Source organism: Triticum urartu, chromosome 3A (assembly GCF_056163025.1).
Source record: "Triticum urartu cultivar PI428250 chromosome 3A, HENAU_Tu73, whole genome shotgun sequence".
In the NCBI taxonomy this organism is placed as follows: domain Eukaryota; kingdom Viridiplantae; phylum Streptophyta; class Magnoliopsida; order Poales; family Poaceae; genus Triticum; species Triticum urartu.
Window position 1 is genome coordinate 35814562 of NC_141875.1, and position 144179 is coordinate 35958740.

At 46.8% G+C, this 144179-nt stretch overlaps 2 protein-coding genes, 2 long non-coding RNA genes and 3 pseudogenes across 8 annotated transcripts; all 7 read left to right on the plus strand.

The window, feature by feature from the left end:
* The first annotated feature begins 12999 nt into the window (after positions 1-12999).
* Positions 13000-64282, plus strand: LOC125542558 (uncharacterized). 5 transcript variants are annotated; one of them, XR_015618036.1, is made up of 7 exons: positions 13007-13426; positions 17627-17855; positions 19477-19621; positions 33391-33471; positions 34759-35054; positions 63479-63560; positions 63762-64256. It is a non-coding gene; the product is annotated as an uncharacterized LOC125542558 (long non-coding RNA). The 5 variants fall into 5 exon arrangements; XR_015618037.1 differs by having other exon boundaries at positions 13000-13426; positions 17627-19219; positions 63479-64282; XR_015618035.1 differs by having other exon boundaries at positions 13008-13426; positions 63479-64267.
* Positions 40708-56287, plus strand: LOC147978242 (uncharacterized; annotated as a pseudogene).
* A 1419-nt stretch (positions 64283-65701) lies between the features above and the next one.
* LOC147978243 (uncharacterized) lies at positions 65702-67431 on the plus strand. The gene is made up of 2 exons (XR_015599561.1): positions 65702-65974; positions 66236-67431. It is a non-coding gene; the product is annotated as an uncharacterized LOC147978243 (long non-coding RNA).
* A 357-nt stretch (positions 67432-67788) lies between these two features.
* LOC147978244 (uncharacterized) lies at positions 67789-73625 on the plus strand (annotated as a pseudogene).
* Positions 73626-77366: 3741 nt separating this feature from the next.
* On the plus strand, positions 77367-77993 carry LOC147978245 (uncharacterized; annotated as a pseudogene).
* Positions 77994-78564: 571 nt separating this feature from the next.
* On the plus strand, positions 78565-79171 carry LOC147978246 (uncharacterized). Its single transcript, XM_087514686.1, has 2 exons — positions 78565-78783; positions 78860-79171. Exons 1-2 carry the CDS (start codon positions 78565-78567, stop codon positions 79169-79171), a joined length of 531 nt encoding a protein of 176 aa, XP_087370812.1.
* Positions 79172-134258: 55087 nt separating this feature from the next.
* On the plus strand, positions 134259-140182 carry LOC147978247 (uncharacterized). The gene is made up of 5 exons (XM_087514687.1): positions 134259-134502; positions 137765-137942; positions 138944-139085; positions 139160-139579; positions 139922-140182. Exons 1-5 carry the CDS (start codon positions 134259-134261, stop codon positions 140180-140182), a joined length of 1245 nt encoding a protein of 414 aa, XP_087370813.1.
* The last annotated feature ends 3997 nt before the right edge of the window (positions 140183-144179 follow it).

The following is a 144179-nucleotide window of genomic DNA, read 5'->3' on the forward strand; positions in this document are numbered from 1 at the left end:
CGCACAAGCAGTGACTGTTGGATGGCCATCCAACGGCCGTCTTGCTTCTTCAATCTCTGCTCTTCCTGCTCCAGCCGCTCAAACAAGCGCCGGCGGGACTGCCTGCTCCCTCCTCCCCGCAGCCGGCTCTGCTACCGCGCAGGCCTCACCGCCCCACCGTACTCCCATCGCTGGCCTAGACATCCCTCTACTCACCCACACCTGCTGTTAGTCTCCGGCGACGACAGACGAACCAGTAAACCCTCGTACAGTCGTACTCCCCTCCGTGTGGGAAATAACTGCCGAGTCTTCCCTATCTCCGTGTCGTTCCCTTCCTAGGCCTCGCCGTCGTCCACCGCCCTGGTGCTCTCGGCGCGGCCTGGTCAACGTGGTCAACGACTGACATGCATCTGAAGTGGACTGTACGTGGAGAGGCCGACAGTTGGGTCCACGACCGCACGCAAGGAAATGCCTCCTTATTACGCGGAAAATAATGATTCCTCCACCTGACATCAGGGACCCACCGAAAGGGTCTCTGTATTTCGCGAAAAAAATGTTACCGCCGCTGACAGCTTGGACCCACCGGCTATATCTTCGCACGCAAGGAAGTGCCTCCTTATTACGCACAAAAAATGAATACTCCCCCTGTTAGCTGGGACCCAGTATAGTGGCAGGCTAACTTGTGGGCCTACTAAGTTGACGGGGACGGAAGGCGTTGTCAACTTAGTCAATATGCACGATGCTAGCTCCAGTGACCGTACGATGTCCATCCAATGGCCGTAGTGCTTCTTCAACCTCTGGTCTTCTTGCTCCAGCCGCCCAAACCACCGCCGGTCGTGCCTCCTGCCCCTGCCTCCCGTGGCCGGCTGCGATGCGGCGGAGGCTTCACCGCCCCCTACTACTCCCACCGCTGGCCAGGCCATCCCTCTACTCACCCACACCCCCTGTTATTCTGCGGCGACAGCAGCCTCACACCGCAGCGAATCAATGAACCCTCGTACTCCTCTACGCGTGGGCATCCACTGTCGCGTCTTCCCCGGCTCCGCGTCGTCCCCTTCCTAGGCCTCGCCGTCATCCACCGCCCTGGTGCTCTCGGCGTGGCGTGGTCAACGTGGTCAAGGAACGGCTTCCGTCGGACGTGGACTGTACGTGGAGAGGCTGACAGCTGGGTCCACGGCCGCAGCAAGGAAGTGCCTCCTTATTACGTGCAAAATAATTATTCCTCCACCTGACAGCGGGGACCTACCGGACAGGCCACCGTATTTCACAAAAAAACGTTTGCCCCTGACTGCGCGAACCCACCAGCTACATCTTCGCACGCAAGGAAGTGCGTCCGGGAAAAACAAAAACGATTTGCCCCCCTGACTGCTGGGACCCACCAGCTACATCTTCGCAGGCAAGGAAGTGCCTGACAGTCGGGACCCACCTGGTCGAAGCGTACGTAGCGTTGGCATTCTAGTCGCGGACGTGTACGTACATATATACTGGTGGATGTAAAGGCACGCACCTGTCGTAGTAGAGGCGTGTACGTGTCGTAGTAGAGGCGTGCACATAGCATGTACACGTACATACAGCGGCCAGGGTGCAAGAAAGAAAATACGGCCACGTATGTGTACATATGGGCGGGGTCTCGAACGCCTAGTCGCGCATACGTACGGCCAGGGCTCGTGTACATGACTGGGTCGGAAAGGAGAAACAGCGTCGTCATCGAGTTCATGGGGAGGCAACGGAATGCATCGTGTTCATGGGGAGGCAACGGAACGCGTCGTGTTCATCGGGAGGGAAGGGAACGCGTTGGAGCCAACCGGCTGGGTCGGAACGGAATGCGTGGTCGTGTTCATCGGGAGGGCTTGGACGGAACAGGCAATGGAAACAAGGCCTGAACGGGGTCCTGTTGATCGGGAGGTGTCTGGCATACCGCAAAACGGAGGAAACGGGCCTCCTACGGTCAAAACGGGGGTCCTGTTGATCGGGAGGGGTGTGACGTACCGCAAAACGGACGAAACGGACCTCCTACGGTCTCAACAGGGGCCCTGTTGATCGGGAGGGGTGTGCCGTACCGCAAAACGGACGAAACGGACCTCCTACGGTCGAAACGTGGGTCCTGTTGATCGGGAGGGGTGTGCCGTACCGCAAAACGGACAAAACGGACCTCCTACGATCGAAACGGGGGTCCTGTTCATCGGGAGGGGTGTGGCGTACCGCAAAACGGGACTCCACGCGACACTGTTCATCTCCACCGTCAACCTCCTCCAGCTTCCACGGGCTACCGTCGACCTCTTCCAGCCTCCACGGGCTCCTGTTCATCCAGCCTCCACCGCGCGCTACTCAACTGGCTACTGTTCAACCACCCCTCCACGGGCACCCCTCCACCGTCTACTGTTCATCCAGCCCTCCACACCACGGGGTCCTGTTCAACCACCCCTCCACGGGCACCCCTCCACCGTCTACTGTTCATCCAGCCCTCCACCACACCACGGGGTCCTGTTCATCTAGAGGCAACGCCACCGCTCACTGTTCATCCAAACCCCCCCGCAATGCTTACTGTTCATCCTAGAGGTAGCATCGATCAGCTTCAGTTAGCAGCAGTAGCGAAGGAATCGCTCGATCGGGTTCAGTTAACAGCCATCGATCGATTGCTCGGGTTCAGCAACGCGTAGCCTGCAGTGCAATCGCTTGGGTTCAGTTAGAACCCAACGCCTCGCTCGGGTTCAGTTAGAGCCAACGCCTCGCACACACGCGCGTACGTGTACGAGAGAAACGCGCATCGCTCGGCCCCCGACCTCCCACCGTAACCGAGAACTCCCCGAAATTTTCCTCGCCCTCGCTTCTACCACGGTTTTTTCCGTCATGGACGGCCCAAAGAATGTCATGCAGCTGCGTCTCCGGCCCGCCCAGGACGAAAAGCCCATTTTCTGTCATGAGTTTTTGTCATAGAAGTAGGAGCCCACCACATCTATGATGATACCGGGTTTTGTCACAATAATTGTGATAGAAGTGTCATATGTATGATAGAAAAAAAAATTCGTTCGGCCCGAAATGTCACGGATGTGTCTTTTTTCGTAGTGAAGAAAGTAGTCCGGACGAGGATGCACGCATCATCCCAGAAACACTCTTGGATCAAGAGAGCCTCCGCAGAAGGCTTATTACCACAGCGAGGAGCCTGAAGAAACAGAAGCAAAGGCTCAAGGTAGCACAAGATACGCTCAACAGCAGGTGGAACAAAGTAATAAAGTATGGTGGAAGCTACCATAAAAATAGCTATCCAAAGCGCAAGCTATTACCGGAATTCGACGATGAGGCCTTAGAGCCCACACAACCAAAGAATGATAGGGCCAACCGGCTGGATCCACCACCTTGTGAGCGTGATAGAGTGGCTAACAAGGTCGCACATAAGTCAATACACGATCTACATGAGAACTTGCGCCAAAAATCCGGCGCGACCAGATCCATCTACGGATCTAGGAAGCGCGCTCCGCTACAAAACCAAAACCGGATACTACAACCTTCCGAACATCATGGCACATCCCAATACAGGGGTGCCGCACACCCCCTATGTTTCACCGATGAAGTGTTGGATCATGAATTCCCAGAGGGATTCAAACCGGTGAACATAGAGGCGTACGACGGGACCACAGACCCTAGAGTCTGGATAGAGGACTTCATCGTCCATATTCATATGGCTCGTGGAGACGATATCCATGCCATTAAATACTTGCCCCTCAAGCTTAAAGCGCCAGCACAGCACTGGCTGAAAAGCCTCCCCGAAAACTCAATTGGAAGTTGGGAGGAGCTCAAGGACGCTTTTCGGGCCAATTTTCAAGGGACTTATGTCCGACCTCCAGATGCAGACGATTTAAGTCATATAGTCCAACAGTCCGGAGAGTCCGCCCGAAAGCTTTGGAACAGGTTCCTCAACAAGAAGAACCAAATCGTCGACTGTCCGGACGCCGAAGCCTTAGCAGCTTTTAAACACAGCGTCCGAGAAGAATGGCTCGCCAGACACCTCGGCCAAGAAAAACCGAGAACGATGGCAGCCCTAACAGGCCTCATGACCCGCTTTTGTGCGGGTGAGGACAGCTGGTTGGCCCGTAGCAGCACCAGCGACCCAAGCACATCCGAAGTTAGGGATGGCAATGGTAAACCATGATGCAACAAAAACAAGCGTCGAAATAAAGAAGGTAGCCCAGATAACACGGCGGTAAACACCGGATTCAGGGGCTCCCAACCAGGTCAGCGGAAAAAGCCTTTCAAAGGCAGCAGAGAAGGACAATCTGGCCTAAACAAAATTCTTGACAAACTCTGTCAGATTCACGGCACCCCAGACAAACCTCCAAATCATACCCACTGGTAAGCTAAACGCCGAACACAAAGGGGAAGAGACACCAAGCGAAGACAAGGATGAACCTCGCTAGCAAAACGCCGGAGGATAGAAAAAGTTCCCACCAGAGGTTAAAACAGTAAACATGACCCATGTGACGAAGAGGAGAAGCAATCATGCACTCCTACGCACACGCGCCATAGAGCCCGTCACCCCTAGGTTCAACCCCTGGTTGGCCTGCCCGATCAATTTTGATCATAGGGATCACGATAGAAATATCCAGCGCGAAGGACTGACGGCTTTGGTGTTAGACCCAATAATAAATGGGTACCATTTCACACGGGTCCTCATGGACGGCGGCAGTGATCTAAATCTAATATATCAGGACACAGTCCGCAAAATGGGGATAGACCCGACACAAATAAGCCACAGTAATACTACCTTCAAGGGAGTAATACCAGGCCAAGAGGCCCGTTGTACGGGCACTCTACTACTAGAGGTAGTATTCAGTTCTCCTGATAACTTCCGAAGCGAAAGGTTAACTTTTCACATTGCCTCATTACGAAGTGTCTATCAAGCACTACTCGGAAGAATGGCTTTCGCTCGTTTTAACGCAATACCGCATTATGCTTTTCTCAAGCTCAAGATGCCCGGTCCACGTGGCATCATCACAGTTAGCGGAAATACCGAACGTTTTTTACGTACGGAAGAGGACGCGGCGGCTCTAACAGCCGCGAACTAGACGGCCTCACCAACCAGAAAAAATGGCAGGTCGTCAAGACCACGGACACGGTTAGACGAATCCGGCATTCCATCATATATACATGAGATTGGTTTTTCAACCCTCATAAAACGATACCAGGGGCTCCCCGCGTGTAATCAGGGCCAGCCCGGCTCAACTTGACTTCTCCTGAATTTTGATAGTTCACTGATAATAACCTATTCTTCCTTTTTTGGCACGGCAACTTTCACCTAAGTTCTTTCCTTTTACAAATTATAATCATGCTACACCCGTGCAGGACACGGCAAAATGGAGACACAGGCGCAGACGTGCAGTAGGGACCCGCCCAAAGGTTTCTTTTTATATTAAGACCCTGCGTAAACCTTTTTTACTGTCTCTTATTGCTCATATCCTTCGGATACTCCGCACAACCGAGAAGGATGCTGGCGTTATTGCCATGTTGCCATGCTAGGATTTTGCACGTACCTGGACACATGGGGTTTCTTATTAAGGGCATTGTTTAGCCCGGTATATGTTATAAAGACCGAACACCTTAGGGAGTGTTCGGCGTCACGAGTTTGGCCCTATATGCATCAGCTCTGAATCATGTCTTTGGTCAAATGTTGGGTTTGCCCGGCTCCCATGTTTTGGTACCTTACGTTCCATTATATCGACTAAGGTAGCACTGGGAGAACTACTGCGATTGTGCCCTGGTTCATCCGGATGAGCACCTCAGTAGAGAAAGCCGAAAACTGACTGTCATGATATAGCGAGAGACTGGTCAACCACTCGATGACTCATCCGAATCTTCGGGATTCCCCCGCATTAACGAAGGGCCGTTTCCCGGTCATGTACATACGCGCCCCGTATTCGGACGAGCGCAGAAGTACCAGGGGCTATATAGTAGCCCCACTGTCAAATTCCTATGGCTAAGTGAAAGTGTTAAAGAAATATAGTCTGATTGCCTCGTTCGCTGCGCTATCACCTCCTTAACGGACCAAGACGTTGGATCAAGTGTGGACATGCATCTTTTGCGAACACCCCCGCATTATATGCGTGGGGGCGGAAGCCGACGACTGCAAACTTTCAGATTATACACATATATACATAAACGGCCGCACAGTAGGCACCTTAGTACTTACGGGCAAAAGTATAAATACAGCCTTGATAATTCAATAAAAACATTGTTTTTACAATGGGAATACATGTCACTTGAACATAACATTCTTCGAGCACTGAGCCTCTATTGAACGAGCGCCTTCAAGAACTTCTTCAAAGTAGTGCTCGGCAGCCACTCGGCCTACGGCCGAATCCTGTGTCGCAATAGTGGTGGCCTCCATCTCCGCCCAGTATGTCTTGACACGGGCAAAGGCCATCCGCGCACCCTCTATGCACGCCGATCTCTTTACAACATCGATGCATGGCACAGCACTAAGTAATTGTTGCACTAAGCTAAAGTAGCTATTCGGCCTTGGCCCTCCCGGCCACAGGTGATCCACAACGGACCTCACGGAAAGTCCGGACAACCTATGGAGCTCGGCCCACTCGGCTAATCGCTCATTCAACAGCAGCGGATGGACTGGAGCGTGAAACTGTGACCAGAACAGCTTCTCCACTTTGGGACCTTTCTGATCCTTGAAGTACTCGGCCGCGTCAGCAGCACTCGCAGCCAAATCCATGTACGCGTCTGCAGAACTCCATAGCCGGTCCAGAGGAGCATACTTCGGATCTCCGAACTTGGTCCGCAACAAGAAGGGCTTCCAGACACGATATCTGCAGCTTGATTCAGCTCCTCCTTCGTCGCTCTAATTTTGGAGCGGGCTTCCTTGGCAGCCACCAGGGCCTTCTCCAGGTCCGTCGCCTTCGCCCAGTTTTTTTCTTCAAGAAGCTGGTAACGGTCAGCGGCATCTTTTAACTCTACAACCATCTTGGCTATTTTTTTCCTGCTATCGCAATGCGCGGCTTGTTCGGTCCTTAACTCTTTGGCCGCCTTTAAAGCGACCGCATTGCTACTCCTTGCTTGCTCCTTGGCTCGGGCAAGCTCCGCCCGAAGGGACTCCACGGTGGCAGCTCCATCTGCAGTCATAACATATTGAAGATACTGGCATCACGCTCCTCTCATTATGTGACGATTACCAGAAAAAATCACTCACCCTGTACCTTGTCAAGCCGCTTGTTGACAAGCATGATGTCGGCATTTGCCGCATCAAGTTGCCGCTTTAGCTCGGCAAACCCGTTAGTCTGGCTAGCCACCGGAGCTTCAGCCACCTGCACATAAAGGCGGTCTGGTTGTTACCTGGGACTATGATCCTCTATTTGCCGCCGTTTTCGACGACAACCAGAGTCTCAGGGGCTACTATCTGCATAGGGCATACCTAACGTATGCAGTACTGTTAAAAACATACATTATTTCACGTACCTCGAAGCCTTTCAGCAGACTCATAAAGGCTTCATGTAAATCGCTTTCAGCGGATCAAATACTTTCAATTAACGTACCCATTAGCGTACGATGCACTTCCGAGACGGCCGCTTGCCCCAGAAGATCCTTCAGTGTGTCCGACCGCACACTATACGGACCCTTGCTGTCGCTCTCTTTAAGAGCTGGATACTGGGAATCCCGGGTAGCCAAAGGGTTATCCTCCGGCCTTAGTGGATTCGGTGATACCCTTCGCGACGACACTTCAAGGTCGCTCGCTTCGTGAGGCGGGGTGTGGGGGGAGGCGTTTCGCTCTCCATCATCTCCGGAAGAAGATCCCCCGAAGACGAACTCTGTCGAGACGGGCTACGATCCGGACTGCAATTTATAAAGCAATGGTTATTGTCTTCGGAAGTAAGGTAGGACATTTCCACTATTAAAGTGCTTTTCGATTACTTACAGCTCGGTAGAGGGCTGATCTCCACGCGGACACTGTGCGGCAAGAATACCCTCCGAGGCAGGACACTCTGATGAAGATTTCTTCTCCTGCTTGGAAACCTTAGTTTCCGGATCTTCAGAGGTAGTCCTCTTCCTTCCCCGGGGAGAGAGAATGTCAGATTCTTCCCTTTGATTGTCCTCCCTCGAGGAGGTGCTTATCCCCCCGGCTGGAATAAGTAGCGAGTGAGGGCCTCTTTCGCCCTGTTTATTCCCCCCATCATCTTCCTTTGAGGACACTGGATAAGGTACCGGCTCGAGCATCTTGTCCAGTACCGGATTGTCAAAGCCCTCAGGAAGGGGGGGCGAACACCTGATCATCATCGCCTTTGTTATCCGGTCCTGGTCAAAAGGCGGCTCTTTAGAATGATGCCATGATAAATAAAAGGACAGCAGGTTCGGCATGGGATTACTTACTTGGGCGGCGGGGCGGTTGCAGCTCAGGCCCACGTCCTCACTGGTGTCCGGACACTCTATTTGGGGTCCGAAGAACGATTTGTACATCTCTTCGTGCGTCATGCCGAGGAAATGCTGAATAGCACTCGGTCCTTCTGGGTTGAACTCCCACATACGGAGGGGCCGGCATTTTCAAGGTTGGACTCGACGAACCAGCATAACTTGCATTACCATAACCAGACTGAAATCTCCCTCTAAAAGATCTCGGATACGGCTCTGCAGTATTGGCACGTCCTTGGCTGGACCCCAGCTCAGCTCCCTGCTGATCCATGACATCAGTTATGGTGGGGGCCCGAGCGAAAGGTAGGGGCGGCTACCCACTTGGCACTTCGGGGAGCTGTGATGTAAAACCACTCCCGCTGCCACAATCCGGACACCTCTGAAAAGGAACCCTCTGGCCATGGAGCGTCAGCAATTTTTCTTATTAAAGCACCTCTGCACGCTGTGTGCTGCCCCTCGACCATCTTCGGCTTCACATCGAAGGTATTGAGCCACAGGCCGAAGTGAGGGATAATGCGGAGGAAGGCCTCACATACGACAATAAATGACGAGATGTGAAGAAGGGAATATGGGGCCAGATCATGAAAATCCAGCCCGTAATAGAACATGAGACCCCTAACAAAGTGATCCAGAGCGAGGCCTAGTCCTCGGAGGAAGTGGGAGATGAACACAACGCTCTCGTTGTGTTCGGGAGTAGGGACGACCTGCCCTCAGCCGGGCAGCCTATGCAAAATTTCGGCGGTCAGATATCTGGCCTCTCTCAACTTCTTGATGTCCTCCTCTGTGACAGAGGAAGGCATCCACCGACCTTGAAGGTTGGATCCGGACATAGTTGAAGGTCCGAAGCACCTGACCTGAGCTTTGGATGTTAGAACTCGAGGCGGGGGAAGGATTCGATTGAGCGCGGGAGGGAAAAAAGAAAAAGCCTTGTCCCCTTTATAAAGAGGGTGAATATCAGGCGTCCTCCTCGTGGCCATTTGAGACTTACCTAAGATCTAGGAGTCATACCAACAGACACGGTTGGGTTACCCACGTTTGTATTGATGAGAATCCCGTGATAAGGGGAACACGGTCTCTTCTTTGACAAGACGTGTCAAGAAAACTGCCTCGCGTTATGTGCGGAGCTGGTTGAGAGAAATGGTTCGAATAATGACCGGGTCATGGCGTGATGTCATGCTGTCAAAAGGTGTCAGCAGATTAGATTTGTGGAAATATTATTCTCTCTACAGTGGTATATGGAACTTATTTTGCAGGGTTGGACACTGTCCTTGTATTCAAACTCTTCCATGGTGTATTCGGAGGAGGAACCCGCCTTGCAATGCCGAAGACAACACTGCGCGCCGGACTCATCGTCATTGAAGCCTGGTTCAGGGGCTACTGAGGGAGTCCTGGATTAGGGGGTCTCCGGACAGCCGGACTATATCCTTTGGCCGGACTGTCGGATTATGAAGATGCAAGATTGAAGACTTCGTCCCGTGTCCGGGTGGGAATCTACTTGGCGTGGAAGGCAAGCTAGGCAATACGGATATGTATATCTCATCCTTTGTAACTGACCCTGTGCAACCCTAGCCTCCTCCGGTGTATATATACACCGGAGGGTTTTTAGTCCGTAGGACAACATACAATCATACCATAGGCTAGCTTCTAGGGTTTAGCCTCTTTGATCTCGTGGTAGATCAACTCTTGTACTACTCATATCATCAAGAACAATCAAGCAGGACATAGGGTATTGCCTCCATCAAGAGGGCCTGAACCTGGGTAAACATCGTGTCCCCTGCCTCCTGTTACCATCCGCCTTAGACGCACAATTCGGAACCCCCTACCCGAGATCCGCCGGTTTTGACACCAACACCCCCCCCCCTTGGCGCGCCCCCTTGGTGGCCGGCCTCCTCCTCCCCTCCTTTATATACGGGGACAGGGGCACCCCAAAGCACAACAGTTATTCTCTTAGCCATGTGCGTTGCCCCCCTCCATAGTTTACTCCTCTGGTCATAGCATAGTAGTGCTTAGGCGAAGCCCTACGCGGATCACATCACCAACACCGTCACCACGCCGTCGTGCTGATGAAACTCTCCCTCGACCCTCTGCAGGATCACGAGTTCGAGAGACGTCATCGAGCTGAACGTGTGCTGAACTCGGAGGTGCCGTACATTCGGTACTAGATCGATTGGATCATGAAGACGTTCGACTACATCAACCGCGTTAACCTAACGCTTCCGCTTTCGGTCTACGATGGTACGTGGACACACTCTCCCCCTCTCGTTGCTATGCATCTCCTAGATAGATCTTGCGTGATCGTAGGAATTTTTTTGAAATTGCATGCTACGTTTCCCAACGAGAAATCATATGTTTGGCCTTTGCCGGGTCTAGCGACGGCGATGCCCGTGGGCGTCGTGCTCTTTCTTGGAAGCGTTGTTGCTGTGTGGTGCTCCTCTCGGCCCGTCCCCGCGGTCTTGTCTCCGGAGGGAAAGCTCAGATCCTCAGGATCGGACGACAAAGGGGCCTTCACGTCTTCTTCCTTCTTTGGGGTATTGTCTCAGAGTCGGCCACTACCCGGAGACTGGTGGATGGCGGCATGTTCACTGCATGCTTTGCAGCATCTCACCGTGTAGTTTGTTGAGGCAGCCATTTCAGGGGGCGATGGTGTCTGTTTGGCAACGATGATGGAGTCAAGAGGAGCTTCGTTCGTGGCTCGGGCTTCGGTAGTCAGATCTTCTCGACATGTCTGAGATGCTCTTTCGCTGGTTGTTTGGTTGCTTTGAAGTCAAAGCTGCAGCGCCGCAAGTCCTTCACATTTCCCTTGTGATGCTCGTCGTCAGAGTCGGAGTTGTCGGTTGTCTGCGCGTGTGGCCTTCTGTTGACATCTGTCGTCATGGTTTTGGTGCAGCTACTTGCGGGGTTGGCTTCAACGAAGGACTATGCTGAAGTCGGAGTTGCTCGTTCGGAGGTAACCGGTGATGACGATGACGCTTGCGACTACTCGCCAGATGTCTTTTCCTCTTTGTAGCTTTATGATCTATGTCGATAGCCAGGTTGGCCGGTGTACCGATGTTACGTGGGTTGGATATGTCGGTTTTAGCCTGGTTTCTCATCAATTAATGGGCAATTCTCACTCTCTAATCAATGAAAATGGCAAGTCTTTTGCCTCATTTCAAAAAAAGAGATAAAGGTGAATGTGGAGGAGGGACGACAAGAGATAGGCTGCTTTGTTTTTCACTGATGGTTAAGAAGATGCTGCCTCCGCGAGAAGAAAGACAAGGATAGAAAGAATTGGGCTGCGTTCGATCTGGAGGTATCCAAAACATAGGATTGGAAGCATGTGTCGGAATAGAAGATGATTGCAGCAATAAAATGGAGGAGCAAGAAACCAAAAAAAAGCTTACAACGAGGCCCGCGGCAACGTTTACAACGGAAGATGATTGTAGCTATAAATTGAGCATTGTTTACATATTCATTTTCGGCCCATGGCAACGCACGGGCAGTCTACTAGTTCATGTAGGTTCAGACGAAGGGCATCTCCAACATGGATCAGCAAACGGACTTCATCAAATGACAACATACACGTCCGGGCGTGTCTGTGAATAGGCCGTCCATCCAACCATGTCTCTCAAATCCAGAACGTGGGCTATGACTTAAAGTGGGCCAGGCGAGCCGATAGGAGAAAGAGATGAGTGGGAGACATGTTGTGGGGTGACGTGATCCAACCGATGTTGGAGCGAAGGGATGTCCGAACTTGTCCATAGCTTCTCCAATTTGAGAACGATTTGTGGGATTTTGGGTGCTCTTTCCAATCCAGACCAAATTTGATGATCCGTGTTGGAGGCCTAATAAGTGTCCAGACCCTTTCGGCCCGACATTTGGGACGTTTTGAAGATTCGCATCCGAGATGCTCTAAAATCTAGAGCCCAGTAGGTGAGCATGTAGAATAATCGATTTTTTGGTGTGTGAAAGGTGTGAGAAAGGAAAAAGTAAAAAGTACGATACTATGCATGTGAAGAAATTAAGAGGTTTTTTTTGTGGCGAAGAAATTAAGAGGTTTCTGAAGTGGTGTCCGCTAGAGTGTAGTCTTTGTTGGCCAGAAAACTTCACAAAGGCTTAGCTCTTTTGGCCGATTCTCCCATAAACTTGAGAATCGATCCTCCACCCAGCTTCTTTCAGAATCTTGTACCCATTTTTTCTTACAATCCTAATTGTTCACATCCTAACTAGTTCGAATTGTAAAAAAAATATTTGGGTTCAAAATTAGGATGGTGCCGATTTGTGATGTCATCCGTGACATCAGCAACTATGTGTTCTCATTGATACAGGCTCTCTTTGCAAGCACAAAACTGTATTCTATCGAGCGAGCGCGTGAAATACCTTTTTCTCGGGGGTGAGCGCGTGAAGCCAACCACAACGTCGAGGTTATAAAAAACTAAAAAGCTGATGGCGCCAATAATAAATTATAAAGCCGACATGCTTTATTTTAAGCTGGCTTTTGGCATGTGGGTTCAACCAATAAAGCTCTAATCGAATATATTCCTAGTACTACTAGTACTACTATAATACCTAAAGTTCATGTAAAGTAGCACTCACATCGAAGCTGCTAGCACTCACATCGAAGCTGCCGAGCTGGTCACAGGCGTGCAGCCATTCGGGACCCAGCCTCTAGCTATAAGAGACAACTAACAGAGTTGGCAAGCCGTTCTTGTACATCAGCAAACCTTATTTTTACCACCATCTCATCCTCCTTAATTAGCAAGCCTTATTTTCCCTACTATCACCAACATCTCATCCTCCGATTGAGATGCAGATCTTGGCCTCTTCACTCATCCATGTGCTTCCTTACTTTAACGTCGACGCCGGCCGTTGCGGGACACGGGGGCTGAAGAGCTAGAGTAGCAAGTCACCGGGGTACGTGCTGTGGCTGGCCGGACGTCCGGCGAGGGAGGCAACCAGAGGGATGCATGTTCTCTCTGCCGGCACGCGCACGAAAGCAGCAACACCTAATTTCGGATTACCATCGAGGGGGGCGACAATCAATTTGTAGCCCATTTATGTGAGTATTTCTTTTCCCTTTCGGTCCACTGGTTATACGATATATATTTTTCTTCTTCATTCTGTTGGGGGATATGAGGCTAGCTGTACGCCGGGTGATGCAAGTTTTTTGAATTAAAATTCTTTTGTGTCTGTATGTGTTCTCTATGCCTGACAAATTTTTTGGTGACGATAGTTTACCATATTAATATTTGGGCCAGCTTAATTAATTTGTCAGATCTATCAAACTATTGAACCAGTAAAACACCTGCACACCATGCATGGTTCTCCGATTTGCTGTTACATCCACAGAATTACCAAAATATATTACTCCCTCAGATCCATATTATTTGTCGCTCAAACAGATGTGTCCAGACGTAGATACATCTGTTTGAGCGGCAAGTGATATGGATCAGAGGGAGTACATCCGTTAGATTTTCATAATATACATATTTAAACAGATCAAATATACTATATTTACGTAAAGTTACTTAAACGGAACACCTCGGTTGGATCTAAATGACCATACCTAAACAGTACTTAACTATATACGATAGACATAATTATACATAAATAGAAGCATCAATCTTCATAAATGTATTTGAAGTTCTGAGAAATTCATAACCAGTTCTTCTTAATTGTTACGAGATAAATCATGACAAATATATCATAAGACTCCTAGTTGCAGTTAGACATATCTTCATACCTGTACTTGGGCACATCATAACCTGTAAATGTCCCTAAATCTTCATTACTGGAGCTAGATAAACCACAACCAAAATATCATTATAGTTGCAGTTAGAGTTATATCATATAACACATGAAAATGTTTGAAGTATACATATCAGCTATTATTATTCTGAATGCAGAAAGTTGATTATTAGTTGAACTATAAATAAAATGTGCTTGTAATTTCATGCCAGATTTAAACATATTATTCCTCAACGCATAGGCAAATGTTAATTATTGTAACGGATACATGCACACAATGGGGGCCGCAATAAAAATATTATAGCCAATGGTATCTTTTGTTATGCCATCTAGTGTTCTACAGATAGTTTCTATATGGGTTATATCCAAATTCCCTACGGGTGATAAGCAAAAACTTATTATTAGGAATAATACGCAAGAAAAAACAAATCAGGAGTGATTAGGAAGTAACATGAGCATCCGGCAGCGGCGCATGTAAATAAGCATTGATTACTAGAACCGGAGTTTATTAAAAAATCACTTAATTTATAAAAGATGCTCCAATTGGATATGCAAACAAGAATTTGAACACAAGCCAGCCATTTTTGAGAGAAGTGACAAGGATACGATACCCCGAGCAAGGTGTCAAGTCATCCACTCTACCCAGAGGAGACAAGGATGCAAGTAGCTATATGCGCATGACATGGTTCGGTTCGACCAAGGGGCGCGAGCCCACCAGTAGTCTGCCCCAAGCCATGTAACTCTAGCCTGGCCAAGTATATAAGCAAACTAGGGGCCCTATCAAGCCGGACAAATCATTCTAGAGACATCTAGCTAGGGTTTCTGTTGCGCAATCTCAGGTCCGCCAACACCAGTATTTCGGACCCACTTGCGTCACCAGGCCCAACCGGAGAATAACACCGACTTATGAGAGGCCTTGGGCCTTCTCGCCCCAAAAGACTAGCCTATTAGGAGGGGACACCCTGGCCCTTATAAGTCGTGTTATGTCTCCTTCACAACCGATGTGGTACTAAACCCAACAGTTTTCACCTACCCTCATCTTCTTCCCCGGTCGCCGCCGTAGCTCTGAGCTTGTAACACAAGAAAGACATCCCTTGGGAAATCTTCCCGATCACCAGTGAGCACTCGAGTAGGGTATTACCTCTCTAGGGGGGGCCTAAACATGGGTAGAACGTGTATCGCGTGCAACCATCTCAATCCGCCGCTCGCATCCCCTCCGAACAAATACAACTTCACTCGACAAACCACAGGTCTGAAGACACCAAGAGTTGATGTGCCAGGAAGTGGTTGTACAGATCCATTTGATCAGATCGAGGTCGCTTCCCCAACTTTGAAGATAGGTGGTGTTGCCTCCTGTTGAGATCTTCTCCTCGGCTACATGCACATGGTCTCCAAGAAGGGGGGAGTCTGATCCACGCCACCTCCTTTAGCCAGGCAAAGGCCTTGCTGCCCGGGCTTCATCTATTACAATCTTGGCATGTCACGCTCAAACAGCCCCGCCACGAGCCGTCTGAGCAAGCCTCTTCATCTTGTTCGTCCATGGATCTGGGTTTTCATCTAGTTGGCAAGATTGACTCATTCTTGCCTATCCTTGTTTCCGGTGCAGACAGAAGTGAAGGACCAACCAGCTATGATGCCTCTCATGAGGTCATCATGACAGGGGTTGTAGCCAGCGCGGCCGCCAACTTCGACACCTTGATGACCCCCATCACCGACTAATATCCTGAAGGGGTGAAACATGAGGCATTGTGCCTTTGACCTCCCTGTCAAGCGGGAAGAGCTCGAGTGCCCAAAGAACAAGCTCGCCACCTAGCGCGGTGGTCGTGTTTAGGAGATGTGCAATCAAGGATGTCAAGTCAACGTCGAGTTTGGCTTGCTGAAGAAGAAGGGTGTCCCCGTCTTCGACTCTCCGGTCAAGAACCTCGTCGCCGCCACGATGGCATCCCACGCGATCGAGATCTCGAAAGGTGCGGAAGGCCATGACAAGATCCACCAAATCCCCTTCCAACTTGAGGAAGCCGTTGTTCAGCACGCGGCCATCTCTGGGGCTCAGGTCATCTCGGTCACAGCAAGCTCCAAGATCAAGCGCACAAAGGGCACGCAAAATTCGGGCTCCTCTCTCATCTCCCGGAGGCTTTAGCCAGTCCAGGATTGGCTAGCCAAGAGATGGGCATGAGCTCGTCATCGCTCAACGGTCTCAAGACCAGGAGGGGGAGGAGAGGCGCCTTGCCACCTCAATCCATTAGCAGCTCAGGCCTTCCCGAGACAATGGGTGTCATGATGGCCATGTTAGTGGCCATCGAGTTGAGGACCCTGACCCTCAAGATCAAGACGATCATCCTCAAGACGATGACATCGCCTACATGGGATCGAGAGCTTATGGCACCTGCATCCGCAATGTCAAGTTCCTGGAACGCTTTCGGCCCTATGGTGTGGACAAGTACACTGACGAGGCCAGACCCAACATCTGGCTCGCGAACTGTACCACACCACATGCGTCATTGTCGGGGGGCAACGATTTGCATGGCTGTGAGATACCTTCCTCTTCATCTGGTCGTGATAAGAACGGCTAGAATAGAAGAAGTCAAACGGTTGCAAACGCAGCCTATGGGTCACATGCAAGCAGGAAAATATCCAAACCTCGGCCGATAGGAGGAGCAAACAGTACGTCGCCAACGACAAACACCACCACCGGCGACAAAGCTGGATGAACCAGAAGCTGCAAAGCGAAGTGAGAGACAGGTGGATGTGCGCGGCATCTGACGTTGCGCCCCACTCGGCACATAAAACAACAAACTTAAAGAAAAACGAAACCAACTTAAGAAAATTCCCAAAAGCCCACGAAGCATCTCAATTCGCACAAAGCCGAGCACCATTCATGCCTTCATGGGACAGCCTTGGCGGTGCGGCCGGTCCGTCGCTCACGCCCTGAGCCGGGTCACCTGAACAAAATAGCCTAGCAGAGAGCGAACGTGTCGCGCCCGCTCGTACCGCGGGTCAGGCGAATGAAACAGCCCAGCTGGTGACGGACGACACTCGGCCCTAGCCGGACACACTTCCGGGCCCGGCTTGCGCGAACGACGCAGCCAGGCCGGTCTTTGCCCGGGCTGATATAATAATGCGTACATATGTATGATGGTCTCCTGTATCAACAACCATCAGTCTTCTATACTTCAAAGTATAATGTGCTCTACTAATTAAATCTTCAAATATAATGACATAGGATGGTAGGAGTATAAGATAGAACTGACCTATCGGTACAAAATGACACATCTGATAATGATATAAGGTTCGTGTATCGAATTTCTGAAACCCATTCTGGATAATTTCAGTCAAATAATTTATCCAGAACATAGAACACTAAGCTACTAGATTTCCTACCTCAGCAATGGTAGTTCAGCAAATATAAACAGTGTCTTTGTGACTTCTATTAGTGTTATTAAGCATGTCTATATTTCTACTGAATTGGAACCTATGTGCAATTTTATAGCTTCATGAAATGATTATGCAGGAGATCAAAGGAGAATTCCCTCAAGAAGACACGCCTAAAACTGAAGATTTCATGCAAAGGACAAAGGATAAAAAGCAGAGAATTAACCAGTTGCAGAATTTACTTGGTCACTGGACAATGATGGCTAATTTTATCAATACTGAAAACAGACAGAAATTTTACTGCCGCGGACAATGATTATGGAGACATACTCAAAGCAAACGAACCTATGCATGAAGAGCTCTTAACGGTATATATGCTTTGCTTGATCCCTCTGCACACGAACGTGAGAAACTGTGCACATGCACGGAGTAACAGATTACACAATATAAACAAGCATTGTAATGAAACACTGATAGTAAAAGACTTGGGCCGGGTCAGGTTAGCACGGCACAGGCCCGTCATGCCTCGGACCGCCTCGTCCTCAGGCCAGTCGGCCCGGCCAGTCCGCACGGCACGCCGGGCTGCCGTTGGGTCCTGCCGTGCTGCGGCCCACCATGGACGACGACGGCGCTGACCTGCGCTGGGAGCTTGCTGTGGGACAAGGATTGACACGACGGATTCCCGCCATGTACCCCGACTCCCCGTTTGGCTACGCACCATTCATTCGGCTCGGCCAGATCGCGGCGAGGAGAGGGGATGCGGGGGACAGAGCTCCGACCACGGGCTGATGAGAGCGGCGAGGTGCGGTGAGCACGGCGTGGACCGCCCGCGAAAGGCGGGGCCGTAAGCGCGGCCCAGAGGAGCGCCGCGGGGCGAGGGGATCCGCAAGACGGAGCTCCAAACGCGGGGGAGGGTGGGCGACGCGGGAGGCCGTGCACGCCTGCGCGGCCATGGGACAAAACTCGGAGCGTCGGAGCGCAGGCGGCTGCTATGGCTGCGGGCTGTTCGTTGACCTCGAGAGGCATACACGGGCTTTTCCCATGCCGTCCTGGCGTCCTGTGTGGGTGCCGGCTCTCATGTCGTGCCCATTTTCTCGGCCCGGCACGGCGTGGCACGCCAGCCACCGGATCAGGCCATCCCGTGAGGTCAGGCCCAAAAAAGCACAGCCCAACACTCCCAGGCTGTCCCAGGCTCCCAGCACAGAACCAGCGTGAAGAAACTCTCGCCGTTTCACCCCCATGCATGTGGTCGCTCCGGCAAATTGGCTTCATTCTCCCCTCTGTGATACCGAGGGGCGAGGGCTCCATATCCACCAGACCTAGCAGATACCAGCAACTCCTCAGCTCCCGTGTTGTTATTGTATGGGCTGCCAATCTAGGTAGGCTTGGTCCAGTTAGTTATAGGAACTTTATGATGCTGGACGATTACATGGCTAATGGCCTAGACCAGTTAGTTAGGCTTGGTCCAGCAGTTAGGATGCCAACCTGCACCCTGGACCTGGAGGCATCCGGCGGCGAGAGTGTGAGGAACGTGCCACCAGGTCGGTGCAAGTAGTTACATGAGAGTAGCTATTGGGGTGCAGCCGTGCAGGTGGAGTAGCGCACGCTCGGGCTCGTCCAGGATTAATGGTAGACCATTGCAGCAGAAAATGCTATGGGCTCTAGCCGAGGAGCAGGAGCTTAGGGCGACATGGCCAGCATGGCGTGTAGCTATCAAAGAGGGAGCTCAGCGGTAAGCATAGAGTTTTTATTTTTGTTTTTTCTTGGCAATGACGGTAAGCATAGAGGTTAACGTGTACGCCGTCAGGTACGAGTGCAAGAGATTAATTTGTTTATATGCTAGTATTAGAGGTTATAATTGCGCAACTAATCTGGAGTTTGCATTGGTCCAAGAAAATATATGGCCCATTAATTCGATTAGAAGTACATAGATGAAAAGGCCGAGATCATTTGCTTTCCAACTCATTTGGATTTTTTATATTGATATAGATATAGGTGTGTTCACGCCCGCGCGATGCATCAAGGATGCGGGCACTGGCTAACTGGCTGGCCGACCGTAGAGAAGAGGTCCATGGTGCATCTGATGGCTGAGGAGGCCGCCCTGCGCTCACATCAGAGGAACTAAAAAAATAAGGTGCTCTTTCTTTATCTAGAAAATATTTTTTCACTCTGAGTATATTATAGTTGCCACGGCGAAATTATCCTGCATTATGTGACGGAGAGTAGGCTCCCAACTGAGGAGATCAAGAGGCCATGCGAGGAGAAAAGAGAATCAAAACTAATTGTGTAAGGTGAACATTGGCCTTCTCGGAATGAATATACTCCTCCCACTCAGTTAAATTAAGTGGTAACAGAAATTCGCTCTTTCGACCGACAACTCACGAACTAGCTCAGGTAAGCGACCCCCCCCCCCCCCCCCCCCAACACACACACACACCACACACACACCCACACACAGAGTAGCAACATGAGACTAAACTCGTTGCCCACCACATGCAAATTGAATGTGACTTTTGAATTATTGAGCTTTTTTAATTACACGGGTTCGTGCCCATAATATCTAGCTCTTTTTATAACTAAATTATTAAAAATATTTTTTCATAAAATCAAACATCTGTTAGCATAAAAAAATGACGAGAGCACTAATTTTTCTTGATTCGGCATCAGCATTCATAAGAAATGGCAAAACAAAGTTATTCAACAACATAACAGAAGCCCAAATATTAAAGTGTCCGCAATAGAACAAGCAAGAAAAGCCGCATATCCAACTCTTATGCCTTGTTTGGACCGGTTGTATGTTCTGTACAGGCTACATCTTGGTTCTTCTGCTTGCTTGATGGAGTGTATAGGAGATTAGAAGATAGATGCAACTCACGATATATTGATCGGGTGCATATGCACGTATATATATAGGTACAAGGGTAGCCACGTCCTCAACTATACAAGGGAGGAGGACGGCTTGTGGTACAAGAAATATACATGCAATATACATATCTCAACACCCCCCGGCAGTCGAAGCATCGGGACGTCCGACGCAGAGACTGGAGCGAAAATCCTCGAAAGACGCCGTAGGCAACCCTTTGGTCATGATGTCCGCAAACTGTTGGGAAGTAGGGACATGGAGAACCCGGATGTGTCCAAGAGCCACCTGTTCCCGAACAAAATGGATATCGAGCTCAATATGTTTGGTGCGGCGGTGATGAACTGGGTTGGCGGAGAGGTACACAGCGGAGACATTGTCGCAGTAGACAATGGTGGCCTTGGCGACAGGACAAGAGAGCTCAAGAAGAAGCTGACGAAGCCAAGAGCACTCTGCAACAACATTAGCCACTGCTCGATACTCGGCTTCAGCACTGGAGCGAGAAACAGTGGGCTGCCGCTTAGACGACCAAGAGATCAATGACGGTCCAAGATAAACACAATAGCCCGAGGTGGAACGTCTCGTGTCAGGGCAGCCAGCCCAGTCAGCATCCGAGTAAGCGGTGATGTCCAGAGCCGGAGAGGCATGAAGAGACAAACCGAAATCCAAGGTGCCGCGGATGTAGTGGAGGATCCGCTTGACCGCAGTCCAATGAGCATCACGAGGAGCATGCATGTGTAAGCAGACCTTCTGAACGGCGTACTGAAGCTCCGGGCGTGTCAGAGTGAGATACTGAAGAGCGCCCACAATAGACCGATAAAACGAAGCATCCGGAGCAGGTGATCCGTCGGTGGCAGAGAGCTTGGCCTTCGTGTCGACAGGAGTAGACGCGTGTTTGCAATTAAGCATCCCAGCGCGATCAAGAAGCTCATGAGCATACTTCCGCTGATGAAGAAAGAAGCCATCCGCACGTCGAACAACCTCGATGCCGAGGAAATAGTGCAGAGGACTCAGGTCCTTAATGGCAAACTCAGCGCGAAGACGATCGGTAAGCTGTCGAAGAAGAGCACTAGAGCAAGCTGTCATGATGATGTCGTCGACATAAAGTAGTAAGTAGGCAGTAGCATCCCCGTGTTGGTAAATGAACAGCGAAGCATCGGAGCAAGCGGAGCGGAAGCCGAGTTGATGAAGAAACGCTGCAATGCGCTGGTACCAAGCGCGGGGAGCCTGCTTGAGCCCGTACAAGGAGCGAGAAAGCAGGCAAACATGCTCCGGACGAGTGTCGTCGACGAACCCCGTAGGCTGCTGGCAATAGACCTGTTCCTCAAGATGGCCATGAAGAAAGGCGTTGGAGACGTCCATCTGGTGCACTGGCCAGGCACGAGATACCGCGAGCTGAAGAACAGTGCGAATCGTTCCGGGCTTGACAACCGGTGCGAATGTATCTGTGAAGTCAACGCCAGCACGCTGTCGAAAACCTCGGACCACCCAACGTGCTTTATAGCGGTCGAGGGTGCCATCGGGATGAAACTTGTGCTTGAACACCCACTTCCCGGTAATGATGTTGGCGTGCCGGGGGTGGGGAACAAGCTGCCAAGTCACATTGCGCTGTAGAGCCTCAAATTCCTCCTTCATCGCTGCATACCAAAGCGGGTCGCGAAGAGCCATACGAGCGGAGGTCGGGAGAGGCGACAGTGGCACCGTAGACGCCGGACAAGCATACTCATCAGCGGAGTAACGGAGACTCGGCCGATGAACGCCCATGCGTGCACGAGTGATAGGACCAGCAGGTGGTGGTGCAGTAGCCGTAGAAGCAGCAGGTGCCGGGGGAGCGCCATGCACGGCCGGGCTGGGCGACTGCCCCGAAGAAGCTGGTGAAGCCGCCAGCGTTGCCAGCGAAGAGGCCGGGGTGGCCGGCGAGCCCGGCGAAGAGGCCGGCGTGGCTGGCGAGGCTGGCGTGGCCGGTGAGGCCGCCGAGACCGGTGAGGCCGCCGAGACCGGCGTGGCCGGCGAGCCAGGCGAGACCGGCAAAGACGCTGACGAAGCCAGCAAAGGGGCTGGCGAGGCCAACGGCGCACGACCCAAAGAAAAAGGTCCCAGTGCAACACGTTGGTGTGTAGAGCCAGCCAAGTGGTGATCATCGCCAGCAGGTGGCACCTCCATTTGTTCCTGTGCAAAAGGAAAAGAGCACTCGTCGAAATAAACATGCCTAGAGGTGATGACACGGTGAGACACCGAATCATAACATCGGTAGCCTTTAGTGTTAGCCGGGTAACCGAGGAAGACACAAGGCAAGGAGCGAGGGGCAAGTTTATGAGGGGCGGTGGCTGCGACACTAGGATAACAGAGGCATCCGAAAATGCGAAGACCGTCGTAGGATGGAGGAGACCCAAATAGAAGATGATGTGGGGTGTAGTGCCAACGGACACGACACGGACGTAGGTTAACGAGGAGGGTGGCGGTGGCAAGGGCATCCGGCCAAAACCGGGGTGGCATGTAGGCGTGAAACAAAAGAGTGCGGACGCAGTCATTAAGGGTGCGAAGAACGCGTTCGGCCCGGCCGTTTTGCTGGGAGGTGTATGGACAGGTTAACCGAAAGATGGTGCCGTGGTTGGAGAGAAGTGTACGGATGGTGAGGTTATCGAATTCCTTCCCGTTGTCAGTTTGTAGAGCATGGATGGGACGACCGAACTGTGTAGACACATAAGAGAAAAAGGCGAGGAGGGTGGCGGGAACGTCAGATTTCCGACGAAGCGGAAAGGTCCACACAAAATGAGAGTAGTCATCGAGAATAACAAGATAGTATAGAAAACCAGAATTACTTGTGATAGGTGACGTCCAGACATCGCTATGAATTAATTCAAAAGGATAATAAGCAACTGTCGAAGAAGAACGAAACGGGAGTCTAACATGTTTGCCCATGCGGCATGCTTGACAAGAATGAGCATCCGCTTTATTACATGAAAAAGAAAAACCCTTGACTATTTGACGAAGTGCGGTGGTGCTAGGATGACCGAGACGGGCGTGCCAAAGATCAATGCCGGCGGAAAGAGCGAGAGGTCGAGTGTGTGATGATGATGAAGGCTGGACGGGGTACATGTCGCCGGGACTGTCACATCGGTGAAGAACCATCCGAGTGCGGGCGTCCTTAACAGAGAAACCAACTTCGTCAAATTCAACAGTTACAAAATTATCACGGGAAAGATTACGAACAGAGACTAAGTTCTGAATAAGTTGAGGAGACACGAGCACATTATTAAGAGACAATGGCCTAGACGTAGATGGAAAAGGAGTAGAACCGACATGAGTAATGGGAAGACCAGCGCCGTTACCGACGATGATACGAGAAGATGTGTGAACAGGAGACGCGGAGGAGAGGTTACCCGGGTAGGCTGCCATATGAGATGATGCACCGGTGTCCATGAACCAGTCGCCACCGCCGGTGTAAGAACCGGGCTGAGGCGTGTATTGCAGCGCCGAGAGCAGAGCCGGGTCGTAGGAGACCGGCGGCGTGGGGTAGCCAGCAAACCCCGTCACCCCCCCACTGGGGTTTGGCGCGCCATAGCCAAACTGTGCAGGGTAGGGGGGAGGCGGTGGTGTCGGAGCGCCGAGCTGGGGGGCCGCGTAGAAGGCCTGGTGTGCCGCTGGTCGAGGCCCGAGAAGTCCTGGAAGTGGAGCGCGGGGAACCGGCATTGTATAAGTGTGTACAACCCCGGTCCGGGGATTGTGGCCAGTGCCCCATGGTGGCGAGGGAAGTTGCTGTTGCTGGCCACCACCACGCTGCTGTCCACCGCCGTTGTTGCTGCGGTTTCCACGGCCACGGCGACCACCACGGCCGCGCCGGTCACCCTGGTTCTGCTGTTGTTGTTGGGGCTGGGGCACCGGCGCCGGAGGCCGAGGCGGAAGGGCGCCGTAGGAGGCGCCGTAGGGTGTTCCATAGCCACCCGCACCAGCGGCTGCTGGAGGCACCGGTGGGCGAGGCTGCGGAGGCAGCGAGGCGCCGTGGCCCCCGGTGGGAGGTGTTGATGTAGACCCGCCGTGGGAGTAGCCGGCGGCGAAGGCGGTATGAACCGCACGAGCCCGCAGGTTCTTCAGGCGACGCTCCTCAAGACGTAGATAGGCCACCACCCGTTCATAAGTAGGGTTAGCCATAAGAGTAAGATTGGACGCGGCATTACCGAGATCTTCGTTGAGGCCGGCGGTGAGGGTGGAGAGGAGGAGCTCGTCCCCAACCTTGAAGCCAACGTCGTTGAGCTCGTCGGAGAGAGTCTTGAGGCGCATGCAGTAGGCGTCGATGGAGGAGTCGTTTTGGTGGCAACCAAAAAACTCTTGCTGCAAGAAGACGATCCGTTGGAGCTTGTTGTCGGTGAAGAGGCCGACGATCTTCGTCCACACCGTGTAGGCATCATCACCGTCGCGAACAACAGTGTGAAAGATGTCCTTGGACACGGTGAGGAAGAGCCACCGGATGATGGTGGCGTCAACCGCCAGCCAATCCTCATCGCGACGCATGGCGAGGAAGTCGGTGGTGCCGTCGATGTGGTCACGGAGGTTGTACTCACGGAAGAGGAGGTTGAAATAGGTTTTCCATGCATAGAAGTTGGCCTCCGTGTGGGATAGCTTGATCGGAACGCGATCGAAGATCGGAACGTCACGGATGTACGCCGGGTTGGGGAGAGAGCCGGCCTCGGAGGAAGAGGCGAACGGGTTGCTGCGGTGGGAGAGGCTCGAGTGAGACATGGCAGCGATGGATGAGCGGCGCGGCTGGGAGGCGAAAGCGGCGCAGCTGGGTGCTAGGGCAGAAGCGACGCACGGCTTGAGGAAAACGGCGACGCGGCTGGAGATGCGAAAGCAGCGCTGGGCGTGGCTGGAGGCAAGGGAGCAGCGCAGCTGATTGGGACGTGAGGTGCAGCGGCGACTAGGGCGCGCTGGGGAGAGGCGCAGCAGCAGCTAGAGCGGCGGCGGAAAGAGGCAAGGCGCGGCGGCAGCTAGGGTTGCAAGGCGCGCGAGGTTAGACCGAGTTAGGCTGATACCATAGAAGAGATTAGAAGATAGATGCAACTCACGATATATTGATCGGGTGCATATGCACGTATATATATAGGTACAAGGGTAGCCACGTCCTCAACTATACAAGGGAGGAGGACGGCTTGTGGTACAAGAAATATACATGCAATATACATATCTCAACAGAGTGCACTGTTTAAAAAAAGATCAAAAAAGCATCGTTAGTCAAACAAAATTAAGACTTCAAAGTGCGACTTCAAATAATTTCATTGCTAACCCCGTATGATTAGTAGCCCATGATGACACGGCAGCCGCCGATGCCAAGTACAAAGATAAGCGACACAACGGAAGCCCACCAAACAGCCTTGCCGACGGCGAAATGGCGCCCATTGGCGTTGCGGGAGCACGACAACCAATATGCAGTAAGAGTTTCTCCGACTCCTGCGACGAAAATAGCAGCGAGAGCACAGTAATATGCGAGCGGGTGGTGACGGAAAAGAACACCGCTCGCCGGCTTGTACAAGGCCGTGATTATTGCAATAACCAGGGTTGAGAGCTGATCCTCCATATGCCCCGGGAGAGCTGTTGCATCGGATGATCCATGCTAACAGACACCTGATCCGGAGGCATCTGAATAATGTGGTCGTCGTTGCTGTCACCCTGTCCAAGTAGATTTGTTTTTAGCTTCGCTTTCTTTTTTAGATTATTTTAATATTTAATTTTTTTTGTGTGTGTTATTTTGGGAGGAAGTTTTTTGTGTGTTTTAAGAAGCTATTTTCCCTAAGTGGCCTTTTTTGATAAAGGGTGGATTTTATTACGCAAAATGAAGTATCAAGAGAATATGACTAGAATGAGCATACACACGGCCTCTGCATAGCTAAGATGTGCACAGCCAAACATCAACACACACATAAAAAATCGCCAGCAAATAACAAAGTCATATAAGACCAAAGCTATGCCTAAGTGAGAAAAAAAAAAGCTCCGAAGTGATCAAATCCACAACCAACAAACTACAACAATGACCATATCCAGACCAGTCAACTCATGACACCACAAGGACCACAAGGTTCTTCAACAGTAACTTCTTCAAGAAGGGAACGACGCTCGAGCGTCACCGTCACCGGATCCAACCACCAAAGGTTAGAGTCTAGGTTTCACCTTAAAGAATCAATCCGAGTATATCCAAGCAATGCCTTCACCACAACATTTTATAGACTGGTCGATTAGCTAGTTTTTTGTCACCTAAAAAAAGGGTAGTTTTTTGTTCCTAAAAGGAAACTAGTTAGGGAAGCCTTCATGATTCACGATGATTTGTATTAGTAATTTGGGCAAAATAGGTATATCATCTGCTATTACCGAAAGAAGACAGTTTATCTCACGTTTCTCCAGGAAAAAGAAATGCTAGCGCTGGGGTAATAGATAATCACATACAAGATTCACCTGCAACTGCAGGACGGAATTGTTGTTGGCGACCTGTAGTTGTAGGCCGCTGGTCAGCTGATTTGCCACCTGTCCAAAAACCTGCAGCATGGAGCGAAACCAAATTCACGAATGTAAGCGAGCTTCATGGCCCGTCCACAACAAAATATATGTCTGATTCAACATACCACAAATTAAGTGGTCCATCAATGAATAACACTCTTTTAATGTATACATGCAGCGGCGCAGGTCAGTGTGTATTATAATCCAACAAAAAAAGCACAAAATCTAAAATGCCCAATCTAATCATCGACTGTTAGATTTTGCTACTCACCTATGCAGTAGCCAGTAAAATTAAGGTACATGCGCCAAGAAAATGTAAAATTAAGGTACCATGAAAAAATCTCCATAATTAGAGCTAATACGGTCCTAAACTAGCAAACTGTAAAATTTAAGAAGTGAAGACTCGCAAGGTGTGTCACCTGCGTGCTCAAGTCGTTGAAGATGTTAGAGAACCCCAACCCCATCCCTGGCCCGGCCGTGAATTGTCCGGCAAAGTGCCGAACAACCTGCAGCAACAAGGAAGTTAAGCAACACCTAACGCAGTCGAGGATATAAGGACCGACTAGTATTCAGTCGCCCGAAATTTAATTTGGGCCAGTCATTTTTTTAGCTGTGTCCAATAAATGGTTTAACCTTTGATCAAAAGAAGTGACTGAAAACAAAAGCCACTTGAGTTGATTTTGAGTTGGAGACCCAAATAAAAGAAGAAACAAGCCCAACTAATTAAGTCGGTGTTGATCTGGTCTAATGCAGCTATATTAACCGTACTGAAGCCCAAGCCCAAAGAATATAGTCCATGTTAGCCAATGACATAAGATGGATACGCGCCACATTGTATGCATAATTATACGAGGTTTTTTAACATGCTCCCTCTTACCTGCCCTTTTCATATGAAGGTAAGAGTACAAAGTAGATCTGAGCCGTTGATTGCAATAAATAGTGGGTCTGATTAACTCTTACCTTCTTATCGTCCATGTGAAAAGAGGGAGTAAGAGGAAGCATGTTAAAATTGCTTAAATCTAATACTTGTGGTGGTATGATCTTAAATAATAAATGAAGGAAAATATAAATAAATAAGAACAAGTTTCCTTAAAAAAAATAAAGAACTCTATGAGTGGTGTTAGCTGACAAAAAAAGAGAACAAAGGAAAACAAGAAAAACAAATTTCTTTAAGAGAAAATGAATCAAGGAAGCAGATTAGCCCTAAATTAAGCAAAGTAAACTTAAAAAATAAAATAATGGGATGAATCTATGTGTAACACAATACATCTTCTAGCCTTCTTATTCCTCCCTTTATTAATATACTCAAACAAAAACTAAAACAATGACAAAAATTAAGTTTTCTAGAAAAGAATAAGTTAGTGGCATTTGTATTACCCTTAAATAAGAAAATAAATAAAACAAATAGTGACAAAATATGCACATAATTTGCCCTTTTATAATATGCAAGAATAAGCCTATATTAGTGGAATTTGCGCAAAAATGAAGTTTTCTAAGAAGCAATGAATTAGTGGCAGTGGCATTACCCTTGAAGAATAAACAAAACGAAATAAAAGCTAAACAAAAAATTCAAGGAAAGAATGAATTACTGACATGGACAGAACATGAAACAAAACTAAACAAACTTGCACTGAAATTGCACTTTTATTAAATGCAAAGAATAAGCATATGCTAGTGCAGTTTTTGCACTTAGTGCAATTTACACACATATTGTATAATACTTGAGTGTTTACTAATAAACATAATAAATAATTAACTATTACCATTAGGATTACCCTTGAAAAAGAAATAAAATGACAAGAAAAATTTTAAACTAAAACTTGCACACAATTTGTAAAAAAATGTAATTTTTATAATATGCAAGAATAAACATATACTCTAATGAATGTTTCACACTCTAGTATAATTTATACACATGTTGTATAGTATTTGTGTGTATACTTGCAAACACACAAAAAAATATTTTTGTAAGAAAAAATGAATTAGTGACATTGATATTACCCGTAAACAAGAAATAAAATAAAATAAAATAAAAAATAAAAAGCTGCACAGAATTATACCTTCTATAATATGGTAGAAAGAATGAACATATAGTAGTAAATCTTCACACTATAGTATACGTAAGACACATGTTGTATAATACTTGTGCATATACTTTTAAACTAAACCAACATCCAAAATAATCATAAAATAAAATGAGACAACACAAATTTTGACAGAAAGAATGGACGAGCAAAGATTCATCTGACTCAAATTTCAGAAAACAGGCAACTTACATATAAAGTGAGGATATTTATATATATAGGTATATGTTTCTTTTGGACTTTGTCTAGCTGATCATGCGAGACTAAGAAAAGAGCACGTACGCTGGTCCACCCATGTTAGTGGTCTCAAGGAAGACCTAAACCATACTTAAATCAAAAAACTAGTCCCTTCATCCCAAACAGTGTAAGAATTCCGTTCATCAAATCCAAGCCAAACGAATCAGTAGAGGGAAAACTGGTGTTGGTGTGCTGTACGGTGTACATAGCGGGTGAGATTTCATGAAAATAACATATACAGTACTGTAATAGGAAAAAAAAACTAGGCCAAGAAGAAAGGAACTGCAAGTGGTCGCCCTCAATTATTGTTGCATGTGCAAGAGGAGCCTGCTTCGGTTAGCAGATGGGCTGGGAAGCTCTGGTTGGAGAAGCTCGACCGGTGCTGTGCACCATGCTCGCCGTACCGTGTCTACCTCCTTGAGCGGCCGCCCAGCTCGCGCTCCAAGCCGGCGAGCTAGACTAGCAGAGGCCGATGATGTTGGAAGAGAAGCAGCTCATCTTCGATCACCTTTGTGTTTGTACTACATGCAATCATGTAGTAGTACATCGCGTGAACGAGCGAGCACGTCAAGCAGTACATGCTGCCCGCCTCCGTTCCGGAGGCAGCTTTGTTTGATGCATGCCCAACGCGACGAGCTTGCATTGGAGGCGCGGTTGTATGAAAAAACCAGGGCAAACACGGACGGCCGAGGAAAGGATCGCAAAACAAGATTCACCTGCATTGGCACGATGGAGATGATGTTGGGGAACTGAGCTAGGCCGCTTGTCAGATGACCTGTGATCCGTAGCACAGTCTGCAACAAACATATTCGAGAAATTAATAACTAATCAAATGGGGAGAATATAGTACGTACTCCCAGCTTAGTGGATCGAATCGAAGATGTATGTACATTTCTTTCGGATAGATTTTAAACCTGTGAGATCGTGTCAACGTAGCCGGCCAAGTACCTAGGCAGGACGACTCCGATGCGATCCTCCTGGTCAAGTAGATAGATTAGTAATAACAAATGGATGGAACGTAAGTCTGCGCAGACACCCTTGATAAGCAAAAGAACCAGTAGCCAGCTCGCGATGGGCCGGTAGCCGGAAGACGAACATATGTAACCTAGCTAGCCACCGCCGGACATGGTTTTTCTCGATCATGCCCTCCTCATCGGCGGCCGGCCGTCATCTCCAAAGGACCTGGCACGTAGGTGTAGTGCTGCTCTAACCCTGGAAGGTTGATGGCGCGGCCAATGCTCCAGTTTCTGCTGCTTGGAATCGAAGAGAAACCCCTAATTCACATCTCAAATATATTCTCTCCTTAACCCCAAACCATGCAGCCTAAAAAATCCCCACCCAACCAAACACAGCCTTGATCTTTGGATGAAACATGCATATGGGGAAAAAAACAGCTAAAATTGACATTCTCCCAGCGCACAGTCATTTCAAATTCAGTTCCATACACCCGGGAGTCCGGGACGGTCTCATCACAGCGGCCAACACAAGCCAGCACCAAAACATCAACATCGGAGAAAAAGCTCAGTCGAAAATATGCAACCATGCATACATAGTTTGAGTTACCTCGGGTATCATGTTATTGTCGTTGTTGTTCTCCGCCATGAAGCTAGCCCGCCGCCTGGAACGGCACGGTACGTACGCGGCTCTCACTCCGGCCCGGCTGCCTCCTGAAGACGCGCTTGGCAGGGGATTTGAGAGGAGGGGGAGGCAGGGAGGAGGGATTTGAGAGCGTAGTTTGTGTGTTTGGTGGACTCAGGAGTGCCGGCTTAAAAGACGAAGGGAATCTGCATGCCACTATGTTTGCTTTGACGCGTCCACCAATCAGCAATTTCGCTGCAATTTGGTGTAATTGCGCTAGGCAGCTGGCTAGTGCCGGGGTACGGCCCTGGTGTCGTACTTTTTCCATTAGATTGATGGCCTTGAGGAGCATGCATGCCATGTCTTTTCTGCACTACTCCAAAAATGGCGCCATACAAATAGGTTGATTTTAGCATCGGACAATTAATAAAATATGGGATCATTGCTTCTTTTCTACGTACATATAAGATTTCGCCGTAAATTTTCGATCAGCTTTCTAGTGGTTCCCCTTGTATTTGTACTTCATGTGCAGAGTGTGATGTGGCAGCTATATATTAATGGACCGGGTGAGAGAGAGGCGGTGGCCGGCCGGGAACACATTGCAAATAATGTAGCAATGCATGTGGTGGACAGGTCACAGGTGCACGTGAAATGTACGTTAAATCTGACAGTTTGGGGCATACTTTTAGATAGAACCATTATACTGGGCCAAAGTAATGATGTACACCACTGTTGGTTTGTAGTACTTACATATTGAGACGAAATAAGGCACAATTAATTAGCTAATAATCCTTTTTTGACGGAGCAGTAATTAGCCAATCTGAAATTTTACCATCATACTACAGTTATAGAGTATGTGCAAATAGCGAGTAATTAAGGTCTCAGGTATTGAATTGTTTGCTACTCGTATGAATAACATGCATTGATCATAAAAGAAAATGATTGCAATCCTTTTTCTTCCCGGAGTCACCCTTGGCATGACGTACCCGGCCCTAGCTTCCAGTACGTCATCTTGTTCCATAATGCCAACCGATCTGTCTTTCTTTCCTTTTACGTGTTCACTGCCAGTGCGCCCGTTTTCCCGAGAGTGTGGTGTGGTAGTGAGTAGTAGCTACTACAAGTACTGGTTTTGATTTGATTGATCGCCGGTGAGGTTTGGAGGTGGGGCCAGCTGGGGCGTGGGTGGTTTGCGCCAATATATTTTTGGGGCCTGTCTGCCGCTGGCTAAACATACATCCTGCCGCTGCATTTTCTATCGATCTATCGCTACCTCGGCCCCACAAACTGTGCTCCCATGCTCACGCGATCCGGCACTACAGTGAACGACTTCTAAGTAGTCCACGTCCCCCCGCCGCGCGCGTCTGGAAAGCAGGTCCCCTGACGAGCGGATCATGCCCTTTTTATTTCTTTATTACCATGCGCGTGTTTGATTAACACTTGCATTGATTTTAACCTCCTTGTATCTCTGTCTCTGGTCTGACAAAACCTGGCCGACTAGATGCATGTTCTGAGTGATGTTTGTGTACTGCGTTTGGTTGTCCGCAAAGTTTCATAATGCATGAGAGCAAAAACACAAAGACGACGCCTGATTGCATGTATGCACTCTCCAGACGCAACGCGCGACTGTTTTGGTTATGTGTGTGTCGATGGTTTAATCTCCTCTTTTGCGCACGTGATGAACTAATCTCACGCCATAACTTTTTTTTTCACGCCACTTACAAGGTCATGTACGCATGCGGCATGAATGAAAGCGTCGGGGCAGAACAGAGAATGGAGTTGCTCAGACCCAAAAATAGTGGGCTAACTAAGCGCCGGGATGATGTTTTGTAGCCAAGCAGCGTCTGCCTTTGCCCACCCAAAGGCATGCCTCGTCTTTGATGTGTCGGAGAGGAGGGATATCTCACACCATAACACTTCAACAATTTTATTTATGAGCGTTGAAATAAAAAACTCACAACATGAGAGTTGTTCAGGACAAAGAGATGACGCTACTGTGTTCAAAGTAAAATTTCAAATGATCAACTAAGTGCGATAAATTTGCCAAAAAAATTCTAAACTAACATGCACACGTGAACAGGTTTAGTACCATAAAAAAGGCCAAAACAACAAACGGTCAACAAGCGTTGAAACAACAAACCGGCAACATGAAAATTGTGTGAAATAACGAGATGAAGCTACTCCTCAAAGAAAAATTTCAAACGGTCAACTGTGAGCGATGAGATTGATAAAATTCAGTACCATCCCTCAAACCAACATAGCCACTCTGCACTGAAAGAATAAGTGATTTACTTTGCAGAGTTTCAAGTTCACTCAAAAGGACCAACTGGCCAATTCATTTTAACCTTGTTACTGGTTATAAGTACAACTTCTTGAGCTAGTAGCTATAAAATAATCTTGATTTTGGCAAGAAGCTTATTAATTGCTTTTTGAAATGAACAACTAGTTAGAACTTACCAAGGAATTGGACAACTGAGTAACCGAAGACCTAATAATTTAAAGGTATACATCTCAGATTGTTTTTTCCAAGCACAGCGAACCTTATAAATATTGGTTAGGGAAGGAACTGGAGCCACATTCGTCAAGATTACCAGGATTGAAAAATCTCATAAACTTAGGATATTAATACCTTATCCTCACTGATATCATACAACCCAGGGTGTACAAAAGCAAGGAAAAGGAAGACTCCCTTTACAATGCCATCGTATGCACTGAGTGGGTTGAGTTGGGTGGGATCAGGTATGTAAAGGAATAGGGAGAACATCCTGATCCAATTCTCTATTTACTTTGCATATTCATGACTACTGGCATTAGCTGCTTGAAATGTTAGTTGAAGTTGTGTGCAAATTTTCATGTCTTATTTGGCCATCTCGCAGCATTTATTTATATTCTTGGACATGTTTTTGATAAATTATTTCTGGACAAGAGGTACGAATTAAGCCGGCTGTGCTGTATACAAAGCATGTTGGCAGTGGTTGGCGGCCATCGGACACCGGCCACTACGTCCTAAACCATGACGCGCGCCATCACCCGAGCGCGTCGCCGCCGTGAAACAAACCTTCTGTTGTAGTACTACGTAATAAAAATTTACCTCATCCCTGCATGCGTGCAGTTAATTAAGCGCTAGGAAATTAGTCGGGCGCAATGATTAGAGAAACAGACCTGGTATTAGAAACTAGCCTTGCGCCCTCTTGTTCGGAATTTTGGCCAAAACAATCTACTGCCACATTCTTTTCGGGAAATGATGGATGGAGTATTTCCTAGCTCATTCCCTGCTCCTTAATTTCAGGGGAAAGGAGTTGTCTTCTTGTTCGTCGTTCTAGCCAGCCATTCCAAAGCTTTATCAGAACGAAGCTTCCATTCCACCGAGTTAAAAGCAGAGCAGATTGTGGCCCACACCCACCATGTATGCTCATTCATTCACGCGCGCGCGCGCACACACACACACAGAGAGAGGTGGGAGTTCGGGTCGATTTGAATTTGGAAGCTATTGAAGAAAATGTAAAATGAGTTCAGCTTTTTGGGAGTAGACGCTATTGCAGGTAATAGACCTCATGCAGTGGTGTATCATAGCAAGTATCATAATATGAAAGTAGGCAATTTTTCTGAGGTGTCATACAATTAAATGAAGAAAGAGACGGTTCAGGATCATATCATGATACTTCCTCCATTCCTTTTTACTTTGAGTATAACATCTGTATCAAGCCAAACTTTGCAAAGTTTGATCATATACCTTAATAAATGATGTGTTACTGTGTGTCATGCATGATAACATATATATGAAGTTATCTATGATACCAACTTATAATATTATACACTATGAAGGTAATATTGTATACTAGTAGCATATGCATTATCCAGTGTATGATACTCCCCACTACAAGTAGCCTGAAACATTTCATATTACGTGATTACAAGATACGAGACTCAATTCACCATGTCAGCATTTAATCATCTTGTTGCTCTACATTTAATAAAGCATTTTTTTAACCGAGATATCCATGTTTCCACTACTTTACATAACAGGAGTATGGGAAGTACAGAACCAGTATTGCGAGTCCAACCTCTACCAAGACATTAGTAGGCCATGAGACGAAAACCTCGCGGAATGATAGCTGGTCATAACAGATTGCTCAAACACGAGAAAAGCAACAACCGGCATCCTAACAAAAAAACAAGTCCAAAAGCACAAAGCAGCTACAACTTAGCAATATCAGGCTCAGCAGAGAGACTGCAAGACGAAGCAGTGGCCTGAGTATCCTTCATCGCGTGACAAATCTTCATGGGGGGTCATACATTAATTTGGGCAATTGGAAATTAAGGTAATCATTTTCTTTCTCCAGAGAACATTATATTTCCCTTTGAATATAGTAAATGGTGCGACACAATGATCTTGCAATGTGCGATGGAGAGTAGCTTACATTTCCCCTTATATAGCCTCCCAGTTGGCAAAACATCAAGAGGTCACGCAAGGACAAAAAGGAATCAAAACTAATGGCAAATGATGAACTGTTGGTTTTCTTGGAATGAATTAAGCTCCCACTCAATTAAATTAAATGGTAACAAAAAATTCAGCATTCCAACGGACAACTCATGCACTAGCTAGGGTTAGCACGATCATGAAATAGGAGGGCGTCAGTGTGGTGGTGTCCCCCCCCCCCCCCCCCCCCTACCCACACCCACCCAACCAGTGGCAATGCGAGACTAAACTCTTTGCACACCCCTTAAGTTTTTTTAATTACATTGGTTGGTGCCCGTAAAATTTAACTCTCTTTAGAACTAAATTATAAGAAGTGTATTGATAGAACACACCATGTCTTGGCATCAAACAAATGGCAAGATTGATTGGGCATCAGTGTTCGTAACAAGCAACAAAAAAATGGTTAATATAAAATTGTTCAATTATTTGCTGGGGCAACAGCATAACAAGAGCGCGAGTATTAAGAAGTCCGCAATGGAACAAGCAGGAAAAGCCGCATATCCAACTCCCATGTCCTGTTTGGACCGGTTGTATGGTCTGTACATGCATCATCTTTGCTCTTCTGCTTGCTCGATCAATGGAGTGCACTGTTTTAGAAAGATGGCAAAAAAGCATCATTAGCCAAACGAGTTTGAGACTTCGAAATGTGGCTTCAAGGAATTTTGGTACTAACCCTGTACGATTAGTAGCCAACGATGACATGGCAGCCTCCTATGCCAAGTACGAAGATCAGCGGCACAATGGAAGCCCACCAAACAGCCTTGCCGATGGTGAAATGGCGCCCATTGGCGTCACGCGAGCACGCCAACCAATAAGCAGCAAGAGTTTCTCCAACTCCTGCGACAAAAATGACGGCGAGGCCACAGTAATATGCGAGCGGGTGGTGGCGGAAAAGAACACCGCTCGCCGACTTGTACAAGGCCGCTCCAATAGCGATGACCAAGGTCGGGACGCTGATCTTCCATATGTCCCGGGCGAGCTGCTGCGTCCGTTGGTCCATGCTAGCAGACTCCTGGTCTGGAGGCATCTGGATGGTGTGGTCGTCGTTGCCGGTGCCCTGTCCAAGTTAAAAAAAAAAGCTTAGTTATATAGAGGAGAAGAAAACAACAATATGGAAGAAGAGGTCTGGCTGGTGAGCGAGTCTTTTTTTTTTTTTGCTCGTGAGCTCCATGTAGCCTATTTTTTTTCATTTTAAAGTTCAAAAAAGTTCTGAAATATACACACCTGCATATAAATGTTTACTACGTTGCTGTAAATTTTCATGTTGAAATATATTTTTATCTGATATGCAGACAAAAAAGTCATTAACTTGTATAGTAAATAGTGTCTGACCTATAAATACATGTTTTTCATTGTGTCCCTCACATAAAAACCTATTTCAACATGAAACTCTGCAGCAATGTAGTATACATCCTTATATATGTGTGTATTTATGTCTGGCGTTTTTTTAAACATAAAAAAAATGAATTTTGAATTGTTCAAAATTCGGGATCCAAGGAGCTGGCTACTTGCCTACGTAGGCTTAAATGGCCGATTTAATAGACCGATCGATTAGCTAGCTTGTTTTTTCCTCAATTTTTTTCTTGCGGGCAATGGTTAGAATTTCAGTAAAACAATGCTAATACTGGACGTAAAAATAGAGAATCGCAAACAAATTTCACCTGCAATTGCAGGACGGAGTTGTTGTTGGCAATCTGTAGTTGTAGGCCGCTCGCCAGCTCATTTGCCACTTGCCCAAAAACCTGCAGCTAGCAGCGAAACCAAAATGATGAATATAGGCGAGTTTCATGACCCGTTTACACCAAAATATATGTCTGATCCTACATATCAACAAACCAAATGGTCCATCACTGTACCCTGCTTCTTGTGAAAAGATAGCGTTGCATTCGATTATTTTTGTCAAAAAAACGGTGCACATTTTTTGCTAATGACGGCACACTTATGATAGTTTTATGCATTTCATCACTCCCTTAAACCTATAGAAAATCGCAAACGAGTGTCACCTGCGCGCCAGAGGTGAAGATGTTGGAGAACCCCACCCCCAATCCCAACCCCGGCCCCGGCGCGGTCGTGAACTGTCCTGCAAATTGCCCAACAACCTGTAGCAACAGAAAGGAAGTTAAGCTACCCCCTACGCAGTGGAGGATATAAAATATATGTTTCTTTTGGACATTGCCTAGCAGATCATTGAAAGAGCACGTACATACATATAAAGCTAGCGTCCGCCACCATGTTATATTACTGGTCTCCGAGCAAACTTAGACCAAAACGTAATGAGTAGCCAGACCAAATCAAGTAAATTGTCCTTTAACCTAAACAGTGTAAGAATTCCGTTCATCCAAATCCAAACCAAACGAATCCGTCGAGGGAGAACTGCTACTTATGAACTTGGTGTACTGTACCATGTACGTAGCGGGTGAGATTTCATGAAGAAAATATACTCCTACTAGAGCAGAGAAGAGGCTAGGCCAAGAAGACAGGAACTGAGTGGTCGCCTTCAAGTAGAGTAAATTGCAAAAAACCACCACAATTATGCAAATGTCATCAAACACCCACCAAAATGCATGTTTTCTGGTGGTTTTTTTCTGAAGCATTGGAAACTTCGCCCCAATTGTGGTGGTTTTTTGCAATTTACTCCTTCAAGTAGCGTTGGCACAAGCGCGAGGAGCCTGCTTCTCCAACCAAAGGGGCCGGCCGAGCAGCTCGATCGGTGCAGCCATGCTCGCCGTACTGAGTCTACTTCCTTGAGCTGCTCCAGCGAATGAAACGTACGTGGAGGCTGCCAGCCTCGCGCTCCAAACCGGCAGGCTCGGCCAGCAATGGCTGAGGACGTTGGAGTAGTCGGAGACATAGCTCATCGTTGGCCAGAGCCGGAGGTCACCACGTAGTTCGCCCACCAGATACACGCATGGAAGGCACGGGAAGGAGGATCCGGTGACGGGTCTGCCGGAGAGACAGCCGCCGGAGGGGCAACCCACCAGCACATACGCACGTTGTTGAAGCCAGCAGCCTTTGTTCTGTGCTACATGACATGCAATCATGTAGTAGACCGCGTGAACGAGAGCGTACCTTATGCCGCGTGCATTCCTGAGGCAGTTTTGATGCGTCCCAACGGGACCCGCTCTATGAAAAGACTAGGGCAAACACGGACCGTGGGGAGGATCGCAAAACAAGATTCACCTGCAGTGGCACAACGGAGATGATGTTGGGGAACTGAGCTAGGCCAATTGTTATGTGACCTGCGATTCGTTGCACAGCCTGCAGCAACATACTAGTATTATTTAAATGAACTAATTAAATGAGAAGAATACTACATATGTGTGCCTCTCTTTGTTGATCGAATCGAGGATGTATGGATATTTCTTTTGGATAGAATTTAGACCTGTGAGATCGTGTCAACGTAGCCGGCCAAGTACCTGGGCAGGACGACTCCGAGGCGATCCTCCTGTTCAAGTAGATAGATTAGTACTCCTGTTCCGCCGTTGTTGCCCTTGACAGACAAAAGAGCAAGAAGCCTGCTCGCGATCGAGTCTCTCCCCCTAATCTCATCAGACCGGGAACCGGGAGACGAACATAGGTCCGCCGTACAAGACTTTCTCGATCGTTTTCTCGTCTAGTCAGGGGCTGCGGCTGCACTCGTCTCCAAAGGAGCTGGCACGTTGGTGAGCTGTTCTAGGACTTGGCCAGTTGGAGGGCGTGGCCAATGCTCGATTTTCGGCTGCTTGGAAGAGCAGCCTGTAATCACAAATCAAATAGTAGAAGATATTGTCTCCTTAACCTCAAAAATCCCAACCCAAACAAAACAGACTGCTAATTGTGTATAATAACCATACCGAGGCACGAGATGATCCTAGCTAGATAGCTCTACGACTAACTCTAAATAAAAGAAAAGAGCTGCAATTGCCATTCTCCCAGGGTCTGATTGTGTAATTGGCTACGATCCATCGATCTCCATCGAAGATATGCAACCATGCATAGATGTTGTGAGTTACCTCGGGTATCATGGTGCTGTTGTTGCCGTTGTTGCCGTTGTTGTCTGCCATCGCCATGAAGCTAGCCCAGTCGCAGTACGCCTCTCGCTCCGGCCGGGCAGCCTTTTGGCAGACGCGCTTACACGGGGATATGAAATGAGGAAGAAGGTAGCTAGCTAGCTAGCTAGCTGGGCAGCAGCAGCGTGTGATTCAATGGCGTACTGTGTGTTTGCTTGGTCGGAGGAGTCGAGCGGGGATGTGTACTTATGATGTGTACATTTTTACAAATGACTCCTCGAGAATTATTCCGCGCCTTTTCCCTCCATACTTTTAGCTTTTCAATTGCGTTTTCCAGGGGCAGTCTGGTCTTTTCCTCCTGGAGGTACTTTTCTATTTCCTGTGGCACCATCAGGCCTGGTATTTGCGCCATTTAATTTCCTCTTCTCCATGTGACCTAGGAGATGACCTGGAGGAGGGGGACAGAAGATGCAATTTTTTTTGTGAACTCTGAGCGCTGCCTTCCGGTCCGCACCCAAAAGTAGAAAAAGTGGCATTCGTTTGCCCCATGATAGAGCTAGTGCATTATTGTTGATGCATGATAGGCAGGCATGCAGCGCAATCATGCGCACCTCCGTCGTCGCGAGTCGACCTGGCCGAGACCTCCTTGTCTTGCGCCATTCCTTAGTTGACGCGTCCATGAATTCGGAACCGGTGGTAGAGGCTAGTAGTAATTCGTCATAGCTCTAGTTGTAGTACATTCTGAAAGAGCGAACCGACGATCGGCGGATGCGACGCGCTAGTACATTAATTCTGAAAGGGCGCAGCTGACGTTTGATGCTGACGCACCATGGCTTACGTCGGAGTCGCGCTAAGCCCCCTGGCGCCACGTACGCGCCGTTATGTTTTGCACTTCAGTTTGACGCTAGTTATGGGATAGACGCGTCGTCGTATCAAAGCTACATATCAAAGCTTAGTTCGTCCCACTGCACTCTTCCATGACGGGTGTGTTTAAGTCTTAATTTTAGAGCAATGCATGCATGCACTTCTGTGAGACTGTGACAGTACGTACGTGTAAGCATTGGGGTAGCTTGCATAGTTCTAACTTGCAACAGCTCATGAACATTTCTCGTTCCATCTTCTTATATCAATGAAAAGATACACAAGGTTTGTGTATTCGTGAAAAAAAGCTCTTGGACATTTTTCATGGAAAAGTGCTATGTTCTGCTCCCTCGAGCATGCCTCGTCTAATCTTAACGGTTCGTGATAAGCTCGATGGCCTTGTGTTCGTTCGGTGCCACTGCCCGGCAAGCTTTGTGGCGAGCTACTAGTAAAGGCATCTCCAACACGTGCCTTCAAACAGTCCGCATACATTTAGACTGTGTGGTCTGGACGTGTTTTACCGTCCAATGCGGTTCTGTATCCGCCCGCTGGCTTGGTCTGGCGTCCTTTTTTTCGCAAATCGAAAAGCAAAATCAGGGGGGGCTTTTCGGGCGTTTGGGCCGCTGCTAGAGGCATCCGACAACCATGGCCCACCCGAAACCATCTCACTCACCCGTGGAGGTGGAGATGGAGGCCAAGCAGGACGCGGTGCCGAAGGAGGAGGACGAAGATGATGCGGGCGAGGCGGATCCAGCCTTCGGCTGCTGGCTTCGCCGTGGCGGAGTGGGAGCTGGTCCAAGTAGAGGAGGCGACAGAGCAATAGGCCATCCTTGAGTGCATCTAGGTGGAGGCCAACAACCGCTTCCTCCACTAGTGGGAGGCGAAGATCGACGAGATGTTCACCGATCTGGAGCAGGAGGAGGAGGAGCCAGAGTTGCGGCAGGCGACCATCTACCTGAAGCCCAGCAGAAGATCGTTGACATCTCCGAGCTTAGGTTATCTACGTAGTACGTAGATTTTATTTTGCATGCTCTGTATGGATTTGAAATTTCTAATTTGAGATAGTTGGATGTGGTGAAGGAAATATGAGGGATGACCCGACACTGCCGGCAGACACACCTGTTACTTCGACGGACGTATAGGATGTCGAATTTGCCAAGTCTAGGCTAGCATCCGGCTTTGCACAACGGTTATGCGTTAGTTTTCGGGGAAAGTACCTAGTACTGTATACAACATGCACTGGTAGAAAAAGGGCCTGTAGTCCCGGTTCGTAAGCGCCTTTAGTCCCGGTTCTGGAACCGGGACTAAAGTGTCGGTACTGATGCCTCTCCCCTTTAGTCCCGGTTCAATCCAAAACCGGGATAGATGGGCCTTCACGTGGCCTGTGCGTGGAGCCCAGGCAGGAGACCCTTTGGTCCCAGTTGGTGGCACCAACCGGGACCAATAGGCATCCACGCGTCAGCATTTCTGTGGCTGGGGTTTTTGTTTTTTTTAAAGGGGGGGGGGGGGGGTTGGGGGTTTTGGGGGGTTAATTTAGGTGTTTCATATATTGTGTTAGGTAGCTATAATTAATAGAGAGAAGTGTCCTCTCTTATGTCCGTGCTTGGTCGACGCTACGTACTATACATACGTATAGAGAGGACTAGACACGCTAGCTAGCTAGTAAGCAAACGAAGGAAACAGAAGATCGTCATGAACATATATGCATACAGAGAGAAGTGATATCGACCACCTCTCCTTCTCCGAGAGATTGGTCGAACAACAAGTTCTCGTATATCTATCCGACACTACCGGCTACATATATACAATAATTATCTCTTAAAAATATAATCATACGGACTCATGGTCCACATAGTATTCTCCGTCTTCAGCGATCACGTGGTCAAGAAAGAATGCCGCCAATTCCTCTTGAATTGCTCGCATGCGAGCTGGTGCTAGGAGTTCATCCCGCTTCCGAAACATCTAATTTGAAGAAGGGGGTCAATACATATATATATATATATATATATATATGAATGAATGAAACTCAACACAGATGATGGTAATAAAATAAAATTATGAATGTTGTTATTTACGTACTTCATATTGTTCGTCAGAGTACCCGCCCCGCTCACAGGTCGTGTGGCGGATGGACTCGCAGACGTAGTATCCACAGAAATCATTCCCTTATTCCTGCCACAACCACTTTACAAGAAATAGAGGTCAATCAAACTGATAAGCAAGAATGCTAAATGGTATTGATGAAACTAGCGCTTGAATCACTAGCTAGGAGATGCGCGGAACATGCTACTATAGTACTTACTTTCGGGTGTCTAAATTCCAGCTCCTTCGGCAGTCCCGGAACTTTTCTGGTGAATTTTCTCCAAACCCTGCCGGACAAAGAAAACAATTACTTGATATCAGGAAATGAACAAAGTTGCTGATATGGTGGATAATGATCGATTTAACTTACTTCTTGAGGATTTCAGTCATGTCCGCATACTCCTGGGGATCTTTTCGTTTAGAGTCCAAGACAGTTACTACTCCCCGCTCAAGCCTAATCTCTAGGAGAATATAGTGGTACCTGCGCACGCATGCATAACTCATCAATTACATTACTATAACCTGGACTAATATATTATGGGAATCGAATATGCACAAGACAGTAACACTCACTTGAAGTTGTAAGGAAAGAGTATTATATCTTTGTTTTCATTTTTTTGAATGATCGTAGCAAGTTGGCCTCGGTATCTTCAGGACGATGTTCAACCTCAGTTGCATCTATGAGATATGTGTTAACGAACCCAATATCACCGATTTATCTTTTCTTCAATTCGGCGATCTTCAATCTGCATAATATAGTGAGAATAATTATAAATACATGCAATGAAAGAGATGAGCTATATAGAGAGACTTAATGACAGAAGTAGTAGTACTTACAGACAATAGCAGGTGACCATTGTTTTATCGAGGGCCAATTGATTGAAAAACTGATAGAACTCCTCAAATGGAATAGACAATAGTTCAATTCCAACGAGGTCATGCTCCGGTTTAACTCTCGCATACAAAGTACTCCTCCCCCCAGACTATCTGCAAATTTTCAAGTACCAATCATGTAATCTTCGCATCATCGTTGTTAAAGATTTTTCATCTTTGACGAGAGGCTTCCCGTACTCGTATTTGTGTATCTGCACCTCCATGGGATCATAATGTACATCGTCGGGCAGGTAATCATCAACATTGCAATAACCGGGCACCATCCTCGGATCGACGATGTCGCTAGGCACCTTGAGCGGGGGGCACGATTGCTTCGCTTGTTCGCCGAGCTGGGCAATTTGTTTCCCAGCTACTCGTCGTTCTTTCAGCCTTTGATCACTGACTATACTTCCCGACCGCTCCGCTTCGGCCCATGTCTTTGCAATAATGCGCTCATAGTTGCCTTTCGGTGGAGACTTGGGTGGTTTTGCCAGGGCAGCCAGAGTGCGCTTCACTTTCACCGGATCTACCTTCTTCTCCGGAGGTGGATGTCTCTTTGCTTTCAACCCTTTAAACCAGTCATCCACTTCGGTTCGCGCGATCTTCGCGTTCTCCTCCGGGGTCCTCTCGTATGGTAACTTCTGTGGACTCTTCAGAGAAGGACCGAATCTGTATGTCCTCCAGCCTCTGGTTGTACTGCTAGACGCCGGCCGAGCAGACGGAGCGGTTGTCTTCTTTACTTGCTTACGAGACGGAGGAGAAGGACTACGACGCGCCGGAGCAGCTGCCGGAGCGGCGGCGGGTCTCTTCCGCCCTTGCTGACGAGGCGAAGAAGGAGGAGGCTGGCTGCTCGGGCGCGCCGACGCAGGCGGAGAAGGAGGCGGAGTGCCGCCACGCGCCGGAGAAGGAGCCGGCCGAGGGCCCTGATCGTCACTCGCCAGAGGATGAGGCGGTGGAGGAGGCGGAGTGCTCTGACTCGCCGGAGGAGGAGGAGGAGGCGGAGGCGTCCAGTTCGGAAGGTTGACGAGCTCCTTCCGCCATAGGCATGGAGTCTTCAGAGCAAACCCCACCCGAGTCTCCCCTTCACCGGTAGGGTGGTCAAGCTGGAGGTCCTCAAATCCCTCCGTTATTTCATCCACCATCACCCTAGCATATCCTTCTGGAATCAGCCGGCATTGAAAAGTTGCGCCGGGTTCAGTAGGATAAACAGAGCCAACAGCAGCCTTGACCTTCAAATTCATCCGTTGCGTCATAAGGTGGCAATTTTGAGACTCCGTGATAGAATCCACGGGATAGCTGGCAGGATCCGTCAAGGCATGCTCCGGCTGAAGCAGCTCGGTGGAAGCCACGCTGCTTCTGCGCTGAGATGGCGGGGTAGCTTCGGGGGAAGCTTCGGCAGTACGTTTGCTGCGATTTGCTTCTCGTTCCTCTATCGCGTCTACCCTTGCTTGCAGCGCCTGCATTTGGGTCTGCTGCACTTTTTTCCTCCTCTCATGGGATTTGTAACCGCCTGCGTCCGGAAACCCAACCTTCCACGGAATGGAGCCTGGCGTGCCTCGTGTCCGTCCAGGGTGCTCAGGATTCCCGAGGGCCATTGTGAGCTCGTCGTTCTCTCTGTTTGAAAAGAACGTCCCTTCCTGCGCTGCTTCGATATACTACTTAAGCTTCCTGACTGGTATGTCCATTTGATCATTCGTCCAAATGCACTTCCCTGTTACAGGGTCCAAGGTTCCGCCAGCCCCGAAGAACCAAGTCCGGCAACGGTCTGGCCAGTTAATTGTCTCTGGTTCGATCCCTTTATCAACCAGATCATTCTCAGTCTTGGCCCACTTAGGCCGGGCTACGAGGTAGCCACCTGACCCCGTGCGATGGTGAAGCTTCTTCTTCGCAACATTTTGCTTGTTTGTCGCTGACATCTTGTTACTCTTTTCCGATGTCTTGTGGGCCACAAATGCGGGCCAGTGATCTCTGATCTTCTCATATCTGCCCTTGAATTCTGGTGTCTCATTATTTTCGACAAACTTATTCAGCTCTTTCTTCCACCTCCTGAATAGTTCTGCCATCCTCTTAAGAGCAAAAGACTTGATTAATTGCTCTTTAACTGGGTTCTGTGGATTATCCTCTGGCGGTAGGGTGAAATTTGACTTCAGCTCAGTCCAAAGATCATTTTTTGCATATCATTGACATAAGACACCTCAGGGTCTTCTGTACCCGGCTTAAACCATTGCTGGATGCTTATCGGGATCTTGTCCCTAACCAGAACCCCGCACTGAGCAACAAATGCGTTCTTTGTTCGGATGGGTTCAATCGGTTGGCCGTCGGGCGCGATTGCTATGATCTCAAACCTTTCATCCGAGCTCAACTTTTTCTTCACGCCTCGTCTCTTTACCGAAGTTGTGCTCGATCCGGAGGGCTAGAAAAAAGAACAAAGACTTAATTAACATGTGTACATACCAAAACAATGAATGCATCAATCAGCTAGTCAGCACAGGCTTAACTAATATATATACCTGGCCGGACTCGGTTCGGTCACCGGAGCCGTCATCACGGTCTCCTTCTTGCACCGGCATTGGGTCACCGGAGCCGTCCTCATGTTCTTCTTCTTGCACCGGCATTAGGTCACCGTAGCCAGCTTCTTCACCCTCTCCTTCCAGACCATCGGTGTCGTTGAGAAACAACGAGACGGCATCACTTCCTTCTGCGATTATGTCCCTCAACAACGCTTCTTTTGCTTCATCTCGGGCGGTGTCCATAGTTTCTACAAATATTTACAACATGGCAATTATTATTCAAACATGACAGATGGATATATTAGTGGCAAACGTAGAACTAGCTACCTAATCATAGTAAGGAATCATATATATTAATTAGTGGCCTCGACGCTGCTTCTCTAGGGTTTGGGGTGGCCTCGACAACGCTTCAAGGGTTTGGGGTGGCCTCGAGAACGCTTCAAGGAGGGGGTAATATCGACCCCCCCCCCCCCCGTGTTGAAGCTATCGGGAGGGGGTATATATCGACAACGACAACACTACATCTATGTCCCTCGACGACCCTCATTCCCGATAAAAAAAAGAGGAAGAAGAAGAAAAAAAAAGAGGAGAAGAAAGAATAAAGGAGAAGATCTCCTCTATTCTTTCTTCTCCTCTTTTTTTTTCTTCTTCCTCTTCTTTTTTTATCCTCTTCTTCCTCTCATGTTCGAGAGGATCGCCGAGGGGTCGGGAGGTTGCCTAGTGTCAAAGGATTCAACAAAACCATGTCTTCATCATTAGGCGAAAGTAACATGTGCATGATGGTACGAAGCTCTCCAAGGTTATTTTGGAACGGAGTCTAAGATAGGATAATTCGCTTTTTGGTACAAAGTTCAGCAAGAACCTTCCAAATATCGTTATTTGGAAGGCCTTTGCTGAAATTCATACAGGAAGGCAAATTATCCTATCCAGGACACCATTCCAAAATAATTTTGGAGGACTTCGTCATGCCCTGGTTACTTCCGGCTAATGATGAAGCCATGGATTTCTTCAATACTTTGACACTAGGAAACCTCTCTCGACCCCTCTGCGATCCTCGACACCTCGAACCCTCGACGACCCTGGAACCCTCGACCCCTAGACGACCCTGAAATAAAAAGAGGAGAAGAAGAAAGGAATATCTAGAGGAGAAGATCGAAGAAAAAAAAGAAGAAAAAAAGAGGAGAAGAAGAAAGGAATACATTCTATTTTCTCTTCTTCTCCTCTATTCCTTTCTTCTTCTCCTCTTCTTTTTTTTCTTTTTCTTATTTATTTTTCCCCTTCTTCCTCTCCTCTTCTTCTCCTTTATTCCTCTTCTTATTTTCCTTTTTCCTCTCCTTCTTTTTCTTCTTTTTCCTTCTTTCTAGCTAGATATATAAAACTTTTCTAAAAATGTAACTTTTGCATATATACATGGAAAAAATTGTTATCGGGGTGGGAGTATATCGACCCCCCCCCCTCGACCCTCTTTTACTTCTTCTTCCTTCTTCCTTCTTCCTCTTTTCTTCTCCAACACAAAACACATCTCATCTCATCTCATTTCATCCAAAAATAATTCTTTGCATATGAACATACATACATTTACTTTTTTTCTTAAATGTTACCTATGAACATTTTCTTAAATGAGCATATGAACATTTTTTGCATATGAACATACATACATTTCTTGGTAACAAAAAAAATGCAAAAACGAGCATTATATATACAGCATATACAGAGCATTATACAGTGAACATACATACATACATACATACAATGAGCATATACATGAGCATTATACGGTGACGGCAACGATGGTTGGCGGTGGCGCGCGCTTACGGATGACGTGCGGGGACGGCAATGAGAAGGAAAAGGGGAGGAGGCAGGGGCTCACAGCGCGGGGAGGGGTCGAGGTCGCCGGCCGGAATCGGTGCGGGCGACGATGACAGCGTCGGTGGGGGCGGCGGGCGGCTTCGGGGCGGCCTGGCGAGCAGGGGAGTTCGAGGCGACGGCGGGGGCGGCGAGGGAGCCGGCGCGCGGGGGCGGGACGGGGCAGGGGCAGGGCGACGGCGACGAGGAGCGGGCGGCGATGGCGAGCACGGGGCAGGGGCGCGGGGCGACGGCGACGGCGAGCATGGGCAGCCTGGCGGCGTCGGGGGCAAATGGTCGATGAGAAACTGAAAATTTCCTAAGTCCTGCTTATATACACAGAGTATTGGTCCCGGTTCGTGGCATCAACCGGGACCAATGCCACCTTTAGTCCCGGTTGGTGCCACCAACCGGGACCATAGGTCTCTTTTCAGCAGCCGAAAGGGCGGGAAGGAGAGGCCTATGGTCCCGGTTGGTGGCACCAACCGGGACTAAAGGGTGGTATTGGTCACGGTTGGCCCTGCTGCCCCGCGCCCAAAAGTTTAGTCCCACCTCGCTAGTTGAGAGGGCTTGGAAGTGGTTTATAAGCGCTGCTGCGCCCACCCTCCCGAGCTCCTCTTAACTGTAGGCTTTCGGGCCTAATCTGTCACTGCAATGCCTGTGGGCCTACTGGGCCTGCTGCGGGCCTGAATCCTGGCCCATGGTAGGGTTTCTAGTCGTATTTAGGCCGTGGTGGCCCAGTAGGTGGCATTTTTTTTGTTTTTTTGTTGCTTTATTTATTTTCTTTTGTTTTTTGCTTTATTTTTTAATCCTTTATGCTTTTAGTTTTAGAAAAATTATAAACTTCTTGTTAATGCCATTAGTTTTCAAATTTGAAAACACTTTTTTAGTTTTTTTGTTTTCTTTGTTGCTTTATTTATTTTATTTTGTGATTAACTTTACTATAAAAATAATTTTTTCCTGTTTTTTTATTTGTTTTTTGCATTATTTTTTTTGTTTTTTGCTTTAATTTTTAATTTTGTTTGCTTTTAGGTTAGCAAAATTATAAACTTTCTGTTAGTGCCATTAGTTTTAGAAAAATTATAAACTTTCTGTTAGTGCCATTAGTTTTCAAATTTGAAAACACTTTTTCAGTTATTTTGTTTTCTTTGTTGCTTTATTTATTTTATTTTCTGATTAACTTTACTATAAAAATAGTTTTTTCTTGTTTTTTTGATTTGTTTTTTGCATTATTTATTTTCTGTTAGTGCCATTAGTTTTAGAAAGTTGAAAGTTGGCATGGGCGAGGGACTAATGGTCATGGTATTACGAGGGCCGAACCATAAGACATGAAAGCATTTCAAATGAACTCTGAAAAAGTTGAAAGTTGGGATGGTATCATAATTTCACCCACATAGCATGTGCATGTACAAAACGGACAATGGTAGCATGTTCATGTATTACAAAGTTGCGGGAGAAAGTCTTCACTTTTTCTTCGCTTGTGTCATTTGCTTATTGCACCGTAACCATGGATAATCTTCATTGTTTATCAGGATGCTTGGGTCAGCCTTGACATTGAAGGGAGGAATTTCATGAAACTTTTCATAATGTTCAGACATGTCTGTCTTGCCGTCCACTCCCAGGATGTCCCTTTTTCCTGAAAGAACTATGTGGCGCTTTGGCTCATCGTATGATGTATTCGCTTCCTTCTCTTTTCTTTTTCTCGGTTTGATAGACATGTCCTTCACATAGATAACCTATGCCACATCATTGGCTAGGACGAATGGTTCGTCAGTGTACCCATGATTTTTCATATCCACTGTTGTCATTCCATACTGTGGGTCTACTTGTACCCCGCCGCCTAACAGATTGACCCATTTGCACTTAAACAAAGGGACCTTAAAATCAGGTTCGTAGTCAAGTTCCCATATGTCCACTATGTAACCATAATATGTGTCCTTTCCGCTCTCGGTTGCTGCATCAAAGCGGACACCGCTGTTTTGGTTGGTGCTCTTTTAATCTTGGGCGATCGTGTAAAATGTATTCCCATTTATCTCGTATCCTTTGTAAGTCAATACAGTCAAAGATGGTCCCCTGGACAACAAGTACAACTCATCACAAACAGTGTTGTCACCTCTGAGACGTGTTTCCAACCAACTGCTGAAAGTCCTGATGTGTTCACATGTAATCCAGTCGTCGCACTGCTCCGGGTGTTTGGAGCGCAGACTACTCTTGTGTTCATTGACATACGGGGTCACCAAGGTAGAGTTCTGTAGAACTGTGTAGTGTGCTTGAGACCAAGAATATCCGTCCCTGCATATTATTGAGTCTCTTCCAAGAGTGCCTTTTCCAGTCAGTCTCCCCTCCTACCGCGATTTAGGGAGACCTATCTTGTTAAGGCCAGGAATGAAGTCAACACAAAACCCGATAACATCCTCAGTTTGATGGCCCATGGTGATGCTTCCTTCTAGCCTAGCGCGGTTACGGACATATTTCTTTAGGACTCCCATGAACCTCTCAAAGGGGAACATATTGTGTAGAAATACGGGCCCCAGGATGACAATCTCGTCGACTAGATGAACTAGGACGTGCGTCATGATATTGAAGAAGGATGGTGGGAACACCAGCTCGAAACTGACAAGACATTGCGCCACATCACTCCTTAGCCTTGGTACGATTTCTGGATCGATCACCTTTTGAGAGATTGCATTGAGGAATGCACATAGCTTCACAATGGCTAATCGGACGTTTTCTGGTAGAAGCCCCCTCAATGCAACCGGAAGCAGTTGCGTCATAATCACGTGGCAGTCATGAGACTTTAGGTTCTGAAACTTTTTCTCTGGCATATTTATTATTCCCTTTATATCCGACGAGAAGCCAGTAGAGACCTTCATACTGAGCAGGCATTCAAAGAAGATTTTTTTCTCTTCTTTCGTAAGAGCGTAGCTGGCAGGACCTTTATACTGCTTCGGAGGCATGCCGTCTTTTTCGTACAAACGTTGCAGGTCCTCCCGTGCCTCAGGTGTATCTTTTGTCTTCCCATACACACCCAAGAAGCCTAGCAGGTTCACGCAAAGGTTCTTCGTCACGTGCATCACGTCGATTGAGGAGCAGGGCCGGTCCATACATATTCGGGGCCCTGGGGCGAGACGACAAAATGGGGCCCTTGTGGACAAATAAAAATTTAGAATATATTGTATTTCGAAAGCAATTTAGTAGATAACATAGATTGATGGTCTTTGAACTAAAAAGCACATGCCACAAATTATTTATTTGTAACGATCCATAGAACTACTATATCATAATAGTATGGAAACAATATAATTCTACAAAAGATTGCTCTTGTAAGCGGCACAAAGAGACCATCATCTTGCTCTTCTAAGTGTGAAAACCTTGTCAAAACTAATAGAAACTTGAAGCGTTTGTGTTATCATGAGATATAATGTTAATGCATGAGAACTTACATCAGTTTCTATTCTCTTCAATCTGTTCGTCAATCGATGTCTTCACCCAAAGAAAATGTCTCCAAAGCTTCCTGAATATGATAATCAGATCTTGTTGTTTCTCCTAACACTTCTGGAAGAAAAGTCATCAATAACCACTTCAATATTTATTTCATCCAACTTTTCTTTCTCAATGCATAATGTAGCAAGACCATTCAACCTTTCCTGTGACATTGATGATTTCAAATAGTTTCCCAATAACTTGAACTTTTGAGAAACTGTGTTAAGCTTATGCTACAATGACTGACCAGTGCAGGAAATAAAATTCGATAAGCTATAAATATATTTGGACAAGAGTCTATGTCTCTAACAAACAAACCACCGTAACACGCAATGGCACAAACGATTCTGGTAGAACTACCTGTTCTAAAAAAATGTCAATCGAACCTTTCTGGGTTCTACCAGTTCATCTCTCTATTTTTTTCACTTCCTTTTGTCACTGATAAACATTTTCGAGAAGATATGTCACCAAAAAATTGGAGAAAAACAGTCAATACATGGAACAAAAGCACCTGAATATCAGCATATGGCTTGATGTCGAATTGTTGATGTAGCATCCCAGATCTACAAGGCTGCAACACTCATTCCCCGCCCCCCCTTCTCATCCCTGGATCCAATGAAGTTTTGAAGAAAAGGCCAACAGAAGAGTGGGAACTAGGAAGAGAAGAATTGGAGATGTCAGATGGAGCAATCAGAGGCGGAGCACCGGGCTATTTAACAGCAAATCAAAAGAATACTTGATTAAGGGAAGGAGGTAGATGTACCATCTCTGATATGATGATCCCTCAAACGTCTACTTGATGGGGAATTGTGAGGATGCAAAGAGAGATGATTGGGAAGGGAATAGCACTGTTGATCTCCACTAATGGATGCAAGGAGCGGCGCCTCGAATTTGGAAGTGCACGGGAGCGGTGGCGCTGTTGTCTAGGGTTTGGAGAAATTTGGGGGAGGAGCCGAGGAGGCGAGGAGACTAGAGCCGAGGAGGTCGATGAATGCTGCAACAGCGTAGCGAACCCATCGATTATTTTGGTCCCTGAGTGCTAGCTACGTGGTGGGCTTGGGCCTTGTTTTTTCCTCTTATTTTTCTAGATCTAAAGAAGAAACATCATAATATGTGTATACTGTACTACTACTTGGGCCGGGGCCCCTACCTCCCAGGGGCCCAGGGCGGTCGCCCCGTTGCCCCGGCCTATGGGCCGGCCTTGTTGAGGAGCGGACCTCTTGGTCTTTCCAGTAGGGTAGGTCCCAAAATATAGATTTCTTCTTCCACATGGGTGCGTGTCCCTCAGCGTCATTCGGAACAGCTAGTCCACCGGGACCCTTTCCAAAGATTACATAGTGTAAATCATTGACCATAGCAAGCGCGTGATCACCGATGCGCATGGCGGGCTTCTTCCGGTGATCTGCCTCGCCTTTGAAATGCTTGCCTTTCTTTCGACATTGATGGTTGGTCGGAAGAAATCGACGATGGCCCAGGTACACATTCTTCCTGCATTTGTCCAGGTATATACTTTCAGTGACATCTAAACAGTGCGTGCATGCGTGGTATCCTTTGTTTGTCTGTCCTGAAAGGTTACTGAGAGCGGGCCAATCGTTAATGGTCACGAATAGCAATGCCTTAAGGTTAAATTCCTCCTGTCTGTGCTCATCCCACGTACGTACACCGTTTTCATTCCACAGTTGTAAAAGTTCTTCAACTAATGGCCTTAGGTACACATCAATTTCGTTGCCGGGTTGCTTAGGGCCTTGGATGAGAACAGGCATCATAATGAACTTCCGCTTCATGCACATCCAAGGAGGAAGATTATACATACATAGAGTCATGGGCCAGGTGCTGTGATTGCTGCTCTGCTCCCCGAAAGGATTAATGTCATCCGCGCTTAAAGCAAATCATATATTCCTTGGGTCCTTTGCAAACTCATCCCAGTACTTTCTCTCGATTTTTCTACACTGCGTCCCGTCAGCGGGTGCTCTCAACTTCCCATCTTTCTTTCGGTTCTCACTGTGCCATCGCATGAACTTGGCATGCTCTTCGTTTCTGAACAGACGTTTCAACCGTGGTATTATAGGAGCATACCACATCACCTTCGCAGGAACCCTCTTCCTGGGGGGCTCGCCGTCAACATCACCAGGGTCATCTCGTCTGATCTTATACCGCAATGCACCGCATACCGGGCATGCGTTCAGATCCTTGTATGCACCGCGGTAGAGGATGCAGTCATTAGGGCATGCATGTATCTTCTCCACCTCCAATCCTAGAGGGCATACGACCTTCTTTGCTGCGTATGTACTGTCGGGCAATTCGTTATCCTTTGGAAGCTTCTTCTTCAATATTTTCAGTAGCTTCTCAAATCCTTTGTCAGCCACAGCATTCTCTGCCTTCCACTGCAGCAATTCCAGTACGGTACCGAGCTTTGTGTTGCCATCTTCGCAATTGGGGTACAACCCTTTTTTGTGATCCTCTAACATGCGATCGAACTTCAGCTTCTTCTTTTCACTTTCGCATTGCGTCCTTGCATCGACAATGACCCGGGGGAGATCACAATCATCAGGCATATCGTCTGGTTCCTTGTGATCTTCAGCAGCTTCACCCGTTGCAGCATCATTGGGCACATCGTCTGGTTCCTCTTGATCTTCACCAGCTCCCCCCGTTGCAGCATCACCGTATTCAGGGGGCACATAGTTGTCATCGTACTCTTCTTCTTCGCCGTCTTCCATCATAACCCCTATTTCTCCGTGCCTCGTCCAAACATTATAGTGTGGCATGAAACCCTTGTAAAGCAGGTGGGAGTGAAGGATTTTCCGGTTAGAATAAGACCTCGTATTCCCACATTCAGTGCATGGACAACACATAAAACCATTCTGCTTGTTTGCCTCAGCCGCTTCGAGAAACTCATGCACGCCATTAATGTACTCGCGGGTGTGTCTGTCACCGTACATCTATTGCCGGTTCATCTGCGTGCATTATATATAATTAAGTGTCCAAATTAATAGAAGTTCATCATCACATTAAAACCAAAGTGTATACATAGTTCTCATCTAACAACATATAGCTCTCCAGAGCATCTAATTAATTAAACCACACATTGAAACTATGTAAAACATTTCAATGCGAAAACAAATGCGATCATAATCGCAACCAAGGTAACAATTGATCCAACGGCATAATGATACCAAGCCTCTGTATCAATGGCATATTTTCTAATCTTTCTAATATTCAAGCGCATTGCATCCATCTTGATCTTGTGATCATCGACGACATCCGCAACATGCAACTCCAATATCATCTTCTCCTCCTCAATTTTTTTTATTTTTTCCTTCAACAAATTGTTTTCTTCTTCAACTAAATTTAACCTCTCGACAATAGGGTCGGTTGGCATTTTCGATTCACATACATCCTACATAAATAATATCTATGTCACGTTGGTCGGCATAATTTTCATAAACAATAAATGAACCAATAGTTATAAAGATAATATATATACCACATCCAAATCATAGACATGACGAGGGCCGACGGGGGGGGGGGGGGGGAAACCAAAACCATCGCACTATATAAGATGCAATAATAAAAGTAAGCAAATAATACAAGTATCTATGTAAACATGCAAGAATATTTTTCCTTTCAGAAAGAAGATAAAACAAGAGGCTCGCCACGGTGGTGCCGGCGATGAGCTCGGCGCGGGTGATCGACGGCGATGAAGATGGGGACGGGGCGTGACGGACCACTAAACCTAGACAAATATTATGGAAAATGGAGTTTGGAGGTCGAGCTTGGAGAGGAGAAAGCTTAAGTAGTGTGGCTCGGGCATTCCATCGAACACCTTGTGTGCATAGGAGGTGAGCTAGAACACCACCAAGCCCTCTCCCCCTCGGCCAGAGAAAAACAGAGCACTGGGGTGCTCTGCTCGCGAGCGAGGGGTATATATAGGCACCTCATTGGTCCCATGAGCCGGGACTAAAGGGGAGTCTTTGGTCCCGGTTCAAGCCACCAACCGGGATCAATGGTGGTGGGCCAGGAGCGAGGCCCATTGGTCCCGGTTCATCCCACCAACCGGGACCAAAAGGTCCAGATGAACCGGGACCAATGGCCCACGTGGCCCGGCCGGCCTCCTGGACTCACGAACCGGGACCAATGCCCACATTGATCCCGGTTCTGGATTGAACCGGGACTAATGGGCTGAGCCGGCCTGGACCAAAGCCCTGTTTTCTACTAGTGATGGAACGTAAACTTGTACTTTTCCATTTATATTGAGATACTAAAATCTGCAAGGTGAAATTAATTAGCTAATCCTAAATAGTATTGCTGCCACTGCTTAGAGAGAGATTAAGGTATCAGGTATGCATCAATAACTGAGAGGCGTTGACAGAGTGAAGTAAACGGAGGACTGTATTCAATTTAATAGTATATTATTACACCGTATAAAAGAGGTATGAGGTAAGGGCATTTCTAACCGATTCCCAATAAATACTGGAGTATCCGGTGGAGTAAACCTTTAATAGAGTAAATTTATTCCGGTAAGTTTTGACCGGACATAGCCGAACTCCTAAATTTAATGGAGTAAACTTACATTTTGGTTTATGCATTACGTCGAACATCTACTATGCATGTCCACGATGATGGTGACCGCACCAGATAAAACCTCAATGCGCAGGCTGCAAAGTTCCTTTATGGAGTGGAGGAGCTGCTCTAGGAGCTCATCGACGCCGCGGAGACCATCTACACAACTTGCTCGAGGCTGTGTCATGTGGCATGGATTTACTCCTCCTTGGCCCCGCCGCCAAGATCGTCAACAGCCTCTTCAACGGCCCTGGGCCGCTCGCGGGCGCCATCGACGTTGCCTTCTACTAGCCAAGGCTAGAGGCGGGCCACTCCAGGGGGGCCATCACGAGCGCGGGTACCTCGTCGATGCCGTCCACACCGACGTCGGGCACCACTTCAACCTCTACGTCACGACTCTCGGTCTCGATGCCCTCCCCGGTGGCCAATGCGCTTTCGAGCTATGGGTCGCCATCCACAACCCAACCGACGTGCAGGCAAGGGTGGTGCTGCAGAGGCTGAACGTCGCCGTCGAGAGGAGCCTTACGGCTGACCTCTCCGTCCGTCTTTGCGGGATCAAGCCCACGTCACGGGTGCGAGCCGGGGCCGTGCCGCTCGTGCCGTTGGTGGGGATGATGCTGCAGTTGACCATCCGCGCAGTCGACGACATGCTGGTGGTGCTGCACAGAGCGCTGGAGCAGGGGAGAGGCGAGCAGGAGCAGCACGGGCTCGTGGGGGCGGCTATGGGGGCACGCGGAAGTATGGTGTGTCGTCGGAGCTCGTCCATGGCAGTTGCTGCACCAGCATGGGTGCGGGGGGAGGGGGGGGGAGGGAGTGAGGATGGGGGTGGCGTGGGAGGGGGCAGGTGGGAAGGAGAGCGGACGGGCAGATAAATTTTACTCCCGACCATTTCGATGGAGTATATTTAGGGAAATGGTTGGGACCGAAGTATACTTTTTACTCCCTTAATTAAGGTGGACTGGGGATCGGTTAGGTGCGTGTTAGAGGAGTAAAATCAAAATTTTATTCCTCTACCGCCGGATAAGGGATCGGTTAGAAATACCTTAAGTGCTCCCTTTGTAAAGAAATATACAACCTTTAAGATCATTAAAAGTGATCTTAAAGGTCTTATGTATTTTTTACAGAGGGAAGTAATAATATAAGCTATAGAAGTTGTGCATACACCTCAGAAGTAGTTCCATCAAAAGAAGCTTAATTAGAACAATTTGTTACCTCTACGGTACTAATGTGCATCACAACACCAAAATGCATTTCAGTTTGTTGTGCTAGCATACAGGTTGCTTAAGAGCCATTTATGCATGTGCAGTGCAACGGTTTAAGCCCCCGAAGTGTAAACATAGGGGGAGGCAAGAGACAATTATAATAAGCTTAAACACTTCGTGCTAGCTACATGGTCAGCTGTCTGTCTTGTGCGTGCAGGGCCGGCCCATAGGCCGGGGCAACGGGGCGACCGCCCTGGGCCCCTGGGAAGTAGGGGCCCGGGCCCAGGTAGTAGTACAGTATACACATATTATGATGTTTCTTCTTTAGATCCAAAAAAATAAGAGGGAAAAACAAGGCCCAAGCCCACCACGTAGCTAGCACTCAGCGACCAAAATAATCGATGGGTTCGCTACGCTGTTGCAGCATTCATCGACCTCCTCGGCTCTAGTCTCCTCGCCTCCTCGGCTTCTCCCCCAAATTTCTCCAAACCCTAGACAACAGCGCCACCGCTCCCGTGCACTTCCAAATTCGAGGCGCTGCTCCTTGCATCCATTAGTGGAGATCAACAGTGCTATTCCCTTCCCAATCATCTCTCTTTGCATCCTCACAATTCCCCATCAAGTAGACGTTTGAGGGATCATCATATCAGAGATGGTACGTCTACCTCCTTCCCTTAATCAAGTATTCTTTTGATTTGCTGTTAAATAGCCCGGTGCTCCGCCTCCGATTGCTCCATCTGACATCTCCAATTCTTCTCTTCCTAGTTCCCACTCTTCTGTTGGCCTTTTCTTCAAAACTTCATTGGATCCAGGGATGAGAAGGGGGGGCAGGGAATGAGTGTTGCAGCCTTGTAGATCTGGGATGCTACATCAACAATTTGACATCAAGCCATATGCTGATATTCAGGTGCTTTTGTTCCATGTATTGACTGTTTTTCTCCAATTTTTTGGTGACATATCTTCTCGAAAATGTTTATCAGTGACAAAAGGAAGTGAAAAAAATAGAGAGATGAACTGGTAGAACCCAGAAAGGTTCGATTGACATTTTTTTAGAACAGGTAGTTCTACCAGAATCGTTTGTGCCATTGCGTGTTACGGTGGTTCGTTTGTTAGAGACATAGACTCTTGTCCAAATATATTTATAGCTTATCGAATTTTATTTCCTGCACTGGTCAGTCATTGTAGCATAAGCTTAACACAGTTTCTCAAAAGTTCAAGTTATTGGGAAACTATTTGAAATCATCAATGTCACAGGAAAGGTTGAATGGTCTTGCTACATTATGCATTGAGAAAGAAAAGTTGGATGAAATAAATATTGAAGTGGTTATTGATGACTTTTCTTCCAGAAGTGTTAGGAGAAACAACAAGATTTGATCATCATATTCAGGAAGCTTTGGAGACATTTTCTTTGGGTGAAGACATCGATTGACGAACAGATTGAAGAGAATAGAAACTGATGTAAGTTCTCATGCATTAACATTATATCTCATGATAACACAAACGCTTCAAGTTTCTATCAGTTTTGACAAGGTTTTCACACTTAGAAGAGCAAGATGATGGTCTCTTTGTGCCACTTACAAGAGCAATCTTTTGTAGAATTATATTGTTTCCATACTATTATGATATAGTAGTTCTATGGACCGTTACAAATAAATAATTTGTGGCATGTGCTTTTTAGTTCAAAGACCATCAATCTATGTTATCTACTAAATTGCTTTCGAAATACAATATATTCTAAATTTTTATTTGTCCACAAGGGCCTCATTTTGTCGTCTGGCCCCAGGCCCCGAATATGTATGGACCGGCCCTGTGTGCGTGACACGGAATAACTAACAACTCCAACTATGAGCAATCTTTTTCTTCCCCCTCGTGGCCCACGCTTCTTGTCCTGTTTCATGCATGATGCCGATCGGCCTGCTTTTCCCTTCCTTATACGCGTTAGAATTACACACTCACTCATATCGCTATCGAACGTCGACTCCATGGGTAGCCAGCCAGTGCATGCGCCCTTTTTCCGTAGATCCCGGCATTCCTCCGCGGACCATGCATGTGATGTGGTCAGGCGCAGACGCGTTGCCATGCTCGAAAAGGGAACAATATGTGGGTAGTAAACTGTGGAACGAAATCACCTGTACGTCGATCGGGTGGAGTTGCCTCTGCATGACTAGGCTGGGGAGGTCACGGTCATCGGTCGTCCTGATGCTGACAGTTGTTTCTTTGAGGGGCCGTGTCGGCGAGCCAGGGAGCCGTCAGGGTCGCGCGCCAATATTCTAGGGCGTATCTGTCGTGCCGGTTAGCCTGGTGGGGTATAATTATTATACTCCTTTTTGCCACTGATTTCTTCCGATAGATCTATGGTGCTCCAGGTCACATGTTAACGCACTCCCAAGTACTGTACTATTTCACTACAGTGCACGGCTCCCAAGTATAGTTCTCCATGGGCCACGGCACGGTTTTACACTTTTAATTAAGCACCAATTTTCCCCGCCGGGGCCGATCGATTATTGGCTTCCTTCTTGTTTTTCCGCTACCAAACACCCCGGCACTATGATATTGTTGTTTTTCCTCATCTACCAAAAGCCCCGGCAGTTGTATATGCTTTTTGCTCCTCTGCCAAACAGCACCGGCACTTGTATATTGGGTACCTCCTCAATCAAACATCCTCATCACTTGTATATTGTTCTTTTCTAAATAAGATCAATCTACCATAATCTAATGCGTACGTATCTAAGGATTGACGTTTCAATAACAACTCAATGGCATGCCATGTGGACGTGATGCTTATAAAAACTTTGCACTTCAGTTGGGATAGACGCATATCAATCTGCCTCGCAAAGCAAAGTGCCGCCAGAATTTGAAGAACTGACACAAAGACCAAGGAATAATAAGATAAGTTCCAAAACATGCCGCTACAATCGACCAAACCACCTTAGCGACAGTGCACTGAAAGAATAAGTTAATTTTTTTTATTGTAGAGGAATAAGTGATTTGTATTTTCATTTCATTGCAGAAGGATCACCCAGCAACTTTCTTTAGTTATGTATAATATTTCGTCTGTACAGCTTCTTGTGCCAATAGTCACAAAAATAATCTTGATTTTGGCACGCAACTTGTGACAAGGTTTTACTTCCCACCAAGTAGGCCATAATGACATAAGAACCAACTAGGCCCAGGCAAACCCAACCCTGTAACCATTATGGCCCGTGGAAACATCAGTAATGAGGGTGGCTTAGCAGTCGGTGTGCACACCAGTCAGGAAAAATTCTTCAGTTGGTTATGAGTGAAGTCTAATTTAAACCCTGAGGTTGTAGAGCTTGTGGAAAACGAACCCTCACCTCTGAATTCCTGAAGTCTGTACCCTGTACTCTCTAATCCCGATCGTTTTTAACCTTGCGGTCACATCCAAACAGGGATTTCATATTTGGCATCGGGAATGGCCGGGATCGGTGGGTTAGGCAGCACACGTGTTGAAGTGCGGAAAATGCGCACCAACCGAGCTAACGAGTTTTCGTCTCAAGTGAACAGAGATAGCTCTTCTATAGGAAACACACACAAGAAAAGGCATCGTCTACGGGTTTGCTTCAGTCTGATCTGCTGCGGCATGAAGGCATCGTAGGAAGAATACACGGCCCCGAGTAGCTGCATCAGGGGTAGCGAGGAAGGAAGAAGGTGCCTAGTGCAGCTTCGATGGCTGCAGCGCTGCGGCCGCCTCGCGCGCTCATAGATGTGCTATGGCGAATGGGTGTGCTGCAGTATGGAGAGTTGGAGACCCACCCAGCGACGTGCGTTGCGTACATGATGCAGTCATGCAGAAGAAGTAGGTGGAGGGCAGCGCGGAAGCCCCGGCGGAGAGGTATGCTCGCTCGCCGGTGGCCAAGCCGACGTTGTACGTGGCTGACCTGACGTCCATGGAGTCCTTCAGGTCCCCAACAACGGTGAGGGACGGCGTGATGTGATGGCCAGTAGGCACGCGACAACCCCGGCGATGCATGAGCATGAGCCGGCGAGACGGCTGTCAGCTCGCCAGTGTATGAAGCCGTGTATAAACAGTCGGAAGTCGGCGAGCAAAACGATGTTGCCAGCAGTGCACATGTAGGTACACAATCCTCGGGTGCGTGTGCGAGTATGCGTACACACGTATTTTATTTTGCGCTGCTCGTACATGCATACCCTTGTGTTCAAGTAGCTAGCGTAGATACGCTGCGTATGATCGACCGGCGCCCCTGTGCCAAAAGAAAAAAAGAAAAAAGAGAGAGAACAGGAAAGAACGACCAACCGACACGGTATGTACTCACGCTGCCACGCACTAAGACATGCATGCATGCACTCGTTTAAACAAACCCACTCTTAAAGAAGCATCATGGTTAAAAATGATCAGGATTAGAGAATACAGGATACAGACTTCAGGGATTCGGAGATGAAGGTTCAAGCTCCACAATCTCAAGGTTTAAATCAGACTTCACTCGCTATCAGTCAGTCAGGTTAATTACCAGTCGGTTTAACTATCGAACGACGCACCGTCAGTCGGTTTATACTCACTCGGTTTAAGTGAAGACCAGCAGCCAGAGGAATCAATGGAAGCGTTACCCGAAGCACTCCAACAAATATTGAAGCCTGGCGTTACCTGACACTACCATTGACGATTATGAGCGTCCGTTACCACTAGTAAGGACACGAATTAATCCATATTATTACACCATGTAACGTAGCTAGCTCAGGGTACGGCACACTCTATATAAGCCTGCCTCTGGAGTCCGGCTACTCTCATGTCATACGCAAGAAAACGGTTACCTCCGCCGCCATGGGGCCCGGACCTGTATATATTTTTGTGTCCCTCATCCCATCTCGATAGATCAAACTTATTTCTTCTATCTCTCGTCAGATTTAGAACCACGATGTTGCGCATCTGTCGATCTACACAAATAGTTCTTCTTTGACTTTCAGCATTGAGCTGATCCCAGGAAGGTCATCTTCTTCAAGAAGATTCCGCTGATGAGTCGGCGTGGGTTCCCTTGGTAGTTATCTCCGCTGATGATCTAGCTCACTCTGCACGCCTTAATTTCCTGGCAAAACTAGTTGTCTCCTTGCCAGTCGTTCCAGCATGCCTTATAGAGCAATTTTAATATGGTCCTTCTTACCTCCCCTTTTCACATGAAAGGTAAGAAGATAAGGGTTACACAGACTGAAAATACATGTGAGCACTCGGGTGCATCACCCTCCGATATTCAAAAATAATTTAGTAATTCAAAAGAAGTCAAAAAATACCAAAACTTTTTATGAAAGAAAACATGACCAAGTATTACACTCTTATAAAAAGATTAAATAGAGAATGACATTCATTTTATCCGGGGTTAAAGATTTGCTGAAAAAAAGGCTAGATAGAAGTAGTATTCATGCTATATTGTCTGTCATTATTTTTTTTTGCCCTGAAGTCAATGGGAATCATTCCTTGGCCAAACATTTTATACGAGTACAATACCTAGTCATATTTGATTCCAAAAAAGTTGCGTGATTTTTGAACTTTTTGAATTACTAAATTCTTTTGAATATAGGGGGGTGGGGCACCCTAATCCACTTCCTTACTCATGCCCACTAGTTAATGAAATCAACGGTTTAGATCTATTATATTCTCTTACCTCTCGTGTGAAAAGAAGGAAGATTACATTCCACCGAGTGACAAGCAGAGAATATTCTCTCCGGGCTCCAATTCTCGTGGCCACCCACATGCACTCTCGTCTGCCATGTGGTAACTGAAACACATTCATTCATGCATGAAAGAGAGAAATAGGGACAAAAGCAAAGATACAGGGGGAGAAAAGCAGCAAAGTGAGGAGGTAAAGAGAATGGGAGAGGGAGAAAGGAAGGAGAGAATGCATGCAAGATGAGACACAATTCACCGTGTCTTCATTTAATCATCTTATTGCTTACTTTTATATATCTATAATACCTAAATAGTTCATCCCCACTATCCTATTTCTCTAGACATGCAGCCTATCCACCTCATCATTGTGCCACATCAGCGTATTTGTCTTCCACATCAGAGTTTTTCTTTCCGCTGCTGTCCGCACGGTGGAGGAGTAATCCCGGCTTAGTTCTCCCCAATTATTCCCCCACCCATCTCCAAATTAACTCTCCCACCCATTGATGCCCATAACTAGATCGTATTCATCTTCCCCACCGAATAGTAGATGGAGCGACTCCCCCCTTTAAGCTTCCATCTTCATCAGAGTTCTCCCTTTAAGCTTCTGCCTTCACCACATCGACTAGCGCTTTTGTTGGAGTGGAAGTCCTGACGGTCCATGCCCTTCGTCTGATGGCAAATCACGAGGAGGAGGCGGGGTGTGGAAGCTTCTAGACCCAGATGACCGTCCATGGGAGATGCCCGCCGCCTCCATCACTTAGCCACAGCCCGCAGGGTCGCCATCCTTCTCCTACCTGAGTACCTGACCATGTTCAACAACTGTCCAGTCGTCGCCATTGTTCTTGATTCGCGATCACCGATCCATCAAGATCTGCACCACATGGTATGCCTCATCCACCCTATACCTCGGGATCTGCCGCCAACTGTACCTGATACGTGCTTGCGTACACTGATCCCAGCCCTTGGAGCCACAAGTAATGACCAAATTTATGCTGCCACAACTCCCCACGAGCAATGACTACCTAAGTAGCTACCGTTCATGTACTGATGTTTGGGTATTGTATTCTCAAATCTTTGTGTGCGTGCATACCCTTCCTTGCAGGTTGATTCTCCCAATTGATTACTTTATGTTTTATCAAAAGTTCTGAGTGGAAGCTTTGCTTTCTTGTAGATTGTAAACTCATTTGCAGATTCGCTACTGATCTCATTTGCTCAAGCAGGTTGCGTCAGTTAGAGTTACTGAATCCCTTTGAGATTGGCAATGCTACCATCCACTTGAGGCAACTCTTGCTCCGCCATTCTGTAAGTAGGATTGCATCGCACAGATTGTAGTATTGTACATCGCTAAAGAAGACCTCTGAAGAAATTACCTTCCAAAAATGCGCAATTTTTTTATGGTATCACGCCCATAATCTTCTTTGTGGTTCAACACATCTTCTATTTGTAATTACTGCTGTGTGCTTAATGTATTTCTGAATAATCAAAATATCTTGATGTTTGCAGGTTACTTTTGTTAGAGTTTTGCAACTGTCTTCTAGTCATTTTCATGTGTTAATGTCATGAGTTACTCAGGATATATGCGCACCTAAGAATAACAAGTATAGGTCTGAACAGTTGAAGGAAGGTGAAAAAAAAACAATTGAGGAATATCAACATATCTTTTCTGTCCATTCTCATTAGTCTTGCGTGAACCTAAAAATTGTATTGTGAAACAGGATACAGATTGTTTGAAACATGCCAAAACTCCAATGGAGAAGCATCAGTAGTGATCACTCCTTATTTTCCTTTCTAATCTCTATCTTCGGTATTTTTCATATGATTTTTTATTTGTTATATATGACAACAAATTTGGTGGATGTGCTCTCAAATGCTCATTTCCCTATCTGTCAAAGTAAGAACATGTCCTTATATGACAACAAATTCTTTGATTGCTATTGAATTTCTTCAGTTCGACTTTGCGGAATTTGTAAGATTCATTTTACTATCTCTCTTCTTTGTGGGTAGATGTTTTGGATGCAAAGATGGATGTTTTCTTAGCTTATAAAGGGTCACTATATATTTAGTCATTGTAAACTGAAGCATGCACCGATCGACTTATGTTCATATTTCTTTAGTAGCCAGTCATAAGTCTACGCAGTAGTACACCATTTTAGTGAAAGAAAGAAAAAAGTTGCACAACTGCATCTCGTGGGTCTTACCTCAACTTCTCACCACGCGTTTTTACCCCACAATTTATGAATAACTTTGACGTATTCTGAAGTACTTTCAATGATTTTTTTAAGGGTAATCGAGCTCTCTTTATTATTTAATGTCATGAGGTACAGCCGAAGTACCAGGGGAGTTCAAAAGCCACACATGGCGACAATTTATACTGTATAATTAAAAGAAAATTGCAAGCTAGATTAGGAGCATGAGAGTTCGACGCCCTTCCTTCATGGACGTAGACAACTTCAGGGAAGTATTTTCTGCGGTGATTGATGCCCATACAAGGACGGGACGGTGCAGTAGCTGGAGCGGCACTTGATGTCGATTGCTTTCACGACTTCCAGGCAGTCCGAAGTGACAACGCATCTTAGACTTGCAAATCGGCAGCTAATGCAATAGCTTAGTGGTAGGCTAGCGCTTCCAGTGTAGCAGGGTCTGAAATACCTGAAAATGTTAGTACAGACGGTCCCATGTACGTAGCTTCTGCATTCGGAGAGATAGCAGCGACCACACCCTGGTAATTCTCTGACTTTAGCACAACAACATCAACATTTATCTTCACATAATCATCTGGAGGAGGAATCCAACTGGGCATACTTGGGCGGGAAACCAAGCATCGGGGTCGTGTTTGAACAATAACCAGTGGCCCCTTTACATCACATGGACCATAATCAGCTCATGGATTCGAGGCCCATCGAGAAGCATTAACGTGTGCATCATGAGTGATCTCGTGCGCTAGCCACGTCGGCACAGATACGACAAAAGAAAAATCGAGCTGGCGAACAGGATGGGCAGGAGCGCCTCGCTTTGATTGGAGAAAATATTCTTTGTGTGTCAGTGGCAAGATAACACCCTCCCGATTTGCCTTACTCACGAAGGAAAACCTCACATCTTCCCTTCCCTCGCCGCAGCCACTCCCTCCTCTTCTCCGCCGCCGCCCCGCCCCGCCCCTCCCGTCATCTCTACGCCATGGTGAAGCAACGCGGACCTCATCTCGTTTCACACGTCAACACAGCCGCCGCCTCTTATCCTCCTCTCTCTCACCGTCGTTGGATCTAGGGAGCCACCGGGAGGAGATCAGAGAGGCCGCGACCTCGCACAAGCAGCATCCTTTACTAGATCCGGCGCTCAGCGCTGCCTTCGCCCTTTTCTCTTGTTTATGGCTGGTAAGGTGAGACGTCGTCCCCACGATCACCGACGGCAACCGCGTCACCAGCGAGGAGGCGGCAACATCAACACGCATCGCCCGGCCAGGTCTTCTCCCGCACACCTCCTTCCAAGCCGTTCTGCTATGCTCGGGCCCTCGTGGAATCGCTCTTCCTCCCCCATGACCTCGTCCAGGACCTCACACAGGCATCTGCGGTACAAGATCGACATGGACTTCTGCAAAGAGCCGCGCCATGCCATCTTTCAGGACATGGGCTCAGGTAGCACCTAGCCGCGTTCGTCTACCACTCGTCCCCTACAGCGTCAAGGAATTCAAGAAGACTATGTCTTTCAACCAGTTGCAGGTAAAAATTCTCACCCCATGTCCTTTAGCTGTTCAATTTTGATTCTCTCAAGTATATGCCTGCTTGTAAGAACTCTGAAGAAAAATGTGTCACTTCTGCTTGTTTTGCAGAATATACAGTGCTACTGATGTTGGTTTTGTTGCAAAGATTAGTTCTGCAAAGCTCTGGATTATCTTTGCAACTCCAGTTGAGTCATTTGTTATGATTTTTCCCCATTAGTATCGAATATTTTGGCCTTCACTTTTTAAGTGTAATTTGCAGGATGATGGTAAAAGAAATGAAAGGTATCGGCTGTAATACCATCGAAGTGTGGTTTCTACACTATGGCCTTACTCGAAAGACTGACTCGACCATATCTATGAGGTGAGTGGCAAACTCATGCACCTAAGTGATGATGATATTGCCGTGTAAGAGCATAATGGTCATACTATATTTGTTGCCAGCTGCAACTATCATGTAAATCACAGTTCTTTCAGGTTGGTTTGGCAAGTTGGAACCGCCTGTGAATTTTCTGTTCGGTCTTTACATATGAAGGGATTTAATTGGGTAACCACTATACTTTGTTTAGTTATCCCATGGATAAAGCAGATATATGTTCTCTTAGAGATCAGAGATTGACATTGCTAACAAATATGAGGTGGCCACTGAGATTACAAATATGTAATCACTCAGACACAACACATCGTTTCCCTTGCCATTGATGGGCACTCAAATCAGTGTACCTTATAGTTTTATTTCTATCTCGGCACCATGAGTGTTATACAGCAGCCATATAAACAGTGGTGCGCCTCAGCCTGAGAAGGTTCATGTCTGTGCACTGCTATAATGCTGAAAGCTCATGGTGTACATGCTGAAAAACTAACGGTTCATCCTAAATGATGATGATATTGTTGTATCCTCTTTGGAAATAGCTCAAAATTGGTAACCATGGTACTACTGTAACTGTAATAGATGCTTAACGTAAGCTGTGACTTTTTTTTTTGCGCAAACGTAAGATGTGACTTTAATAGGCAGTGCAACAAAAGTACCATAATTTATATACCTTCTGAATAGAGAAGATATTCACCCCATGGTTTATTGGTTATATCTTTAAGATCATAAATACTTCATCTATTTTAGGAAGAAACTTCATTCGCTGCTGAGGAACAAATCGTACATAATCGATCTATTTACTTGGTGGGAAGAAATTTACAAGGGAAGCAGATTAGCCAATATCTGACTCTTTGTGCTTCTATTTGTATTCAGCATATCAAAAATAGTACGTAAGTATTATCTGAGTGATGCTAACAGTTTGGGTCCGGCGCTGAACTCCTTTAGCTATAGCTCAGATATCCAATCTGTTTGCTTCATTTCACTCGACCTCTTGCCATGTTTGCAAGATTTTGTGGGCGTATTTTGTTTTGCTGGTGCACACAATATGTTTGTTCGAACGCCAGTTTACAAAGTATTTGGTACTATGAAGAAGTTAGCACTCTCATATTTTCATATCCATTTTTCAGACGTGCAAAACTCCAGCCTATGCACTCTGACTTCATTTATTTGCACATTACAGATTGCTCAAAAGAAGCAGAGACAATATACTGCTATACCCAATTCCTCTTGCATTGTCATGTAGCTTTAAAGGATCTTGACACGGAATGTTTACTAGTTACATTTAGCATTCAATGGTAATTTCAGTTCAGTCTACCTGGACGCTTTTGGGTTCATGTTGTCAAGTTGATTCCTCCTAAGCAAGTTCTGAATGCTATTTGTCATCCTTAGGTGAAAACAGTAAAGCTGATGTTGATCTAGAAAGTTTTTCTGATATTGATGAGATGGAGGTACCTTTATCCGTCCATCTTTGAACGTGTTTGATGATATTGTTCAACTTAAATAGTGAATTGATAGTTTTCTGGAAAGCACTAGGGGGGCCTATCCCCACCTGAGAAACCGATATCCACTTCTGCTCACTTCGTCTCTGCATCAGTTACCATATTCACATATGTTTATTAGAAAGGGAACATATTCTTCCATATTTTGTTTCAGAGGTCAGAATTTGTTATGACCGGCCAGGTCTATGGCCGCAGGAGGCCCAACAGGCAGGCTTAGGCCCGCAAGTTATCTTAGTTTTATTTTCAGATTATGGTTATATATACGAGTTGTAAGACTATTTTGAAAATTAAGCAATAAGAGTATTTCTATTGCTCGGCTCCCAGAGGAGCCGGAAACCCTAAACCCTAGCCGCCTCCTTCTCTCGCCGCCGCCGCACCGCGCCAGGACGGCGCCTTGCCGCCGGCCGCCGCGCTCAAGCCCTCTGCCCTTCCCCCTCCTTTCCCTACTGTCTCCGGCCAAGACCGGGCAGAACCCTAGCCGCTAACACCTTGGTATCAGGTACCCGGGTTTCGACCATGTCTTCCCCGCCAATCCCACCACCGCCGCCGCCGATCCCCCACGCCTCCCCCACCGCCGCTGCCACTGATTCCTCCACCACCGCCACCGCGTCGCCGGGTACTACGGCCTCCCTATCAGCGTCGCTCTCCTCCGCCCCCGGCACCACGCCGGGCCAGGGCCAGCCGCACCTTCCCATCCAGCAACCATCGCCGTCGCCTTCCCCAGCGCCGCCGCAATTCACACCGGAGGCTATGGCCGGCGTGCTCAATGACCTAGTCGTGGTGGTCTAGGGCATCCGCCTCTACTTGGCCAGCCCGTATGGATCGCCTCCACCGCTGCATCAGGCCGCGGTCGCGGGACAGCAGGCGCTGCCGTGGTACTCAGTATCGGCGGCCCTCACCGGTGGCTTCCCGGCGCTTCCCGCCCCGGCGGCTTCGACGCCGCCTTGGGCGCAGTGGCCGACGCCGTTCTCGGCGCCAACCGCGCCCCCCGCCACCGTCCAGGGACCGCAGTGGCCGACCTGGACCCCGTCGTCCGCGCCACCCTCCACCGCGCCGTCCCTTCCGGTGGCCACGGTGCCAATTCCACTACCGCCACCGCCCAACCCTGGCCCGGGCGGGTCCTCGCCGAGCGGCCTTCCGATCCAGGAGGTCCGCTTTCCTTCGTCACCATCGCCGCTTCCCGACTGGCTCCACGGGCCGCCGTCGGCTCCCACGGAGGCTCGGCCGCCGTCAGGGGTCCAGTGGCAGCCCGAGGCGTCGGGCATCACAGGGCACTACGCCGAGCCTTCCATCCTGGACCGGGCGCCGTCATTCGCCCTCCGTACCGCCGAGGCAGTGGGCCCGGGCGCGCCACACCAGCAACCGCCCCGGTTCGCAAAAATCGACGTCGCCACGTACGACGGTTCGGACGACCCGCTTAACTGGCTCAACCAATGTGACCAGTTCTTCCGTGGACAGCGCACGCCCGCGTCCGAGCGCACGTGGCTGGCTTCCTACCATCTCCGCGGGGCCGCCCAGACATGGTACTACGCCCTCAAGCAGGACGAGGGCGGCATGCCACCGTGGGATCGCTTCCGCGAGCTCTGTCCTCTTAGATTCGGACCACCGGTACGCGGGAGCCGCTTGGCCAAGTTGGGCCGCCTACCGTTCACCTCCATGGTGCAGGATTTCGCCGACCGCTTCCAGGCTCTAGCGTGCCACGCGCTGGGTGTGACAGCCTTACAGTGGGCGGAGCTCTTCGTCGGCGGCCTTCCCGACCACATCCGCGTGGACGTCGAGATGAAGGGACCACAAGACCTTGAGACGGCCATGTACTATGCGCGGGCGTTCGAGCAGCGTGCCCTGGCTTTGACATCGACGTGGCCATCCGCGCCACGTGGGGGCCGTCCGCCTCCGGCAGCGCCGGCGTCCTCGACCACCGCCCCGGCCGCTACCCCGGCCCCGACGCGGCCGTTTCGGCACCTCACTCAGGCGGAGCAGCTGGAACGCAGGCGCTTGGGCCTGTGCTTCAACTGCGATGCGCCCTATGCGCCGGGCCATGTTTGCCCGCGCCTCTTCTACATGGAGACGATGGACGAGACCGAGGATGACACCCCGGAGGCTGACCTCGGCGCCCCGACTCTTGCGGAGCCCGCAGCGGCACCCGCACCGGCCCCGGCTACTGCCCTCGTGGTGTCCCTTCACGCGCTGGCCGGCATCCGTGATGCACGGACGATGCTTTTACCGGTCATGATCCATGGCGAGCGCCTGGTGGCCCTCCTGGACACAGGTTCCACGCATAATTTCCTGCCGGAGGCCACCATGCGGCGTCTTGCGCTCCAGCAGGCCGGAGGGGAGCAGTTGCGGGTCACTGTCGCTAATGGCGACTGCCTACGCTGCCACGGGCTCGCCTGCGACGTGCCCATCACTATCGGCGACGAGCACTTCACCATCACCTGCGCCGGCATCGATTTGGGCTGCTTCGACTTCATCCTCGGCGTCGACTTCTTGCGCATGTTGGGTCCTATTCTTTGGGACTTCGACGCGCTGACGATGACCTTCTGGCGTTTGGGTCGTCACATTCGGTGGGAGGGCATTAGGGGGCCGCACCCGCACCCCCTCTTCAGCTGGCCGCGATAACCACGGAGGCCGAGCATCCGCTCTTGGACGGGCTCCTGCAGCACCGGGATCTCTTTGAGGAGCCACAGGGTCTGCCACCGTCCCGGATCTACGACCACCGTATTCACCTCCTTCCGGGATCGGCCCCTGTGGCCGTACGGCCTTACCGGTATCCACAGCTGCAGAAGGACGAGTTGGAGCGGCAGTGTGCACTCATGCTTGCCCCCGGCATCATCCGCATCTCCACGTCCCCGTTTACAGCACCGGTCCTCCTTGTTCGTAAGTCGGATGGCATGTGGCGTTTCTGCATCGACTACCGCGCCCTTAATGCTCTCACATTGAAGGACAAGTTTCCTATTCTGGTTGTCGATGAGCTTCTCGACGAGCTACACGGGGTGCGCTTCTTCACCAAGCTGGACCTCCGGTCGGGGTATCATGAGGTGCGCATGCATCCAGACATCATCACCAAGACGGCGTTCCGGACTCATCACGGCCACTTCGAGTTCTTGGTGATGCCCTTTGGCCTCTCCAACGCCCCGGCGACATTTCAGGCCTTGATGAACGATGTCCTCCGGCCCTACTTACGTCGGTTTGTGCTCGTTTTCTTTGATGACATTCTTATCTACAACGCCTCTTGGGCAGAGCACCTCCAGCATGTGGCCATCGTCTTCAATGAGCTTCGGGCGCATCATCTTCAGCTTAAGCGTTCGAAGTGCTCGTTCGGGACACCTTCGGTCGCTTACCTCGGCCACGTCATCTCGGCCGAGGGAGTGGCCATGGACACCGACAAGGTGGCGGCCGTCGCCGCCTGGCCGATCCCGCAGTCTCCGCGGGCTCTTCGCGGGTTCCTTGGCCTCGCGGGGTACTACCGGAAGTTCATGCGGGAATTTGGCCTCATCGCGGCCCCGCTCACGCGTCTCCTCCGTCGCGACGCCTTCTCTTGGGATGCGGAGGCCACTTCAGCATTCGAGGCCCTCAAGAGGGCCCTCACGACGGGACCCGTACTGTAGATGCCGGATTTCGACCTTCCCTTCACCGTCGACTGCGACGCTTCCGGTGCGGGGTTCGGTGCGGTCCTACACCAGGGCGAGGGACCCCTCGCTTTCTTCAACCGCTCCATTGCCGCACGCCATCTCAAGTTGGCGGCGTATGAGCGTGAGCTCATTGGGTTGGTGCAGGCAGTACGCCATTGGTGGCCCTATCTTTGGGGCCGCTCTTTCTGGATCCGCACGGACCATTACAGCCTCAAGTTCATGCTGGATCAGAGGCTCTCGACGGTGCCCCAGCACCAATGGATCAGTAAACTCTTTGGCTTTGACTTCACCGTCGAGTACCGGCCGGGTCGCCTTAACACCGTCGCCGACGCCCTGTCTCGGCGTGACGCCGATGTGGATGACGGTGCGGCGGAGGGGGCGGCCTTCTGCATCATCACCGGGCCCTCCTTCGCCCTCTACGCCGACATCCACCGGGCGACCGCTGCTGCGGCCGACTCCCTCCTCCTGCAGCAGCAGCTAGCGGCGGGAGAGCTGGAGGAGCCGTGGCGCCTCGCCGATGGCCTGCTTCTCCATGGGCGCCGGGTCTTTGTTCCGGCGCACGACGATCTTCGCCAGCAGGTGCTGCGCCTCGCTCACTCGGCGGGCCATGAGGGAGTGCAGAAGAGGCTCCATCGTCTCCGCGCCAACTTCTACATTCCTGGGGATCGGGCCCTGGTCCGTGATTGGGTTCGGTCGTGTGTGACGTGCCAGCGCAACAAGACGGAGACTCTACGGCCGGCTCGCATGCTTCAGCCCTTGGAGGTCCCATCTCAGGTTTGGGCGGACATCTCCATGGACTTCATCGAGGGCCTCCCCAAGGTGGGCGTCAAGTCCGTCATTCTCATGGTGGTCGACCGCTTCTCGAAGTATGCTCATTTCATCACGCTTGGCCATCCGTATTCAGCGGCATCTGTCGCACGGGCCTTCTTCGATGGCATTGTCCGTCTCCACGGGTTCCCTTCTTCGATCGTCAGTGATCGGGACCCCGTGTTCATGGGACACGTGTGGCGTGACCTTTTCCGGCTGGCGGACGTGAAGCTACACCTGAGCACTACCTTCCACCCTCAGACGGACGACCAGTCTGAGATCGTTAACAAGGTGATTGCCATGTATTTGCGTTGTGTTACAGGTGATCGCCCTCGCGCATGGGTGGACTGGCTTTCGTGGGCGGAGTACTGCTACAACACCTCTTATCACTGCGCCCTCCGTGCTACGCCCTTTGAGGTGGTGTATGGCCGGCCACCCCCGCCGATCCTTCCGGTTGATCCGATGTCGGCACGGACCGAGGTAGCCGGGGCTCTTCTGAGGAGCCATGATGAGATGCTCGCGGAGGTCCAGCAACGACTCATGCAGGCCCAGCAGTTGGCCAAACGTTACTATGATGGCCACCATCGCGAGGCGGAGTACGCGGTGGGTGATTGGGTATGGCTGCGTCTACTTCACCGCTCTACGCAGTCCTTGGACCCACGCGCGAGGAAGAAGCTCGGTCCTCGCTATGCCGGTCCCTTTGCGATCCTGGAACGCATTGGGAAAGTGGCTTACCGTCTGCAGCTTCCGACAGGCGCGCGGATCCATGATGTCTTCCATGTCGGGCTGCTCAAGCCATTCCGCGGCGAGCCACCCGCGGCGCCGCCGGCCCTTCCACCGATCACGGACGGGCGTCTCCTTCCTGAGCCAGAGAAGGCGCTGAAGGCTCAGCTGCGCCGAGGCTCCTGGTACGTGTTGATCCGGTGGACTGGACTACCAGAGGAGGACGCTACTTGGGAGCAGCGCGAGGAGTTCCGCCAGCACTACCCCGACTTTCAGCTCGAGGACGAGCTGTTTGCGCAGGCGGGGAGAGATGTTATGACCGGACAGGTCTATGGCCGCAGGAGGCCCAACAGGCAGGCTTAGGCTCGCAAGTTATCTTAGTTTTATTTTCAGATTATGGTTATATATACGAGCCGTAAGACTATTTTGGGAATTAAGCAATAAGACTATTTCTATTGCCCGGCTGCCAGAGGAGCCGGAAACCCTAAACCCTAGCCGCCTCCTTCTCTCGCCGCCGCCGCACCGCGCCAGGACGGCGCCTCGCCGCCGGCCGCCGCGCTCAAGCCCTCGCCCTTCCCCCTCCTTTCCCTACTGTCTCCGGCCAAGACCGGGCAGAACCCTAGCCGCTAACAGAATTGTTGTAGTAAAATGCTAATTGCACAAAGCTGATTATGAGATATTTCACGCTATATTCCCACGAAACTTTTCTTGTAGGAACTGCCCAAGCCAAATGCTTCTCCCAGTTCTTCAGCCAGTGTTTTCCTTTCCTATTTATAATATCATCATATAGTGAGAAGAAAATTTCTTTATTCACATGTGTCAGTGTCAAGGCTTTGACGTCCATGGCGATTATTTTTCTCGATGTAACTAGCTACGGATAGCTGTACAGTGGCGTAGTTGTGGTGGAGATAAGAAAGGTCACTGGGAGGAAAAATAATGTCCTGGGTAAAAACTTAGTTAACTCGCTACTCATGTCGCCATCACTATGTTCAGGGACGACAATTAGTTGCCTTAAATGTAGTCTGAAGACCTAGCGTTGTATCCAATTCACTTGGGTGAGAAAGAAACAACAGAAGTATGCCCACCACATGTGCAGATGTCCATTAAGTTGTACTGCTTGCTATACCATTAATTACTTTCGCCTTGAGGAACATAATTAATAAGAGGACAAAGCTCAGGCAGTAGTGTAAATCACTCTTCTGGATCGCTATATAATTTTGTATTATTATAAAACAAATATGAATTTCTTAAAAAAAACCTTCATATATTAAACAAACTGTCCTAACTTTTACTAAGGTCCCTATAGTCCCAGTGATGATAGCATAGTCTGAACCTAGCTGAATGTTTTGCGTCTCCTGGTGATTATTTACCTAAATCATTGTTATCATTGGTTTGATCGTTTTCTACCATTCATTGGATTACTGTTGCCAGGAAATTGAAGGGGGTGGGGGAGGGAGGTGTTGAACCTAATTTCCTTAATAACAGTTATACCTTACATAGTGGAGAAAACATTCGCTCATCGGCGGTGGAAGTATTTGGGCGCATAATCACTTCTGGGCAGATGCTGTATGTGATAGGTTATTTGTTATCTCTAATTCTCTATTTTTTTGCGGGGAATCTCTAATTCTCTATTAATTTTGTAGGTGGACGGGTATCTTCACTATAAGGAAGAGACACGATACAAAAAGATAGTTTGGGAGGAAATGAACAAAGAATACCTAGGGGTAGGTATTGTAACTCTAGCAACATGAGGCGCTCGCTATTCTCACAAGAGCATGTAGTGTTACTGACTGCTGCTTTTTTTTGCCGGAAAACAACTCAAGTCAGCATCGCGTGCCACAATTAGTCAAGTATTCTGACTGTGCTTGCATATTTCCCATGACACAAACAAGAAAGTCAAAGGGGCGCATTTCTACCTGGCACCGTCCTAATTTCCCCTCTCAAGAGGCCCGCAATAGCGGTCCCCAACCACTAGTGGGAAACCAAGCCGGGAGCCCATCCACCAAGTCTCCGCACTCACTCATAGCAATAGGGCATCGGATTCCTCAAAAAAAAACCATAGGGCATCGAATTTGCTCAAAAAATAAAAAAACCTCATAGGGCAACGAAGATCAATCAAGGTAATGAATGCATGTACACAGAGACCCTATCTCTATGAGCGCCTCCAAGAGATTGAGCCGATGGGTCTAAAGATTCACGAAGTCTTTATAAACGTCTCGCTACCGATAAAAACATTGCCTCTCATTGAAAGAATATTCCACCACAATAAGGCACAAATCAAATTTGCCATGTTTTGATCCCTAATGAGCTAGGGCATGATCCACACAAAAAAATACACCGCCCTAATCATCCAATCAATGGTTGGTTCTCATGCCCCGTTTCAACTAGCACACGCCCCCTCCATTTTTTCAACAACAAAACAAAACACACTTAACCTACATTAAGTGATTGACCAATAAGATTAGTGATATTGCACAGCAGCATCAGGCCCTCCTGCGCACAACTGTGTCATGCAGATTCCAAAAAAGAGATGCTTGGATAGAGTTTCAACTAATTGCAAAAATCGGTACCGATCTGCAAAAAATTGAAAACCAGTACCAATTCATTGACCTAGCCCCAATTGTTGGTACTATCTTTCCAAACTGGTTCATATGAGTAGCATTTGGTTAATTAATAGAAAATACCCTCCGATTCATATTAATTGTCGCTAATTTGGAATCAGCGACAATTACTATGGATCAGAGGGAGTAGAACAATTCATGCTAAAAAAAGCATTTTAGTTCCTGCTTTTGGTTGCAGCTGCGTGTATGCTATCTCCTGTTGTTGCTGCGTTTGATCCCACCTGATGTTTGTGGGGATGGGGTCATTGTATTTTGGCTTTGTGCCTGCTGCCTATCCACCTGAAGCTGATGGCGTTATTGCTGCTGAACCAGACCAGAGCCTGGTGTCACTGTCACTGCTTGTGCTGCTACTGCTGAATCTCATTCTCTCGTAGTATGTGCTAAGTCTGATGCTACCATTCTATGCTGAACCAACTGTGAACTTAATGTATGTTCGACGTGCTGTTGATTTTTATACCTATGATGCATGTTGAGACGTCGCCGGTAGCTCGTAGCTCCTCCTGGGCTCGTGGCGAGTTAATTGCAAGGCAGTACCATACTTCGGCACGTTGTGACGAATCAGTACCACTAGTCAATTTTTTGGCCATGCAGTACCAACTCTAAGCCTAAGTGTTGCAAAACGGTCTGACAACCGTATAAGCGCGTATTGACTACGTATCTGACCTACCGTCCCCACGTGTCAGCTGCCACGGCGGCTTACCCGCGCGCACCCGCTCGGTAACTCTCGCATCCGCGCGGTCGCTCCATGTAGCCGGGTCCGGTCGAACCCAACCAGAGCCAGCCGCACTCTGTCCCTCTCCTCGCCTCATCACGCTCGTCTCTCCAGCCGCCGCCGCTTGCCGCGCAGACCGCCGCGTCCGCCACCGCCGCCGCGCCATGGTCTTCGAGGATGAGAGCAGCGACGACTTGTCCGGCCTGCAGATCTCCTCCTCCGACGACGGGATGCATTATTAGGTCAGTGGTAGAGCTAGGGTTAGGGTTAGGTGATTTGGGGATTTGGGGATTTGATGATCTGGTTTTCTGATTTGAGGATTTGCTCCCTGTAGATACCTGCTAGCATTGAAGACCAAGACTACAATGGCTTAGAGAATGCACCAGAGGGGCTCTGCGTGGAGCATAGGCTGCCAACTAAGCGCCGTGTAGCTTTTCAATCATTTGAGACGGGCAGGAGGTTTCTAGTTTGTGCTCAGCCTGTAAGATTGATGCTCTCTCATGTTCACTGTAATATAGTTACTACTATTGATGATGAAGCACATTGTTTACCATTTAGTAGTTTTGATGCTTCTAGTACTGATGCTCACTGGAATGGCTTAGTGGGCTATGTTCACTGTAATATATTTATGGGTTACTTATTTATTAGTAGTTCTGATGATTATGGTTTTGAAGCATATGTTCACTGTAATATATGGGCAACAGCTTAGTTGGCAGTGGAGAAGCTAATAGTTTAGTTATTTATTAGTACTGAAGCTCACCGAAACATGTTCTGTAGGCATGTGCTGTTAGTTGATTGAGGCGGTGTAGTTGCTAATGTTTAATTGAGGCAGTATAGGTTGTAGTTGAAGTAGCATTGTTTAGTTGGCCACATGTATAGGTTGTAGTTCTGCAGTTGTTAGTTGATTTTTTAAAAGTGCCCTTTCATAATGGTAATTCTAGAGTAACAATATAAGTGTTGGCTATATTGCAGGAAGCTGTCAATTGTGGTTTCCTTTCTTGGGTTGACCCGGAGTGGCCTCCCACAATGCAAAATGCATTGTTGAAGCTTTGGGAAATGTTTGAAGACAGCAGGACTGCTAGGAGGAAGGATAACCTGGAAAGTTCACTTACTATCCACCACCTTAAAGAAGAGAAAAGGAATGTGGATGCCAACTATGACAAACTAGTTGAAGATGTCCATCAACTTCTCAGTGCCCAGGAGGATAGGGTGTTGGATTTCAGCTCTCTTCAAGCTAAGGAGAAGAGAGATGAGAGAGCGAGTGCATCAGTTGTGGCTGCCATGAATAATGAGATGGAGAAGAAAGAGGCAGAGAACTTCAGCATGAAAGAGAAGTACAAAGTGCTGACGAACCTGGTAGAAGCTCAAGGCAGTGTCATTACGAACCTGAAGATGAATCATTTGGAAGAGAAGGAAAAGCTAGCTGAAGGAAACGACAATTTAAAGATCTAGGTTGATGAGCTCACCAAGTCTGTGAAAAAAGTCACAGAAGAGAATGTGCAGTTGAACCTTCATATGTCTGATCTCAAGAGATGACATGAGAATCTGATAAAACGCATGGATGAGGTAAAGCTCCAGCTTGCTGTTCAGTTGAAGTCACTGGAGAAGAGCAAGGAGAAGTGGAAGTTGATCCATGACATCCTGAAGGAATGAGGTAGATGAAGATGATCTAGGTAGATGAAGCAAAACATACCTATCACGATATAAGTTGCTTTGATAGAAGGCTTTGCTAATCTTTTGTGAAGGTTGATCCTTGTTAAGTGTAATGTATGGATGTAGTAGTTGTGAACAATGTTGAACTCCACTATGCTATGGTCTTTAGCTAATGTTGTAAGAATCTAGTAATTATGGCTGTAAGAATCTATGGTTATGTTGAACTCCAGTATGTATGCTATGTTATTTAGCTAATGCTCAAATTATATCTCCTCTTGAACCTCTGGCCAAATGCTCAAGTTAGATGACCAAATGCTAAAAAAACATACATTAGAGCAACAAAAACGCTGACGTGGCCACTGTCAACAGGGATTGCCCTGAGTGGTGGCCCTAGTTATTAAAGCAATGCGCGGGGGTGAACAGGAAACAGTTGAGTGAAACAGTTTGTGCATTTGGGGAGAAAACTAGGGTTACACGACGGCGGAGGCGATTCCTGAGCGGGCCTGTGGTGGAGGCGATCTCGCAGGCGGCGGTGATTTCGCAGGCGGCGGCTGCGTCCAAGTGAATGTCAATGTCGTGGTCTTCGGGTCGTTCTCAGGCTCCCAGCTTCCATCGAGCCTCTGGAAGGAGAGGGGATGAATCGAGGTCGCCGGTGCCCTATCGTGAGAGCCCGATGGCGTATGAGCCGGTGAAGCTCTGCTGGTGCAGGCCGCATAGGAAGGCGCCGAGATGGATCTCATGGAGCTGCCAGAACCCAGGCAGGAGGTACTACGCCTGCGTGGATGCCATGGTAAGTTTCATTTTTGTTCTACTTTTTTGTTCATTAGATCTTATCCCCTCTCAAACCGTGATTTCTGTTGGTACAGCATGGTGGTTGTGGCTTCCTTGAATGGCATGATGATCCTCTGCCTAAGTTTTTGAGTGATTTGATTGGAGATTTGCAAGATGAAGTGCGTAGGCTGAGAGGTGAATCAAGTGTTGGTGTGTTTGAAGATGACGGTGCAGTTGTGGCTCTGCCTGAAGCTCAAAGAGGAAGAGAGGTGGTGGCTTTGGAAGATCAGCTCAGGGAGAAAAATGCAGAGCTAGATGAACTGAAGGCCAAATATCAGAATGTTGTCTTTCTTTTTCTTATCTTTCTAGTAGGTTTGGTGATAGCCAAGATGCTGCTGCAGAGCTAGATGCTGGTGTAGTAAGATGCTGCTGCAGTTAGTGTCAGTGGTTTAGACTCAAGCTTGTTTTGGCACTGAAGATGCAAGTAGTGGTCAGGTTGATCCTTGTAAGTTAGTGTCAGGTTGATCCTTGTTAAGGAGAGATGCAAGTTAGTGTCAGTTGTGGTCAGGTTAATCTTTGCAAGTTAGTGTCAGTTGTGGTCAGGTTAATCTTTGCAAGTTAGTGTCAGGTCTTACTAGTTAGTGTCTTTGTAAACAATATTTGGTATGTTCATCCTAGTAATGAAGTATGTGGCCATTGTGGCAGTATCATCCAGTACATGCATGGTTTCTTGACACATGTGCATTGTGTTGTTTCTTGACACATGTGCATTGTGTTGTTTCACAAAAGTCACATGAGCATGGTTTCTTGACATAATATTTACAGGAGCATTGAGTTGTTCACAAGTGCCAAATGAGCATTGAGTTGTTTCAGAAATGCCAAATGAACAACACAAAAAGCATTGAGTTGTTCACAAGTGCCAAATGACCAAATATTGCAGTTCACATAAGACTCAACTTAGTTCACATCAGACTCAACTAAGGACACCAGTTATAACATACATCAGTTTTGTAGCATCACTCAGACTAAAGTAGCAACATTCTATCACTCAGAAGTTACCACTGGCAGTAAAGAATGACATCAAATGAGTATAATTCCCTGTGGCACTTGAAGGAGCACCAGAAGTAGAAGGACCAGAAGATGAAGATCCTTCAGCAAATCTTGGGGCGGTGAAAGGCCTTGCAAATCTTGCACTTGCACTTACTGACCCTCTAGCAGTTCTTGAAGCAGATCTAGCAGTAGCACTTGCACTAGCTGACCCTCTAGCAGTTCTTGAAGCAGATCCAGCAGATCTTGCAGTAGAAGATCTTGCAGAAGCAGACCTTGCTGGTGGCTGCTATGATCCTGATAGAGTATCTTCATTCCTTGATCTTGCATGTGCCTTGCAAACATACAAGGAAACATGATAGTTTAGGGTTTAGGTTTAGCACAAAAAACATAGAAGGAAAGAAGACCAAATAGCAAGTACGATTCACAAGGGTTTACCACATGCTTGTTTTTCCTCAAAGCCAACTCTGGTCTCAACTGTTGCTTGCAGTTGGTGTACCTATGGCCTTGGAGCCCACAGTTGCTGCATGTTATAGTGGCCATTCTTGAACTATCCTTGGGTTTTGGAACCTCAAATTTGCCCTTTATTCTCTTCTCTTTCCTTCTTCCCTTCTTCACATGAAATTTGGGTGGCTCTATGTCTGGTCCACTTGTCCTTGTCCAATCATGTTCACCAGGAATTGGATATATCATTGGTTCATATGCACCAAGGTAAAAAGGTTTTTTGAAGAAATTGCAGACATAGTTCTCTGGAAATCTTTTTGCCTTGTTAATTGCTGATATTGCATGGTTACATGGTATGCCAGACAGGTCCCACTTTCTGTAGCCACATGTATAAAGTTCCAAGTTTACAGCATGTGTTTGCTGCCCACTGGTCACTTGCCAAAGATTTACACCAGCTTGAATAGGTTTGCAGAATCTGGCCCTTTCCTTTTCCACCTCAAGCTTCTCAGCATAATGTGGTGTGATCTCCCACAAAGATGCCTTTCCCCTCTCTTTGTTATTATGCGACCTCACCATCTGCTTGTACTTAATACCATCAGTCATAGTCCTAATAGGTTTTTTTTCCTAAAATCTAGGATGTACTTGTTGAACACCTCAGACAGGTTGTTAACAACCAAGTCTGTCTTGCAGTTAGTGTCAAAAGCATGCCTAGCCCATGTGTGCTTAGGTATTCCACTTATCCACTTCCAAGCTTCCTCACTCTCATTTTCATGTCATTCATGGCAATGTTAAACTTGTGCTGGTTATAAGCATAGCTGGCATTATCCATGCATTTCTTAAGATCTTTCCCCCTAAATCCAGCATTCTGTAAATTTGCGTAGAGGTGTCTAAGGCAAAATCTTTGATGACAGTTTGCAAAAACTTGGTTTACTGCATTTAGTAGCCCCTGTTCACATAGCATGCTAGACTTAGCTGCTGTACTATTATATCTAGAACATAACATGCTAATACAGAAGAACACAAAAGCAATAACATAACAGAAAGATGCATGCATACCTTCTGCCTATCAGACATGATAGTATAAGGCCCAAATTTGCCAACTTCTCCTCCTAGACATATCTTCAGTTAGTGTAGAAACCAACACCGGTTAGCTGTGTCCTCTTGTCCAAGAACAGTAAATGCAAGTGGGAAAATATTATTATTCCCATCTCTTCTAGTGGCAGCTAGGATTTGAGCACCAGTGGTGAGTTTAATAAAGCATCCATCAACACCTGTTGTTGCAACCAAAGAACAATTTAAACTTCTACAAAGCATTACTAAACTATATATTTAAGTATAAAGAACTATAAAGCACCACTACATCCATTGAGAAAGAACTATAAAGCATTACTAACCAATGAATGGTATGCATCCATTGAGAAATCCCTCCCTTGCTCCATTTATGCAGAAGAACATAGCATGAAACCTTGGTCCTGGATGTGGTATTTTTGTAGTTGGTCTTGGAGTAACTGTTGCAACTATAACTCTACTACCAGGGTTTGTATCCATGATGGTTTGAGCATAATCCCTAAGTCTGGGATACTGAATCTTGTGCTCTCCTAGCACAGCTTCTACAGCAAGGTTGTTGGCCCTATAGGCCATGTGCCTTGGCACATCAACACCATACTTCTCATTGCAGTTGTCAATTAGAGTGTGTATGCTGGTGGTTGGATTAGACCTGAACAATGACTCATAGGTCTTTGCAAGCCACTTGGCACTGATCCTTGATGACTCAGTGCTTCTAGGGCAAGTGTGCTCCAGCCTCATTTTCTTAATAGCAAAAGTCTTCTCCCCTTTGATAACCGCAACAACTATGCAAAACTGGCAGTGCTCTTGCTTACAACAGGGCAATGATCCTTTGGTCTGAATTCCTGTGATACCTGAAGTCTCTGGCCCGTGTGATGTGCAAGCTCAACAAAGCATCTCTGAATTGCTGCTGATTCTTGAAGCACATGTACAGACATAACTGCTGATGTGGTTGCTAAAGTTTGTCATTGTACCTGATCCATGGTTTCCTTTTCTTGACCCTACTATTCCTCCCTTTAGGTAGAACAAAGGACATTGGCTCATGTCCATCATCATCCTCAAACAGCAACCCATCATCTTCTTCATCTGATGAAGGAATGAAATCAGGTTGCACCTCCTCCAACACACTTGAATGTGTCCTAGTAGTAGGGCCTCTCCTAACTACCAGCTTCTTCCTCTTTTTTGGAGGTTTTTGCATTGGTGCTTCTTCTGTTGCAACAACATTGACCTCATCCTCTTTCTCCTTCTCCTGCTCCTCCTCCTCCATCTCAAACAAGTCCTCAACCTCAGTGTCACCCTCATAATGTAATTGTTCCTCTTCTGAATCCTCATTATCTTCATCTGAATCTCCATCTTCAACTTCTTGCTCTGCTAGTCCATTCCCCTCAATTATCTCTGTGTCTTCAATTATCCTGTACTTCTCCATGCATAAGAGATTATTATCACTGTCATATACAACATCCTCAGAGTTATCACTATCATCACTATTATGTCCCTCCTCTTCCTCCATTACAGCTTTGAGCTTCCCCTTACTCAAATTTCTGCTCTCTTGTGTGCACTGACTAGGAAAAACAACACCTAGTTGATCAACAGCTAAAACTGCAGGCTCACTGAGATCAGACACAATAGATGGTTTATACAATATAGTTGCTAAATTTTCTTCTCTCCTCTGACAGACATTGCTGTAGTTTGATCTCACTAAATCTTCTTCTATCTGACATACAAAAGGTGCTATTGCCCTCACTAGCAAATTCAGAACTAAACTATGCTCATATTCCTTCTTAAGTTGTTGCAGTTTGATGTTTGTGCCAATTAACTCTAACCCATGCTCTCTTTCCTCTCCTCTGCCCAAATTCTTCATGTGATACAATTCATCAAAGAAAGAATAACCTTGTGTGTGCATCAGTGCATATAAGTTCAGAAATGTAACATCTGAACTGCATATCTTCCTATCCAGATTGTGTTGTGCATCAAAATGAATCCAAACGTCCCAAACAGCATCATCCAAACTATAATTGACAACACAAATTTATACTGTCATGAGCAACACTAACCCTAGCCCCCTGTTTTGGAATATATAGAAAGAAGCAGAAGCAGAGAAGAGAACGACTTACAGCACGCCGCCAGCAGCTCCACTGGTCTACTGATGGCTACTGGTAGGGTGGGCCACCCATATCTCTGCTAGCTTCACCTTGTCCTCCATGGACAGCGCGTCCTCCTCCTCCAAATCCTCGTCTCCTGCGCTGGAGTAGTATGAACTGGAGCCGTCAACGTTGTCCCGACCTAAGTGCTCATCGGGGCCTAGGCCAGGAAGGTCCCCGTACCCGCCCGCGCCATCGACGCCGTCGAGAGTCGCTGTCGCCATCGCCTGAGATGGGAGAGGGAGACGAGGGAGGGGGAGAGGAAACTAGGGTTCATCGCATACGAGTTCGATTGGACCGGACCAAGCTACTTGGTGCGACCGAGCAGGCTGGGACGAGTGACCGCGCAGGTGCGAGTGCGCGCGGGTAAGCCACCGTGGCAGCTGACACGTGGGGCCGGTAGGTCAGATTGTTGGGTTTCGTAGTAATTTAAAAAAATTTCCTACGCACACGCAAGATCATGGTGATGCATAGCAACGAGAGGGGGAGAGTGTGATCTACGTACCCTTGTAGATCGACAACGGAAGCGTTAACTTGGTTGATGTAGTCGTACGTCACCTCGGAGTTCTAGCCCACGTTCAGCTCGATGACGATCCCCGGACTCCGATCCAGCAAAGTGTCGGGGAAGAGTTCCATCAGCATGACGGCGTGGTGACGATCTTGATGTACTACCATCGCAGGGCTTCGCCTAAGCACCACTACAATATTATCGAAGACTATGGTGGAAGGGGGCACCGCACACGGCTAAGAATATGATTACGTGGATCAACTTGTGTCTCTAGGGGTGCCCCGTGCCTCCGTATATAAAGGCTCAAAGGGGGGGGGGCTGGCCGGCCAAGAGGTGGCGCGCCAGGAGGAGTCCTACTCCTTCCGGGAGTAGGACTCCCCCCTTTCCTAGTTGGAATAGGATTCGCGGAGGGGGGAAAAGAGGAGAGAGAGGAGGAAGGTGGGCCGGCCCCCTCTCCTTGTCCTATTCGGACCAAAGGGGGGGAGGGGCGCGCGGCCCATCTCTGGCCACCTCTCCTCTCTTCCACTAAGGCCCACTAAGGCCCATATACCTCCCGGGGGGTTCCGGTAACCTCCCGGTAATCTGGTAAAATCCCGATTTCACCCGGAACGCTTCCGATATCCAAATATAGGCTTCCAATATATCAATCTTTATGTCTCGACCATTTCGAGACTCCTCATCATGTCCGTGATCACATGCGGGACTCCTAACAAACTTCGGTACATCAAAATGCATAAACTCATAATATAACTGTCATCGTAACCTTAAGTGTGCGGACCCTACGGGTTCGAGAACAATGTAGACATGACCGAGACACGTCTCCGGTCAATAAACAATAGCGGAACCTGGATGCTCATATTGGGTCCTACATATTCTACGAAGATCTTTTATCGGTCAGACCGCATAACAACATACGTTGTTCCCTTTGTCATCGGTATGTTACTTGCCCGAGATTCGATCGTCGGTATCCAATACCTAGTTCAATCTCGTTACCGGCAAGTCTCTTTACTCGCTCCGTAATACATCATCCCGCAACTAACTCATTAGTTGCAATGCTTGCAAGGCTTCATGATGTGCATTACCGAGAGGGCCCAGAGATACCTCTCCGACAATCGGAGTGACAAATCCTAATCTCGAAATACGCCAACCCAACATGTACCTTTGGAGACACCTGTAGAGCTCCTTTATAATCACCCAGTTACGTTGTGACGTTTGGTAGCACACAAAGTGTTCCTCCGGCAAATGGGAGTTGCATAATCTCATAGTCATAGGAACATGTATAAGTCATGAAGAAAGCAATAGCAACATACTAAACGATCGGGTGCTAAGCTAATGGAATGGGTCATGTCAATCAGATCATTCAACTAATGATGTGATCCCGTTAATCAAATGACAACTCTTTGTCCATGGTTAGGAAACATAACCATCTTTGATTAACGAGCTAGTCAAGTAGAGGCATACTAGTGACACTCTGTTTGTCTATGTATTCACACATGTATTATGTTTCTGTTAATACAATTCTAGCATGAATAATAAACTTTTATCATGATATAAGGAAATAAATAATAACTTTATTATTGCCTCTAGGGCATATTTCCTTCACAGATACGTGGTCAATACGCGCTTATACGGCTGTCAGACCGTTTTGCAACACTTAGGCTTAGAGTTGGTACTGCATGGCCAAAATATTGAGTAGTGGTACTGACTCGTCACAACGTGCCGAAGTGTGGTACTGCCTTGCAATTAACTCGCTCCTGGCCACTTGGCTTCTGTTCAAGCTGCCTATGTTTGTCAAGTTGTTGGTCTGGTCTAGTTTTCCACTGACGCACACTGACCACAAGCCCACTGTCAACATTCGCCTTTCTACAGAAGGAGGCTTTTGCCCCTCAGTTGGTCATGCATGTATAGATAGACATCCTATTTTACAGTAATCTATCAATTTTTTGGTGACATACTACATAAGGCGCAAAAAGTTTCTTTTCAGATGTCGTTTTAAAATGGACAAAACAAGATATAAAAATAAAGTTTTGAACCTAATGTCAAATAAAGTGCTGAAATTTTCTAGGCCGCAGATGGAAGCCTTCATTTTAACTTTTTTTGCGGGTGTTAAATAGGAAATTCCTTTAGGCGGATCGAACCATAATGGAAACTAAATATGACTTTTTTACCATAATAGCTGGCGAATGTTTGCTGGGAGGGGTTTGCAAACGATTTAGATGGCGGTTTAGTTCTGTAGGTTGGTAGTTTCTTTACAAATGCATGGCAATTTTTCTTAGAAGAAGAGATATTTTGCTGCAAAAAAGGTGTCATCTCTTCATGCGGAGAAAATCACTTCTTCCCTTCATCATCCAGAAGGTTGATGTCCTGCAACATGATCCTCGACTCCTCCGCCTCTCTCGCAAGTCGCAACTTCTCTTTCTCAAGCTCAAGACCATGCATTGTCACCGTTTGTTCAAGCTCTCATTTTGCAACCTTCTCTTGCCTCTCCAATTCAACTTTGTTTTTCTCCAAGATCAACCTCTCCCAGTCGAACTCCATCTTATCCTTTTGCACATCGATGAATATCTTGTACCTTTCCGCCTTCACCTCCTTGGCAGAAAAATGCCCATTCAAGTGGCAGCCATTTTGCATGTCGCTCTTTCATGCGCCACCCTATCATTATCCCACTTGTTCCCCAACATTTGTCGATTTCTGCTAGGCATGGTTGCTTGGATGTCCGCGCCCTCATTTTCTTTTTTCTTCCTTGTGCAATCCAATTTATTGAGCAGAGCTAGACTCATCATTTTTCTTTATCATCTTCATGCAGTTTCAATATCCTTGAGCATGAACAACATATCAGCCCTAAGGATAGAGATCATCATCAAGTCCACTCTCTTTCGGGCTCTCGTGCCGCTCCCGCGGGCGGCTCAGGAGCAAACCCTAGGCACCGCCGCCGCCAGAAGCCCACCCACCATCCTCTCCTTACCTCACTGCCGCTGGCGAGCCACGTGGGCTTTGCCCGGCGACCGCTGCCGGCGGCGAGGCCCCTTTCCCCCTTCCGTCCAGAGGTGGCTGGCGCGGGCCGGTGGCCTCGGCGGGAGCCCGAGCTGCTGCACATGCTCGAGGCGGCATGGCCGGCCGGTGGAGTGGCGCATGGAGGCGCGAGCGTGCATTGGCGTGGGCATGCGGGCACGGATCTGGCGTGCGGCGGGGATCCGGTGGTGGGCTGCGACACTGGAGCTCCTCTGTTAGGGTGCCGCGAGCGCGGACCTGGCGTGTGCTGTTGAGCGGTGCGGGCGGTGAGGCGTGGCTAGAGGCGGCGCGTCGATATGCGGGCTATGAGCGCACTAGTCGCACGGGACACGGGCTGGCCGTGCGCCGGTCGCACGGGACGCTGGCTGGCCGTGCGCCGGTCGTACGGGACACGGGCGCGCCGCGTCGAGCAAGCACCAGCTGGAGCTACGGAGGGAGGGCTTGCCACCGGGCGGGCTCGCGGTCAGTGCTGCAGCGGAGGAGAGGGGTCTGGTGGGAGGGAGGTCTTCGGCAACGCATGAGATCTACATGCGCGTCGTTGGTCGTTGGCTCGATTGGCTCCAGTGGGCGGTGCGTGGCAGATCGGGCCCTAGCGTCCTGTTTTACATGGTGGCTGTGATGACCGTCGGGCACAGGGGGCTGGCGGTTATCCGGTGAGGCCCAGTGGCAGCGATGGAGACCTGGGCCCTGGCATCCAGATCTGGTGGCTCCGACGAACTTGGGAGCATGGGGGCAGCGGTCGCCGGGCGTGTGTGTATGTGGTGGTGGCCTGGCTCGGGTTTGGTGGTTGGAGGTGCAATGCCGGGTGAAGACCTTTATGCCGGTCTTTGGGTCGGGGCAGGCTACGGCGCTGCCTGCGAGTGCCGCTTCCTTCTTGAAGGCGTCGCTGAGGCGTTTCCTATGCGCTCCATGACGCAAGGTTGCTTGGGGGAAACCCTTGATCCCCTGGGATCAGACGATGAAGGCGATGTGCGTCGCACCTCTTGGGGAATCGTTCCAGGAGCTCCTGACCAGCCAGAGGGACCAGTGATAGATGGTGGCTGCTGATCGTGTTGTTTGGTCGTGCCCGCCCAAAGATGTGGGTGGTCTGGCTTCTGTGGCAACGATGACGGCGGTGAGCATTGTCGAAGGCGTGGCATTGCTCGTGGTAGTGGGCTCTTCTCCGGCGTGTCCGTGAGATTACCTTGGCTGCTTGTTCCTATGAACTCAAAGCTGCGGTGTGGGGCCCCGATGGCGTACGATGATGGGTGACATGTGGTCCGTTCGACGATCTCCCATGATGCCAACCTGTTGCTTTGTTTCTTCATAGTTTCTCCACCGGAGTCGGAGTTGCGTTGTCTTGTTGTGGGTGGATGGTGTTCCACCTTGTAAGGGTAGTGATACGTCCATTTTGCATCATGTTTTCCTACTGTTATTTATGATCTTTTATGCATAATAATAATTTTTGGGGCAATTCTAATGTTTTTTCTCTCATAGTATGCAAGGTACACACAAAGAGGGAGAATTCCGATAGCTGGAAATATGGACCTGGAAAAGCTACGTCAGGCTACCTATTATGCACACAACTCCAAACAAGCTGAAACTTTATGAAGAATTTTTTGAAATATATGAAGAATATTGGAGCAAATAAGTACCAGAGGGGGCCACCCTGATGAGCACAAGACCTGGTGGGTTGTGCTCACCCAGGCCCACCTCCGGTGCCCATCTTCTGGTATATAGGTCACTTTGACCTAGAAAAAATAAGGAGAGCACTTTCGGGACGGAGCACCGCCGCCTAGAGGCGGAACTGTTGGGGAACGTAGTAATTTCAAAAATATTCCTACGCACACGCAAGATCATGGTGATGCATAGCAACGAGAGGGGAGAGTGTTGTCCACGTACCCTCGTAGACCGAAAGCGGAAGCGTTATAACAACGTGGTTGATGTAGTCGTACGTCTTCACAGCCCGACTGATCAAGCACCGAAACTACGGCACCTCCGAGTTCTAGCACACGTTCAGCTCGATGACGATCCCCGGACTCCGATCCAACAAACTGTCAGGGAAGAGTTCCGTCAGCACGATTGCGTGGTGACGATCTTGATGTTCTACCGTCGCAGGCCTTTGCCTAAGCACCGCTACAATATTATCGAGGATTATGGTGGAGGGGGGCACCGCACACGGCTAAGAGATCTCAAGGATCAATTGTTGTGTCTAGAGGTGCCCCCTGCCCCCGTATATAAAGGAGCAAGGGGGAGGGGCGGCTGGCCATGATGAGGCATGCCAGGGAGGAGTCCTACTCCTACCGGGAGTAGGACTCCCTCCTTTTCCTTGTCCAAGTAGGAGAGTGGGAAGGAAGGGAGAGAGGAGAGGAAGGAAAGAGGGGGCGCCGCCCCTCCCTCCTTGTCCAATTCAGACTAGAGGGGGTGGGGGCGCGCGGCCTGCCCTGGCCGCCCCTCCTCTTCTCCACTTTAGGCCCATGAGGCCCATTAACTCCCCGGGGGGTTCCGGTAACCCCCCGGTACTCCGGTTTTATCCGAAACTTCCCCTGAACACTTTCGGTGTCTGAATATAGTCGTCCAATATATCAATCTTTATGTCTCGACCATTTCAAGACTCCTCGTTATGTCCGTGATCATTTCCAGGACTCTGAACTCCTTCGGCACATCAAAACTCATAAACTCATAATATAACTATCATCGAATCCTTAAGCGTGCGGACCCTATGGGTTCGAGAACAATGTAGACATGACCGAGACACGTCTCCGGTCAATAACCAATAGCAGAACCTGGATGCTCATATTGGCTCCTACATATTCTAAGAAGATCTTTATCGGTCAGACCACATAACAACATACGTTGTTCCCATTGTCATCGGTATGTTACTTGCCCGAGATTCGATCGTCGGTATCTTAATACCTAGTTCAATCTCGTTACCGGAAAGTCTCTTTACTCGTTCCATTATACATCATCTCGCAACTAACTCATTAGTTGCAATGCTTGCAAGGCTTATGTGATGTGCATTACCAAGAGGGCCCAGAGATACCTCTCCGACAATCGGAGTGACAAATCCTAATCTCGAAATACGCCAACCCAACATGTACCTTTGGAGACACCTGTAGAGCTCCTTTAGAATCACCCAGTTACGTTGTGACGTTTGGTAGCACACAAAGTGTTCCTCCGGTAAACGGGAGTTGCATAATCTCATAGTCATAGGAACATGTATAAGTCATGAAGAAAGCAATAGCAACATACTAAACGATCAAGTGCTAAGCTAACGGAATGGGTCAAGTCAATCACATCATTCTCCTAATGATGTGATCCCGTTAATCAAATGACAACTCATGTCTATGGTTAGGAAACATAACCATCTTTAATTAACGAGCTAGTCAAGTAGAGGCATACTAGTGACACTCTGTTTGTCTATGTATTCACACATGTATCATGTTTCGGGTTAATACAATTCTAGCATGAATAATAAACATTTATCATGAAATAAGGAAATAAATAATTACTTTATTATTGCCTCTAGGGCATATTTCCTTCAGTCTCCCACTTGCACTAGAGTCAATAATCTAGTTCACATCACCATGTGATTTAACACTAATAGTTCACATCATCATGTGATTAACACCCATAGTTCACATCGTTATGTGACCAACACTCAAAGGGTTTACTAGAGTTAATAATCTAGTTCACATCGCTATGTGATTAACACCCAAAGAGTACTGAGGTGTGATCATGTTTTGCTTGTGAGAGAAGTTTAGTCAACGGGTCTGCCACATTCAGATCCGTAAGTATTTTGCAAATTTCTATGTCAACAATGCTCTGCATGGAGCTACTCTAGACAATTGCTACCACTTTCAATATGTATCTAGATTGAGACTTAGAGTCATCTGGATCAGTGTCAAAACTTGCATCGACGTAACCCTTTACGATGAACCTTTTCTCACCTCCATAATCGAGAAACATATCCTTATTCCACTAAGGATAATTTTGACCAATGTCCAATGATCTACTCCTAGATCACTTTTGTACTCCCTTGCTAAACTCAGGGCAGGGTATACAATAGGTCTGATACACAGCATGGCATACTTTACAGAACCTATGGCTGAGGCATAGGGAATGACTTTCATTCTCTCTCTATCTTCTGCAGTGGTCGGGTTTTGAGTCTTACTCAACTACATACCTTGTAACACAGGCAAGAACTCTTTCTTTAACTGTTCCATTTTGAACTACTTCAAAATCTTGTCAAGGTATGTATTCATTGAAAAACTTATCAATCGTCTTGATCTATCTCTATAGATCTTGATGCTCAATATGTAAGCAGCTTCACCGAGGTTTTCTTTGAAAAAATTCTTTCAAACACTCCTTTATGCTTTGCAGAATAATTCTACATTATTTCCGATCAACAATATGTCATTCACATATACTTATCAGGAATGCTGTAGTGCTCCCACTCACTTTCTTGTAAATACAGGCTTCACCACAAGTCTGTATAAAACTATATGCTTTGATCAACTTATCAAAGCGTATATTCCAACTCCGAGATGCTTGCACCAGTTCATAGATGGATCGATGGAGCTTGCATATTTAGTTAACACCTTTAGGATCGACAAAACCTTCTAGTTGCATCGTATACAACTCTTCTTTAATAAATCCATTAAGGAATGCAGTTTTGTTTATCCATTTGCCAGATTTCATAAAATGTGGCAATTGCTAACATGATGCGGACAGACTTAAGCATAGATACGAGTGAGAAACTCTCATCGTAGTCAACACCTTGAACTTGTCGAAAACCTTTTGCGACAATTCTAGCTTTGTAGATAGTAACACTACTGTCAGCGTCCGTCTTCCTCTTGAAGATCCATTTATTTTCCATGGCTTGCCGATCATTGGGCAAATCCATCAAAGTCCATACTTTGTTCTCAAACAAGGATCATATCTCAGATTTCATGGCCTCAAACCATTTTGTGGAATCTGGGCTCATCATCGCTTCCTCATAGTTCGCAAGTTCGTCATGGTCTAGTAACATGACTTCTAGAACATTACCGTACCACTCTGGTGCGGATCTCACTCTGGTTTATCTATGAGATTCGGTAGTAACTTGATCTGAAGTTACATGATCATCATCATTAGCTTCCTCACTAATTGGTGTAGTAGTCAGAAGAACAGATTTCTGTGAGGAACTACTTTCCAATAAGGGAGAAGGTACAATTACCTTATCAAGTTTTCTACTTTCCTCCCACTCACTTCTTTCGAGAGAAACTCCTCTAGAAAGGATCCATTCTCAGCAATGAATAACTTGCCTTTAGATCTGTGATAGAAGGTGTACCCAACAGTTTCTTTTGGGTATCCTATGAAGATTTACTTCTCCGATTTGGGTTCAAGCTTATCATGTTGAAACTTTTTCACATAAGCATCGCAGTCCCAAACTTTAAGAAACGATAGCTTAGGTTTCTTGCCAAACCATAGTTCATATGGTGTCGTCTCAACGGATTTAGATGGTGCCCTATTAAACGTGAATGCAGCTGTCTCTAATGCATAACCCCAAAACGATAGTGGTAGATTGGTAAGAGACATCATAGATCGCACCATATCAAATAAAGTACGGTTATGACGTTCGGACACACCATTACACTGTGGTGTTTCAGGTGGCGTGAGTAGTGAAACTATTTCACATTGTTTTTAACTGAAGGCCAAACTCGTAACTCAAATATTTTACTTCTGTGATCATATCGTAGAAACTTTTATTTTTGTTACGATGATTCTCCACTTCACTATGGAATTCTTTGAACTTTTCAAATGTTTCAGACTTGTGTTTCATCAAGTAGATATACTCATATCTGCTCAAATCATCTGTGAAGATCAGAAAATAATGATACCTGCCATGAGCCTCAATATTCATCGGACCTCATACATCAGTATGTATGATTTGCAACAAATCTGTTGCTCGCTCCATTGTTCCGGAGAACAGAGTCTTAGTCATCTTGCCCATGAGGCATGGTTCGCAAGCATCAAGTGATTCATAATCAAGTGATTCCAAAAACCCATCAGCATGGAGTTTCTTCATGCGCTTTACACCAATATGACCTAAACAGCAGTGCCACAAATAAGTTGCACTATCATTATTAACTTTGCATCTTTTTGTTTCAATATTATGAATATGTGTATCACTACGATCGAGATCCAACGAACCATTTTCATTGGGTGTGTAACCATATAAGGTTTTATTCATGTAAACAAAACAACAATTTATTCTCTTACTTAAATGAATAACCGTATTGCAATAAACATGATCAAATCATATTTATGCTCAACGCAAACACCAAATAACACTTATTTAGATTTAACACTAATCCCGAAAGTATAGGGAGTGTGCGATGATGATCATATCAATCTTGGAACTACTTCAAACACACATCGTCACCTTACCCTTAACTAGTCTCTGTTCATTCTGCAACTCCCGATTCAAGTTACTAATCTTAGCAACTGAACTAGTACCAAATGCTGAGGGGTTGCTATGAACACTAGTAAAGTACACATCAATAACATGTATATCAAATATACCTTTGTTTACTTTGCCATCCTTTCTTATCCGCCAAATACTTGGGTAGTTCCACTTCCAGTGACCAGTCCCTTTGCAGTAGAAGCACTTAGTCTCAGGCTTAGGACCAGACTTGGGCTTCTTCACTTGAGCAGCAACTTGCTTGCTGTTCTTCTTGAAGTTCCCCTTTTTTCTTTGCCCTTTTCTTGAAACTAGTGGTCTCGTCAACCATCAACACTTGATGTTTTTCTTGATTTCTACCTTCGTCAATTTCAGCATTACAAAGAGCTTGGGAATCGTTTCCGTTATCCCTTGCATATCATAGTTCATCACGAAGTTCTACTAACTTGGTGATGGTGACTAGAGAATTCTGTCAATCACTATTTTATCTGGAAGATTAACTCCCACTTGATTCAAGCGATTGTAGTACCTAGACAATCTGAGCACATGCTCACTAGTTGAGCGATTCTCCTCCATCTTTTAGCTATAGAACTTGTTGGAGACTTCATATCTCTCAACTCGGGTATTTACTTGTAATATTAACTTCAACTCCTGGAACATCTCATATGGTCCATGACGTTCAAAACGTCTTTGAAGTCCCGATTCTAGGCCATTAAGCATGGTGCACCAAACTATCAAGTAGTCATCATATTGAGCTAGCCAAATGTTCATAACATCTGCATCTGCTCCTGCAATAGGTTTGTCACCTAGCGGTGCATCAAAGACATAATTCTTCTGTGCAGCAATGAGGATAAACCTCATATCACGGATCCAATCCGCATCATTGCTACTAACATCTTTCAACTTAGTTTTCTCTAGGAACATATCAAAAATAAAACAGGGGAGCTAAACGCGAGCTATTGATCTACACCATAGATATGCTAATACTATCAGGACTAAGTGATCACGTGATCCAAATCAACTAAACCATGTCCGATCATCACGTGAGATGGAGTAGTTTCAATGGTGAACATCACTATGTTGATCATATCTACTATATGATTCACGCTCGACCTTTCGGTCTCCAGTGTTCTGAGGCCATATCTGTATATGCTAGGCTCGTCAAGTTTAACTTGAGTATTCCACGTGTGCAACTGTTTTGCACCCGTTGTATTTGAACGTAGAGCCTATCACACCCGATCATCACGTGGTGTCTCGGCACGAAGAACTTTCGCAACGGTGCATACTCAGGGAGAACACTTATACCTTGAAATTTAGTGAGAGATCATCTTATAAAGCTACTGTCGAACTAAGCAAAATAAGATGTATAAAAGATAAACATCATATGCAATCAAAATATGTGACATGATATGGCCATGATTATCTTGCGCCTTTGATCTCCATCTCCAAAGTACTGTCGTGATCTCTATCGTCACCGGCATGACACCATGATCTCCATCATCTTGATCTATATCAATGTGTCGTTACAAGGTCGTCTCGCCACCAATTGCTCTTGCAACTATTGCTATCGCATAGCAATAAAGTAAAGCAATTATTTGGTGCTTGCATCTTATGCAATAGAGAGACAACCATAAGTATTTTGCCAGTTGCCGATAACTTCAACAAAACATGATCATCTCATACAACAACTTATATCTCATCACGTCTTGACCATATCACATCACAACATGCCCTGCAAAAACAAGTTAGACGCCCTCTACTTTGTTGTTGTAAGTTTTACGTGGCTGCTACGGGCTTAGCAAGAACCAATCTTACCTACGCATCAAAACCACAACGATAGTTTGTCAAGTTGGTGCTGTTTTAACCTTCGCAAGGACCGGGCGTAGCCACACTTGGTTCAACTAAAGTTGGAGAAACTGACACCCGCCAGCCACCTGTGTGCAAAGCACGTCGGTAGAACTAGTCTCGTGTAAGCGTACGCGTAATGTCGGTCCGGGCCGCTTCATCCAAGAATACCGCCGAACCAAAGTATGACATGCTGGTAAGCAGTATGACTTATATCGCCCACAACTCACTTATGTTCTACTCGTGCATATAACATCAACACATAAAACCTAGGCTCTGATACCACTGTTGGGGAACGTAGTAATTTCAAAAATATTCGTACGCACACGCAAGATCATGGTGATGCATAGCAACGAGAGGGGAGAGTGTTGTCCACGTACCCTCGTAGACCGAAAGCGGAATTGTTATAACAACGCAGTTGATGTAGGCGTACGTCTTCATGGCCCGACCGATCAAGCACCGAAACTACGGTACCTCCGAGTTCTAGCACACGTTCAGCTCAATGACGATCCCCGGACTCCGATCCAGCAAAGTGTCGGGGAAGAGTTCCGTCAGCACGACGGCGTGGTGAAGATCTTGATGTTCTACCGTCGCAGGGCTTCGCCTAAGCACCGCTACAATATTATCGAGGATTATGGTGGAGGGGGGCACCGCACACGGCTAAGAGATCTCAAGGATCAATTGTTGTGTCTAGAGGTGCCCCCTGCCCCCGTATATAAAGGAGCAAGGGGGAGGGGCGGCCGACCATGATGAGGCGCGCCAGGGAGGAGTCCTACTCCTACCGGGAGTAGGACTCCCTCCTTTTCCTTGTCCAAGTAGGAGACGGGGAAGGAAGGGAGAGAGGAGAGGAAGGAAAGGGGGGGGGGCGCCGCCCCTCCCTCCTTGTCCAATTCAAACTAGAGGGGGAGGAGCGCGCGGCCTTCCCTGGCCACCCCTCCTCTTCTCCACTTTAGGCCCATGAGGCCCATTAACCCCCCGGGGGGTTCCGGTAACCCCCCGGTACTCCGGTTTTATCCAAAACTTCCCCGGAACACTTCCGGTGTCCGACTATAGTCGTCCAATATATCAGTCTTTATGTCTCGACCATTTCGAGGCTCCTCGTTATGTCCGTGATCATATCTGGGACTCCGAACTCCTTCGATACATCAAAACTCATAAACTCATAATATAACTGTCATCGAAACCTTAAGCGTGCGGACCCTACAGGTTCGAGAACAATGTAGACATGACCGAGACACGTCTCCGGTCAATAACCAATAGCGGAACCTGGATGCTCATATTGGCTCCTACATATTCTACGAAGATCTTTATCGGTCAGACCGCATAACAACATACGTTGTTCCCTTTTTCATCGGTATGTTACTTGCCCGAGATTCGATCGTCGGTATCTCAATACCTAGTTCAATCTCGTTACCGGAAAGTCTCTTTACTCGTTCCATAATACATCATCTCGCAACTAACTCATTAGTTGAAATGCTTGCAAGGCTTATGTGATGTGCATTACCGAGAGGGCCCAGAGATACCTCTCCGACAATCGGAGTGACAAATCCTGATCTCGAAATACGCCAACCTAACATGTACCTTTGGAGACACCTGTAGAGCTCCTTTATAATCACCCAGTTACGTTGTGACGTTTGGTAGCACACAAAGTGTTCCTCCGGTAAACGGGAGTTGCATAATCTCATAGTCATAGGAACATGTATAAGTCATGAAGAAAGCAATAGCAACATACTAAACGGTCAAGTGCTAAGCTAACGGAATGGGTGAAGTCAATCACATCATTCTCCTAATGATGTGATCCCGTTAATCAAATGACAACTCATGTCTATGGTTAGGAAACATAACCATCTTTAATTAACGAGCTAATCAAGTAGAGGCATACTAGTGACACTTTCATGTTTCCGGTTAATACAATTCTAGCATGAATAATAAACATTTATCATGAAATAAGGAAATAAATAATAACTTTATTATTGCATCTAGGGCATATTTCCTTCAGGAACTTGGGCAGGAGCACTTTTGCCCTCTGGCAAAGCGATTCGTCATCAACAACTCTCCGATCTTGGGGAGGGCAATCTCCATCAAGATCTTCAACATCACCATCTCATCTCAAATCCTAATTCATCTGTTGTGTTCAATCTTGTTGCTGGAACTATAGATTGGTGCTTGTGAGTGACTAGTAGTGTTGATTACATCTTGTAGTTGATTACTATATGGTTTACTTGGTGGAAGATTATATGTTTAGATCCAATATGCTATTTAATACCCCTCTGATATCGAGCATCATTATCATTTGTGAATAGTTATTTTTGTTCTTGAGGTCACGGGAGAAATCATGTTGCAAGTAATCATGTGAACTTGATGTGTGTTTGATATTTTGATAGTATGTGTTTTGTGATTCCCTTAGTGGTGTCATGTGAACGTCGACCACATGACACTTCATCATACTTGGGCCTAAGGGAATGCATTGTGGAGTAGGTATTATATGATGGGTTGCGAGAGTGACAGAAGCTTAAACCCTAGTTTATGCGCTATTCCATAAGAGACCGATTGGATCCAAAAGTTTAATGCTATGATTAAAATTTATTCTTAATACTTTTCTCATAATTGCGGATGCTTGCGAGGGGGTTAATCATAAGTAGGAGGTTTGTTCAAGTAAGAACAACACCTAAGCACTGGTCCATCCACATATCAAACTATCAAAATAGCGAACACGAATTGAATCAACATGATGAAAGTGACTAGATGAAATTCCCGTTTACCCTCAAGAACGTTTTGCCTATTATATGAGACCATTTTGGCCTGTCCTTTGCCTCAAAAGGATTGGGCTACCTTGCTGCACTTTTGCTATTATTGTCGTTACTTACTCGTTACAAATTATCTTGCTATCAAACTACTCTGATATTTACAATTTCAGCACTTGCATACATTACCTTGTTGAAAACCACTTGCCAGTTCCTTCAGCTCCTCGTTGGGTTCGTCACTCTTACTTATCGAAAAGAGCTACAATTGATCCCCTATACTTGTGGGTCATCAGGTAGTGTTGTGCGGCAACCAATAGGGTTGCCTTTTCTTTTTCTTTGATCTTCGGATCCTCTCCATGTTGTTTTTCCGCTGCTTTCTGCTAAATCTAATTGAAGCCAACAATTGCTGGATCTTTCAAAAAAAATATCCTTGACCATGGTTTGCCACTTGGGTTTCCCATTCGATTTCACCCAACAATGTGAAAAAGTGAATGTATTCTTCTACACTTGATGGTACAGTGCCACCGCCAAAGTTGAATGGGTTTGAACGCCAATGTCGCTTTAGTTTTGGCTAACAACTTGTTGGGGAACGTAGCATAAATTCAAAATTTTCCTACGTGTCACCAAGATCTATCTATGGAGTCATCTAGCAACGAGGGAGGAGTGGATCTACATACCCTTGTAGATCACGCGCGGAAGCGTTCAAGAGAACGGGGTTGATGGAGTCGTACTCGTCGTGATCCAAATCACCGATGATCCTAGCGCCAAACGGACGGCACCTCCGCGTTCAACACACGTACGGAGCAGTGACGTCTCCTCCTTCTTGATCCAGCAAGGGGGGAGGAGAGGTTGATGGAGATCCAGCAGCACGACGGCGTGGTGGTGGAAGTAGCGGGATTCCAACAGGGCTTCGCCAAGCGCTGCGGGAGGAGGGAGATGTGTCATGGGAGGGAGAGGGAGGCACCAGGGCTTAGGTGTTGCTGCCCTCCCTTCCCCCCACTATATATAGGGCCAAGGGAGAGGGGGGGCGCAGCCTTGGCCCTTCCTCCAAGGAAGGGTGCCGCCAGGGAGGAGTCCATCCTCCCCAAGGCACCTCGGAGGTGCCTTCCCCCTTTAGGACTCTTCCTTTCCCTTATGTCTTGGCGCATGGGCCTCTTGGGGCTGGTGCCCTTGGCCCATACAGGCCAAGGCGCATCCCTACAGCCCATGTGGCCCCCCGGGGCAGGTGGCCCCACCCGGTGGACCCCCGGGACCCTTCCGGTGGTCCCGGTACAATACCGGTGACCCCGAAACTTGTCCCGATGCCCGAAATAGCACTTCCTATATATAATTCTTTACCTCCGGACCATCCCGGAACTCCTCGTGACGTCCGGGATCTCATCCGGGACTCCAAACAACTTTCGGGTTACCGCATACTAATATCTCTATAACCCTAGCGTCACCGAACCTTAAGTGTGTAGACCCTACGGGTTCGGGAGACATGCAGACATGACCGAGATGACTCTCCGGTCAATAACCAACAGCGGGATCTGGATACCCATGTTGGCTCTCACATGTTCCACGATGATCTCATCTGATGAACCACGATGTCAAGGACTTAATCAATCCCGTATACAATTCCCTTTGTCTAGCGGTACGATACTTGCCCAAGATTCGATCGTCGGTATCCCGATACCTTGTTCAATCTCGTTACCAGCAAGTCTCTTTACTCGTTCCGTAACACATCATCCCGTGATCAACTCCTTGGTCACATTGTGCACATTATGATGATGTCCTACCGAGTGGGCCCAGAGATACCTCTCCATTTACACGGAGTGACAAATCCCAGTCTCGATTCGTGCCAACCCAACAGACACTTTCGGAGATACCTGTAGTGTACCTTTATAGCCACCCAGTTACGTTGTGACGTTTGGCACACCCAAAGCACTCCTACGGTATCCGGGAGTTGCACAATCTCATGGTCTAAGGAAATGACACTTGACATTAGAAAAGCTTTAGCATACGAACTACATGATCTTGTGCTAGGCTTAGGATTGGGTCTTTGTCCATCACATCATTCTCCTAATGATGTGATCCCGTTATCAATGACATCCAATGTCCATGGTCAGGAAACCGTAACCATCTATTGATCAACGAGCTAGTCAACTAGAGGCTTACTAGGGACATGGCGTTGTCTATGTATCCACAAATGTATCTGAGTTTCCTATCAATACAATTCTAGCATGGATAATAAACGATTATCATGAATAAGGAAATATAATAATAACTAATTTATTATTGCCTCTAGGGCATATTTCCAACACAACTTGCTTAACATAAAAAATAATTGCTCACAAGCTCTTGGATGTGTGACCATCTATGTTGGAGAGAACATGGGAAACGGTTCGTAATGATTGGGTGTGGCTTCACATAGTGTATTTGCTCATGGTAAAGTTTGTGAATTTCTTTTTCCAATATTTCTCGCTTGTTTGCTTGGTTCCATATATTGGGTCAATGCTTGTGTTACACTAACTTCCACACAACAAAATATCTTCAAATTGTGTGCATGCCGGGCCTTTAGGCTTCACTACTTTCGCACCAGCTTTCTTCTGCGTTTTAATGTGTGATGTTTGCCCAAATTCGAACACCAAGGAATTGATATCCTCATTAGTAAATTGCATAGACTCTTGACCATTATTTACCATGTCATGAATATTTGTTCCTACAATATGCATCGCAATTTAACTATCGTCCTACAAGTTGATCCGATGGTATGTGCAAGAAAAGAATTAACAAATGCAAGTAGGAAAGGGCAAAGATTGTACTGAGTCTTGGTCGGGTGTTCCATCGAACAAGTTGTGGGCATGTTTGAAGCCTGCACTACCCGACGTCGCTCGATGCATTTGGAGCTGCGGTGAGTCCGCTATCGTGGACGCATCTGGGGTGTATTACGGGAAACTCAAATCCGGGATGCCCGTCCACTGGGGGGGCAGAACGGAGTCGGGCTCTGCCGACGGTGGTTTGTCCCCACGGCCATGACCTTCGTATTGGTGGTTGGCGTGACAAAGTCCATGTCCTCGGAAGCGGACACAAAGGGCACCTCAGGATCAGACACCTTCACAGCTGCCTTCGCCACTGCCTCATGCTCGCGCTGCCGCCACCGGCGCTCCTACTGGGCAAGGTTCTCACCTTCCAAGGAGCCGCCAGGCTAGGGAACCCAACCGATTCCGCTGAGGCATCATCCATAGTCATGGTGGCCGACTGGGTTGTCGGTGACTAAATCTGGCGACGGCAAATGAGGACGACGAGCAAGGGAGGGGTTGGGTGGTTTGCGTGGAGGGGGGAAATGGAGGAAAGGGGCGGGAGGGTTTCGGTCGAGGAGGAGGAGGATAAGTCTATTTTGGGAGGATTTGGGATGGGTCCGACTCATCGGAGCCAACATGGCAGGCATGTCTGGGTGCGCCCGGGCGTCCCCATATCCGCCCCAGATATGGGCCGAATATGAGGACTGTTGGCCAGTTCGAGCGTTTGGACCGGATTTATGAGGTCGGTTGGGTACGTTTTTTTTCGATCACTGACCGGATTGCCTGGCTAGACGTTTGAGGAAGATCTGAGGGTCTGTTTGTAGATGCTCTTACAACTCCTACCTATTTTTCTATGGGGACCATTCCCAATTGTTTAAAAGACAAGGGTGGTCGGCGGTGGTTAGCAATGATAATGCAACGGGGGCATGAGCACGGACATTTGCTACTTTTGCTAATTCTTTTTGGACTGCAATATTGATTTTGTGCCGAATCAACTACATGTTGAAACGATAATTTCCTTTTTCGACAGGGTACCGAAACAGAGCTACAAAATAAATCACCTCGTGTCACAAAGTGATGGCGGCAGAAAAGTTACATATTTATTATTTCTATTGGATCAAATAGCTGCCGGACCAAGACCCTCAACAACTATTGTTGGAACAAAATACCGACACTAACCCTAATTGGATTCTTAATGTTTAATCAGGTTATGTCTTAATTATTTTGAAACAAAGGAAAAAACTTTGATTGTTTTCATTTATTAACAAGAAGATGATTTTCATGTTAATTATGAAAAACCAAGCTAAAATCGATATAAACACGGCCAAGCCCTCTCAAAATCACAACCCACCCAAAGCCACGTTCACTCTCACAAACATAGCAAACACAAATACAAGATGTCCAACACCACACACCACAACAACCATCCCACAAACCTTAAGCGGACTACTCGCAAAATAAGAAGTGCCGGAGTGAGAAACATATCTTTGAGACTAACATCTTGTAAGGCTTGTCACATTGCTCAAGGCGGCATTGATTACCTGAATTCAAGCCTTGGGTGCACAACATGGAGTCTTTTGATCAATGGAATCAACTAGCATAGCCCGCGCGGCGGCACGCCACACCCTCGATACGGTGTATCCATATGAAATATGTTTACTATTTACAACAAATGTTATTGGTTTAAAATAAGAGAACACCCAACGTAGGAAGATAAACTATGAAGAGATACATTATTAGCATCATGCATGCTGCATGTTGCTAAACAGAGAAATACACGTCAATACATCTGTAATAAGTTTCATTTATTCACATCATGCCATTCTATAAAACAAAGGGTATACTACGATGATAACTTCCTTCCCCAATGAGCTTTTAGCCTGGTCATTATCTTATAACATTCAGAGAAAAAACAAATATACAACACAGAGAAACATAGCTAGTGGCATTTTTTCACCCTTAAGAATTGTATTATGCAAGTTAATAGTGTGTCATCCAAATTCACCGCAACTTGATGCCTGCATACAACAAATATGAGAAGAGGGTAAAATATCTTCTTTATTGATGCATGCATACAATAAATATGAGAAGGGGTAAACCCATATTGTTTAGTCTTGGTGCCCACATACAACAAATTTGAGAAGGGGGTTAAACCATACTGTTTAGCAAGTATACAGAATTGGTGAAAGATGAGTTACAATATAAATCTTGAAAATAATGAGTTTTGACTGGAATTGGTGCATACACCTTGAACCACCAACTTTTTTGACTGTTTGATTGGTTGCTAATTTGGATATCATTTCTTTGCTTGAGCGTCCGAGAATCGTTGATGTATAATTAGGTTGTTCGGTCATTGGAGAACATAGCTTTGTGTTTTTACACGTTGTGGGCGATAGCTTGCTTCGACCATGGAGTCGCGAGCCATAGCTTGCAGCGCATGGGAATGCGTCGTCTCACGTGCTCCTCGCCGGCGACAGCGTCGTGCATAAAGTTGCCATGTATAATCAGAAGCAGACTTCCCCGAAAAAAAAGAGGCAGAGTGAAGAACTGATCTAACTAGTTGCCACGTGAGCCTACTACCGGTGATTTGCAAGCTAATTTACCAAACTCATGTCACGAACGCTAGTTGCAGGTGTATCCATGGAGGAGTTCATCGCTGTTGTGCGTCAACTGCACTGAATCGTTCTTCTTATCTTTTATGTATATGATCGCTTGTGTCTGTACTGATGCTTAAAAAAAAACACCCCGCGTGGAAGATCAAAACGACACGTTAGACTGGATAAATCACGTGTCAACAACTCAATCAGCCAACGCTACAACCGCCCGAGCAGATCGAAGCAAATCAAAGAAAAAAAAAATAAAAGAAAGACATGCACGTAGTCAAATCGTGATCTGCATGGCACAAAACTGGGGATCTGCATGCAACCCCGCCGCTCTACAAAAGCAGATCGCATGCAACATAAAAGGAATGTCCAACGACCACAACCACCAACAATCGGTAGGCACACCCAGAATCGTACCCGCACCACTAACTGGCGTGGCAGCACCCAATTGGTCCGATTTTGGCTGAAAAAAAAGCATATCATTTCTTTAGCACATCTAGATAATCTGAATTAATTATAAAAAATATATCATTCTATGCTTTAGTGAATCCAGGAGGAAAGGCTTGTGTAAAAGCAGAAGCTTATAGTTGTGATGTTCTGGCACTGAAAGGCCTAAAGAAAACAGATTTGGACAGGTTTCTATCTGGGTAAAAAGAACACAAAAGAAGAGCTTTTGCATGATATTTGTTTCTCATGGAGTTTCTTCTTGTCAAATAATTCAAATCTAACGTGCAGTGTTGGTCTGATTCTAGAAAAACAAAGCAGATCCCTGAACCCTAATGCTGATTATGTACTTTTTCAGATAAAAGTGAAGTTCTAACATTCAGTCAACCCTAAGGCCGATTATGTATTTTTTCAAAGAAAACTAAAGTTCTAACTTTTAATTAAGCTGATGTGCAAAAGAACGATGCATCTAAAATAAACAAAACTAAGAAACATACTACAGAAATGAATACTTCCATCCTCTTAACCTTCAGGGGAAAATGTAGATGATCAGGATGTCAGAATAGTAACAATGGCTTTTCACAATTATATAAATTTGTAATTTTTCCCTATCCAAATTTCCATGATTAATTTATCTGGCTTGGTTACGAATTCTTCAATAGCCGAGCTCTATCACGCAGACGAAACCCTTTTAATCCGTCTTCTTTAGCAATTATTAGAGTGATCCAACTATGCATTTTGAAAGAAAAAAAAGAATGATCCAACTACGAAGCATGACTTGAGTCAGGATCTTCTTCAGCAATTAGGATGATCCAACTACTATGCATGACTAAGGATTTTGGTGATGCGGTAGCCAGCCCTAGCCTCTCATGGACTCTTGCTTCCGATCTTTAGTGGCCATGAGTATAGAAGGCAAGTATTAGGGAGAAAATAGAGAGTGTAAAAGAGAACATCCATGGAATATTTTGGATAGGGCAAAAATTACATATATAAACTGTACTATGGAATATTTGCCCTATGATTTGCATATGAGTAGTTGGAATAAACCAGAGCGGCTACTGTACTATGTTGAGCGACAGTAACACTAACACAGCTTGATTTTTCTCGGGCTAACTTCCGAACCTCCATGGATTTAAGCACAAAAGGACAAGGCTCGCATCAGATTCTGGAGGACAAAAAAATCAAGTTCATATACAAATCATCAAGGAGAAAACGGCTCGTTCTCCGAGCGGAGAAAAAGGGAAGGAAACTGACAGATCCAACATATCAACTTCGATGGATCACCATTTGCATAGACACTTCAAAAAGTAAGCCCTTGAATCAAATAACAACATAAAACTGAACGTTTTTAAAGGAAGGGAACAAAGAAGCCGCTCAACTTACCCTGCACACATTGCTCCTACTCCTGTGATTCGTAAACATATCTCTGAACCTGAGCAGGATCATCAGTCGAAAAATCACAGGCTACTAACAAAGTTCTTTTTTTAAAGAACTGGCCATCAATCTATTGATAAACTGTTAGGCAATAAGCCACGGCCCAGGACGGGTCAGGCGCGGTGCGTATACGTGCGTGCGGTGGCCGCGTCGAGTCCGACCGTGATGGGCTCGGGCGAGGGTGTGTGCGCGCAGTCTCGTGTGTTACTGCAAGTTTGTTAGATCCATGCATGCATCGGTTTGTTAGCCCGCATGATCAGGCTGGGTGGCCGTTGAGGAGAGCTGCACTAGCGGCGGACGTAGTGCGCGTAGTTAGCGCGGCCGGCCGAGCATGCAGGTCGTGCACGCACGAGTAGGAGGGGTAGGAGTGGTGGGCAGTGCCCTGTGTGAGTGTGCCGGGGACTTAAATGCTTCTGTGCTGCTGTATGTTGTAATTTGAGTCGTGTGTAGCCACGTAGCCACTGTAAGGAAGAAAAGGATTGAGGCGTTCATGCGCCCGTGACGGCGTTCGTGCGCCGGCCGGAAAATCTTGTGTCCATGTTCTTCTTCTTCCACCTCCGTTCGAGTGAGAGGAGAGGAATCTAAAGGGCTGCGGTTCCAACAATTGGTATCAGAGCTGGTTCATCTTGGGTGTCGTCTTTTCGCCGGAGGCGTGCCGGCGGTGGCGGCGTTCACCGGCGGCTGCGCGGTGAAGCTCCGGGCCGTGTGTCGGTCTATGGAGGTGCGCGGCGTGGTGAGGAGGCCGCGGTGGCACAGTGAGAAGGCCGTGGAGGTGCTGCGTGGTGGCGCGGCGGCGCAGCACGGCGTGGCGACGTGAAGGTCTTGGCGGCGCGGCTGCGGTGCGGCGGCGAGCCGGGCGCGACCGGTGCGTGTTATGGATGCGCACTGGACGCGTCGGGCGCGCCGGAACCGCGGGAACGCGTACGGGTATGCGGTTGACATTGGGAGGAGGCGTATGTCGCCGTTGTACTCGAGTCCGTGCTCGAGTTCGGCTACATCCTTCCGGCGTTTGTTGCTGGCGGCTGCCATGACGGACGCGGAGGTGGTGAGCGGTGAGCGTCTGATGCGGTCGGGCTCGTCGGGCGCATCGGGTGCGTGCGGGACGTGCGGGACGCATTGATGTGGTCGGGCGCGTCGAGTGCGCGCGGACGGGGCGCAAAGGGACGCTCGGTGTGTGTCGTCGGCGGAGAAGGAGCTCGGCGTATGTCACCGGGTCGTGACGGAGCACGGTGCGACCGGCGTCAATGTGTCAGATCGGGTCCGTGGCGGTGCGACCGGCGTCGATGCACCGGGCCTGGTCCGCGGGCTGGGTCACAGTCATGACGACGATAATGACAGGAACTGCAACAACTCTGACGACAACGAGATCGTGGCTTAGAAAGAAGAATATTAGGCAATAAGCCACGGCTCATGACGGGTCAAGCGCGGTGCGTGTACGTGCGTGCGGTGGCCGCGTTGGGTCCGACCGTGGTGGGCTCGGGCGAGGGTGTGTGCGTGCAGTCTCGTGTGTTAGTGCAAGTTTGTTAGATCCATGCATGCATGGGTTTTGTTAGCCCGCATGACCAGGCTGGGTGGCCGTTGAGGAGAGCTGCACTAGCGGCGGACGTAGTGCGCGTAGTTAGCGCGGCTGGCCGAGCATGCAGGTCGTGCACGCGTGAGTAGATGGGGTGGGCAGTGTCCTGTGTGAGTGTGCCGGGACTTAAATACTTCTGTATTGCTGTAGGTTGTAATTTGAGTCGTGTGTAGCCATGTAGCCACTGTAAGAAAAAAAGGAATTAAGGCGTTCGTGCGCCCGTGTCGGCGTTCGTGCGCCGGCGGAAAAATCTTGTGTCCGTGTTCTTCTCTTCTTCTTCCATCTCCGTTCGAGTGAGAGAAGAGGAATCTAGAGGGCTGCGGTTCCCACATAAACTACCAGGACAACGCTAGCTAGTGCGGGTGCGAGTGCAGCCGCCACAGTTATGCTAGCCAAGCTGCTCGATGCCAAGGAGCGCACGGCCGTGGCGCCGTTGTCTGTCTTCTCCTTGCTCGTCGCCGGCGAGATGCCCTTGAAGCTTGGGCTGCCCACAGCCGGGTGCAGCAGATCATGTGCACTCCTGCCGGCATCACGTACCCGCGCGCGCACACCCGCCTACTTCTTCATCTTCCTCCATGCACCTCCTCCTTCATGAGCGTACGCCCTGTAAGCATCAGAACCTACACGATCAGCAGCAACCGTCTAAACAAAAATACACCAACATGGCAGCGCCCAACGCTTGTGAAATCACGTGAAAAAAGCCACGAGATCAGGAAACAAAACACACCTTCTATTCCTTCGTTCTTGATCCAATCTTGACGGCGTCGTTGTTTTCCAGCTCCAATTCTTCCTGCGCATCGTTATAGCGTCCAGGTCGAGCCCGCCATGCGTGGTTAGACTATGGCGCCTCCACCGAGAAGTTGCCGAACCCAAGCAGGTGGCCGATCTGACGCACTGCCACCGACGCCTCCAGGTCGGTACGTGGTCTACACGTTGCCACCGACCGCCGACGCCTCTGATGCGCATGTATGGAACCACCTCGCCCTCGTGCCCAGGGGACCGTGTTGAACACCTCGCCGTCCCCTCGGTGGCCGTGTCGACAACAACATGGTAGCGATGACGGTGATGCACTTGCTCGCTCGGCAGAGTAGCAGCGATGGCGTCTGGACGCAGCTCCCCTCTGGCAAAGCCCCCTAGTGGCAGTTTGGAGGTGCAGCGTGGGGGAGAGCCCAGAGAAGGGGAGAGCACCGCGGTAGTTCCTCCATGGTTTCTGAATTTCTCGGTGGTGCCTTGATGAGATGCGAACGCGAGAGATGGGCACAGAGAAGGAAGGGAAGCAACCTATTTATAGCCTCGCACCACACAGAAGGAACTACAACAGTAAAGGGAAGATCTCCAGAAAACGCGAGAGAAGCGGCACCGATCAGAAGGGGTAGCACGTAGCAGGCTCCCGAACCAACGTTGAAAGCGGCAGCGGCAGCGCCAGCACCATCTAGATGGAACGACGGAGGCGACACCGCTCTCTCAGAAGTAAACACGCCATCGCGTAACCAAAGAACGCCGACTGGGCCAACAGCGGCATGCACGCAGCCCGATGGACAAGAGAAAGCGACAGAACAATTGGGCCAACAGCGGCAGGAAACACATCCCGACGACCAACAGAAATCGAGAGAACACAACCCGATGACCAATAGAGATCGAGAGAAGCATCGAGGGAGCACCGATCCCGCTGCATGATGGCAATTGGTAGACCGTCTACCACGCGGCGACGCACAATTAGCCTGCATGCATGCAACGCAAACACGTACATATAAAGTCTGTAGCACATGATGACCTATTCCATACTAGAACGCTGCAGACAAAGGAAGGCAAAATTTTAAAACCTGCACGGTAAAGAGAAAGCGATCACGTTCAAACAGCCGAAAGCGACACCACATACGAAAACAGGGGCACAAACGAATTGGGACGACCCATATAAGGAAAATAACCACATCAGCCTGCCCCACACGCAATGGAAAAATGCTAAGCCAACCAAACCGAATGCCACACCAGTTCAAAAAATTCCAATGAAATAAGTGAATCCACAAAGCAATTCTACACCGCCAGGTACCAAAATAATACCACGTGCCACATGCAAGATTCACCATGGGTCTTTTTCATACAAATGGCTGAATCTCACGGCGAAAACCTTGCCTGGAATAGAGGCTTGGGTATGAAAATTGGTATCACATTGTGTCGCCAATATACAAACCTTTCCAACTGCCCAGTATTATTAGAGCCAATAGTAGCAAGGTTGAACTCATCGACCACCTTGCCTATGGAGACCATCTTGTGATGAACTGCAGGCGCCAAAAGCACAAGGCTCCATATAACTAACTCCAGTGGCATCAACCGAACACAAACAATGTCCACAACATCTGGGTGCCCATCTTCTGCCACCAGTGGTGCCTACACCGTCGTCAATGGGCCATGAATGACGGTTTCCGTGGAGCAAGGTCTTGTGAGGCTGATCTCAGCCCTCGCACACCATTGGACACCTTCGCTCGCTCCAACAAGAGAGTCCTCTAACATATCTAATGTCATCTCCAACATGCCTTGCAGTTCAACACCAAATGATAAAAATAGGGTGTCAGAAGAACCTGAAGCGGAGTCATGCCCAGGACAACTTTTACTAGTAGCATCAGACGCCCTCGCGGAATCAGGAGCTTGGGGCGTGCATAGCTGTACAAACAATGAAATCCCAAGAGCGTCAATCCATGGAAGGGCATGGTGGGGCCGAAGGGGTAGGCACACAATGACTAGGAACTCTGTTGGTGGGATGATGAAGATGATAGTCCCGTTCGCGGTGCCCAAAATGGAGGCGATAGAGACATCTTACTGGGTCACGGCCAGAGGCAACCCAGTGGTCCAGAGCCAAACAACGTAGCACCGACCACATGTTCTTCTTCAAAAGGTAGCGGCTTGAACGAGCCTCACATCATGCATGCCAGATGATTCGAAAGCCTGGCTGCAAGGGTCATGGCGGCGTGGATGATGTCTTTGGCCTACGAAAACCCAAGGCATTCATTGTAACATCTTATTTCTCTGGCGGAGATTGTAACATCTAATTACTGTTATTATTTTCTGAGGGGATTCACTAGTAGAAAAAGAGCCATTTGTCTCGATTCGTAAGGGCCTTCTGTCACGGTTTGGGAACCGGGACTAAAAGGTCGTTACTAATGCCCTTGGCCTTTAGTCCCGGTTCTTACACGAACCGGGACAGATGGGCCTCCACGTGGCCGGTGCAGCGAGCCCAGGCAGGAGGCCCTTTGGTCCCGGTTGGTGGCACCAACCGGGACCAATAGGCATCCACGCGTCAGTTGTTCAGGGGTTAGGGTTTTTGTTTTTTTTCTGTGGGGGGGGGGGGAGTTGGGGTTTTTGTATGGTTAATTAAGGTGTTTCATATATTGTGTTAGGTAGCTAATTAATTAATAGAGAGAAGTGTCCTCTCTTATCTCCGTGCTTGGCCGACGCTACATACTATACGTATAGAGAGCACTCGACACGCTAGCTTGTAAGCAAAAATGAAGGAAACAGAAGATCATCATGAACATATGCATACAGAGAGAAGTGATATCGACCTCTCCTTCTCCGAGAGATTGGTCGAACAACAAGTTTGCGTATATCTATCCGACGCTACTGGCTACATATATACAATATAAGATCTCTTACAATATAATCCCCTAATTATATATGAACAGAGGGTCCACATAGTATTCTCCGTCTTTATCGATCACGTGAATGCCGTCAATTCCTCTTGAATTTCTCGCATGCGATATGGTGCTAGGAGTTCATCCCGCATCCGAAACATCTAATTTGAAGAAGGGGGTCAATACATATATATGAATGAATGAAATCAACACAAAAGATGGTAAATAAAGTTAAATTCTGAATATTATTGCTTATGCACTTCATATTGTTTTTTAATGTAGCTCCGCTCACAGGTCGTGTGGCGGATGGACTCGCAAATGTAGTATCCACAGTAATTATTCCCGGCTTCCTGCCACAACCATTTTAGTAGAAATAGAGGTCAATCAAACTGATAAGCAAGCATGCTAAAATGGTATGGATGAAATTAGCACTTGAATCACTAGGAGATGCATGGAACATGCTAGTAGTACTTACTTTCGGGTGTTTAAATTCTAGCTTCTTCGGCAGTTCCGGAGCTTTTGAGGTGAATTTTTTCCAAACCCTGCCAGACAAAGAAAACAATTACTTGATATCAGGAAGTGAACAAAGTTGCCGATATGGTGCGATAATGATCGATTTAACTTACTTCTCGAGAATTTCGGTCATGTCCGCATACTCCTTTGGATCTTTTCGTCTCGAGTCTAAGACGGTTACTAGTCCCTGCTCGAGCTTAATGTCTAGGAGAATATAATGCAACCTGCGCAAGCATGCATAACTCATCAATTACATTACTATAACCTCGACTAATAAGGAAAACCAAATATGCACAAGAAAGCAACACTCACTTGAAGTTGTAAGGGAAGAGTATTATAGCTTTGTTTTGATTTAATACCAACAATCGTTGCAAGTTGGCCTTGGTATATTTTTTCTTAAATTCAACCGAATATGCATCTATGATATTTGGGTTAATGAACCCAATATCACCGATCTGTCTTTTCTTCAATTCGGCGATCTTCAATTTGCATAATATAGTGAGGATAATTATAAATACATGCAATGAAAGAGCTGACCTATATATAGAGACTTAATGACAGAAGTAGTACTTACAGACAGTAGCAAGTGACCGTTAATTTATCGAGGGCCCTCTGATTGAAAAACTGGAAGAACTCCTCAAATGGAACATTCAACAGATCAGTTCCAACGAGGTCATGCTCCTCTTTAACTCTCAGCGTCAAAGTATTCCTCCCCCAGACTCTCTGCATGTTTTCATATACCAATCATGGAATCTTCACATCATCGTTGTTAGAGACCTTTCATCTTTGAAGAGAGGCTTCCCGTACTCGTATCTGTGTTCTTCCACCTCCAAGAATTCATAATGTACATCGTTGGGAAGGTAATCATCAAGATTGTTATAACCGGGCACCATCCTCGAATCGTTAGCGACGATATCGCTAGACACCTTGAGGGGGGGGGGAACGATTGGTTTGCTTGTTTGCCGAACTGGGCAATTTTTTTCCCAGCTCGTCGTTCCGCTAACCTTTGATCACTGATAGTACTTCCTGACCGCTCCGCTTTGATAAATGACCTTTCAATAATGCGCTCATAGTTGCCTTTTAGCGAAGAATTTGGTGGTTTCTTCAGGGCTTCCAGAGTGCGCTTCGCTTTCACCGGATCTACCTTCTCCTCCGGAGGTGGATGTTTCTTTGCTTTCACCCCTTCAAAGAAGTTCCTCACTTCGTCTCGCATGATCTTCTCATTTTCCTCCGGGGTCATCTCGTATGGTAACTTCTCTGGAGTCTTCAGAGAAGGACCGAATATGTATTGCCTCCTGCCTCTGGATGTACTGCTAGATGCCGGAGTAGACGGAGCGGCTGCGACTATCTTCTTTCCTTGCTTACGAGGAGGAGGACTATGACGCGCCGGAGCAGCCGGCGCGGTGGCGGGTCTCTTCCTCCCTTGCTGACGACGCGGAGAACGAGTAGGCTGGCTCCTCGGGCGCGCCGGCGCAGGCGGAGAAGGAGGCGGAGTGCCGCCAGCGCCGGAGAAGGAGGCTGAGTGCCCTGATCACTCGCCGGAGGAGGAGGCGGAGGAGGAGGCGGAGTGCCCTGACTCGCCGAAGGAGGAGGAGGAGGCGGAGGCGTCAGGTTCGGAAGGTTGATAAGCTCCTTCCGCCATAGGCATGGAGTGTTTAGAGCAGAACCCAGCCGAGTCTCCCCTTCACCGGTAGGGTGGTCAAACTCGAGCTCCTCAAATCCCTCCGTTATTTCGTCCACCATCACCCTAGCATATCCTTCTGGAATTGGCCGGTAGTGAAAAGTTACGCCAGGTTCAGGACGTGCAACAGAGCTAACAGCTGCCTTGACTTTCATTTTCATCCATTGCGTCATAAGGTGGCAATTTTGAGACTCCGTGATTAAGTCCACGGGGTAGCTAGTAGGAGCCGTGAAGACAGGCTCCAGCTGCTGCAGCTCGGTGGAAGCCACACTGCTTCTCCGCTGAGATGGTGGAGTAGCTTGAGGGGTGATGACCCACAAGTATAGTGGATCTATCGTAGTCCTTTCAATAAGTAAGAGTGTTGAACCCAACGAGGAGCAGAAGGAAATGATAAGCAGTTTTCAGCAAGGTATTCTCTGCAAGCACTGAAATTATAGGTAACAGATAGTTTTGTGATAAGATAATTGGTAACGAGCAACAAGTAACAAAAGTAAATAAAGTGCAGCAAGGTGGCCCAATCCTTTTTGTAGCAAAGGACAAGCCTGGACAAATTCTTATATAGAGAAAAGCACTCCCGAGGACACATGGAATTATCGTCAAGCTAGTTTTCATCACGTTCATATGATTCACATTCGGTACTTGATAATTTGGTATGTGGGTGGACCGGTGCTTGGGTACTGTCCTTACTTGGACAAGCATCCCACTTATGATTAACCTCTATTGCAAGCATCCGCAACTACAACAAAAGTATTAAGGTAAACCTAACCATAGCATGAAACATATGGATCCAAATCAGCCCCTTACGAAGCAACGCATAAACTAGGGTCTAAGCTTCTGTCACTCTAGCAACCCATCATCTACTTATTACTTCCCAATGCCTTCCTCAAGGCCCAAATAATGGTGAAGTGTCATGTAGTCGACGTTCACATAACACCACTAGAGGAGAGACAACATACATCTCATCAAAATATCGAACGAATACCAAATTCACATGACTACTAATAGCAAGACTTCTCCCATGTCCTCGGGAACAAACGTAACTACTCACAAAGCATATCCATGTTCATAATCAGAGGGGTATTAATATGCATATAGGATGTGAACATATGATCTTCCACCAAATAAACCAACTAGCATCAACTACAACGAGTAATTAACACTACTAGCAACCCACAGGTACCAATCCCTGACTTAGAGACAAGAATTGGATACAAGAGATGAACTAGGGTTTGAGAGGAGATGGTGCTGGTGAAGATGTTGATGGAGATTGACCCCCTCCCGATGAGAGGATCGTTGGTGATGACGATGGCGACGATTTCCCCCTCCCGGAGGGAAGTTTCCCTGGCAGAACAGCTCCGCCAGAGCCCTAGATTGGTTCCGCCAAGGTTCCACCTCGTGGCGGCGGAGTCTCGTCCGGAAAGCTGGCTTATGATTTTTTTCCTCATCGAAAGACTCCATATAGCAGAAGATGGGCATCAGAGGGCCACCAGGGGGCCCACGAGGCAGGGGGCCGCGCCCAGGGGGGTAGGGCGCGCCCCCACCCTCTCGTGGGCAGGGTGTGGCCCCCTCCGGAACTTCTTGCGCTCAATATTTTTTATATATTCTGAAAATGACTTCCGTGAAGTTTCAGGACTTTTGGAGCTGTGCAGAATAGGTCTCTGATATTTGCTCCTTTTCCAGCCCAGAATCCCAGCTGCCAGCATTCTCCCTCTTTATGCAAACCTTGTAAAATAAGAGAGAATAGGCATAAGTATTGTGACATAATGTGTAATAACATCCCATAATGCAATAAATATCGATATAAAAGCATGATGCAAAATGGACGTATCAACTCCCCCAAGCTTAGACCTCGCTTGTCCTTAAGCGAAAGCCGAAATCGAAAAATATGTCCACATGTTTAGAGATAGAGGTGTCGATAAAAATAAAATACGGACATGAGGGCATCATGATCATTCTTAGAACAACAACTTATATAATTCTTGTCATATGATCTCTTATGCTAGAGTAACAATTAAATCACAATTTCAAGTATGAATCATAAACTTCATTGAAAACTAACAAACTATAACCTCAGTCATTGGAGCAATTGCAATTTATCATAACATAGGAAAGAGTCAATATAAGAGCTTTTCAGAAAGTCCACATACTCAACTATCATATAGTCTTTCACAATTGCTAACACTCACGCAATAGTTATGGGTATGGAGTTTTAATCGGACACAGAGAAAGATAGGGGCTTATAGTTTTTCCTCCCAACGGTTTACCTCAAGGGTAATGTCAACAATAATAGTTCATGAAAACTCACATCCAATTAGCCATATATACCAGGATCTTTCCAACATGTTGTGCTTGCCAAAAGATAAAATTTAAAAAGGAAGGGTGAAGATCACCATGACTCTTATGCAAGGTAGGAGATAAAAGTAAAAGATAGGCCCTTCGCAAAGGGAAGCAGAGGTTGTCATGCGCTTTTGTGGTTGGATGCACAAAATCTTAATGTAAAAGAACGTCACTTTATATTGCCACTTGTGATATGGACCTTTATTATGCAGTCTGTCGCTTTTATTTCTTCCATATCACACGATCGTATAAAGCTTATTTTCTCCCACACTAATAAGTCATACATGTTTAGAGAGTAATTTTTATTGCTTGCACCGATGACAACTTACTTGAGGGATCTTACTCAATCCATAGATAGGTATGGTGGACACTCATGGCAAAACTGGTTTAAGGGTGTTTGGAAGCACAAGTAGTATCTCTACTTGGTGCAAAGAATTTGGCTATCATGAGGGGGAAAGGCAAGCTCAATCATGTTGGATGATCCATGACAATATAATTTATCTCAGATGTAAGAAAACATAACCCATTATGTTGTCTTCCTTGTCCAACGTCAACTCTTTAGCATGTCATATTTTAATGAGTGCTCTCAATCATAAAATATGTCCAAGATAGTGTATTTATATGTGAAGACCTCTCTTTCTTTATTACTTCTTATTAATTGCAACGATGACCAAAACTATGTTTGTCAACTCTCAACAACTTTTAATCATCATACTCTTTATATGTGAGCTCATTACTCTCCATAAGATCCATATGATCTCTTTTATTTCTTTTTATTCTTTCTCTTTTCTTTTATTCACTCAAGATCATGGCAAAATAATCAAGCCCTTGACTCAACACTAATCTTTATTATAGATAGCTCATGGACTCGATTAAATAGAAGGATCATAAAGCAAAACTCACAACTAGATCATACTAAGAACTTTTATTCTACTAGATCAAAATATTATCAAAAGGATCGAACTAATAAAAGCGGTAAAGATAAAAGTGATGGTGATATGATACCGGGGCACTCCCCCAAGCTTGGCAGTTGCCAAGGTGAGTGCCCTTACCAGATGCTCAGTTCTTCTTTGTTGGTGAAGAAGGTGGAGTTGTTGATGATGGATAGTCGCACATCGAGCGTAGGAGGTCTTCTAACTTGTGGATAATGCCTTTGAGTGCGATGATATGCTCCTTCAACAAAATATTTTCACATGTGAGATACTTATTTTGTATACAAGCTAACTCAATCATCTTGAAAGTTTCGATCTCAGTTGGGGTAAGAAGATTGTGATCAAGTTGAAGGATGTCTTCTGTTGCCGGAACTTGGTCCTCCGTGGCCTTCTTGATCCCTTCATCCTTGTTGATCTCCATGGGTTCTTCTCTCTTCAACTCTATCTTCATTAGCCAAGCATTGTTGCCCTCATTGTTGGAGGAGGAGGGAGATGACATGATGTTTGGCTTTGACAACCCTGGCAGAAAACAGCTCAAAACAAGAACAAGAGATTTTTGCGTGATACGGTAGTCAAAACCTTCAGGAGGTTATATAATGATTTTTTACTGACCAAAATACGTGACGTGTAAGAAAACGGAGTCCGGAGAGCACACGAGGTGCCCACGAGGTAGGGGGTGCGCCCAGGGGGTAGGGCGCGCCCTCCACCCTCGTGGAGACCTCGTGTCCTTCTCGGACTGCTTCTTATTTTTCTATTTTTCTATATATTCCAAAACGGAAGAAAATTGCCATTAGAACTGTTTTGGAGTCGGTTTACTTACCGTACCACATACCTATTCCTTTTCGGAGTCTGAAACGTTTCGGAAAGTGTCCCTTATGTATTCCTCCGGGGTTACGGCTTCAATTACATTGGTTTCAACATTTATAGGATTACCTGAGATATAATGTTTAATTCTTTGACCGTTCACCACCTTCGGATTTGTGCCTTCGAAGTTGTTGATTTTTATGGCACCGGAACGATAGACCTCCTCGATAACATAAGGACCTTCCCATTTAAAGAGAAGTTTTCCTGCAAAAAATCTTAAACGAGAGTTGTATAGCAATACATAGTCACCTACATTAAACTCACGCTTTTGTATCCTTTTGTCATGCCATCTTTTAATTTTTTCTTTAAGTAATTTGGCATTCTCATAGGCTTGGGTTCTCCATTCATCGAGTGAGCTAATGTCAAATAATGTCTTCTCACCGGCAAGTTTGAAATCATAATTGAGTTCTTTAATAGCCCAATAAGCCTTATGTTCTAGTTCGAGAGGTAAGTGACATGCTTTTCCATAAACCATTTTATACGGAGACATAATTGTCGGTGTCAAAACCGGCGGATCTCGGGTAGGGGGGCCCGAACTGTGCGTCTAGGCTGGATGGTAACAGGAGGCAGGGGACACGATGTTTTACCCAGGTTCGGGCCCTCTTGATGGAGGTAAAACCCTACGTCCTGCTTGATTAATATTGATGATATAGGTAGTACAAGAGTAGATCTACCACGAGAACAGAGAGGCTAAACCCTAGAAGCTAGCCTATGGTATGATTGTATGTTGTGATTGTTGTCCTACGGACTAAAACCCTTCGGTTTATATAGACACCGGAGAGGGTTAGGGTTACACAAGGTCGGTTACAAAGGAGGAGATATCCATATCCGTATTGCCTAGCTTGCCTTCCACGCCAAGTAGAGTCTCACCCGGACACGAGACGAAGTCTTCAATCTTGTATCTTCATAGTCTAACAGTCCGGCCAATGGAGATAGTCAGGCTGTCCCGAGACCCCCTAATCCAGGACTCCCTCAGTAGCCCCTGAACCAGGCTTCAATGACGATGAGTCCGGCACGCAGTATTGTCTTCGGCATTGCAAGGCGGGTTCCTTCTCCGAATACATCACAGAAGAATTTGAATACGAGGATAGTGTCCGACCCTGCAAAATAAGTTCCACGTACCGCCGTAGAGAGAATAACATTTTCGCAAATCCAATTTGCTGACTCGTTTTGGCAGCATGACGTTGTGTCATGGCCCGGTGATTATTCGAACCGTTTTTCTTCAACCAGCTCCACACATAACGCGAGGCGGTTTCTTGACACGTCTTGTCAAAGCGGAGATCGTGTTCCCCCAATTACGGGATTCTCATTAATGTGGTCGTGGGTAACCCAACCGTGTCTAGGACTCCTAGATTATAGGCAAGTCCTAAACGGCTACGGAGAGGACGCTTGATATTCACCCTCTTTATAAAGGGACAAGGCTTTCGCTTTTTCCCTCTCATGCTCAATCGAACCCTTCCCCCGCCTCGAGTTATAACACACAAAGCCCAGGTTAGGTGCTCCGGATCTTCAATCATGTCTGGATCCAGCCTTCAAGGCCGATGGATTCCCTCCCCTATGACGGAAGAGGACATCAAGAAGTTGAGGGAGGCCAGATACCTGACCGCCGAGGTTTCGCATCGGCTTCCTGCTCGAGGGCATGTCGTCCCTACCCCCAAACCTAACAAGAACATCGTGTTCGTCTCCCACTTCCACCGAGGCCTAGGCCTCACTCTGGGTCCCTTCGTCAGGGGTTTGATGTTCTATTACGGGCTAGATTTCCATGATGTAGCTCCGGACTCCTTTCTCCACATCTCGACATTTATTGTCGTGTGTGAGGCCTTCCACCGCATTACCCCTCACTTAGGCTTGTGGCTCAAGACCTTTGAAATGAAGCCGAAAGTGATCGAGGGGCAACATGCAGCGTGCGGTGGTGCATCAATAGGCAAGATGGTAGGAGCTCCATGGCCGAAAGGTTCCTTTCCAGAGGTGTCCGAATTATGGCAGCGGGAGTGGTTTTACGTCACAGCTCCCAGAAGTGCCAAGTGGGCGGCTGCCTCCGCTTTCCGTTCGGGCCCCCCACCACAACTGATGTCATGGATTAGCAGAGGTCTGAGCTGGGGTCCAGCCAAGGACATGCCTATACTGCAAAGCCGCATCCGATATCTCTTCGAGGAAGATTTTAATCTGGTTGCGGTAATACAAGTTATGCTGGTTCGTCAAGTCCAGCCGTGCAAACGCCGGTCCCTTCGCTTGTGGGAGTTCAACCCAGAGGGACCGCGTGCCATTCAAAGTTTCCTCGGCCTGACGCACGAGGAGATGTACAAGTCATTCTTCGGACCTCAAGTAGAGTGTCCGGATATTACCGAGGACGTGGGCCTGAGCAGTAACCGCGCCGCCGAACAAGTAAGAAATCCTCTGGCCAAACACACTGTCTTTTATTCGTCATGAAGTTATTTCTGAGAGTTTGCTTTTTGACCAGGACTGGCTAACAAAGGCGAAGATGATTCGGTGTTTGGCCCCCCTCCCCGAGGGTTTGGAAAATCCATTATTGGAAAAGATGCTCGAGGTCGCACCTCGCCCGGAGCCCTTGAAGGAAGATACGGGGGGGGGGGGGGGGGAGGGGGGATAATACGGGCAGACGCGGCCCCCCATCGCTGCCCGTTCCAACCGAGGGAATGAGCGTCTCCATGAAGGAGGATAACCGAGGAAGGAAAAGGACCGCTTCCGAGGATCCTCAAGCCGAAGCCTCCAAACGGGAGAAGAAGTCTCCCACAGAGGGTCCTGCCTCGGGGGTGCTTTTGCCGCACAAAGTCCGCGGGGGGATCAGCCCTCCAACGAGTCGTAAGTGATCCAAAATACTTTAATAGTAAAGGTATGCTATCTTTTTTCTTAGAAATAACCACCGCATATATCTTGCAGTTCGGGCCTTAGCCCCTCTCAGCTGAGCTCGTCTTCGGGGGATCTTCTTCCAGAGATGATGGAGAGCGAAACGCCTCCCCCGGACTCCTCTGTCAAGAAGCGGGCGACCCCGAAGTGTTGTCACGGAGGGCCTCTCTGGATCAGGTGAGGCCAGAAGATAATCCCATAGACCCCCCGAAGTCCCCAGCATCCGGCTCCCGAAGAGAACAGACAAAAGAGTCCAGCACCGTCTGGCATGCGGTCGGACGTTCTGAGGGAGTTGGTGGGGCGAGCGGCCATCTCAGAAGAACACCGTACGCTGATGGGTACGGTGATGGAGAGAATTTCATCCGTCGAAAGCGGATTACATGAAGCCTTTATGAGTCTACTGACAGGCTTTGTGGTACGTGAGATAATATGTGATAGTACTGCACATGTTAGGTGTGCCCTATGTAGATAGTAGCCCCTGAGACTCTGGTGGTCGTCGAGAATGGCGGCGAACAGAGGATCATATTCCCAGGTAATAACCAGACTGCCCCTATGTGCAGGTGGTGGAAGCTTCGGTGGCTAGCCGGACTAGTGAGTTTGCCAAATTAAAACGGCAACTGGATGTGGCGGACGCCGACATGGAGCTTGTTAACAAGAGGCTTGACGAGGCACAGGGTAAGTGTTATTATCTGGTGAACGCCACATAGTAAGAGCAGCATGATGCCAGTATCTTTAATATGTTGTGACTGCAGATGGAGCTGCCACCGTGGAAACCTTGTGGGCAGAACTTGCCCGAGCCAAGGAACAAGCGAGGATTAGTAACACTGCTGCTTTGAAGGCGACCGAAGAGTTGAAAGCCGAGAAGGCCGCACATTGCGAGAGCCAAGAGAAGATGGCCAAGATGGCCGTACAATTAAAAGACACTGCCGACCATTGCCAGGTCCTTGAAAAAGAAAACTGGGCGAAGGCAACGGACCTTGAGAAGGCCATGATGGCGGACAAAGACACCCGTTCTACTATGGGAGCGAAGAAGGAGGAGCTGCAAGAAGCCGGGGATATTGCGGCTGGGAAACCCTTCATGTTACGGAGGAAGTTCGGAGATCCACGGTATGCGCCTCTAGATCGGCTGTGGAGTTTGGCAGATGCGTATATGGATTTGGCGGCGAGTGCTGCCGATGCAGCCAAGTACTTCCAAGGTCAGATAGATCGTGAAGTGGACAAGCTGTTCTGGTCGAAATTCAACGTTCCAGAGCGTCCGCTGTCATTGATTGACCAGCTAGCCGAATGGGCCGAACTGAATAGGTTGTCCGGACTCGCCATGAGGTCTGTTGTGGATCAGCTATGGCCGGAAAAGCCAAAGCCGAACAGCTATTTCAGCTTAGTGCAGCAGTTCCTTGGTGCGGTGCCGCTCATTAATGCGATGAAGAGGTCGGCGTGCATAGAAGGCTCGCGGATGGCCCTTGCCCGTGTTAAAGCATACTGGGCGGAGATGGACGCTACCACTGTTGCGGCGCAGGGTTCGGCCATAGGCCGAGTGGCTGCCGAGCACTATTTCGAGGAGGTTCTCGAGGGTGCTCGTTTGATAGAGGCCCAGTGCTCAAAGAATATTATGTTTGAGTGATGTGTATTCTCATTGTAAACACAATGCTTTTATGAAGTTTTATAAGGCTATGTTTATACTTTTGCCTGAAAGTAGTATGATGCCTCCTGTGCGGACGTTTATGTATACATGTGTATAACCTGAAAGATTGCAGCCGTCGGCTTCAACCCCCACGCATATAATGCGGAGGTGCTCGCGAAAAACGCGTGTTCACACTTAACCCAACGTCTTGGTCCTATTAAGGAGGTGATAGCGTAGCGAACGAGGCAACCAGACTATAATGCTTTAACACTTTCACTTAGCCATAGGAGTTTGACAGTGGGGCTACTAGATAGCCCCTGGTGGCTCTGCACTCTCCCGATCGCGGGGTGCGTACATGCGTGGCCGGAAAACGGCCCTTCGTTAAGGCGGAGGAATTCTAACATTCCGATAGGTCATCGAGTGGTTGACCAGTCTCACGCTATATCATGACAGTCAGTTTTCGGCTTTCTCTACTGAGGTGCTCGTCCGGATGAACCAGGGCACAATCGCAGTAGTTCTCTTGGTGCTACCTTAGCCGATAAAGCGGAACGTAAGGCACCAAAACATAGGAGCCGGGCAAACCCAACATTTGACCAAAGACAATGATTCGGAGCTGTTGCATACAAGGCCAAACTCGTGACGCCAAACACTCCCTAAGTTATTCGGTCTTTATGGTATAAACCGGGCCTAAATAGTGCCCTTTGTAAGAAGCCCCTTGTGTCCAGGTACGTGCATTATTCTGACATGGCCACATGCCAAGACGTCAGCATCCTTCTCAACTGTGCTGAGAATTCGGTGGATGTGTATCAACAAGGGACAGTAAAAAAGGTTTACGCAAGGTCTTAATCTAAAAAGAATCCTTGGAGCGGGTCCCTGCTGCACGTCTGCGCCCGTGCCTCCGTTGTGTCGTATCCTGAACGGGTGTAGCACGATGATCATCTGTAAAAGAGAGGAACTTAGGTGAAAAAGTTGTCGTGTAAAAAGATAGTTTTTAAAGAAACCATGTATAATTCAAGAAGAGTAAAAATTGCCACTTGTCTGCGCGTGTTGAGCCCCTTGTATTTGTAATAGGGGTGCGACCATTGATCCGGTATGAATTACATATAGCTGCGCCGGACTCGTCTAACCGTGTCTGAGGTCTTGGCGACCTGATAAATGCTTTAGTTGGTCAGGCCATTTTTAGTGTGCGGCTGCCAAGGCAGCCGCACTCTCATCGGCGTGCAAATATCGCTTAATACTTCCATTCGCTGTAATCATGCCACGTGGGCCGGGCATCTTGAGTGTGAGGGAAGCATAGTGCGGTATTGCATTAAAGCGAACGAAAGCTTCGCGTCCAAGTAGTGCTTGATAGCCACTTTGGAACGGAGCGATGTGGAAGGTTAAATGTTCGCTACGGAAGTTATCGGGGAAGCCGAATATAACCTTTAGTAGCAGGGAGCCCGTGCAATGAGCCCTTGGGCCTGGCGTTACTCCTTTAAAGGTAGTATTGCTTTGGCAAATTTTTGTTGGGTCTATCCCCATTTCGCGGATTGTATCCTGGTATATCAGGTTTAGACTACTGCCACCGTCCATCAGGACTCGTGTGAAGTGGTATCCGTCAATTATTGGGTCTAATACCAGGGCAGCCCATTCCTACACGCCGGATACTTGCTGAGTAATCACGATGGTCGAAAGTGATCGGTTGAGACGACCAGTGGCAGGACTCTGCGGTGATAGGCCCTTGGGCATATTTTTCTGGGAGTGCCGTTTTGTTTCTTCCCTTGATCACGTGTAACACGTTTAATGTTTTGACTTCTGGTGGAAATTTCTTTTGTTCCCCAGTGTCTTGCTTGAGAGGCTCATCCTCGTCTTCGCTTGGTGTATCCTCCCCTTGTGTACGGCGTTGAGCTTGCCGGACTGCTTGAAGACCCAACATTCTCTGTGGGTATGATTAGCGGGTTTACAAGGGGTGCTATGGATCTGACATATTTGGTCCAGAATTTTGTTTAGGCTGGATAGTTCGTCTCTGGCGCCTTTAGAGGGCGGCTTTTGCTGACCTGGCCGAGAGCTTCTGAATCCGGCGTTTACTGTCGTGCTCTTCGTGCTGTCTTCTTTATTCCGGCGTTTGTTATTGCTGTTGCGCTGTGTTTTCCCGTTTCCATCTCTAACTTCAGATGTACTGGGGTCGCTGGTGCTGCCTCTGGCTAGCCAGCTGTCCTCACCTGCGCAAAAGCGGGTCATGAGGCTTGTTAATGCTGCCATTGTTCTCGACTTTTCTTGGCCGAGGTGTCTGGCAAGCCATTTGTCACAGACGCTATGCTTAAAAGCTGCCAAGGCTTCGACGTCCAGACAGTCGACAATTTGGTTCTTTTTAGTAAGAAACTTGTTCCAAAGTTTTCGGGCTGACTCTCCGGGCTGTTCAGTTATATGACTCAAATCGACCGCGTCTGGAGGTCGGGCATAAGTCCCTTGAAAATTTGCCCGAAAAGCGTCTTCGAGCTCTTCCCAGCTTCCAATGGAGTTTTCGGGGAGGCTTTTAAGCCAGTGATGAGCTGGTCCTTTGAGCTTGAGGGGTAAGTACTTGATGGCGTGGAGATCATCTCCTCGAGCCATATGGATATGGAGATATAGTCCTCAATCCAGACCCCAGGGTCTGTTGTTCCATCGTGTGCCTCTATGTTTACGGGTTTGAATCCCTCTGGAAATTCATGGTCCAGCACCTCGTCGGTGAAACATAGGGGGTGTGCGGCACCCCTGTATCTGGGTGTACTGCGTTGTTCAGATGTTTGTTGTGTTACATCGTATGCTGGGGCGCGCTTGCGTGGTCCATAGATGGATCTGGTTGCGCCGTCCTTTCGGTGCCAGCCCTCGCGTGGATCGCGTATTGGCTTGTGGGTGGCGTTGTTTGCCGCTCTATGTTGGCCGTGAGGTCGTCTATCCGGCCAGGTGGCCGTTTTTATTTTTGGTTGTGGGGGGTCTGAGGCCTCCTCATCGAATTCGGGTAGCAACTTCCGCTTTGGGTAGCTCTTGGTGGGGCGATTGCCGCCGTACTTCGCTGCTGTGTTGAGTACTTTGCTCCATCTGATTTGGAGTGTGTCCTGCGCAGCCTTGAGCCTTTGCTTCTGCTTTTTCAGCCTCCTCACGGTGGCAACAAGCCTTTGACGGGCATTCTACTGCTCCGGGTGCCTGTCCGGCGTTATGTCGTCCGGACTATTATCTTTGATAGAATTGGTTTGTTCGGTTTGATTCTCCGTATTGCCGTGGTCCGGCAGTGTTTCGCCCTACTCCAACGCTGGGTCTGTATGATCGTTATTTCTGCCAAGGTGGGATTTGGGGCGGCGCTTGCGCCACCGCTTTGACTGATTCTCGAGGGAACAAGCCTTCGGTGCGTCCTTCCGTTCCTCGTCGTCATCTTCTTTTGGTGTATCCACCATGTATACGTCATATGATGAGGTGGTCATCCAGCGCTCTGTGGGCAGTGGTTCCCCTTCGCCTCTCGCATCGTCGTCCATACCGTTGATGTCTTTAGAGTCGAAGTCGAGCATGTCGGTTGAGTCGTCGACAGTGGCTATTAAGTGGGTGGTGGGTGGGCATCAAATTTCTTCGTCGTCCGCATCCCAATCCTGTTGGCCATAATCCGGCCAGGGCTCTCCTGACAAAGAGAGAGACCTTAGTGAATTCAGAATGTCGCTGAAGGGCGAGTGCTGAAAGATATCCGCGGCAGTGAATTCCATGATCAGCGCCCAATCGTATTCGATTGGCAGGGGCGCGGATGGTTTGGAGTCCGGAAAAGAGTCCGGCACCTTGGAGTCTCGGGCTGCGCAGAGGGTTAGGCTGGTGTTCGGCTTGATCGCCGTTGAGACTGCAGCCCCTAAGGCGGTGTCTAACCACCCGTCCTCGACTGGCGCAGTTGCCTCCAAGCTAAGGGTCGGAGCTGATGCGGGCGCAGCCTCTGGGGTACTGTTCGGCGGCAGAGCTAGGTCATACCCATCGCGACAGTGCGACGCGCCCGGCTATGCCCCGAATCCGTCGAAGATCAAGTTTCCGCGGATGTCGGCCATGTAGTTCAAACTTCCAAATCTGACCTGATGGCCAGGGGCGTAGCTTTCAATCTGCTCCAGATGGCCAAGCGAATTGGCCCGCAGTGCAAAGCTGCCGAATACAAAGATCTATCCGAGGAGAAAAGTCTCACCCTGGACCGCATCGCTATCGATGATAGTAGGAGCCATCAAGACTAACGACGACGACACAGAGGAACTCTCAACGAAAGCACCAATGTCGGTGTCAAAACCGGCGGATCTTGGGTAGGGGGTCCCAAATTGTGCGTCTAGGCCGGATGGTAACAGGAGGCAGGGGACACGATGTTTTACCCAGGTTCGGGCCCTCTTGATGGAGGTAAAACCCTACGTCCTTCTTGATTAATATTGATGATATAGGTAGTACAAGAGTAGATCTACCACGAGATCAGTGAGGCTAAACCCTAGAAGCTAGCCTATGGTACGAATGTATGTTGTGATTGTTGTCCTACGGAGTAAAACCCTTCGGTTTATATAGACACCGGAGAGGGTTAGGGTTACACAAGGTCGGTTACAAAGGAGGAGATATCCATATCCATATTGCCTAGCTTGCCTTCCACGCCAAGTAGAGTCCCACCCGGACACGAGACGAAGTCTTCAATCTTGTATCTTCATAGTCTAACAGTCCGGCCAATGGAGATAGTCCGGCTGTCCGGAGACCCCCTAATCCAGGAGTCCCTCAATACCCATAGGATTTTTATATGAAGTTCTATAGGCCCATAATGCATCATCAAGTTTCTTGGGCCAATTCTTTTTAGATCTATTATCAGTCTTTTGCAAAATTAATTTGAGTTCCCTATTGCTCAATTCTACTTGACCACTAGAATGTGGGTGATAAGGAGATGCAATTCTATGATTACCATCATATTTAGCAAGCATTTTACGGAAAGCACCATGAATAAAATGTGAAACACCATCAGTCATTAAATATCTAGGGACTCCAAACCTTGGAAAAATGACTTCTTTAAGCATCTTAATAGAGGTGTTATGATCAGCACTACTAGTTGGAATAGCTTCTACCCACTTAGTAACGTAATCAACAGCCACTAGAATATGTGTGTATCCATTGGAGGCAGGAAAAGGTCCCATATAATCAAAGCCCCAAACATCAAATGGTTCAATAACAAGTGAATAATTCATAGGCATTTCTTGACGTCTACTAATATTACCAATTCTTTGACATTCATCACAAGATACAACAAACTTACGGGCATCCTTGAAGAGAGTAGGCCAATAAAAACCGGATTGCAATACCTTATGTGCAGTTCTATCTCCAGCGTGGTGTCCTCCATAAGCTTCGGACTGACACTTGCGTAGGATCTATTCCTGTTCATGCTCAGGTACACAACGTCCAATAACACCATCTACTCCTTCTTTATAAAGATGTGGGTCATCCCAAAAGTAATGTCTCAAATCATAAAAGAACTTTTTCTTTTGCTGGTATGTGAAACTAGGTGGTATAAATTTAGCAACAATATAATTAGCATAATCAGCATACCATGGAGCAGTACAAGAAGCATTTATGACATTTAATTGTTCATCAGGAAAGCTATCATCAATAGGTAGTGGGTCATCAAGAACATTCTCTAGCCTAGACAAGTTGTCTGCAACGGGGTTCTCAGCTCCCTTTCTATCAATAATATGAAAATCAAATTCTTGTAGCAAGAGGACCCATCTAATGAGTCTAGGTTTAGCATCTTTATTTTCCATAAGATATTTAATAGCAGCATGATCCGTGTGAATAGTTACTTTAGAATCAACAATATAAGGTTTAACTTATCACAAGCAAATACAACTGCTAAGAATTCTTTTTCAATAGTAGCATAATTTCTCTGGGCATTGTCTAGAGTTTTACTAGCATATTGAATAACATTTAATTTCTTATCAACTCTTTGCCCTAGAACAGCACCTACAGCATAATCACTAGCATCACACATAATTTCAAAGGGTAAATTCCAATCAGGTGGCTGAACAATAGGTGCAGAGATCAATGCTTTCTTAAGTATTTCAAATGCTTCTACACAATCATCGTCAAAGACGAATGGTATATCTTTTTGTAATAAATTAGTTAGAGGCCGAGAAATTTTTGATAAGTCCTTAATGAACCTCCTATAAAAGCCGACATGACCAAGGAAACTTCTTATACCTTTGATGTCCTTGGGACATGGCATCTTTTCAATAGCATCAACCTTAGCTCTATCAACTTCAATACCTCTTTCGGGAACTTTATGCCCCATGACAATATCTTCGTTAACCATAAAGTGGCACTTCTCCCAATTCAAGACAAGGTTAGTTTCTTCACATCTCTGCAAAACTCGATCATGGTTGCTTAAGCAATCATCAAAAGAGGATCCATAGACGGAGAAATCGTCCATGAAAACCTCACAAATCTTTTCACAAAAATCAGAGAATATAGCCATCATGCATCTTTGGAAGGTAGCAGGTGCATTACATAAACCAAAAGGCATATGTCTATAAGAAAAACTACCGAATGGGCAAGTAAAAGTGGTCTTAGATTGATCATCAGCTGACACAGGTATTTGAGAGAAACCAGAATAACCATCTAGAAAGCAAAAATGTGTATGTTTGGATAATATTTCTAGCATTGGATCAATAAAAGGTAAGGGGTAATGATCTTTTTTTGTAGCCTTATCTAATTTGCGGAAATCAATTACCATCCTATAACCTGTAATAATTCTTTGCGGAAACAATTCATCTTTATCATTAGGAACGACAGTAATACCTCCCTTTTTAGGGACACAATGGACAGGACTTACCAACTGACTATCAGCAACGGGATAAATTATACCTGCCTCAAGGAGCTTTAGTATTTTCTTTCTTACCACTTCTTTCATCTTAGGATTCAGCCGTCATTGGTGATCACGAACTGGTTTGGCATCTTTCTCCAACTTTATTTTGTGTTGACATAGTGTGGTACTAATGCCCTTAAGATCATCGAGAGTATATCCAATAGCAGCACGGTGCTTCTTCAGAGTTTTCAATAATCTCTCTTCTTCATGCTCTGAAAGGTTAGCACTAATAATAACAGGATATATCTTTTTCTCATCAAGATAAGCATATTTAAGAGTATCAGGTAACGGTTTGAGCTCAAACACGGGATCACCCTTGGGTGGAGGAGGATCCCCTAGGATTTCGGCAGGCAAATTGTGTTTCAGGATGGGTTCCTGTTTAAAGAATACTTCATCTATTTCCCTTCTTTCATTCATAAACATATCATTTTCATGGTCTAGCAAATATTGTTCTAAAGGATCACTAGGAGGCATGACAATAGAAGCAAGACCAATAATTTCATCTTTACTAGGCCATTCCTCTTCACGGTGTTGTCTATGAAATTTAGAGAAATTAAATTCATGAGACATATAACCTAAACCAATAGTAACACCATCCTTTTCGCAATCTATCTTAGCATTAACTGTGTTCAAGAAGGGTCTACCAAATATAATGGGACAAAATCTATCTTGTGGGGAACCAAGAACAAGAAAATCAGCAGGATATTTAGTTTTCCCACACAAGACTTCAACATCTCTAACAAGCCCAAATGTTGAAATAGTATCTCTATTGGCAAGTTTAATTGTGACATCAATATCTTCTAACTCAGCAGGTGCAATATCATGCATAATTTCTCTGTATAAGTCCATAGGTATAGCACTAGCACTGGCACCCATATCACATAAGCCATGATAACAATGATCTCTTATTTTAATAGAAATAACAGGCATGCCTACCACGGGTCTATGTTTATCTTTAGCACAAGGTTTAGCAATTCTAGCAGTCTCATCACAGAAATGAATAACATGTCCATCAATATTATCAGACAAGAGATCTTTAAAAATAGCAATATTAGGTTCAACTTTAATTTGCTCAGGAGGTGTATAAGTTCTAATATTGCTTTTACGAACCACGATTGAAGCTTTAGCATGATCTTTTATCCTAACATGAAAAGGTGGTTTCTCAACATAAACAGTAGGAACAATAGGATCATTATAAGTGACAGTCTTTTCTTCAACTTTAATAGGTGCAGCTACTTTTACTTCTATGGGAGGATGATATTTGAACCACTTCTCCCTAGGGAGATCAACATGAGTAGCAAAAGATTCACAGAAAGAAGCTACTATTTCAGAGTCAAGTCCATATTTAGTGCTAAATTTACGGAAAACTCGGTATCCATAAAAGATTTAACACAATCAAACTTAGGTGTCATACCTGACTCCTTACCTTCGTCGAGGTCCCAATCTTCAGAGTTGCATTTAATTCTTTCCAATAAATCCCATTTGAATTCAATAGTCTTCATCATAAAAGAGCCAGCACAAGAAGTATCGAGCATGGTGCGATTGTTATCAGAAAGCCGAGCATATAAATTTTGAATAAACATTTCTCTTGAGAGCTCATCATTGGGGCATGAATATAACATCGATTTAAGCCTCCCCCAAGCTTGAGAGATGCTTTATCCTTTGCGAGGCCAAAAATTATATATATAATTGCGATCACGATGAACAAGATGCATAGGATAAAACTTCTGATGAAATTCCAATTTCAATCGTTTGTAGTTCCATGATCCCATATCATCACATAGCCTATACCATGTCAATGCATCTCCCTTCAAAGATAAAGGGAAGACCTTCTTCTTAATAACATCATCGAGCACACCTGCAAGCTTAAATAATCCACAAACTTCATCCACATATATTAGGTGCTCATCAGGATGCATTGTTCCATCTCCTACAAAAGGGTTAGCTAGTAGTTTTTCTATCATACCCAAAGGAATCTCAAAGTAGACATTTTCGTTTTCAGTAGGTTCAATAGGTTGAGGAGCAACTCTTTGATCTACTGGTCGGGGTGAAGATACCCCGAACAAGGCCCTCAGAGGATTACTTTCCATAGTAACAAGTGACAGTAAATTTCAGCACACTATATAAATTTTTCCTTACCAAATTCCACCTACCAAAGGCGCTTCACTCCTCGGCAATGGCGCCAGAAAAGAGTCTTGATGACCCACAAGTATAGGGGATCTATCGTAGTCCTTTCTATAAGTAAGAGTGTCGAATCCAACGAGGAGCAGAAGGAAATGATAAGCAGTTTTCAGCAAGGTATTCTCTGCAAGCACTAAAATTATAGGTAACAGATAGTTTTGTGATAAGATAATTGGTAACGAGCAACAAGTAACAAAAGTAAATAAAGTGCAGCAAGGTGGCCCACTCCTTTTTGTAGCAAAGGACAAGCCTGGACAAATTCTTATATAGAGAAAAGCACTCCCGAGGACACATGGGAATTATCGTCAAGCTAGTTTTCATCGCGTTCATATGATTCGCGTTCGGTACTTTGATAATTTGGTATGTGGGTGGACCGGTGCTTGGGTATTGTCCTTACTTGGACAAGCATCCCACTTATGATTAACCTCTATTGCAAGCATCCGCAACTACAAAAAAAGTATTAAGGTAAACCTAACCATAGCATGAAACATATGGATCCAAATCAGCCCCTTACGAAGAAACGCATAAACTAGGGTTTAAGCTTCTGTCACTCCAGCAACCCATCATCTATTACTTCCCAATGCCTGCCTCTAGGCCCAAATAATGGTGAAGTGTCATGTAGTCGACGTTCCATGACACCAATAGAGTAGAGACGACATACATCTCATCAAAATATCGAACGAATACCAAATTCACATGACTACTAATAGCAAGACTTCTCCCATGTCCTTAGGAACAAACGTAACTACTCACAAAGAATATCCATGTTCATAATCAGAGGGGTATTAATATGCATATAGGATGTGAACATATGATCTTCCACCAAATAAACCAACTAGCGTCAACTACAACGAGTAATTAACACTACTAGCAACCCATAGGTACCAATCCCTGACATAGAGACAAGAATTGGATACAAGAGATGAACTAGGGTTTGAGAGGAGATGGTGCTGGTGAAGATGTTGATGGAGATTGACCCCCTCCCGATGAGAGGATCGTTGGTGATGACGATGGCGATGATTTCCCCCTCCCGGAGGGAAGTTTCCCTGGCAGAACAGCTCCGCCAGAGCCCTAGATTGGTTCCGCCTCGTGGCGGCGGAGTCTCGTCCCGAAAGTTGGCTTAAGATTTTTTCCTCATCAAAAGACTCCATATAGCAGAAGATGGGCATCGGAAGCCCACCAGGGGGCCCACGAGGCAGGGGGCGCGCCCAGGAGGGGGGGGGGGTAGGGTGTGCCCCCCACCCTCGTGGGCAGGGTGTGGCCCCCCTCTGGAACTTCTTGCGCTCAGTATTTTTTATATATTCTGAAAATGACTTCCGTGAAGTTTTAGGACTTTTGGAGCTGTGCAGAATAGGTCTCTAATATTTGCTCCTTTTCTAGCCCAGAATCCCAGCTGTCGGCATTTTCCCTCTTTATATAAACCTTGTAAAATAAGAGAGAATAGGCATAAGTATTGTGACATAATGTGTTATAACAGCCCATAATGCAATAAATATCGATATAAAAGCATGATGCAAAATGGACATATCAGGGGGGAAGCTTCGGCGGGTTGGTTGTTGCGATCTGCTTCTCGTTGATCTATCGCTTATACCCTTGCGTGCAGCGCCTGAATTTGGATCTGCTCCACTTTCTTCCTCCTCTCCTGGGATTTGTAACCGCCTGCGTCCGGAAACCCAGCCCTCCACGGAATGGATCCTGGCGTGACTCGTGTCCGTCCAGGGTGCTCAGGATTCCCGAGGGCCATTGTGAGCTCGTCATTGTCTCTGTCTGGAACGAACGTCTAGTCCTGCACTGCGGCGATATAGTACTTAAGCTTCATGATGGGTATTCTCATTTGCTCGTCGGTCCAAACGAACTTCCCTGATATAGGGGCGAAGGTTCCACCAGCCCCGAAGAACCAAGTCCGGCAACGGTCTGGCCACCTCAATGTCTCTGGTTCGACCCCTTTATCAAGCAGGTCATTCTCAGCCTTGTCCCACAACGGCCGGGCTGAGCAGCAAATGCTTCCTTTGTACGGATGGGTTCAATCGGCATGCCATCGTGCGCGATTTCTACGATCTCAAACTTTTCATCCGAGCGCAACTTTTTCTTCGGGCCTTGTCTCTTTACTGAAGTTGTGCTCGATCCGGAGGGATAGAAAAAATAAGAAAGACGAGAGTTCATTAATATATGTGTACATACCAAAAACAATTAATGCATCAATTAGCTAGCTGTAGTCAGCACACGCTTAATTAATATATATATACCTGGCCGGACTCCGTTCGGTCACCGGAGCCGTCATCACGGTGTCCTTCTTGCACCGACATTGGGTCACTGGAGCCATCATGAGCATGTCGTTCCTCCTCCATTGTTCGATCACCGTAGTATGCTTCTTCACCCTCTCCTTCTAGACCATCGGTGTCCTTGAGAAACGAGAAGACGGCATCAGTTCCGTGTGCGATTATGTCCCCCAAAATCGCTTTTGTTGCTTCGTCTCGGGGGTGCTCCATAGTTTCTGCAAATTTTTACAACATGGCAATTATTATTCAAACATGACAGATGGATATATTAGTGGCAAATGTAGAACTAGCTAGCTAATCACAATAAGGAATTATATTAATTAGTGGCCTTGACGCTGCTTCTCTTGGGTTTGGGGTGGCCTCGATCGGCAATGCTTCAAGGGTTTGGGGTGGCCTTGGAAACGCTTCAAGGGTTTGGGGTGGTCTTGACGACAACACTCTTTTAACTTGGTAAATTTGGGTGGCCTCGAGAGAGTTTGTCGGGTAGGGGCGCGGCGGGAGGGGGTAGGAGACCGACATCGTTTTTTTCAACGGTTTGGGTGTCCTCGAGAGTTTTGGTCGAGTGAAAGGGCCGGGGGGGTGCTCCTATGGTATAAGTTATCACGGTCGAGAGGGGGTATATCGACAACGACAACATATGACAACCCCTCGACCCTCGAACCCTCGGCGACCCTCAACCCCTTGGTGACCCTTGACCCTCTACCCTAGCTAGTTCCCGACCCTCGCCCCTCGAACCCTCGGTGACCCCTCCCCCCTCCCCCTCATGTCGAAGTTATCGGGGACGGGCTATATCCGATAAAAAAAAAGAAGACGAAGAAAAAATAAAAAGAGGAGAAGAAGAAAGGAATAGAGGAGATGATCAAAGAAAAAAAGAAGAAGAAAAAAGAGGAGAAGAAGAAAGGAATAGAGAAGAGAATAGAAAATTTTCTATTTTCTCTTCTCCTCTATTCCTTTCTTCTCCTTTTTTCCCTTTTTCCTCTTCTTATTTATTTCTCCTCCTCTTCCACTCCTCTTCTTCTTCTTCTCCTTTTTCCTTTCCTTCTTCCTAAACTAAACATAAACTAAAATAATCCTAAAACCAAACGAAGTTATCAGGACGGGGTATATCGACAACGAAGAAAAAAAAGAAAAAAAGAGGAGAAGAAGAAAGGAATAGAGGAGGAATAGAGGAGAAGAAAAGAAAATAGAAAATATTCTATTTTCTCTTCTTCTCCATTCCTTTATTCTTCTTCTCTTCTTTTTCTTCTTTTCCCTGTTATTATTTATTTCTCCTCTTCTTCCTCTCCTCTTCTTCTCCTTTCTTCCTCTTCTTTTTTTTCCTTTTTCCTCTCATTCTTTTTCTTCTTATTTCCTTTCCTATCTAGATATATAAAACTTTTCTAAAAATGTAACTTTTGCATATATAAAACTTTTCACTCTACATTTTCGTACATATGAAAAAAATAAAGTTTATATACAAAAGTGCACAATTTTTATGAACAAATTACAACATCTAAATTAACTAGACATCTAAATAAATATAAGTACACATCCGAAATTTTCCTAATCTTAAAACTAAACTAAAATAATCTAAAAAACATGTAAAAACATCTAAGAATAGCATCTAAAAACATCTACAAATATAATAGCACCGCGCAGGGGCGGATCCAGGGGCATGATGGAGGGGCCGGCGCCGGCGGGGCAGGGTAGGGGCACGGGACATGGTAGGGGCGCAGGGGCGTGGGACAGGGGAGGGCGCGGGAGCAGGCTGGTGCTCACAGGGGGTGGTGCGTCGGGGCCGGCAGGGGCGCGAGGGTCGACGTCGTCGTCGGGGCAGATGGCTTCAGCTATGGCGGCGGCGACGTTGAGCAGCCTGACGGCGTCGGTGGCGGCGGCGACGGCGACGTTGAGCAGCCTGCCTGGTCGGTGGCGGCGACGGTAAGGTGGAGCAGGGGCGTCGGGGGAGAAGAAGTGATGGATTTCATCAAAACTGCTAAGTGTTTTCTTATATACCCAGGGCATTGGTACCGGTTTGTGGCAAACCGGTACCAATGCCACCTTTAGTCCTGGTTGGTGCCACCAACCGGGACCAAAGGTCTCTTTTCAGGAGCGGAGGCCTTTGGTCCTGGTTGGTGGCACCAACCGGTACCAAAGGGGGGCATTCATATCGGTTGGTGGCCTTTGGTCCCGGTTGGTGGCACCAACCGGTACCAAAGGGGGGCATTCGTACCGATTGGTGCACCAAAGGGGCATTGGTACCGGTTGGCGGCACCAACCGGTACGAATGCCCCCTTTGGTACCGGTTGGTGCCACCAACCGGGACCAAAGGCCTCGTGCTCCCCGTGGCCAAAACTTTAGTCCCACCTCACTAGTTGAGAGGGGCGCAGAGTGGTTTATAAGCCCCACTGCCGCACCCCTCTCAAGCTCCTCTCGATTGCAGGCTTATAGGCCTAATTGTCACTTCTATGCCTGATGGGCCAATTGGGCCTTCTGCGAGCCTGAATCCTGGCCCATGGTAGGGTTTCTAGTCGTATTCATGCCATGGTGGCCCAGTAGTTGGCACTTTTTTATTTTTTTGTTGTTTTATTTATTTTATTTTGTTTCTACTTACAACAAAAAAACTTACTGTTGCTATTTTTATTTATTTTATGAAAGTTTATTTATTTTATGAAAGTTTATTTATTTTACTTTTATAAAGTTTATTTTGTTTCTATTTCTTTATTTTATAAAAGTTTATTTTATTTTATTTTATTTCTACTTATTTATTATATTAAATTTTAATTTGTTTTATTTTGTTTCTACTTATTTATTTTATTAAATTTTATTTTATTTTATTTTGTTTCTACTTATTTATTTTATTGAATTTTAATTTATCTAATTTTGTTTCTACTTTTTATTAAAGTTTATCTTGTTTCTTTTTGCTTTTCATGTTTTGAATAGAAAATACTTTGATAATTTCAGTGGCATGAATTTTATATAATTTTAGTTTAAAAAATACTAGAGGTTTATAAAAGCTTTTTAGTTCATTCCTTTTGCTATTAGAGTTTTATAAAAGTTTTTTAGTTAATTTTATTTTTGGATGGTATCATCATTTCATCCACATAGCATGTGCAAGAAATTAGAGAGGGTTACGGCAAAAACTGGATGCAATTCGTGTACAAAACGGACAATCCCTTTCGAAGTATGAGGGTTTCATACGAGAGCTCGTTTGTTACAAAGGGATTACTTTTTTTTGAACTTATTTGAACTCCAGTGTTTTTCTTTGTTCAAAATGCACCATTGAAAGCCACATCATGAATTTTCAACCCTTTTTGACTTCATTTGTTATTTTTCATGCATTTACTGATTATTTTGAGCTATAAGACCCTGAAATTGAAAAGCATTTCAAATGAACTCTGAAAAGGTTGAAAGTTGGCATGGTATCATCATTTCATCCACATAGCATGTGCTAGAAACTAGAGAGGGTTACGGCAAAAACTGGATGCACTTCGTGTACAAAACGTACAATCTCTTTCGAAGTATGTGGGTTTCATACGGAAACTCGTCTGTTATAAAGGGATTTTTTTTGAACATATTTGAACTCCAGAGTTTTTCTATGTTCAAAATGCACCATTCAAAGCCACGTCATCAATTTTTAACCCTTTTTGACTTCATTTGTTATTTTTCATGCATTTACTGATTATTTTGAGCTATAAGACCCTGAAATTGAAAAGCATTTCAAATGAACTCTAAAAAGGTTGAAAGCTGGCATGGTATTATCATTTCATCCACATAGCATGTGCAAGAAATTAGAGAGGGTTACGGCAAAAACTGGATGCACTTCGTGTACAAAACGTACAATCTCTTCCGAAGTATGAGGGTTTCATACGGAAACTCGTCTGTTACAAAGGGATTTTTTTAAGTTATTTGAACTCCAGAGTTTTTCTATGTTCAAAATGCACCATTAAAAGCCACGTCATCAATTTTCAACCCTTTCCGACTTCATTTGTTATTTTTCATGCATTTACTGATTATTTTGAGCTATAAGACCCTGAAATTGAAAAGCATTTCAAATGAACTCTGAAAAGGTTGAAAGCTGGCATGGTATTATCATTTCATCCACATAGCATGTGCAAGAAATTAGAGAGGGTTACGGCAAAAACTGGATGCACTTCGTGTACAAAACGTACAATCTCTTTCGAAGTATGTGGGTTTCATACAGAAACTCGTGTGTTACAAAGGGATTTAATTTTTTTGAACTTATTTGAACTCCAGAGTTTTTCTATGTTCAAAATGCACCATTCAAAGCGACATCATCAATTTTCAACCCTTTCTGACTTCATTTGTTATTTTTCATGCATTACTGATTACTTTGAGCTATAAGACCCTGAAATTGAAAAGCATTTCAAATGAACTCTAAAAAGGTTGAATGTTGGCATGGTATCATAATTTCATCCACATAGCATGTGCAAGAAAGTAGAGAGGGTTACGGCAAAAACTGGATGCACTTCATGTACAAAACGGACAATCTCTTTCGAAGTATGAGGGTTTCTTTTGGAAACTCGTCTGTTACAAAGGGATTTCATTTTTTTGAACTTATTTGAACTCCAGAGTTTTTCTGTGTTCAAAATGCACCATTCAAAGCCACATCATCAAAATTCAACCCTTTCTGACTTCATTTGTTATTTTGCATGCATTTACTGATTTTTTTGAACTATAAGACCCTGAAATTGAAAAGCATTTCAAATGAACTCTGAAAAGGTTGAAAGTTGGCATGGTATCATCATTTCATCCACATAGCATGTGCAAGAAAGTAGAGAGGGTTACGGCAAAAACTGGATGCACTTCGTGTACAAAATGGACAATCTCTTTCGAAGTTACAAAGGGATTTCATTTTTTAAACTTATTTGAACTCCAGAGTTTTTCTGTGTTCAAAATGTACTACTAGGAAAATTCTTGTAGATAGAAGTTTACCGGTAGCGCCTGTTTATGACCCCATGCTACTAGTATTTAGGAGTAGCGCTGGGCAGAAAACACGTTACTACTGATATATAACAACAGCGTTTGTTTGCTTGGGCCACGCTACTGTTACATGGGCCACATGGAAAAAGAAGTAGCCCACTTAGCTGTAGCGTTTGTTTTGAATGGGCTCTACATCTAGTGGGCTTAGCAGTAGCGCCGGCCTCTAAACAGCGCTACTACTAGAGCAAAAGAAAACCGGCCCGAGCGCCCCCGCACCCCCTCACACTCTCACAATCGATCCCCTCCGCTCGACGCCGTCGCCACAGTTAGGGTTCGTCCCCGGCCGCCTCACCCCCATCGACGGTGTCGTGCGCCGCCACCACGCGCGGTCGCCTCTCGCCTACTCCGATGCTCCAGCCCTGTAAGTCCCCCTCGATCTCCTCCTCCCTGCGCACGCCACACTAGCTAGGCTCCAATTAATTTGCCGCGGCGGTTCACCATGTTTTGGGATTTAGGGATTGCACAGTGGCTCCATGCTTCGATGTGACATGCTCCTCGCGTGATTGGGGAGAGAGTAGAGAGAGGGGTTAGGTGAGAAGTAGAGGCTTTTTATTGCTCACCGAAACTTAGGAGAGAGTAGAGAGAAGTAGCTAGAGAAGTAGAGGCTTTTAGCCCATATAATTGAAACTTGGGTTTCAATTCTTGGCTGCTGCCCCTGGAGGAGTGGTGGCGGCGTCGGTGCCTAGTGTTCTAGGGTTTAGAGAGGGGGAGTCCATGTCGTGACTATTGTTTCCGACATTTAGGATCATTGATGTAGTACTTGTAACTACTTGTCATTCCTTCACTGGAACAACCATAGTGCTCGACCGTAGAATCGTGAGCATTTTTTTAGCTCTGATATGAAAGCAACGGTTGAGGGTTTCAATTCTTGGCTACTGCCACTAGCTTCTTTGTTGATGCACATAAAGATATGACCAAGAAGCCCTCACTGTTATGTGGTTTCATGGAAAAATCAATGCTTGATTCGATACTCTCTTTCAGGTTGAAGAGAGTATCTATATGTGGTGATGCTCAAATTGCTAAGTTCTTATGATGCCGTTAGTGAGCGCATTTTTGGTAAATTTCAGAAAAAGAAAACACAGATAGACAGAGAGTTGTATCTGATCGAAAAGGGGGGTGTTTTCCTTTTATAGTTTTAATTATTGTGCATCTGATGGCAAAGGTGGAAATGATGTTTACTTATTGTGTTCTGGAAGATTCTAAGCTGGTTCAACTTTTGGATGTGGGAATAGATAAAGTGTTCCCCTGGACTGAACTTTATGTTTACTTTTTAGTTGTTATTTTGCTTGCCATGTGAACTCTAGCTATGAAAACTTTATGTTTACCTTTTGGATCGTTAATCCTTTAATCATATTGCTTTAGGGAAATGGCGCGACCACCACCACCACCACCACATCGACGGTGCAAGTCAAGGTGCGCCAGCAGCCTTGCAACTGGCACGCTGTTTGGCATCTACTTCGAGTCTAGTTTTCTTCATGCGGCTATAATAAATTATATGAAACTAGTAACTACTATTTTGTTTTTAGTGTTATTGGCATTAATGCATCGTGTATATATCATTTTTGTTTTTGTACATAGATCATCCCATGCAATGTGAGGTCAGAATTCAACAATCTGACTGGAGACTCTGTGACCTTTGAGGCTCCTAGGGCCCCCTACACTATGGAGATCGAGAAAGGACAAAAGATGACGCGGGTGGGAGGAGATGGATGGGTCCGTTTCATCGACCACATGCGTATCACCGGTGGTGAGTTGATTAGGTTCTCCTTCAGAGCTGAAAGACCCAAGCTGGCTGTGATTTATGTTAACAAAGCAGAAGATTATGAGGATGATGAGGATGATGACGACCCACATGGTGATGCCATCGTAGCTCAAAGAATGAAGTTGAGTGAGGAGGAGGTGTGCAACCTATGGGACATCATTCCGCCACGTGCTGACTTCGTCGGGGTGCCATTCGTGACCTGCCTGACAAGTACCATGGTTGATCGGCATATCATGGTATGTTGCATTTACTTTAGTTTTTAGAGTAATTTGATGATATGCTTTATTGTTATACTTAGTTTAGAGTCCGATGATATATATGCTTAGTGAATCTTATATGCTTTATTGTTATACTTAGTGTAGAGTCCGATGATATATATGCTTAGTGAATCTTATATGCTTAGTTAATCTTATATGCTTTATTGTTATACTTAGTGTAGAGTCCAATGATATATATGCTTAGTGAATCTTACATGCTTAGTGAATCTTATGTGCTTAGTTAATATTATATGCTTTATTGTTATACTTAGTGTAGAATGTGTGAGGCTACTTATTAATTGATATGTTTTTCTTATTCAGAAATTGCCAAAGAGCCTATCTGAGAGTTGTGGTATCAAGCCTGATGAAGAAGGCTCTGCTGGAATACGCCTTACCGCAAGGGGCTCTGTGACCACTTGTGCATATGGCGTGGACACAGACGGTCGCACACACTTCAAATCAGTTGGGTGGAAGAGCTTCCTCGTCGGCAAGAATCTTCATGTTGGACAGGCAATCCTAATTACTATCAGGAACACCCACCGCCCAGGCTTGAGGATGATTGTCGTCATCGATATCATCTAGAACTTCATATGCATGCGTGTGGCTGTTGAACCATATATATGCTAGTATGACTACCTAGTAGACTTATCAACTATGATCTATCCATTCATTGTTGACTACTATATGAGTTTGTGAGATTGTGTGGTTATATTAAATGTGGTACTGTCGTTAATGTTTGTGGGATGGTTCTATGAACTTAGTTTATTTGCACTGGACTTGTCTTGATTTCCATGAATATTGCACCTGACTACTTTTTTTAATTTCTATTTGCCTAGTTGTAGCGTGGGGAGAAAATAAGGCGCTACTACTACGTGATGATAGTAGTAGCGTTGGTCGAGAAATCGGCGCTACTAATGAGTATTTTAGCTACAGCGCTTGTTTAGAAATGCGCTACTGTTAAATAATAGCTGTAGCGCCCTAGCAGTAGCATGGGTGCCCGCACTACTGGTATGTAAAAAACCAGCGCCACTAGTAAGCTTTTCTCTAGTAGTGATGCACCATTCAAAACCACATCATCAATTTAGTACATATAGCTCTCATGAATAGATAAGTGACCAAATTAATAGAAGTTCATCATCACATTAAAAACAAAGTACATATATAGTTCTCATTGCACAACATATAGCTCTCCAGAGCATCTAGTTAAACCATACATTGAAACTATGTGAAACCTTTCAATGCAACAACAAATGCGATCATAATCACAACCAAGGTAAAAATTGACCCAAGATCATAATGATACCAAGCCTCGGTATGAATGGCATATTTTCTAATCTTTCTCATCTTCAACCGCATTGCATCCATCTTGATCTTGTGATCATCGATGACATCCGCAACATGCAACTCCAATATCATCTTCTCCTCCTCAATTTTTTTTATTTTTTCCTTCAAGTAATTGTTTTCTTCTTCAACTAAATTTAACCTCTCGACAATAGGGTCGGTTGGAATTTCTGGTTCAACTACCTCCTACATAAATAAAATATATGTCACATTGGTCGGCATAATTGTCAAAAACAATAAATAAAGCAAATAGTTATAAAAAGATAATATATACCACATCCGAATCATAGCCAGGACGAGGGCCGACGAGGGCGGATACCAAAACCATCGCACTATATAATAACAAGCAATAATAAAAGTTAGAAAATTAGGCAAGTATCTATCTAAAGTAAGAATTATTTTCTTTCAGAAAGAAGATAAGAACAAGAGGCTCACCACGGTGGTGCCGGCGACGAGATCGGCGCGGGCGATCGACGGCGGTGAAGACGGGGACGGGACATGACGGACCGCTAAACCTATGCAAATCTCGGGGAAAATGGAGCTTGGAGGTCGAGCTTCGAGAGGAGAAAGCTTAACTAGCGTGGCTCGGGCATTTCATCGAACACCTAATGTGCATAAGAGGTGAGCTAGAGCACCCAAATGCCCTCTCCTTGTCGGACAGAAAAAACAAAGAACTATAGAGTGCTCTGCTGCGGGGACGGGGTATATATAGGCAACTCATTTGTCCCGGTTCGTGGCTAGAACCGGGACTAAAGCTCCCCCTTCTGTCCCGGTTCTTGCCACGAACCGGGACCAATGTATGAGGGCCAGGAGCGAGGCCCATTGGTCCCGGTTCGTGCCTAGAACCGGGACAAATGGGTCCATGCGAACCGGGACCAATGCCCACGAGGCCACGGCCGGCCCCCTGGGCTAAAGAACCGGTACGAATGCCCTCATGTGTCCCGGTTCGTGACTGAACCGGGGCTAATGGGCTTGCCCTGCCCGAACCAAAGCGCTATTTTCTACTAGTGATTGTAACACCTTATTAGCTTACCAAATCTGAGTGCCTATTCAATTGGCTGCAAAACTCTATTTCTTCCATACGCAATTATGTTAGTGAACAAATGACAAGTAAAACACCGTAATTGGGTACAAATGCTCACAATATTAGCGGCACGATGTACATATTATAGGATGTTACGATGCATAAACAATTACCTTTTTTGTGAAACAAATAGTTACCTCTTTTTTGAGTCAAAACAAACACTTGCCTGGCCCATTTTAGTTGTTTGAGGCTTTGAGCTACTGTTCAAAAAAACATAAGCCAGTGCAGCCTGGCCCATTTTATAACTCGCTTAAAACCCTAGCCAAACAAAACCCCTCTTTTGCAGCGCCTCTTCATGTTTCCCCCATTTCTTCCCAAACCGGCGGCACCTGCTCCGCCGCGGGCGCGTCCGCGCCCTGCGGGCACCCACAGCGAGCGCCTCCGGACGTCTCGGCTCCCAGATCGCCGCCGACGGCCAACCCCGACTGCTTACTTCACGTCGATTGCCCCAGGTTTTTCTTCTAACCTTCATCCCATTGTTGCATTTTCTTCCTACCCTTTTCCCGCTAACTTTTTGGGCGTAAATTCCTCCTTCCGCAATTATATCAGGCGGTACCCTAGGTGTCTACGGTGTTTTTTCTTGTATTGATCAGAAATACTGAAATTGTTGAGTGGAAAATTGGCGTCTTGGAAACTAACGGGATACGAATTGTTTCGAAAATAATAAAATAAAATCATCACTTTTCCTTTGATTTGGAACAACCTAATTTTGTGTTGGCCTCTCAATATATTGGAACAACCTAATTTTGTGTTGGCATTCTTCTTGTTGAACAAACATTGAACTGATGTATATATTGAGAAATATGTTTCTGTGCAGCGGGCAGAGCCATGTCAACACAAGAAAGCGAGGCTGACTATGAGGTTCTCCTTGGTGATGAGGTGGAGGAGGTTGAAGAGGATGATGAGTGGGGAGAGGAGGAGGAATGTGAGTCAAGTGGGTCTGAACCAATTCGAAAGCGTCAGAAAGCATCTGACATTTGGGAAGGCTTCATAATTCTTAAGCGCACAAGCACTGGGGAATCAGCTAGATGTTCTACTTGTGGCAAAACAAGCATGACTTCTCTCTTGACATTCGCACGTTTAGTTGAAAAGCCCCAGGTTGTTCCTGATTATGCTGCTGCTAGAAGATCATTAGCCATGTTTATTATCACCAGTGGGCTGTCATTATCAATTGTTGAAGAACCCAGTCTTCAGACGTTTATTAGAGTTGTTAACCCGCTATCTGAAAATATAAACTCTTGACGCCGGTCCGTTTTAGATAGAGTGTCATGGTTCTTTATGGAAGGGAAAAGGATTCTTTGAAATTTATCTTGTCTGAAGCACCTGGGAGAATCAGTTTCGCTGTTGATCGCTGGAAGGGCAAAAAACCCGGAGAAAACTACAATGATGATATCTATATGTGCATCGTGGCTTGCTTTATTGATGTTGATTGGAATTTGCAGAGAAGAGTAGTGGCTTTCAAACACTTGGCTTTTCCTGATGATGTTGTGTCTGTCGCTGATACTGTAGCATCCTGTTTTGCTGAATTTGAGGTTGATCAGAAGCTAATGTGCATAACTCTGGGTAATGCATTAGATGATGCTTCTATGGATAATTCAGTTAAGACGATTGTGCTAGATAAGGACAATTGTTGTGTGATGGTGCATTATGTCAAATGCATTGTTGCACGAAAATCATGAATTCAGTTGTCCAAGCTGGTCTAGAGCTGATTGATGATGTTATCGACAAGATTCATCATGGAATTCACTATATCACTTACTCTAAAAAGAGAGAGGATGAGTTTTATCAGGGTGCTAAAGAAATTTGTCATCTTTATGTTGCAATGAAGTTCCATGCTGATCTGGTTATTACTTGGGACTCAACTTACAAAATGCTTTGCTGTGCGCTATATTACAAGGATGCTCTGAAGCATTTTGCATCAAAACATCAGACCTTCTTATCTAATTTCCATCTTTGTGATGAAGAATGGAACAGGGTGGCAACAAAGGAAAAGTTCATAAAGCCACTCTATGACATCACATGCACTTTCTTAACCACAAAGCACAAATCTGCTAGTTTATACTTTCTTGGACTATACAAGGTTTACCGATTGCTTGGAGTGACAAAAGGGCAAGATAACTTCATGGCTAGTATGGTCAAAGACATGACGGCTAA

Coding starts and splice junctions, on each gene's coding strand:
- LOC147978246 (XM_087514686.1), top strand. CDS start 78,565: ATGTCGTGGTCTTCGGGTCGTTCTCAGGCTCCCAGCTTCCATCGAGCC. Junction 78,784..78,859: donor ACGCCTGCGTGGATGCCATG/GTAAGTTTCATT, acceptor CTGTTGGTACAG/CATGGTGGTTGTGGCTTCCT.
- LOC147978247 (XM_087514687.1), top strand. CDS start 134,259: ATGGAGGGGCCGGCGCCGGCGGGGCAGGGTAGGGGCACGGGACATGGT. Junction 137,943..138,943: donor TACTCCGATGCTCCAGCCCT/GTAAGTCCCCCT, acceptor ATATTGCTTTAG/GGAAATGGCGCGACCACCAC. Junction 139,580..139,921: donor TGGTTGATCGGCATATCATG/GTATGTTGCATT, acceptor TTTCTTATTCAG/AAATTGCCAAAGAGCCTATC.